The sequence below is a fragment of the Carya illinoinensis genome, chromosome 7 (assembly GCF_018687715.1).
Source record: "Carya illinoinensis cultivar Pawnee chromosome 7, C.illinoinensisPawnee_v1, whole genome shotgun sequence".
Classification (NCBI taxonomy): Eukaryota; Viridiplantae; Streptophyta; class Magnoliopsida; order Fagales; family Juglandaceae; genus Carya; species Carya illinoinensis.
In genome coordinates this window covers 2,673,620-2,801,599 of record NC_056758.1, presented here as the reverse complement: position 1 = coordinate 2,801,599, position 127,980 = coordinate 2,673,620, and the positions used below count along the sequence as shown (strand labels likewise).

The window sequence follows — 127,980 nt, the reverse complement described above, 5'->3', positions numbered from 1 at the left end:
TAAAACCCGAAGAGACCAAACAGACCAATGCTCCACAACAAGAACTCATTTCATTTTTCTTCACTTAACACTAGGAGTCATTTTTTCCTTCGTTTTCTCACGAGCCAAGCAACAAAATCACAATAGATTCCATTCAAATATGGAAAAGAAACCTACACGTTATTCGAAAATCGTCAATCTCTTTGCGACGCCTTACAAGGCACGTCGGTTTGTTCTTTTTCTTCTTGGGGTTGCAGTTCCCTAACTTCTCATGCCTCTTCAACATCATCTTTTCGTCCTCTCCATCCCACCCCATTGTCTCGATCAACATCAAGCAATTCTCTCAAACAACAACCTTTTCTACTATTGTGGTCAGATTGGAAAGTTGAAAGTGTCTTTTTGAAGACAAGGCCGTTGGAGTAGACGGAAACAGGCATGAGGGCCTTAAGCATTTAGATGAAGGAGACAGGAGAACCAAAAGGAAATGGAGTAAAGGGCGCCGATGGGGACAATAAACCTAATGTAGAGATCTCGGGTCATGGAGGCAGGTTCCTCCATGACCTTGAAGATGCAGATGAGGAGGTAGGTGATAGAGAGAAGCAGAAGACCATGTGAATTATGGTGAGTAAGAAGCTAAGGACAATCCAAATCATCATGTACAGAGAGGAGAGAATAGCTTTTCTCGAGACCATCGGAGGGTATGGTAGACTTTTGGCGACTAGGGTTGCAAAAGTGAAATAAGTATGGTTATATACGGATGGGTTGAAATGGAAATGCAAACCCGTTAACTAGTTGGATTGGAGACCCGATCATATAATAACCGATAAAACTCGGGTTGGGTTGGGCTTTTTAAACGAGCCCATTAGGCTTACGGGTGATATGCACAGCTCTAATTCTAAATGGAAAGTCGGTTCGTTCTTTGTCATTATTTTTTTAAAATAAAAGATAATAATATACTTATAATTTTTTAATAATTTTTTATAATTAAATTATTTTGTTAGATATAACTTTAATAACACATTTTTGGAGTATACAACTATACATGAATTTAGGCAATTGATAATTTGAAGTTGAAGGTGATTGTTAAGAACGCATTCCTCACCACCAACTACACAGATGACCTATAACAAAATTAGAGGGTGGTATGGGATAAAATTTTGATGTCTAAATTAAAGAAAAGTGATCTCAATATAAGTTTGTGAGTGAGTGACTACGATTACCTTTAAGTGTGATTTATAAGAGTATGATGATGGTGATGGATAATGAGGAGTGGCCTTCTAAAAGGTTGGAAAAATATTATGATCGATCATTTAATTTTTTTATTTATATAATTGAGAATAGATATAACATCATTTTTTTATTTAGGAAATAGAGTTATGTTTTTAATTTCCATTTGTTAAGGAGAATAATGTAATTCCAATTAATTTATCTATAAATTTGTATGCTTTGGTGGCCATGCATCCACTAGAGATTTAAAAATTATTACTTCTAATGTACGAGAACATATACTTTATATTGAGGATAAGGTAGTAAAGTATTCTGTAAAATATCAAGAGTTGAGTAAATATACGTGTATTTAAGTTTAGAAAATGCTAGTTTGTTCCCTCATTTTGTCTATTGGATTTGCTCGCTCATATATTTTAATTTTATTTTTTCATTAATGGTTAATAAAGTAATTATTAATATAATAGTTAAGATTTGGCTAATATATCACTTTTCGGTTATTAACTAATCACTCAAAACTTGAATTTCATATTCATTGGCCATTGCATTCTCTAGAATAATAAAATATTATTATTTTTTATTTTTATTTTATTAACTACTTTATTTGTGTTTATTCTCACAGTCTCTAACAATATATATGTTGTTGAGCAAGAAATTGTGTTGCTGTTTGAAATATACGTTATAGAGCAATAATCATGGAAATAATAAAAAATACATATAACTTTGTTATAATTTAAGTCATATATGACTTGTCGGATAGATTTACTGTATAACAATATACATATAACTTTTATTGACATTTTGCTAAGTCAATTATAGTACTATTACATTTGATAACTCGAGATTCGAGAGAATTAAAAATTAAATATTCTTTATCGAGAATTTGTGCACTCTTAAAATTAATCAAGATGCCATTTTTAGACATCCGTTGTTAATAAAAAAAATTAAGTATTTATTGTGACTTGTTGCTTTTCTACTGAGAGAAGGAGAAATATTTATTTTTAAGTTTTTATTAAGAGTAATGATAGGTATAAATTCTAAATATACATGCTTTTTATTAAAATATGGATCTCATTTAGAAAAATTGAATTTTTTATACTATTTTTATAGCAAAATCTATTTTTTTTTTTTTAAGACTTACGTATTTGTGCATTTAGAACTTAAATGTATTACTTTTGTTTTATTAAAGTTACATTTAGGTTAGGTTTGGCCATTAGAATTTTTTATCTTAAACACAAAATTTTTATTTTATTATTATATTTTTTATAAATTCTTATATAAAATATAATAAATAATTTGATTTTTTTAAAATTTAAAATAATAATAATATTAAAATATAATATTTTAATAATTAATCAGAGAATTTTGACAAATCAGATTTACTATTCATTTGACATTTGTACAAAAAAAAGAAAAACCCGATAGTTTAGAGCCTCATTTTCATTTCAAGTAGGGTTTTTTCATTCGTCTCTAGCAGTCGCCGCGTGCTTCTCAAACAGTCCCCTCTGAACGCTGGTAATCTCTCTCCTCTCTTGCCTTTCTCTTGTTTTTTTTTTTTTTTTTTTTTCTCTCATGCACCTTTATTTTTTTTTTTTTCAATTTCTCTGGTTTTTCTCTTGTTTCTGTTTTTGCTTGTTTCAGATTGACTCTCCCTTATTTTTTCTTGTTTTAGATCGCCCTTTTTATATGTTTGTTTCAAATCGTCAAAATTTCTGTTTTTGCCTGCATCTCTTATCGGTCATCGGTGCCGAGTGAGGCCACCCTCGGTGCTGGTCGGCGCAACACCTAGAAATTTCACGTTCGGTATAATGTTTGAGCCTCATACTGAACAGGGGTAGGCTGTTCACCCCTTGAGTTTCTCTATTTCTCTCCTTCTGTTTGGTTGCTGAGAAAGCGAATGAATTAAGCAAAATTATGTTTGTAATCACATGGTTTATTTGTGGGAATTGAAGAAAAGCAATAGATAACCTATGGCCGTATGCTTTTGTACTTTTTGGTATAGTAATGTACTTTGAGAGAGACCAGACGGTTGTATTAGTTGATCTGTAGTTTGAGATATTGATCTTCTTAGGATGGAACTGACGCAAATACGAAAATTCAGGATATGGGTTGCATTGTTTTCCTGGATTTTATCAGCAACCAACAGGGACCATATGTGACATGTTTTCTCACTCAATTGTTGTGTGTGGGTGGTCTTTACAGGGCGATTTGTTGCCTTTACAGGACTCCATTTTGTTACTTACATATGAATGTACTATCTTTGTATATACCATTTGTGTGTATGTGAAGTGACTAATATGGAACAATTTAACAAGCTGAACATATTTCCCCTTGTCTGTATCTATATGTATATGCATGTAGTTGCAGTACAGTGACATGCAATTGGTGGATAGATGTAATTGTGTGGTGTTATTTGGGGGACTGTTGCTAGGTGGCTCAGGAATTCTATTTGGTGGTCAATAAGCCGACTTATTGACCCGCCAAATACATCACTGATGTGGAAGCATGCCACATTCCACATAATCTAGCGTAAAAATATGTGTTCTTAATTACTTATAAAAAAAAAAATACGTGTTCGTAATTTCATTATGATTGTCTTAGTCCCACAATAGGAAGTGTGACACACACTGGCTTGTAAGTAGCATAATTCTAATTTAAGTTAAGAGAATTGATATTTGCAGCCTAGGATGTGCAAGCCCCGCACACTCACTTTAAAAAAGTGGGTGAATTTGGGATTGACATGAAAAAATTATTTTTTATTAGTGGTCCCCACTATTTTTCAAAAGTAGTACATGGGAATTGCGCATCCTAAAACTGTTCGTAAGCATTATTCGTAAGTTAATGACTCTTTTGCTGGGTTTGAGGGTTAAGCCATGAATCAATGGTGTGCAGGTGGTCTTGTTTTCCAGTGAATCAAACCCAGAGTTTGATAAGCATTTTTTGGTCTTGTGTAGACTGCAGAGTACAATCAAAGATGAGCCGAGGGAATGCACCAGGTCCCAAGGGGAAGAAGAAGGGAGCAACATTTACCATTGACTGTGCAAAGCCAGTGGAGGACAAGATCATGGACATTGCATCCCTGGAGAAGTTCCTCCAAGAGAGGATCAAGGTTGGAGGCAAGGCTGGTGCTCTTGGTGACACTGTGACTGTCACTCGTGAGAAGAGCAAGATAACAGTTACTTCTGACAGTAACTTCTCGAAGAGGTAATTGTTCCGGCTTTTTCTTGCCAAAAAAAAATTGTACCAGCTTTATATTTAAGTAATATGTTAACAAAAATTTTCACTTATGATTTTCTTGATTGATGTGGATGTGGCTAATTTTCGCTATTATATCTGCCTTTGTGGTTCAGGTATCTGAAGTATCTAACGAAGAAGTACCTGAAGAAACACAATGTGCGGGATTGGCTCCGTGTGATAGCTTCCAACAAAGATAGAAGTGTGTATGAACTTAGGTACTTCAACATTGCGGAAAACGAGGGGGAGGAGGAAGATTAAGAATCTAAATTGGCCTAGTCATTAAGAACTTCCTTTGTTTCTATTTGTAGCTTTTCATTTTTGGGTTTACCATACTTTTTGTTTAAACTTATGGTTTTGACAATCTTGTCGCTTAAATTAGAGGTTTTGAAACATTCCAACATTTGGATCGGTGATATAGGAACCCAGCTTTGTTTGGTGCTCTGCCTCAAGGAAACTTTTTAGGAGAATACAGATTCTGCCTGGTTCTATTTTTTTTAATTAATATTTTTTTTTTGGCATTATTTTTAGTGCTGTTGTCGGAATCTTTATATCCAAGTTAACCATGGAGAATCTGAAGATTTCTTTCTTCCCTTTTTATTTGTGCTATAATCTCTTTTCCGAAGTTGGGCATTTCGTTCATAAATTGTTACTGATACGGAACTCTTTTAAGGAATTGCCTTCCAATTTTCTGATCATTTGGGCCAGTTTTGAAGCGAAGCATCGCATCAACAGAAAGATTCAACTGACGGCCGGGGGTGCAGGAAGAGAACTCTCCTCCTTTTCTTCCAACCACACTTCAAACAGCCGCTTCACCTCTTTGGCACCCTCATGGCCATAATTCTTGCCTTCTCATGTCGGCATCCACTTGTCTTTTGCCTCTCTTTATACATCTGCGTCAGATCATTGCTAATCTTGTTCGGCTTAAACAGCATTATCGTCTAGCATGAACGACGAAATCTGAACAATTGAAAACTCCAATAACTTTTGGTTAGCGTTTGTAGTTTCGAATTTAGCGTTGAAGTGATCAAGAATCGTGCTTTAGATTTTTCAAAACGAAGGGGGTATAGTCTTCCAGAACGTGTTATCGGTATTTAATCTCTAACGTCCTCACGTGGAACAATATCAAAACTGGAATCATCTTATCCCTAGAAAGGCAAGATATGTTGTCTTCAAACCTGCAGTATTTGGAGATGACCTTCGGGGGGCAAATCAATGATATGTCGACGAAAGGCAAGAATTTGAAGAAACTCAGGTCGAGGTCTTGTAAAAAGACAAAATGTCATAGCCAATTACATATTACAAAGAACGATTTTACTCCCCTGAACAAGTTCTTATCTGCCAGCTTTGCTTTCTTCTTGGCCAAGCTTGAACAATATAATATTCAAGAGTACAGAATATTGAAGACGTAAACTCGTGAAATTGAACGAATCCTCTCTTAGTTTCCAGTCTAAGCATAGTAATTCAAGCTTGATTTCTTCTTTGCCTGAACCTGAATGATACCTTCATTAAAATCTTCATGGTTCACCTGAAATTAACCACATTCAACACCCTGATCAGTACTTGTCATCAGGCATCTCAAATTGAAAATGATAAAACGATGCATGATGGCCTCTTAAACACCCCATGGCAGAGCCCTTAGGACTCAGCCATGAAACCTAAACCCTCGGAGAGACTAGCATAACAACCAACTACCATGACTTCCCAATTAAATTGCAATTTGATATTAGGGGGAATCAAACCCATGACGTAGGGCTCATGCTCGCCCTTACCACTTAGGCTACCCATGAGTGGGTTTGCGTACCCCCAGTCGCACCCCTCAAAAGAAGGCCAGGTTATCGGCAACCTTTCCCTTAATTGGTGAAGCAAATATAAAATTTTCAAATGTGTGAAAGGGCAAAAATCTACACCTCAGTTGCATCACGCCGAAGGGCTAGCATGCCTGCCTCCACACAAACGGCTTTTAGTTGTGCCCCATTGAAATCATCGGTTGACCGAGCTAGTTCTTCAAAATTCACATCTGGATGAACATTCATCTTCCTCGAGTGGATCTAGTATATCAAGGACAATGATTCAATGAGAATCCTGTACAGAGCAATGACTCAAAATAAAGCACTCTTGAAACATTCACCTGCAAGATACGGGCTCTGGCTTCTTCAGTGGGATGTGGAAACTCAATTTTACGATCCAATCGACCAGAACGCATAAGTGCAGGATCCAAGATGTCAGCACGATTTGTAGCAGCTATGACCTAAGAATTGTATTTGAAATTGGTCAACTGATGGTACAAAGTAGGCCAAGTACAATTATTATAATGTACAACTTCATTGAGTCCTGCGAGGTGAAGTTTTTAACTAACAATCTTCACCCAAAAAAATCAAGAAACCCAAACAATATGCTCCAATTGATCACTTTCAGGTGCTCTGAGAGCAGCCATGCTATGAAACTTGAGTAAATAATAATTCAAAAAAGTCATAGAGAAACCTTAATCCGGTCATCACTACTAAAGCCATCAAGCTGATTAAGCAATTCCAACATCGTCCGCTGAACTTCCCTATCTCCACTCACTTCACTGCAGTCAAATACAAATACATTTTAATCACAAAAGCTGTTGATAATCAAGCTATTCTAACCCCAACCAAGAACACTGCCTTATGTAGACAAGGTACAGCATACCTATCAAAACGTTTTGTGCCAATGGCATCAATTTCATCTATAAAAATGATGCAGGGAGACTTCTCTTTTGCAAGCTGAAAGGCATCACGAACAAGTTTTGCTCCATCCCCAATGAACATCTTTATAAAAACCAAGTTCAGTTACTACATTTAAAGACCAGTTAAGAAGATAATGATGGACGAAACTTCTCCACATTCATTGCCGCATAACAATGCTATGACACGAAATAGTTTAATATATCATCCATAATAATTAGAGTTCAAGTACTTTCTGATTAAGGCCAGTACCCAAATGCACTACAAAAACGATACAGATATCATCTCTATAATATAAGTATCAGGAGTTGGCATATATGCATCATAGGAAAATAATTAACCAAATGCTGCCAGAAATTAAAATCTGATGGGAACAAATCAAGGGTTTTTCACAATTAATAATCACGAATCAGCTATAAGAATGAAGAAAGAAATAAGATGATAAAGTGTCTCCTACCTGGACTAGTTGTGGGCCTGCCAACTTCAGAAAAGTAGCATTTGTTTGAGCCGCACAAGCACGGGCCATTAGAGTCTTCCCAGTTCCGGGGGGTCCATACAAGAGCACTCCCTTAGGAGGACGAACTCCTAATTTCTGAAATCGTTCCTTGTGTGTCATGGGCAAAACAATGGCCTCAACCAACTCTTGGATCTGTTGCAACAATAACAAAATTGAATTGCAAGGAATATACAGATGGGACAAAACAATAAAGAAGTAGGATTTCTCATACGGATCATGCCGAGAGTCAGAAACTTGCCTGTTTCTCCAGCCCTCCAATGTCATTGTAATCTTCAGTTGGTTTTTCATCAACCTCCATAGCCTTTACTCGAGAATCATACTCGGATGGCAGTGTATCCAAGATCAAGTAACTATCTTTGTTCACTCCCACCAGATCACCAGGCTTTAACTTATCAGGGTCAACAAGCCCAACAACGGGAAGAAAGATAGTCTGCAGTCAAGTGGAATATAGATTATTGTTCTGTTGATATGTGCAACCACAATGTCATGTCCTTCCACTCTCCCTCCCCCAAGAAAAAAAACCTTTAACATGAAATAAAATCATCTAATTGACATATGAGTCCAGCTTCACACTCAACATCAGGGATCCAGCGAACTCGAAACACACAAAAAATAATAATAATAAAAGATCAACAGAAAAAGTCTTGTACAGTACAAAGCAGTACAGAGCACAAATAATAAGAAAAAAATAGATAAGCTGCAGCAATTTTACTTTTTTTTTTTGATAAGTAAGAGATAAATATTATTGATTTGAATGAAAATAGGTATAGCCCATAACACAGGAAGTATACATAAAAACCCTAAATACATTCTAATAACGATGAATTAAAGACAGGAAATCACGAACATTGTCCCCATTTAGTACAATAGCTGAAAACCAAAGCAGTAAAGTGTGGAGAAAAAAGTTCTTTAACTCCACCATAGTGCGTTCCTTCCCTTCAAAGCAACGTGCATTCCTTTCCAACCAAATACACCACATGATACACAACGGGATCATCTTCCACACTGCTGCCACTTGATGACAACCTTGCATTTTCCTCTAACAACCCAACAAGTCCACTACCCTCAAAGGCATAACCCAAGCAATATCAACCATTTGAAAGATCTCATCCCACAACTCCCTTGTTACCTCACAATGCAGTAAGAGGTGATCCACAAATTCTCCATTCTTTTTACATAAATAACACCAATCCATCACTACACATCCCCTCTTCCTCATGTTGTCCATGGTCAAGATCTTTCCAAGAGCGGCGTTCCATACAAAGAAAGCAACTTTGGAAGGCACGCGGGACCTCCAAATGCTCTTTCATGGGAATGGAGGATGATCTAATGTTGATAAAATTTTATAATACCCCTTAACAGTACATTTCTTGTGGTTATTAGACCTCCACTTCAGTCAATCACCCTGTGTCATAGGAGTCCTCATGAAGTGTAAGAGGCTGAAAAAATTTGAGACTATAGATAATTCCCAATCATGAAAATCCCTATTGAAAAGAATATTCTACTAATAAGAACCATGAGAGCGTAGTCGCATTTCCGCCACTGAAGCCTCCCTATTAGCAACAATACGAAAGAGAACCAGAAAAGCTCTTTCCAAAGCAAGTTCTCCACACCACACATCCCACCAAAAACTAATATGATTGCCCTCTCCAGCTACAAAACGAATATGTTTTTCAAACCATGACCACCCCCTCCTAATAAACTTCCATAAAGCCACACCATACCCCCCTCGCACTTCGTTAGAGCACCAACCACCCCAAGCAGCACCATATCTAGCATTGATAACTTCCTTCCACAAAGATCCCCCCTCCGAGTGATATCTCCATAGCCATTTCCCCAGTAAAGTTTTGTTAAAAGTTCTCAACTCGCACACTCCCAACCCCCCATGTACCACTGGAGCACATACTGTCTTCCATCTAACCAAATGTAATTTCTTCTCCCCCATACCCCCCCATAAAAATGCCTTAAAAGAGTTTCTCAATCTTGTTCCCCACCCCTATCGGCAAAGGAAATAAAGATAAAAAATAAGTGGGAAGGTTAGTGTAAGTGCTCTTAATAAGGGTGAGGCGACCCCCTTTTGATAAATACATTCGTTTCCAACCAGCCAACCTTTTCTCTATCTTGTCCACCACTACGTCCCATATAACCCTAGCCTTAAACATTGCTCCCAGCGGGAGACCCAAATATTTCATTGGCAAGGAGAACACCTTACAATCCAGAAGGCTTGCTAAACTGAGTATATTTGGGATCGCACCCACCGGAACCATCTCGGACTTGCTAAGATTCACCTTAAGCCCCGATACTTCACTTTTAGGGGGAATCAATTCAGGGATTTTTTTCTTCTTTTGTCCTTTTCTTTTCAATAATGTAAACCCCCCAATGCAGATTATGGAACATGACCCAACATAAAATACCCTAAGGTGGAAGAATATAAACTTGCATCTACCAAGACTTAACCTACTAATTTTAAAGCAACAACCCAAATCTTCGATAGACACTACATACTGCTTGCTCCCTAACATATCATCAATTTTTTTTTTAAACCTTAGTGATAACCGTAATCAACCAAAAATCATAATCAATGTAGAGATATTGGCAATAATTTGGGATTTTTGTTATAAGTGGTGGGCTATGCCTATTGCATTCAGATCAATAATATTCATCTAAGGTAATGTGGAAAGGGATGGTTGAGAAAATTGAAGGTAAACGGGCAGGGTGGAAGAAAATTTACTTGTCTAAGGGGGGGAGAATCACACTTATTAAGAATACGTTATCTAATCTTCCAATGTACTTCCTTCCTTTATTCCCTGTGCCCACAAGGGTGGCGAACAGACTGGAGAAGATTTTCCATGATTTCTTATGGGGTGGGTTGGAGGATGCAAAGAAATTCCACTTGATCAAATGGGATAAAGTATGCATCCCATTGTCTTGCGGTGGGTTGGACTTAAGAAAATTGCAAACCTTCAACAAGGCATTTCTTGGAAAATGGTTATGGCAGTATCATCTTGAGGGAGACGCTCTTTGGAGGAATATCTTAGATGTAAAATATGGGAATGTCTAGGGAGGTTGGTGCACTAAAGAAGTAAGAGAGACTTATGGCGTGGGAGTTTGAAAACTTATCCGGAATGGATGTGATAACCTTCTCGGTAACTACAAGTTTGGGGTGGGAACGGGTATGAGCATCAGGTTTTAACATGATATTTGGTGTGGGGATGTTGCTCTGAAAAACACTTTTCCCTCTCTTTTCAAAATCACGTTTGATCAGGGTTCCTCGGTAGCTGATTATATGTGCAGTACTGCCGATTCCATTCATTGGTCTATGAGATTCTCTAGAGCTGCCTAGGATTGGGAAGTGCGAGTCATCACTGACTTCTACAACATGTTATATGCAATGAAGTTAAGGGCTGGAGAAAAGGACAACTTACTATGGACATGCATAGGGAACAAGAAATTCTCAATCCGTTCTTACTACAAGGCCTTGACGACCCACTCCTTCAATGTCTTCTCGTGGAAGAGCATTTGGATGAGCAATGTTCCCCTCAAGGTAGCTTTTTTCAGATGGGTGGCTTCCCATGAAAAAATACTGACTATAGACAAGTTAAGAAAGCATGGACTCTACTTAATGGATTGGTACTTCATGTGCAAACACAACAGTGAATATGTGGACCACCTTCTTCTTCATTGCGAAGTAGTTAAGGTATTGTGGAATGAAATCCTCTCAAGGCTTGGTATCGTATGCCTAGGAGGGTGATCGATTTATTTTCTTGTTGGCAAGGGATAAGGAGCAATCGTTAGATAGCTGCTATTTGGAAGATGATATCTTTATGTTTAATGTGGTGCACATGGATAGAAAGAAATAGACGCTGTTTTGAGAATAGGGAATGCTCTCCAGATGGTTTCAGGGCATTTGTCTTTCATAATTTATTACTTTGGGCATCTTCTATTGTATTGAATGGAACGAGTCTTAATGAATTTTATGCTACTATTCATAGCACTTAGTTTGTAACTAGGCTCTTTTTTGTATACTCTCTGTGTACTCGGACTTTGCCTATTTACGTAGATCAATAAACTCTCTTTTACTTATAAAAAAAAAATTATAAGTGGCAATAATTGTGACGCCCCCAATTCCCCACGCCCGAACACGGGAAAATCGAGACGTCCGGATGGTGACAACCCGGGTCACCATCCCATCGACGGGTGCCAAGTGTGTGCAAAGGCAACAAGTGTGCACAAGAAAAACGCAGCGGATAACGAAAGTCATATAACTAAGTACCAGAATTTTTTTCTTAACATAATACAGGCTGTTTAAAACATACATAATTAAAATATTACAAAAACCACAAATACAGTTTTAAACAAATATAAAACATATCATCAGCAACCCGGCGGAGCCGCATCCTCGGGCTCAGCCGCATCCTCGGGCTCAGCCTCCTCCTCCTCATCACCTGCACCAAAAGCTACGGAACCACAAATGGTTCCGCAGGTAAGTAAACCCAAACGCTACCAGATAAAAACACATAGGACTCAAACAATATGCATGAAACATGCCCAATGCACAAATCCCATAAAACATAATTTTTTCCACACACGCCAAAAATCCCATTTGGCCCAAAGACATATCCTTTCCGAAAAACACGCCAAAAGTCCATTTGGCCCAATATCTCGCCAGAAGTCCATCTGGCCCACGCCAAAAGTCCCATTTGGCCTCACAAACCATTATCCAATTTTAACCGTATGCACCATGACCTCCCCTAGGGGTCATCCGCACACCCTGGCTCCAGTGCCACACCGCAGAGTACCACTACGCATGTGACACCTAACGAGCGATGCCCAGTTCCGCGCCCCGCGCGTTCGTAGCCAAGCATCCTCTAGCCCTCGCCAGCGAAGGGCCACGGAGTCGGTGAGTAGGGCGATGCCCGGTTCCGCGCCCGACGCGTTCGTAGCCAAGCATCCCCTAGCTCCGCTCCCGTCATCGTTCTCGACAACTCAGGGGACATCACTCAGTTTATTCCGCTCCCGAGTGACCAGAGGAGCTCCACCGAAATAATAACCCATCCCGGCTTGGGCTCGTGATACACACGCACCCGCAATACACTTACGCCAATACACAGGCTTTTCACATAAATCCACAAACACGCGTGCATGCACCATGTAATGCCATAACAATGCATAATAAAATAATCCAACAACATAAAACAAATAAACAGGCAACTCCATCCTCCATCCATCCGACCCCCGAAACTCCTCGGACTCAGTCCGGAATCAACAACCAACAACAATAAATAAATTGAATGAGCGATATATAGTTAAATCTGAAAATAGGGTTTGGAAAATACTTACAGCGCTATATGGTATTTTTAGAAAGCTTGCGGCGTTGCACACGGCGGAAGAAAAGCAACGTAACAGTGTATTTTACACTGTGTCCGTGGGTAATAAATTATCCACTTTTGAACGGGGACAAACTAGAGCTTAGGATTGATAGGGAATGGTCTAGGGATGATTGTGAAGCTATTGGAAGTGGTGGTTGGCCGTGGGTGGCGGCGAAAACGTCGGAAATGGGCCGGAAAACTCAAATCAGAAAGCAAGCTCGTAGGAGCTGTTCCGGTGGTCGTTGGAGGCCGAAAATAGGTGGGTTAGGACGGCAAGGAGTCGGTGATGAAGTGGTGAAGAAATGGTGGCCGGAGGTGGAGTGACGGCGGCGGATCGAGCCAAAAACCGTGGGGCTTCAAATGGCTTTTCCGGCCAAACGGCCGGCCGGATGGGGGAGATATTTGGTGGGAAGGTGCGCCGGAGGGAGGGGGTTCGAACAAGACCGGCGGCGAGCCAAACGGTGGCCGGACGGCGGCGGTCTGGGCTGAAGAAGATTCCGGCGACAGGGGTGAAAACAGAGCAGGTGCAGCAACTTCCGGCGGCTCTCGAAAGCTAACGGCTGGTCCGATGGCTCTGAAAATTGGTGGGGATGATCTATGGTGGAAGGGGAAGAGAATGGTGGTGACGGCGCACCAAACGGTGGCCGGACGGCGGAGAACCGGCCGGTCAAAGTGGAGGCAACGGGAATGAGAAAAAGAGGGAGGACGCACGGGGAGAGGGAAACCGGAAAGGAAAAGAGAAAGAAAAAGAAGAAAAGAAGAAAAGAAGAAAAAGAAAAAGGAAAAAGGAAAAAGAAAAAGAGAAAAGAAAAGAAATGAGGTCCAGTCTTCACTCCGGAAACCAAAACTGATCCGCCGAAAACGATTTTAAAAACCGTAAAACGACTAAATAAAATAAACACCACATCAAATAAATTAAAAACCAATTTAAAACACATTAATTTAAAATAAATAAACTAATATATTAATTAAATTAAAAACAACCCTTCAGTGAAAATACACGCAAAAGCGGGTCATCACAATAATTTTGGAAATAAAAGTCAGCTAGATGAAAATCCAGAATAAAACTGTGAACAAGCATGGCACTAGTACAAAACGTACCATTACTATGCAGCTCAAGATTCGATATAGTTTTTTAAGTTTCTTTTTATAGGATTTAAAATAGTAAACAAGAGTCCTAACACTTGTCAAGATGGCCGATTGGTAGAACTACTCGGTCAACCTCATGGACTAGCCATATAAACTGTACAAAAAAATTAAATGCCACCAGAATTAAGTTTTTCAATCACGTCCATGATAAATTATACCCAATCCAAAAAGAAAATAGCATAACTATTTACATGGACTTCTTGTAATCCATGATTCTTTGCCAAAAGAACTCATATTTGAAAAGACTGCTAACATGTCATTTAGCACAGACCAAAAGAAACAAAAAGTTGGAATCAAAGAAAACAACGTGCAAGTTGGAATCATATAAAACAGTGTGCAAAATTCCTATTGAATCCACTGGAAAAATGGGATATAGCAATATGATAGCTCACCTGGCGAGTAGATGTTTTCAGCACAACACATTTTCCCTTTCTTTGTGAGTCGAGATCAATATTCGCACCATCTTCCTCAGCTTCATCTTCTGGGTTCATTTCCAAAATCTACAATAAGTAGAAAACTGCAATTAGAGTCCAGAACAACAAGAAAAATAGCCATAATAGCTTAAGTCCAAACCCCCGAGTCCCCCATAAAGAGCCTAGTTCTGCAGCACCCTCACAGATTAGGCATGGGATAACCAAATAAACTCAGATGCCACGTTCAAAGAATAAATTCTTCCCAATCAAAACACAGAGAAACATACTGAGACCCCCCCCCCCCCCCCCCCCCCCCCAAAAAAAAAAAAAACACAAAGACAAGAAAAAGACACTCAGCATAGGAATTATTCATGATAGAGTCCAATTATTTACCTCAACAATGTTGCCAACCAAGTAGGGCAATTGCTTATTGAGCTTAATCTTCTCCTGATTCTCCTTTATCTTCTCTTTGTACGAATCCAACTCCAAGTTTGTTCTTTGCAACTCCTCCTTCAATGACAACAGAAATCCACACCCCTCTATTTAATTGTTATTTCATAGAAATCCATATATACCAATTAAAAACTATAGCTTTCGAATCAATAATAAGAAATGAAAAATAAAAAATAATTAACACCCGAGAATCAACAAATTCATAGAATAGAAAAATGGATCGCGTCCGCATGTAGAAAAGTAAATAGAAAACAACTTATTTTACACAAAGCGTTAGATGAAAACACCAATAATGGAAAAAATCCGCTCCCAAAACAAATTTACAAGGCACAATAAAAGAAATAAAAATTCATGCAAAATCAAGTACCAATTAAAAAGAAATGGAAATTTTTTTTCTTTCCAACAATCGGTAATAGAAATCGTAAAGATTCTTATGCACAAGCAGAACAATTTCACACAATAACTTTACAGCTACAGATGGAAACCCTAGCTCGTTCAAATACAAGACATATGTTTATATGTAGAGAGGGGGGGACCTTGAGGATGCGGATCTCGTTGTCGAGCAGACGAGACGCTCGGACGACATCTTCGGTAGTCATGGAAGCGAGTTGATCGTCCTCGAAGCTCGTATCTTCTACCATAGCAGTTGCCATTGGAAATCGATTATTTCAGAGAGGAAGAGGAAAAGCGTGACGCAGTGTCTACACTTGCTTGCTGCTCTTCCTTTGCTCTACTTATTCCCCAAGAAAATGCGTGAGCCTCCCCCATCATCTTCTCCCCCTTTTATTTCTGCCTTTTTCTTTTCCATTAGAACCGGGCCTCACGGCCTGCGTCAGGCTTGAGCTTCAGGCCCAGTTCATTTCAATGGCTCTGGCATTCCTCGTGCATTATTATTATTTTTTTTTTAAAGTTTGGGTTCAAATATCATTGTTTAATTTTAGAAAAATTATATTTTTAAGCCGGTGAATAAAACACACTTAATAAAATGAGAAATAATAATTACAATTGTGAATAGTAAGTACCGTGCAATTATTTTAAAAAAAATAAATAAATATGATATCCATATGAAAAGAAATTAATTTTTTAATAATAGATCACATTCTTTTTTAAAATGACTGTATAACGCTTGTATACTCTACGACTGTATGTAATATTACTATTACAATGATGTAAATAATTTGTTCTAGAGATCACCTGGAGAATATAATAACTCAAACTGGTTTTGTATGATATATTATTTTTTCTATTCCTCTCCTTTTGATCTAGTTTGCTTGTTAGCATTGAATATATTAAGAAATTTTTCTTAAAGATAGAAAAATCTTTTTTTAAAGGGGCGTGCAGAACTTGCAAATCCTTATATAGTATTATTATTTTTTTATTTACATCATGAAATAATATATAAAAGATGAGTTAATTATTACAATACTTATTCGTCCCAGTAAAGATAAATTCATGGCTTCGTCCCTGGTAAAGGGCAATGACAATGTGAGTAGAGAACAAGGCAAGAACAAGCAGCCTAAGTTCAATGTAGCTCGAATTTGCTACCAACATTACAGTATTTAGAGTTTCCAATAAATGCCTAGTCGATGCAAAATGCCTGCAACAATACCCCAAAACAATATCTCTGCAAAGAGCACGTAGAGTAGAATGCCAACTCTCTTGGAATCCCATACTTCAATGAAAATGTGTTTCTGAATCCAATATACCTGTCATTGGTTAAAACCCAGAGAGTAGGATATAAGACAAGGAAAACAATTGTTAAAGAAAAAACCTTGTGATGTGCCCCATGTTCCTTCACTGTTTTTTATAAAAGAATTTCAAATTTTTTTTTCTAATTTTATAATATTTTCAAATATTTTAGCATGTCTTTACTAGTTTTGTTTCTTTCAAATTTTCTGGGATTTTCCTATTTTATCAAGGGTATTTCTGTCAGTTTTTTTATGAAGGGGATAGATTACAATTTGATAGTTTGGTAGTTGATTGTCAAAATTGATAGTTTGGTGTGGTTAAAAAGTGGGTGTAGTTTGAAAGAATTTGTGTATTTCAAAAAAATAAAATAAAATTATAATATCATTTTTAGAGGCAATTATGTGACATTGAAAAGGGGGCTGTTGGTGGACAGATTTGAGGTAAAATCCAAAAACAAGAGAAAATGATTATACCAGTGTATTATGGGGGTCATCATAATACCACCCATTAATGAATCCAGCTAAGATGCCTTCGGCTGCCATAACGTAGACGAACATAGCATTCATGCCAATCCATTCCAATGGCAAAAATGGGTATCTTAACCCCCAGATATCAACCTGGTATTAGAGCATATGATTAGATCAAACCTGATAAAATTAATTGAACCTCACATACCTTAAAATTAGATATTCTTCAACTGATGACAAGTTCAACCAAGCCTTAATTCCAGCAAAAGGGGTCCATGCTCAAAGTATAAAATCGGTGATATGGAGTAGAGATAAGATGTTTGTAACAAAAAAAGGTACCATAACATAGAAAGCCGAGAATACCAAAGCTGCTGCTCCTGATGTTACACAAACATAGCTGAATGTATACAACTGTTTATTCAGAGGAATTGCTGCACAGGGGAGGAAACATTAGAAAGCAATAGATTAATAGATAGTAAGCAAATTTGCTCATACTTAAAAATTCAGTTCAGACCATCAGTGAAATGAAGGGTAATTCCTAAAATAAGGAGAGCAAAACCCATCAGACTCCAGTGCTTCAGCCTAGCTGGATGACCCTGACATAATTGGGAAAAAAGGGTGAAAAATCAGTTACATGAGCCGGTTCAGTGTAAGTTGGGCATAAATCTAATGAAATCATAAACCTAACCTCAAAATGTACAAGCACGTGTCCAAAATGCAATCCAATGATTGTGGACAGAATAGAGGATACAGAGCTGCAATTAGACAAAATATCCACACATAGAAAAGGTATAAAGATAAATTTTCAAGGTTCACAAATCACTACATCAGTAGTTGGAATCTAGACTCGAGGCACGAGTTCCAACGTTCATCAAAATGAAATGAATTACTAATGATTTTAACAGACCTTAAAACTCCTTCCGGTTCAAAAGGAGCATAGCACCATGAAGGAGCACCACTTCGGAAAGGCCCCTCATATGGGGAGTTATCAGTGCAAGCCTGCAGAGCTTTAACTTGGACAAGATTAATTGAAAATGCCACTACCCAAACAAGTGGTCTAAAGTTGATAAATTAATGTGTAGAAGCAAGAACAGTACACACCTTAGATCTCTTCCAAGCTGGATGTTGATACATGTGATTGAGTCCTAGCACCAGTCTGTCTATATATCCTACTGCATTACAAGGAGGATCCAGTTTCCCACTCATGCCACAGGCTACCTAAAATAAATAGAATATACCCGTTTGAAAAAAATAAAGATCTGACCATTTGTTTTCTACAAAATTTCACCCATGGTACTTGGTTCCGTTGCAGAGAGTGGGAACCATTAAAGGGCCAAATGTAGTCATTTAAAGGGATAAATGTTCCTCTCATCCCAAAACTGGTTCTAATTATGACAAGAGGTTAATCCTTGTTCAAGAGTAGTCGTGTTGTGCTATTCAAATCAGAACACAAGCATTTCACATTCTCAACCCTTCCATGTCCAAATGCCCCCAAATCAATAATTTGATACCAAAGACTATAGACAGTCTGTTACTAGTATTAGGTCTGTCATTGACATCTCCAACTATGAACAAAAAAAATAGCAATGTCATTTAACAAGAACTGGATGATTTTAAAAGAATGAGATCAAAGGAAGCCAAGGCTTACTGTCATCTCAACAGTACTATTGCTGTTCAGGACAGTGAATTTCCAATCAGGAACGTATGTCCCATAAATTACAGCCAAGTAAACAATAAGAACACTTGCTGCCACCAGCCTGAAAATTAGAACAGAGAAAAATTTTATGTTCGCCTTTATTAGGAAATTTTTCTCATGAATTTAAGACAAAAAACACTTCCACAATATTACCAGTGCCAATAGTACAACTTGAATACAGAGAACCAGCTGGACACTGGATCCTTGCCTCGGGCGTCTGTTGAAAAGATTTCCACCAGTGCCACTACCAAATATGCAAGAGCAATTCTCTAGAAAGGGTGGTAATAATTACTGCCAACATTCATCATCGATAGACCTAATATTGTTTTGATAAGTAATAGACCTACTATCGTTGACTGATATCTTTATTACCTACCTGGAGAATTCCACACCACCTTATTTTTTTCATGTCGACACCATAAGTTAGCTTGTCAGGAGCATGTGAAAAACCTCCTTCATAAATGAAACCAAGTTAACATTAGAGTGATTTCTGGAGCCTTAATTTTGTTCCTTTAAAATTTTTTTTCCTGCTTATTCCAAGAGTGCACTACAGATAACGTATCAAGTTTTTCTGCATAAAAAGAAAACTTCAATAAAAGTCTTGCCTGTTCTATCTCAGTACTTCCTTTTGTTTTTCCACCTATACGAATAACATATTGTCGTTTTGCTTAATGAATGGCAGTTGAGGACACATGCACACTTAGTAAGCTTCATAATGTCTCAATCTTACCCCATTGTCATTGCGCGTTTTATTCAAAATAAATATACATAAAGTGGTTGCAGGACTTGATAATACCACTGCAGGAAAAAATCAACACTGAGAACTGACCTTGCAATAGGAGACCCCAAAAGAGAAGCTTCAAAGTCCTAAAAATCACCTTTCTTATGGCCATTGGCCGACTTGGTATTCTCTGGACAATAAACAACAATACTTGAATGCATATGAATAACCATATATTCCCAATAAATCTTCTTCTTAAGTTGGACAGAAACTGTACATAAACCTTGAGAGCAAGTGCAATGGCCATCCCCACAATGAACAAAAAGAATGGCATCACAAAGTCAGCAAGATTGCAACCATTCCATGGTGCATGCCCAATCATAGGCCATTCTCCTCCGGCATCATCCACCAGAATCATCAACTACAATGTACATGATAAACTTAAAAACAAAATAGAAATCACGACTCTTTAATACATAAATCAACCAAATTTTAAGTAGACTTTATGAACGGACATCCGAAGTAAACAAAAAATGCCACCAATAAAATATTGAAACTAAGAGTCAATATCATCCCAATCAGATCAGTAAAACCTATGGTGGTTTTTTTGTTTTTTCTCTTTCAAATGGAAGCTAAGGAATCTTACTTAAGTTGCTAAAGGAGAGAAGGGAAAATTTCAAAAATTAATAAAAAAAAATCTTATACTACCACTCCATTATCAAACATATTAGGAGTCACCAAAAACCAACTTTTTACTACATGTCCAGGATCATATTGGGACCATTAACTATTACGATAATATATTAGTTTATAATGAAGATGACATAATAATTCTCCTTTTAAATTATAGAAAAAAAAGTCCTAAAAAAATTGTAGGAAAAAAAGAGAGAAGGAAATGTGACCCATTCGTGTCACATGCATGACTCACGATCGTGGTGGGCCACAAAAGTTACTGACCAAAAAAAAAAAAAACTAAACAAAACTTTTTCGGTGGGTGATAATCTTGCTTGTATGAATTCGGAACAAAAAATGGGTTTTGAAAGATGGATTTATCAGAGTCATAATTTGGACCGTAATATCGTCAAAATCTGCTACTACTAAATATCCCGAATAAAATACTGATAATACTTGCAGTGAGAGTCGAGGCAAAAAGTAAGCCATGAGCAATCGAAATAAGAACTTGTAGTCGGATATGGTGGAGTTTGTGCTCCTTCACTCACTCACTCACTCAATTCACAAAAATATCTGGGAAACTAATTAAAATATATGTAAACAAAATATAAACTATTACTGCAACGGTGAGGCCTCGGAAGATGTCCAGGGAAGCAACGCGCTTTGGTTTCGGTAAATTTTGGGCCGAAATTTCGGGATCAGGTACAGTGAGCTGGTGGTGAGTAGTATCGGCTTTGATTTCGGCCATTCGTTTTTTGAGCTCTTCTGCTTGGTTCAACAGTGAAGATGTTCTCAGACACCAACAGCAACCGAATATGGTCGAACGTAAAAACCATTGACTGAAGACCTCAGGTCGGGATAGATCCCTGAGATTTTTGTTTTGTCGTCTTCTCAGTGCAACAACCTGTGCTAATAATTTTTTTTAGCCCCGCTTTGTGAACCTTATAAAGATGAGATGAGGTATTTTAAATAGTAATAATTAAAATATTATTATAATATAATTTTTAAATATTAATTTTATATTTAAATTTAAAAAATTTATATTATTTATTATATTTTATATTAAAATTTTAAAAAAATATAATAATAAATTAAGATGAGATTTTTAATTTTTGTTAACCAAATAAGACCTTAGTTGCTAAGAATTGACTCTTAATTATTGACAGCTGGTACATTATTTTCTTTATTCTAGAAGGAATATTTTAATTGAATTAGTACACGTTTCTTAAAAAAAAAATTATTTCCCATTCCTTCAACTATTTTTATTACTATTTACCACTATTTAATTTTTACTAATATTTTATTACTATTCACCACTATTTAATATTTTTTTAAATTTATTTTTATTAATATTCGTAGATAATCTGAGATCACATTTTCATCCAAATGTCATCTTATACCATGCTTTTTTTGTTGTGAAAGAAACCAACCTATCAAAAAGCTTATAAAAATGTTGTATTGCTTCAAAGGCCTACAGCAGGAGGTGGAGACAATATGACTATGGTCTTAGGTATCTGAACAAGTTGATAATTGAAGGGTCATTGATACTAAAAACACATGAAATTAATATTAGCATTTTTAAAAATCGCCATGCTCATTTTTCCATGCTTTCTAGCCGAAGGTAAGGGGCAACTGGCAACGCATGCATGTTCGGGTTGTTGAATTGCTACTGCTGCTAGTATCAGTCTTTCAGTGCAAGTAAAACTCATGTGATTCTGGCAAAACCAGAAAACCCCACTAGTCATGGTAGTTGGTTGAGGTCAATCCTTGTACAGTAAGCAAGTTTTATCTGAAACTTAGAACATCAAAACAAACTCTAATAAACAGAAGGAAATTAGAGGTACCATTGAAGTCTTGAGAATGGAGTTGAGTACATAGCTTCTGGATATTTGGGCCAGCTATGTTATGCAGGTCAAACTGTATAATAATTTGAAGCTGTTACAGAAGTGAATCGATTTAGAAAGTTAAACTACTTTATACTTTTTTTCAATAATGCTAAGTTCCAATAATGTTAAAAAAAAAAAAAAAAACTGAATACAAGACAAAACAGAGACGAGTCCTTACTAATAACACAAGCAAATTAAAAACTCATTTACTTATCCATTTGTCCCACATCATATTTCCTATTTCACAGCACAGCCAAACTCCAGAGCTACGAAATCCCCCAAGATGCAACAAACCTTCTCCACTAAATAGGTATACTACTATAGACTGAAAGGAATGCCAAAAGCCCAGAAGTTGGCTAGAAGTAAATCCGAGCCTAACTGCATGATAGATGGTTACCAGCAAGATACCATATAACATGTTGCAACTAACAATAAGGAAATAATTAAAGTAGCATCCAAAGATTCACTGTCTTATATATGAAAAGATAGAGCAAGATTATGATTGGCAAAAGGCTCAATTTATACCTGCACTCTTTTCTCCACCGAGTAACCCATAATACAGAAGGGATTCAGGAGGAGGAAGGCTGCCTTTGATGCATAGCCTTGTGTTATTGATTAATTAAAAAACAGAAAAAATGAAATAAAAAATGTTCGAAAAAATGAAAAGGGAAGAACTCTGGTCAGGAACAACCAATCCCTATTTTGACGTCACAGCAATATGCTTCGACAGAAGGCATTCTTGTCTAATGCTTGATCAAGAGTATGTAAGAGACCCAGTGTGCCTCTACAATACCAAGTACAAGCTTTCAAGACAATGCCTTAAGGAGCACATCAATATCTGATTTGGCTAAGCAACATCATCCCAGAGACAAGAAGGAGCAATTAACATGTTCAAATATTGTCCATAAAAAAAGAACATGTCAAAATATTAAAAGAAGCAGACAAAGAACATGCACGAGGGGAAAAAAGTTATGGAATGTGAATTGGGTTTAGATTTCTCGGGTTACAAATGAATTTATGAGAGAGAGAGAGAGAGAGAGAGAGAGAGAGAGAGAGAGAGAGAGAGAGAGAGAGAGAGAGAGAGAGAGAATACCTCATATCTGGACTCTCAGACAATTGTATTCCCACGAACGACATTCTGGCATCTCCAAAACCTATCTCCATCGAACATCATCTTAACCATCCTTAAGTGCAATGATGAATAATAAAGATTGTAAATTTTAATTACAGAAAAAAGAAAAATTAAAAAAAAAACAGAAGAAGCTAATGATTTTTTTTGGACCATAATCACCTTTGAGGTACATATCACTTCTACGCAATGGATATTCGTCCATGAATTGCAATCCATCAAATGCCCATTGTAAGTCTCCCCATTTGTTTAGCTGCACAAGCAACCAACCATAAAAGTAAGAGTTAGAAAAATATCATCTTCAATGTGAATTTGGATGAAATTTATGACCTAACTGGCTTCTTATGACAACAAAGGTATGCCAAGATGCCAGGTTAGCAACGAAAGATTCTATCTTCTGTGTGAAGCTATATCAAGATTATGCATGACAAAGGCCCAAATTATTCTTGCACTCTTTTCTCCACCGAGTCACCCATGGTAAAGAAGGGATTTGGGAGGAAGAAGGCTGTCTTCGATGTATATCCTTGCCTTTATGATCAATAAAAAACAAAAACAGGAAACAGAAAGCGAAAAACGAAACAAAAAATGAGAAGGGACAAAATCTGGTCAGAACAACCAATCCCTATTTTGAGGTCATATTAATGTGCTTCTACAAAAGGCATATTGTCTAATGCTTGGTCAAGAGTCTAAAAGAGATCCAGTGTGCCTACTGCCTCTACAATAACAAGTACAAGCCTTGAAGGCAATGCCTTATGGACCATATCAATATCTGATTTCGCTAAGCTACATCATTCCAGAGAGAAGGAAAAGTCACCATGTTAATATATCTAAAGAAGCAGACAAGTAATTTTGAAGACAACACCTTATGGGGCATATCAATATCTGATTCGGGCAAGCTACATCATTCCAGAGAGAGAAAGAAATGGTTAAGATGTTAAAATATTGCCCACAATACATGTCAAAAGATTCAAAGAAGCAGACAAATAAGATGCAGAAGGGAAAAAAGTTACAGACTATGAATTGGGTTCAGATTTCTTCAGGTTAAAAATGAATTTATATGAGAGAGAGAGAGAGAGAGAGAGAGAGAGAGAGAGAGAGAGAGAGAGAGAGAGAGAGAGAGAGAGAGATCACATCGTCTCCGGACAGAAACTCGACACTTAATTGTATTCCCATCTACGAGACATTCTGGCGTGCTCCAAAACCTATCTCCATCATATATCATGTTAACCATCCTTAAGTGCAATGATGAATCCTAAAGATCGTAAATTTTAATTAAGGAAAAAGTAAAATTGAAAAAAAAAAAAGAAGACAAAAGAAGCTACAGAATCTTTTTGGAAAATAATCCCCTTTGATGTATATATGACTTTTCCAAGATGGATATTCATCCTTGTATCACATTTCATCAAATGGCCATTGCAAGTCTCCCCATTTTCCAGCCCCACGAGCTACCGACCATAAAGTTAATAGTTAGAAAAATATAATCTTCCATATATATTTGGATGAAACTTATGACTTAACTGGCTTCTCATGACAACAAAGTCATGCCAAGATACCAAGTTAGCATCAGAAACACCTTTCTATGCTGTTTACAGCAACAATCAAGGAAATGCAGCGACCATACAAATTTGAACCGAAAAACAGCAAAGTTTCCAAATGTTGACAACTGAGCTAATTATTAGTTAATCTTTCTTTTTTGAGAAATAGCACCTCTCATACTTTGGGTCGGGTTCAAATTTTCCACAGATTTAGAAAGTTATATCGGAATGACGTCTAAATGCAACTTTGTAAAGCATAGGCTGACCAACTCGAACCATAGCCGGAAACAAAGATTTGTTGGTTTAACATATATGACAGAATTTACAAACTTAACTTCTTCCCTCTTCTTATATTTCTTGGAAACGAAGCTAAGATATGAAACATCAATCAAATCCACGGAGGGAAATGAAAATCTCTCACCATAGGATGCCCTTGCGCGCTCTGAAGTAAGGAAAGAGGAAGCTGAGACCAAAACCAGAAAAATTAAAAAACAGGGTCATAATTCTTAAAGCAACACAAGAAGAAAGAACCAAGTACCAAACAATAACCCTAAAATCTCAGTAAACTAAGCTGCTACCATTTCTGATTCAGGTAAACCCAGAAATTAAATGGACCTGCTGCCTGCAAACATATCATCATAAGAAGCAACCCAAAGAAAAGTGTACAGTAAAAAAAGAATGGAAATAACCCGTTGCGTATTAAAAAAAAAAAAATGTAGGGAAAAAATGGCGTGAGTTACGAGTCTCATACTATTCCCTGTTTGGCAACGAAGAAAAATTGTAGACAACCAAAAAACAAAGTCAAATATCATTTGAACCATGACTCAATTGAGATCCTATTGCCAGGCGAGTTGAGATGTCCTCCTCTTCTTGTCTTTCTTTTTTCTAATTATGAAATGAGAGCATAAGACGACATTTGAGTTTGAAATTATCTCAGTGATGATAGTGGCAACACGGAAACTGTTGGGGACAAGAAGACGAGAATTGGGAGACTAGACAGTATGCTGCATCTTTCTTCCTCCAATTTTTTCAGAACTTACTTTAGAATTACATTACATTTAAATGGAGATAGATATTGAAGAAGGAAAATGTCTGTACTTCTAATTTTGTTATTAAAATGATGAAAATTTTGAAATTTGAATTCAAAATTTGAATTAAAAAAATTGATAAAATGAAACGGATATCGAATCAGTATAAAATTATGCATAAAGTTGTATATACATATAATGCTACTAATAAAATTAAAAAATTAAAAAAAAAACATTTTTAAGTGAAGCTAATTAATAATGAGATGTAAAATAATTATAATAACGTTACTCTTTTTCATCTGCCTACTTGATTGCCACTTGCTGCCCATTTCCAAGTACCAAAAGCCCATAGGAAAGGAGTGCATTACTGCAGTTCCTCTGAGCCCAAAGAAAAGCTCACTCCATTCTCAATAATTCCGCCAAACAAAGTTCAAACAGCTTCGACGAATCTCCAACAAAATTGGAAGAAGAGCACAATGCAGCAAACTCTTTACTTCAAAACACATCAGTCCTCCAGTGGGTTTCATCTTTCGTACCCAATCGCTATAATGCCTACATCTCTTTACAATACCGCCATTTTTGCACCAAAATTATTTTTCATTCGCTCTGCGGTTTTGGCTTCCCATCCAACACAGATACAGAACCCAATTATCTGTGCAAGAAAGACCGACAAGCTAGTTATATATGCGAGAAAAAATAAAAGGAGAAATGGATCTCAAATGTCAAAGAAGTTACTGTTTGGTTTGATAACAATCATGGCCTCAAAAACCAAGATCTTACCACAGCCCTTAGATTTGGTTGTTGGGGAAATCGGCCATGTAGATGGGAATCGAGTGGCCGTGTGGTTCTGGAAGTTGTTTGGAGGAGGAGGCTTTGACGGACGGAGAAGGAATAACAAGAGAAAATCAATGCTCCTTGTGTTCTTTGTGATTTGCGGTTTGGCTTTCTTGTTAGTGAAAGAGTTGGAGCGCAATGTGCTTTGTGGCTTTTCGGTTTTGGGGCTACTTGGGGTTCTTTCGATTCAGTGGTTGGGAAAGAGAAAAACCAAAGATTGGGTTTTGGGGTTTTGTCTTGGGGGAGCTTTGGTTGGCTTGGGGTTAAGGAGGGGGGAGATGCAAAAATGGGTTGAACGGCTCAGGGTTTGTTGCCCAATAATGGAGGTTGGAAGAAGACGGGGAAGAAAGTAAATATGAATTTGAAAAGATTTAGATCTCGATTATTTTTTCTTTTCTCTAGTGTCATTGTTCAATTTCTTTTTTTCTTCATGTCAATGAAAAGATTATTCTTTTAATTCTTCATGAATTTTTTCCTTGAATCAATGTTTATATGAACCTGTTGTTTGTAGTCCGATCAGTAGTTGTCAATTTGAACATACTTGGCAGGCTGCATTAAGTTGTTCATCTTGAAATGTGGATTATCACCTGAACTTTTCTCTAGGGTGCAATTGGAGTCCCAAGTGGGTTCTTCTACGGCACACTAGGTGTTTGTTACTTGGTTATATCAAGAAGCTCTTGAATCTGCAGAAGGAAATAGCCTCAAAGACCTTCCAGTCTTACACGTGATATCTTTTTTCTCAAACACGATCTTCTCTGTCAGATCAATTATCTAAAGTGTTATGATTCCCGAGAGCGTGTTGGTGTGTATCCAAATCTAGGTACCAAATTTAGGTACCTAGTGACTAGTGTTTAGATTTGGACTCCATGACAAAAGGTTAGCCTAAAAATGGCAACCCTGATGAGGCTTTCTATTATATTATATATGAGTTTAGAGAAATGCAGCGGAGGGAGGGGTTCCTCGGCAGACCATTTTACTGATCCAATTTATGGAAAATCCATTCACAATCGAGAGGTCATCCTAAACAAGGCCATAGAGGTGTTTAAAGACATGTACTAGCTGCGGAATAGAGACATGGAAACTGAAAAATGGGTTCCCAGTCGTGTCTGCCAACTTGGTTATGATCCCTTCGAATGAGATTTGAATATCGACATGATACTTGCAAAAGATTAAAGACCAAGAGGAACCTGTTCAACAAATTGCCTCAAAACCTACGTTGCCTTAAATTCCATGGTCGGTGCTTAAAATAAGCATGGGTGCAGGGTGCTGGGATTGAGCGGGACACAGCTAACTTTTTTTGAGTATCATACATGGGCTATACTCACTTGGGGGCTCCGGCAGTCCGGCATTGGGGCAAAATATACTTTTGTATCATAGAGTTAAAGACCATCATCCTCGAGTTATGGCTATTGGGGCTGACCCATTTAACAGTCCGTTAGAAATTTAATTATGGAATTTCTATTGACTTTAGGAATCTCGTGAAGATCCTATAAGTTTTCACGAATCCATTAATCATATAGGTTTTAGTCTAACTATATAGTTAGTGTTATTACTCATTATGATATTAGAAGTGTGTTTTTGATTATTAGAGATAGTTAGAAGTGTCTAAATGTATTATGGTTTGTGCCATTAGACTCGATGGGTTATTTAAGGTCTTATGGCGCAATAACTTTTTTTCATATTTTCGGACGAAACGTCTGTTCAAAATTGTAGATATTATTGGATAAAAATATCTTGAGCTAATTTTTGTAGATATTATTGGATAAAAATATCTTAAACTAATTTCGTGGATATTATTGGATAAAAATATCTTGAGTTGATTTTTGTAGATATTATTAGGTAAGAGAGACCTACACTCAACTCTCACTCCGGGTAAGAGAGACCTACACTCAACTCTCACTCCAGTCTCATCTTCTTCCATATTTTGTCCATAAATACCTCCAGTCACTCCTCACGAAATCTTTTTCCTTTACACCTTTCATTGGTTGAACACTAAACACTCTCTCGGACAGTTTTTAGGTGTTCTTTTGCATGCCCATTTCGAAATTTTTGTAAGTATTTTATTATAAAGTCTCTTTCATACAAGTTGTTCCTTTTTTAGTCTAGTTTACGTGGATATCTTATTTGTTCCATTTGAAAATCATTTGGCCAGTCAAATATTGTTTAAACTTTAGAAAGGTCATTCTGGGAGATAAACTAGAGAATATGTTATAGTTTGAAGTTTTTGACCAATCTAATGGATAGATATTGGTCCAAAATTTTTATGGAATATTGTTAACATGTGTATATGATTATTGGTTGAGGATTGTTGCATGATTAAAAGTTTTGATGAAAAATTTTCTTAGATCTAGAAACTTAGAAACTGGAAGAGAAAAAACAGTTTCTGTTTTGAGAAAGTTTAAATCTTTAGTGGTTTAAACCTATTCCAATGGTTTTGATAATTTTATTGGAGGATCTTAAGCCTCTTAGATACATATTAGAATATCATTTTGAAAATATTTGAAGTTAGTTTCAAAGATATGAAATATTATGCAAAGAGATGTTTGGATAGGCCAAAGTGTGGATGTTCTTGGCTCAATTTATGTTTTGGTTAATGTTTAACCATGTGATCTTGAATTAGAAGCTTATATATGTTTTAGGACATCTTTTTAAATCATGTGATGGTTTGGTTTGAAGATCACATCTTTATAAGTCATAGATCAAAAGGTTAATCAAAACAAGTTAGAAACAAAAATCAATGGAAATAGCATATGAGAATTTCGGCCTTATGGAGTTTTAATAGTTGTGATTAGTTTTAAATTTTTCTAAATTGATATTTGAGTTTAGGATAAAATTTACATGAGGCATGTAAATTTTGGTGATTTTTGGAGTTAGTATGCAAAATCCTTAAGTTAGGGGTAAAATGATCATTTTTCTACATGTAGAGGGTAAAATGAAAATTTTACTCTTTAAGTTAGTATTTTCCATATTTCAAATTATTAGTGATTTAGTTCTAACTTTTAGAATCACTAATTACAGCTCCTCGTGATCGCTCTTAAAGTTTTATAAGAAACGCGGAGATTGAAGTAAGTTAGCTTTTAACTTATTAGCAGCCTACTGTATGTGTGCTAAGTAAAGGAACTACAGTGTATGTATGTGTGTTATCATATATGTCATGTCATGTTCATTGTTGCAAGTATGTCATGTTAAGTATGTTTCCGTTACATGTGATATCATGTATGAAATATTGTGTTACGTGTTTAAGTCATGTCACGATATAACCTTATCTCAAGTTGATCATGTCTTTCAAGTTATGTTCAAGTCACGTTATGTTACGTCAGGGTTTCTGTCCTTTCGTATTCCAGTCACGTTTCATCTTGAGTTACATTCAGTTTCGTGGGGTTCACAACAACTCTGGCACACGAAGTATGGGGTCACAGCAATTGTGATGCATACACTACGTGAAACACAATAATTGTGACACGTAGAATACATGAGGCCACAACAACTGTGGAGTATGTATTTAACTGCATTGTGACGCGTAGAATACATGGAGCCACAACAATTGTGGAGTATGTATTTACATGTAGAATACATAGGACCACAACAACTGTGTAGTGTGTATTTAAGTAGTTAAAGAATAAGTTTCAGATCATGTTCATGTTAAGTCAAGTGTCAATCAAGTTTATGTTATGTCATGTTATGTTCACGTACATATTATGTTCATGTTCAAGTTCATGTCAAATCAAGTTCAGTTCACGTTACAATTTAAGTTATGTCAGTTATGCTATGTCATACGTCAAGTTATGCTTTGATTACTTATGTATGAGGTCACAGCAATTGTGACGCATACACTACGTGAGACACAGTAATTGTGACACGTAGAATACATAGTGCCATAATAACTGTAGAGTATGTATTTAAGTAGTTAATGAATAAGTTTCAGACCACGTTCATGTTAAGTCAAGTTTCAAAGCAAGTTTATGTTAAGTCAAGTTTCAGATCAAGTTCATGTCAAGTCAAGGTCAGTTTACGTTTCAATTTAAGTTATGTCAGTTATGCTATGTTGTACGTCAATTTATTCTTTAATTACTTATGAATTTGATGATGCATTCATGCATCATTAGCTTGTGTGGAAGTTTTTTTGTTAACTTACTAGATTTGTAATCAAATCTCATTTTGGTAGTCCCAACTACTATTCCTCCCGAATGAGAGATCTTGTTACAGGACTTGAAAGAGAATCATGAGCTGACCAACTAGACACAGTTGACTGAGCGACTGTGCGACATCAATATTAATATAGTAGTTAACATAAATTATTACTTGTACGATGAAGTTGCATCTCTAGTACTTTTTGGATCATAACCATTTTAGACTAGTTTTGTGATCTTAGTTATTCAATGGATCTTTATGTATGAAGTATGTTTTAAGCATTTGTGATATTTTCAATTTGGTGCATAGTATTGCTAAAGAAAAAAATTTATTCGCTGCGAATATTGCATAATGTTATATGCATATTATGAACATTGCATCTTATATGTCATGAACGAGGGCGGGTAATATTGTGTTACATGTCTCGATGCTTCACATATCCGTCCAATTCCAAACAGAATTTAGGGGCGTTACACCCCAGTTCAGTGGACATGTATGCGACAGGATGAGATACAAAATGTTCAAGCAAATCTTTTGTGAAACCACAAAAGAAATATGTGATGGCGTTGGCTGGCATCATGGTCATTGGTATGGCTATGCATCATGGATGTGGAGAGGAAGGAGTACCACCAAGCACTTCCAAGAGAGTGCGAGAGGCTGCTGTTGTTATCTTTGTTAAGATTACAAGAAGAAAACAATTGCAGAAAGAAGGATCCACTAGATGAACGTGCCATGCATAAACAGAGGAATATAAGTCCGTTGAAATGAGCTGTAAATATTTTTGTTTTATTTTACTCATTCTTTTGTATCTATAAATAGCACTAGGTACTTGTACGTATGCATTTAAGAATCACACAATAACTTTCCTTTCAATAACGACATTCAATTACGTCGTCTCCTCATTCGCACTCACGTTGCCTCACTGCTTCATTACTTGTTTTGGCTCTGCATCTTTACCTTTCTCAATATGGTATCAGAAGAATGAACCAAAATACAGAATCAAATATGTAGTCTAATCCTGCGACCAACCTCCATCATCCCGCTAGCCCCTTTTTTATCCAACCTGGTGAAGGGGCTTCCTCTCCACTAGTTCCAAATTTGTTAACCACTGAGAATTATGTAACTTGGGCAAGAACAATGCGTCGAGCCCTCAATATCAAAAACAAATTTGGATTTATTGATGGTAAAATCCTCAAACCAACCAACACTTCTGATCCTCTTTTTGCTCCATGGGAGCGCTGTAACAACATGGTTATAGCCTGGATCCAACACTCTGTTAGCTCAAAACATAGATCAAGCATCGCACATGCCGACATTGCTGCAAATGTTTGGAATGACTTTCGAGAAAGATTTTCTATTCAAAATGCTCCTCGCATTTTTCAACTTACAAAATCTATCTCCTCTCTCACCCAAGATACAAATTTAGTCAGCCAATATTACAATAAACTCAAATGCTTCTGGGATGAGCTCGATATCTATGAGCCCATGCTGGTATGTACTTGTGGCTCTGTCAAAATATTGCTGGAATACACCCATCGCAGCAAAATAATGCAGTTTCTTATGGGACTTGATGATTCATATGACTTTGTTAGCGCCCAAATTCTTTTACATGATCCACTTCTAGCCCTCAATCGGGTTCTCTCCTTGGTTCAACAAGAAGAATGGCGTTAGCAACTTCACTCCGTGTCTCCACCCCTTACGATGGTCACACGAGGACAAGATAATCGTCACCAGATGAACGCTCGCAAAGATCGGTTGTTTTGCTCCCATTGCAACATATCTGGTCACTCTTTGGAGCGCTGCTTCAAAGCCAATCCTCAACTACCTGTGTGCTCCCACTGTCGTATACCTGGTCATACCAAAGAAAAATGCTATAAGCTAAATGGGTTCCCACTTGGTCACAAACAGAGTGCTAAAGTTAAAACATCTGTTAACCAGCTATCTCTTGCACAGGAAGAAGTCAATCATGACTCATATATTACTCAAGAGCAGTATAATCAACTCCTTGCCTTGCTAAAATCATCAAACAATGAAGCCACCACTCCTGCGGCCAATAACGTGCACACTAGCTCCTCCCCTGTATCTAGTATTTCATACTCTAACTCCACACACACACACGACCATGCATTAAAAAATTCATGGATTATCGACACCGGTGCTACCGATCACATGATCTGTAGCCTAGATTTTTTCACACAAAATGTCACCTCAGTTTCCAGAATAATCAAACTCCCTAATGGCTCCACCACCAACGCCACATATATTGGTGATGTTCATCTCTCTGATCAATTAATTCTTCAAAATGTATTATGTGTCCCTACTTTTTCTTTCAATCTCATTTCAGCAAAATCATTGACAAATAATTCCAATTGTTGTCTAATTTTCCTCTCACATTCATGTTATATCCAAGACCTTTCATCTTGGATGACGATTAGAGTGGGGAAGGTGCATGATGGCTTGTATCACCTTCAGCTTGCAAGACCCAACCCGAATACTTTGCACACTTTCTTTCACACTTTATTTTCCCCAATTTCTATTAACAATATTATAGTCACCAAGTTTGATTCATTTACGTTATGGCATTATAGACTTGGTCATAGTTCTATGACTCAACATATATTGCATGACATTAGCAACGCCAGTTTTAAGCTCTCGGCTGATTCAAAACTTTCTTGTGATATTTGTCATTTTGCCAAACAACACAAACTCCCTTTCACTCAGTCAGAAAACAAAGTTGATCACCCATTCGATATCATTTTCGTAGACATTTGGGGTCCCAATTCTACTCAAGGATATAATGGTGCTAAATACTTTCTTACTATTGTAGATCAATTTATAAGATGCATTTGGATTTATCTCCTAAAGGCCAAATCTGAAGCAAGAACCTCACTTCAATTTTTTTTTTTTCAATAGTCGAAAACCAATTCAAAACTCAAATAAAAGTAATTTGCTCCGACAATGGTGCAGAATTTCAAATGCATTTTTTCTACAACTCTAAAGGAGTCTTGCACCAATTAACTTGTGTCGCGACTCCACAACAAAATGCTCTTGCGGAGCACAAGCACCAACATATTCTTAATGTAGCAAGGGCTCTTAAATTTCAATCCGGATTGGCCATAAAATACTGGACTGATTTTGTTACCACAACAATATATTTGATCAATAGAACACCCACCCCAATTCTCAACCACAAAACTCCATTTGAACTCCTCTACAAAAACAAGCCTTCCTATTCACATTTAAGGGTATTCGGGTGCTTATGTTTTGCCTCTACCTCTCTCATGCCCGCACTAAATTTGAACCAAGAGCACGTAAGTGCTTGTTCCTTGGATACCCATATGGTGTCAAGGGATACAAAGTTCTTGACCTTGTCACCAACCAAATATTCTTTTCACGAGACGTCACTTTTCATGAAGAAATTTTTCCTCTCAAACAAAACACAACACTCAACAAACCAACGTCTACATCACCTCAAACATCCATAGACACCAACATTTTTGTCTCCCCTCCTTCTCAGTACAATCTATCACCTTTAAACAATACTCCATCACCATTTGATCCTACTCATACTGATCACGCAGAGAAACAAACACATTCACCTTATGACCCCTACACCTTTTACCAACCACATTCTCAGGATACTCAATCACCACTAAACACCACCACATCACCTTTTAATTCCACTCATACAGACCATGCCGAGACACCTACACCCTCACAAAGTGAACCCGTACCTCAACCTCAACCTCAACCTCAATTTCAACCTCTACAAAGATCAGCTCGCACACGAAGGGCACCTGCTTACCTCCGTGACTTCCATTGCCAACAAGCCACCGCACTTACACCTCCCAGTCAGCATCTAAGGCGTCAGCTTCTGCTTCATCTTCCAACCAAGGTTTGAACATATTATTTTCCATCTCTTCTATAAATCTTATGCTTCACTTTCACCCAATTTTCGAGCATTCACCACCTCAGTATCTCTTCATACCGAGCCTACTACATACACACAAGCCATTAAACACTTAATTTGGTGTGAGGCAATGGAGCAAGAGCTTACTGCCCTTGAGCTCAATGAGACTTGGACCATTGTTGACTTACCTCCTAACAGGAAAACAATTACTTGCAAATGGATTTACAAATACAAATTCAGAGCTGACGGGACAGTAGAACGAGCTAAGGCTCGCTTGGTTGCTAAGGGGTTTACTCAACGTGAAGGTATTGATTTCCATGACACATTTTCACCCGTTGCTAAACTAGTTTCTGTTTGATGTCTTCTAGCAATTGCTACCATCAAAGGATGGGACTTACAACAGCTAGATGTTAACAATGCATTTTTGTATGGTGATCTCAATGAAGAGCTTTATGAAGCCACCTCCAGGCCATTTTGCAGCAAAAACCACCCAAGTTTGTCGTTTACAAAAAAGTCTTTATGGCTTACGGCAAGCATCCAGGCAATGGAACATCAAGCTTGTCAATTCTCTAGCCGAATTTGGGTTCACCCAATCCAAAGCAGATTACAGTCTCTTCACAAAAAGCACGCCCACTTCCTTCGTGGCTTTACTCGTCTATGTTGACGATATCATTCTAATGAGTTTAGATACTGTTTCGAGCACTGCTGTGATGCAATTTCTGGAGACAAAATTCAAAATAAAGAATCTCGGCTCACTTAACTACTTTCTTGGCATGGAAGTGGGACGCTCAAAAGCTGGAATCCAACTTTGCCAGCACAGCAGGCTTATTGGCTGAAACAGGCTTATTGGCATGTAAGCCTTCTCCATTACCCAGGGAGCCAAATATCAAACTCAAAAAGGATGAAGGTGCACTCTACCGTAAATTGGTTGGTAAGCTTCTTTATCTAACCAATACACTACCAGACTTAAGTTACGGTGTTAATTTACTTAGTCAATTCATGGCAACACCGAGAGTCCCTCATTACGATGCTGTCATCAAGGTTCTCAAGTATGTCAAAAGCACACCTGGGCAAGGCATCTTCTTCTCTGCCAGTTCAAAGATGGAATGCATAGCTTACTCAGATGCTAATTGGGCCAACTGCCCAGACACACGTAGATCAACCACTGGATTTTGTGTGTTCATTGGCCATTCCCTTGTCTCCTGGAAGTCGAAGAAATAGAACACCATCTCCAGATCATCTGCTGAATCCGAATATAGAGCCATGGCAGCAGCTGTATGCGAACTCACCTGGCTTCGTTATTTGCTCAATGACTTGCGTATTTTCATCATAGCTCCAGCTACTTTGTATTGTAATAACTTAGCTACCATGCACATCGCCGCGAACCCCGTATTTCATGAGCGGACGAAGCACATTGAACTCGACTGCCATCTTGTCCGAGAGAAAATCTCAGCTGGTCAAGCAACTACTAATCATGTCTTCTCTTTCGCTCAACTGGCTGATTTACTTACAAAATCTCTTCATTCTCCAACGTTCAATAGGCTACTATCCAAGATGGGAGTCATCAACATTTACTCTTCATCTTGCAGGGGGATGTTAAGATTACAAGAAGAAGACAATTGCAGAAAGAAGGATCCACCAGATGAACGTGCCATGCATAAATAGAGGAATATAAGTCTGTTGAAATGAGCTGTAAATATTTTTGTTTTATTTTCCTCATTCTTTTGTATCTATAAATAGCACTAGGTACTCGTACGTATGCATGTAAGAATCACGCAATAACTTTCCTTTCAATAACGACATTCGGTTATGTCGTCTCCTCCTTCGCACTCACGTTGCCTTGCTGCTTCATTACTTGTTTTGGCTTTGCATCTGTACCTTTCTCAATAATCTTTGAAAAGATCACATGCATTGGTGGGTTTTATGTGCATTTGGCCATGTTGGGATGGGTGAAGAAGGTCAGAGATCACCTCAATGGCGGATGTTTGCTGCATAGAGCCAATAGCATGGTTGCGAAATGGCACTTCTGAATGGACTATGGAGCAGAGCGGCCAATTTGTGCTATGATATAAGTTAGCGCCTTCGGCACATATGAATCCGTTGTCGTCCAGCGGTTAGGATATCTGGCTTTCACCCAGGAGACCCGGGTTCGATTCCCGGCAACGGAATTTTGCATTTTTCTGTATTTGGCCTATATGTTTATGTCACAGCGAAAAAGGCAAAATGATTTAGAAAAATCTTAGAATCTTAAAATAAAAGAATTATTTACAAGCTCATTAACCCGTCAAACACATTGCAGTGTAAAAAGCCTCTCCCACATTATCTACCAGAAAAATATTTAATTTTTAATTTTGGCTCGCCGTCCTTCGGCTCTTTTCTAAATCTTCTGCTAGTTTTCATTCCCAAGAGAAAGAGAACACTAGATGAGAACAAAAGTTATTGAAACAAAGGTTTATGAGCTATCCTCACCATGGACTTTCATCTCATTTCTTAGTAATCTGACTTGAAATTGAGGTTTTTGATCTGAATCGTAATGCCTGATATTTATCATTAATTTGAAGCTGGGATTCATCAAAGCTTTAGGTTTGATCTATTTGTGTTCGTGGGTTTTCGAGGGCCTTAACTAGAAGCAACTAGTCTTCGTCATGGTAGGTATCGACCTTGACTTCATACCACATGTCGGCCATTTGCATCCATCTTTGTCGACGTGATAACGTTCTGTTAGTCTTCTTGTTTGTGTACTTATTATTCATGTTCACTGATGTGGAATGGAGCCATCTGCTTTCCCTTTCCAAATTATGAACTTATTATAGGATAAGATACAATGAACTTTCAATTAGGTGGATAGTACGATACACTAATTTTTGTTTCCTAAAAAATCAAATGAGCAAGTCGAAAACCCATGAACTCAATCGCCACAACCTATTGTTAACAGGAGGTGAATTGGTTCTTTCGTGTCCCTCTCAATTTTCATTCACCTTTTAGGCAAAAATAATTGCACATACTGGGGCCACTTTTCGCACAAGTACAATCCACAAACTAGTCAGCTTCGTCACATGCTTTAGAAAATGGAAATAAACCACAATCCTTTCCTGCTATACAGATCTTGGAATCAACAGTATAGTACAATGCCATAAAACTGAGGAGAGAAACTCTAATGGCACAGAACATTTCCTGCAAAGGCGGCCGGCTCTAAAGAGGATTCACATACTTGAAATACATAGGGTTACGGTAGTAAGTCATTGGAATCTCTCTCTCTCTCTCTCTCTCACACCTTCAGCAAACATTGGTCTTGATTTCGGTTTGGTGTATTCACTTTCCAATGCCAAGTTCTTTTGTAAGGTCTCTTGTCAGGTTAAATTGCAACGTGTTATGCCATGGAAATAGGGTTCGAGTAACTGGAAGCTTCCTCCGGAGATCCTGCATTGCAGTCAGAACAATTTTTTTTTTATAAGGTTGTAGTCATAACAATCAGACTGCTCTGGAAATAAAATGACAGATGGATGGTTAGAAAAAAGCAACAAACAATTTTTCTACTTATCTCGAGACCTACTAAAGATCTGCAGACATTGAATGTTCAGTAACTGATGGTTTTATATAGTTACTACAAGGGAAAAGGCGCATTCAATTACACAACAACTAGGTCACTGTTGAGTGTTGATAAGCATATGTCCAGCCATGGCTGTGCATCTGATCCTGATACACCCATCAGATCAATGGACAGCTTAAGCACTTCTACCCGTTCAATTTGTTGGCAAAATTAAAGAATTTTTTTATTGGCACCGCGTGTCCAAAACAAAGCATATTTAAATTTTTATTTCAATTCTTAAGTATTACAAACAAAACAAAAATATTAAAAGAACCTTTATTTTTGTCTTAGCTTTTGAAAGAATCCTACATAATTGAGCAATTTCCTTTTCTTTGCCTCTTTCATTTCCCAAGAACCAGATAGAGGATAAAAGTTAATACACAAGTAAAAACTAAAAAGTAATCACTCTAAAAGAGAGCCATCACTGATCGGAGGACTATCCAACTATGTTCTAACAAGTGTGCTAAGAAACGAGAACTAATCTAACAATAAATTTGAGGGGAGAAAGAATACCTTGAAAGTGGTATCTGGCAAATTTGAATAGGATGCCTGTCAATATATAACCGTTAGTAAAGGACTACTGAAAAATGAGAACCGACCATAACAACAGAAAGAGTCCAATTGAGGACCTCAAGAGATGCCAAGTACTCTGTCTCATGGTGGCGAATAATGCTGGCTATGGTAATTGCACAGTCATCGGGAGACTGAAAAAAAAAATATATGAACGTAAGAATTGGATGAAAAAAAGGGGAAAATTAAATCATTACAATGGGCATAGCAACACAGCATCATTCAAAAAGATAAAAGGAAAGCAAAAGTAACCGCTCTAAAGTGCTTAAAAATTATTTAAACAAATTCTCCATAACTATAACATTCTAAAAGCAGGGGAAAAGGTCTCACTAACATGTTCAAATGTAAGAAGCAAACTTGATCAAACAAGACTTGAAGTAGTCTTCTTTCCCAGCATGGCTTTAAAGATTACCAGGGGAATGCAAGCGGGCTAGATAACTCAACTCAACCATCCAAGTTTTTTTTTTTGAGAAATAAGAAACTTTATTGAAATGAATGAAACTAGGCAACTCAATCATCCAAGTTATAACCAATTACCACTGCCAAATCACCATGTTCTTAACATCGACATCCACATATACTCAGCATGTCTTCAGATTAAGATACCAGGGCAATACTCTTATTATGAGGATTTTTACTAATGTTCAGAAAAGTCAAGAAAAAGACCTCACCATCTATGATAAGTAAAAAAGACATTCATGAATCAGGCAAGTTCAAGCTTTTGCAGAATAAAAGCAACAGCAAAAATAATGACTTACAAAATTACTTGTTGAAAGACAAAAGTTTGTGATAACCTGAAATACTGTTGTGTCTTTGCATTCATGTTTTGCATCTAATTGCACATTTCCCTCTTCAAAATAATGGGCACCCACCTGAAAGCATAAGAAAAGGACAAGGAAAATTTACCTTATTGTTGCTTTATATGCTCTCAAGATATATGAACGCAGTCCAAATTGCCTAGAAAAAGAAATAAGAGCAAACAATAGTCATAACAGCTGTAAACAAATACCTGCAATTTGCCTCTCAGTTCCAGTATTTGTTCAACATCCTTGAACTCAATATTCCATACTGAACGCCAACTTCCATTACTACACAATACGCCAATAAACATTAAAAAATATTATTATGGACGAGGTACAAGGTAGGGTGCAAACAGACGGACAACCAAGCGTTAGCATAATGTAGTTATGTCCTATCTAAATGATGCCCCAAAGAATATTGTTTTAAATTGTCATTCGAAAATTTTCACACACCAGAAATTCTGTGGACTAAGTCTGGCAGCAGAAATCACCACTACAAGATCAAAATCAGAACCTGGGCCCTCCACATCTTTTCCTTTTGTACAGTACACTGAGCAGACACCTTTAGGATAAGCTTCACCAACATATTTCAGTATTTCGGCATCCAGAGAACATCTATCGAGAAAGAAAGGAACATCATTGGCAATAGAATCTATATAGCTTTAACAGAAGATAGATTCATATAGAAAAAAACAATAACCATGAGAATTACAGAGCATACCTGAATTCCTCTACATATGGGGATGGAAGTTCATCATCCAGAGCAGGTCTCAACCCTGTACAAACCTGAACAGCTCGCCACATTATTGTAAACTAATAGGTGTAACGGTTAGAGAAGAAAACTTGACAAAATAAAAGGAAGGGGGAGAGGAGGGATAGCATGCAAATTATACACTTCAGCAAGACACACCAACTTCTCGCAAACATGAGTATTTGAGACAATAAGCATAATGCTCTTGCTGAGTACTTGCACTCAGATACAGGGAAGAGATTTGGCTATAACACATTGCTATTACATAATGCTCTTGCTGAGTACTTCACTGAGAGATGCAGGGAATAGAACATTTGACATTGGAATCCCTAGAAGACGATGCTGAAGAGGAAAAAAATGCCCGAGTATATTGAGGTTTAAGGAGGTTTAAGCATTGCCTTGCGTTAGAACAAAAGGTTTGAATATTGCCTTAGTATTTTGGCAGAAGTCCTGCCGTCTCCATAGAAAAAAAATAATGCAAGATAACAAAAATTTACTTGTTTAATGTGATCAACTATGGCAACTTGAGCAGTCCTAAGATCAAGAAACTCATTCTCCTTGAGCTCGCCAAATGAAGTAACCAGCACCTGCATCCATGGCAGCGATTAAATATAACAAAATTGGGTCTGGATTTTAAATGTAATTCCGAACAGAAATTTTAAGAGCTTGATTTGATAAAATCAAATGGCATATACGATTTCTTTAACTATTTAGCCTCATCTATTATATAACACCTTTTTAAGAGGTATGCCAATTCTAGGCGTACTATAAATTTACAATCGATCAGTTAAAAACTGATATGGGCGTTTGTGATGATGCGAAGTGAAAAATATGATAGCCATTTTGTGAAAACTCATCGGGTAAGTCCATCCGTACAATCAAAAACTTCAGTTTGCAACTCTTAAAATTTCTATTACCCAAAGCATTTCTATACCAACTGAAAACAAATAAGTAATGCATCCCATGATTGAAAAGAAAAGTCTCCATAAGGATTCGACGACTTACATCGCCGATTCGGCCAGGCATTTCGAGGCAAATCATTTGAGATTTATTGTACAAGGGAAATGCCTCGGAAGCCGCCTCATTGTACAATTCTTCGTCGTTCAGTATCGCTTTCACATCTGAAAAACCATTAAGAATGCGCATCAATTAACCGATCCCAAAAGGGAAAAAATCAAAGAAAGAGAAAAAAAAAAAAAGCGAATGCAAATCTGGAACTGTAGAGGAGCGAGTGGGTATTTCAAAAGAAGAGGAATGTTGATGCGAATTTAAAATTAAAAAGAAAGAATACACGGAGAGAGAGAGAGAGAGAGAGAGAGAGAGAGAGAGAGAGAGAGAGAGAGAGCATTACCTTTGGAAACGTATTGGATTTCACCAGCAGGAGAGTTGAGAAGGAACCATTTCGCTATTTCTTTTTTCTGCTTGTCACTGAGCTCTGCTTCTTCTACGTCCGCCATTCCTATCTCTGTCTCTCTCTCGAATTTTGAGAAGGACACTGTGAGTGTGGGATATTTTGAAAGGGAATTATTGTTTGAAGAGCGTAGGAAGAAGAAGATCACGAATTGATCCGCACCGTCTAGTGATGTTCGGCCCACTAACACTGGGACGGACGAGATCAAATGTATTGCGGTGGTTACTCTGCTAAGCTCCCACCGCGTGTATGATCTGTAAAGGGCAATTGCCTTCGATTGGTGGGGCTGGTTCAATAGAACAACTAGGTCAATCTTGGCGACCATATTATCCCTTAGATCGGTCAACCGTCTTGAGCAAATAAACGGGCTAGATTTTATGTTTCTATTATAATAAAAGCTGATAATACCAAATATTTCTATTATAAAGTGGAACATATAAAATTAATTTTATTAGCATTCTTGAAACACTTCATAATTTTCCCCATCATTTTTTCTATTATCATTGTTGCATGTGTTTCGTAGTGTTGACAACCTCTGCGGGCTAAATTGCAATTAGAGAATAAAGAGGAAGTCGGGGTGTTTAGAGACAACTCCGATGCTTAAGTCAGTCCGTTTTGTTATTGAAAAAATTGTCAAGTCCCTCTTCCTTATATCCTGATCTTAGGATTTAGTTGTCACTTCTTCCCAATGCCTGTGGTGTCTGTTTCTTATACATGGCGCCATGTTGCCACATTTAATTCGGCCGCTCAAGCTCGTGTCCTCTATTGTACCTGTTCGAGGCATTCAATGGGGTGCGGTCCTTTGTGGATATCCTGTCAAGGACATGTCCTCTTGTCGGGTTGCCCTACTCTTGATTTCGAATACCAAGTCATTTATAGTGGCTAGGCTCATCACAGTCATCCCAGTCAAGGACATGCTTGTCGTGGTCTGCATCGCACTAACCCTGAATCTAGCCATTTAATGCGGCATGGATCCCTATTTGTTGGTGCGTCATCCTGCATTCATATATTTATTTGAGTATCTTACATGCCTGCATTATTGGAGCTAAACTACTCCTTTGGGCCTCTCTTGCCCTTCCTCTTATAGGGTCAGGCTCGAAGGCCATGCCTGGTGGGCTCCTTTGTAGCAGTTTTATTCCATTCTAATGCATTTTGACCTTTATTTAATCAGGTTGGTCGCTCGTCTAATGGAATTTTTCTCACCATGTGATCTCCTCTGATTTAAGCCAAATGAACGGTTTGTTGAAGCTAATATCTTTTGAAGAGTTTCATGGGCACATATCATGCAGATGACAATTCCATCCATTACATCATTAATTAGCAATAGGTGACCCATGGGCTCTCGTGACCGTGGGCTTAATCCTGCCTTTGTGAGAGCCTATTCAGCCCTCCAAACATCTTACGAGGTAATATTAATTTGTTATATTTTATTTATAAATTAATTATTTGATATCATGTAAAGAGATATTAAAAAAAAATAATACAGATAATGATAAATAAATTTTTTCTTTTTACAAATACTTTAACAATAATAGATCTATTTATTCTCTTGAAATATGTCATCATCGAGCCATTCCTTTCGTGAATGAGTACGATAAATTAAAATAATAATAAAAAAGTTCTCTTCCATGAGAGTGTGTCACGTCACGAAGATGACTGGAGGATGATACTCCTGTCCAGCAGTGCCCTTTCATTAATGACATAGCAACTACTGACCTTAGGACATGTACAGCGCATGAAAATATAATCGCACCCAATCATTGGAACATTATGGGTCCACGAATACATTTTCGGCTTCCTTTGCATTGCCTATTTCCTCCCATTATATGCTTCAAAATAGTCTAATTCATTCATTAGTATAGAGGAACTATTAGATAATTCCGGAGTGACACATGATACTCCCAATTTATCATAGGATGACATGTCATTAAAAATGAATTAATTATAATGTCTTAGTATATTATGATAGTTTGAGAATACCATGACATCCGAACTCTCAAACTAGCTGATAATTTTCCTAGTAAAACCCAGAAAACCATTTAAAAAGAAAATGGGGGAACGAGGCAACTAGCGTCTAGCAATGCCTCAATATCGCTCATTCCCCAACCGGAACATGATTTATTTAGGTATTTACATTGAATTCAGGATGCAACACCCTCAAAACCATGTTTTGTTTGTAGTAGTTCCGCTGCCGGAACACATAAGCTTCCAGAAATTGTTCCATGCCTTAACGAGTCCAACCTCTCAACAGCTAGCACAAATTTCCTTCGATCTTAGATTCATAAATAGGCCTCTGGCTGCGAAACTCATTATCTCGGTCGGATCCATATAACCACGTATTCTGGACACAATTCCACCTTCATTGGAGAGTCCCATCCTGAAATACCAATTGCGAGAACCAAGCTCTTGAGAATCACTATCGCTTTTTGTCTGCCCAAGTGAAGATGCAGGCCCTGGAGTATAGTTATCATCCAGCTTTAGTTGAATCTGTGATTCTTGCATGGATGAAGAATCATCTTTGGTAGAAAAATAGCTTCCAATCCCAAACAATTCCCAGTCAACGTGCTGCAAAATCCCAGCTGTCTGTTCTGAGCTTTGGACAGGATGATTGTGTATTTGGTTTGCTTGTTCAAGTGCTAATCTGTCAACTTGAACTTTCAATTGACGTAAACGATGACCAATTCTTGAGGAAACATCATCGTATAATTTCCCTCTTGATACATGAGCATCTTCCATGTTAAGCAAATCATCAAAATGGATTGGGTCTCCAACAACTACTGTCACCTACATATGCAGAATACACGAAATGGTAAGCCAAAATAGTGGCTGCAGTTAGTATTATTCAAATGGCATCTCGTAGCCACGATAATACCAACAGGAGATCGAGGAAAAACAGTAAAAAAAGTCTCAATTCCAGCTTGGCCCATTATAGTGTATCAAAGTACTACTTATTGACAAGTAGTGGCGTTCCTTAGTTCAGTTCAGTTTCTTAGTAACTTACACTAACAAGAAGATGACTGGCTAGACCAACTTACTGTCTTTCCAATTCTTGGGATGCTGGCTCCTAAAGGCATGATCTCATGCATCCCAGTATGTACAAATGGAATAACCATGGGAATATTGTCTGCATCCAGTACCAACCTGTTCAGGTATGAAGGTAGAATAGTAAATACCCATCCTTCAATGAAAATAAAATAACAAATAAACTTTGTAACTGGCAAGGGCCGCAATCTGAGTGCCAAAACGTACCAAAAACAAGAAAGATTGGCATATATCTTTTTTTATGGGTGAAAGACTGGGGTGTGTGTGGGTGTATGTGTGGGTGGGTGAGAGAGAGAGAGAGAGATTATATATGTGATAGCCACTTGACCCTACCTTCCAACGCCTCTCTTGGAAGACCTCACAGTTTTCCCATCATCCCGAGAACGGCTACCTTCTGGGAAGATGTGAACCCACCCACCGCGATTCAGTTTTGCAATTGCCATATCCATACCCTGTGGTAGTTGAAAGCACAATGAGAAGATGGGAATATTTAACACATAGTTCAACATTAGAAGAAAAAAAGATTAAAACTAAAGCATAAAAACCCTGAATTCACATAAAATACGTAAAGTATGAAAACATTAATTGGCATTCGATAAATATAGACAAAACAATATTTCAAATATATATTCATCTAAATTTCAATGGAGTTAGAGGACACTCTTCTTACAAACAACAAACTGCATTGGTGTCATTCAAATACATATGATCTTAGGCCTCATTTGAATGTTGGGATGAGATGAGAAATTTACGAATAGTAGTGAAATGATTTGTGAATAGTAGTTAAATGGCTTGAGTTAAGATGTTTTATTGAATTTTGGGAAATGAGGGAGAAAAATTTGAGTAAAAATATTACAAAATTAAAATAATGTTAGAATATAATTTTTAAATATTTTTGTTTTGAAATTTAAAAAAGTTAAATTAGAAATTTGAGAAAGTTGTAATGATTAGGTAATGACTGGATGAAAAAATTGAAAATTTAAAATTGAAAAGTGTTTGTGTTTGAGTGATATATGGGAAGGAAATTAGATGAGAAATTTTGAAATGAGATGAGATGAGATGGGTTGATATAGCTATCGAAACAAGGCCTTAAAAGAATTCCACCAGGAAAAAGCCAAACATCAATGCTATACATGCCAAAGGTTCCGAGGGTGTCATTGAGCACAAAGATGAGTAATTAATATTGTTATATGTGCATACACCCAGATACACACCCAGAGGAGGATAAACTCGGTTCTTATCTAGGACAACATATATTATTCTATAATCCCATATGATAAGAATAAGGATGTAACGCCCCAATGGAAGGCCCAAACCACATGGCCTATACTCCAAAAGGACTAGTCAATGATACAATTGGAGCCCCATTGGAACCGTATAAAGAGCACAAACTTTTCCTTCCCAAGTAATGTGGGATCCCATACCATTTATAACGCTCCAATGGAAGGCCCAAACCACATGGTCTATACTCCAAAAGGACTAGTCAATGATACAATTGGAGCCCCATTGGAACCTTATAAAGAGCACAAACTTTTCCTTCCCAAGCAATGTGGGATCCCATACACCACCTACCCATATCCATATCATATGGGGTATTACAAAGGATAGGTGGTGTATGAGATCTCACATTACTTCAGAATGAGAAGTTCTTGCTCTTTATAAGGTTTCAGTGAGCCTCCAATTGTATCATTGACTAGTCTTTTTGGAGTATAGGCCATGTTGTTTGGGCCTTCTATTGGAGCGTTACAATCAACGAGCATAAAAATGAGTTACTCATACTGTTATATGTGCATGCACCCAAATACACACCTAGCGAAGGAAAAACTCAGTTCTTATCTAGGATAGCACATATTATTCTATAACCTCATCGTACATCATTGAGTTGAAGAAAGAAACAAAAACAAATATTATAAACAAAATTGCCTTGATGATCTCCTTAAAGACCCTAACTTCAAATAAAAATACCTTTTGATAAATACCATCACCACGAGCAACTGGCAAGACTTTGACAGATCTAAAGAATGCAGAAAACACAGGATTGCTAAAACATCGATCAGTGGCACAAAGCGTCCATCTCAAGTTCTGAGCATCCAAAAGAACATGTGGAGGAAGCAGTGCAGCAATAACAAGTGGATCATCCATAGAAGCAACATGATTGCTAACCTGAAACAAGCAATAATAAAAAATCCTTCACTACAACCACACAATTATCCCATGATAAAAATGCAGAATTTTTTTTTTTGATAAGTAATAAGAAATTTTATTAATAAGCATATTCCAGGTACACTGGAGGTATACATGTGAATACACCTATTTAGGATCTAGTAACTGATACAAGGAAATCTTGGAAACTGAGACCATTCAGCTCTAGAGCGATGGCCCACATAAATAAAGTCTTCCAAAAAAACCTCCTAAACTCTTCTATGCAACGCTCTTGATCCTCAAAAAGTCTATCATTTCTTTCACTCCAAATACACCAAAGAAAAAATGCAGAAAATTTGAGATGGAAGTTAGAAGTTAACATAATCCAAAGTTGCAAAAGGGTTTGAGAAAAACTTTGCAAACACATCTTTTAAATCAAAACCATAAAATTAGATGAAAGTTCATACTGTAATAAGAGACTTGTCCTTTGGCCTACGAAGTAATGCATCGTGCAATTTTTCTAAACCATAAACCTGCAAAACCAACAAAAACCCAAATCAATTCTGGCGCGCACTAAAAATCCAATGGAAGAAGGGAAATAATGGCTTGAGGAGCAGAATGAAATTGTGAACGCCACACATTCACACACCTGAACGTGATTCAAGCCATTCATAAACACATGACAAGCATTACCGAGAACTGGAACAGCCACAGCTTGAAGCATGCGAAGAATGACAGACTCTTCTTCAGCATTGAAGTCTTTACCCACTGTGGTGAAATAATGTCACAATTCAGAATCTAGACATGTTAATTTTGGAATTGGAAAGGTTAAGAGAAGGTTCCCTTCCAGTGATCTCTGGTGAATACTCTGTTTTGCAAAAGTTTGATGCAATAATAAAACAAATAACTAATCACTAGATACAGGAGTTAACGACCCTGAATAAGAGTACTAATTCTGGAACCCTCACATTGATCAAATTTATAGTATTCTTCTTCTCTAAAAAGTGCTCGATCAGAAGTATCACAAACGTTGATCAGAAAATGTAAGCTTGACTCAAACCGTTTGGCTGAAATTGCACGAGTAAAAGGTGTTTGATATGTAATTTATAATGAGATGTAATCTTATTATTTATCTTTCACGCTGCTCCTAATGGAGGTAGAGCTCACTAGAAGAGAGATCAGGGTATTCTCATGAGAGCACATAGACAGCCAACACCCTATCCTTAAGGACAAAGATACAACCCTAAACACACAGCTTCGCCAAATAGGGGATTCCCAACCAAAACAGAGTCTCAAGGCACAAAGCCAAATGCAAGCCAAGTGGAAATTGAGACCCGCTCAAACTGAGAACCTCGGTGTAAAACTTGGGCGTCTGGTGAAAAGCTACACCAGAAAATCCAAAAATCGTAGTGTTGAAAGCTTAAGAATAAACCTCTAGCCACCTAGTTTAACACTGGACACGTTACCCACGCATCAATTTTATTACCAACATGTTACTTATAAGAACGATTATCAGCAACGTATTGATAAAATCGCATTCAATCATTATCTAACTTACACGAGTCTGACACGACTCAAACCGAAAACAAAAATGGCAAAGGCAAAAGCGAATCCCGCGCCTCTGTAAACAAGATTAAATAAAAATGCTACAAAATCAAAACAAAAGAAACAGTAGCAACCTATGGTACCCAGATTGTATACATATATATCATTCTAGTATAATAAAGAATTCAAAAAATTGAAACAAAGATAGAAGCTAAAAAGCAAACCTCTTTTCCGATAGAAAGTGGGGGAAGAAGGCAAGGAATCCCTGCGGAAATCGCGGAAGCGGCGGAGCAAGCGATCGAATGTGGAGGAGAAGTAACCATCGCCAGAGAAAATCGGTTGCTTGCGGCGATGCCGGTCCACGGCCACTCTGAAGCGGTCCCGAAGCCGAAGCGAAAGCGCTTGGGCATTGCTCTTCCACAGATCCGCTCGCTCTATCATCTGCAACAGGATTCCAATCCAAAAACGCAAGAGTATTAAGATCAAACAGAAAGCTGTAAAGAACCCAGGAAGCGATCGAGATATTCAGAAAGTTACGGAAAGTTGCAGAGGGAATTCTGAGTATGAGAGAGAATAGAGGGGGGCAACGGACAGTGGCAATGAGGGAAAGGGAGGAGAAGGGTGAAGCGCGAGTGTAGAGAGAAGAAAGAGGAAAGAGAGTCCGAAGGGTTTTGGCCTTATATAGGGTTTACGCCCTGCCGGCTGTGTGCTTCGGGGCTTGGATTCGTCGTGGCCAAGTAGTACTCGGTGTTCTTTACTTGAATCTTGGATTGGTTAATATACGATTCACATTTATTACATAAATTACATAATTTCATGGTCATGGATCGATTATCCTCTTTATATAATTATTGGAAAATTCTTCTTGTCATCCTCACACTTCACTCACTATATTTATTTTAATTTTTTTTTCATTTTTTCTATAATAAATATGTAGTGTGTAGATGATAAATAGAATAATTTAATTAGTTTAATAAGAATAAAATGAAATAAAAAAATAAAAAAATAAAAAATAATATTTTAATATATAAAGTGTGTGGTGTGGGATGATGTGTAGCATTCCTCATAATTATTAATTTTTTAATGACACGACACTGTAAGGGATAACAAGAGGCATCATATGTTAGGAGAGATTATCTAATTAATAATTACTTAATAGAAATGTTACCATTAATATTTTATAAAAATAAATTTATAAATTAGAGTCGTGATAAATCCATCCGACAAATTCTTTTGAAATAGTTAAATACATTTTTTTTATATTCTTAAATAGTATTTTTGAAAAAATTTATAAAATTATTTAAAAACACTTCCTTACTTATTAATTTTAAAAAAATTGTACCGAAATCCATTGTTTTAGGGATCATTGGAATATAAAACATTTTTCTATAAATTAAAATAGCTTGATGTAATACATTAAATTATAAAATTATTTTTATTATAAAGTAAATATAATATGTTTTATAAAATCACGTTAATTTATAAATATAATTTTATAAAATCTATTTGTGATTCTAGCGCTTAACATTAGTTAATAAGTGCTAAAAACTTCAATTATGTAAAGAAAGTTTTAAGATGTAAGATCAGCCTCATATTCAAGTCTCTTGCAATGTCGTGCTCGGATTGCAATCAATTTAATTCGGGATGCAAGAGAGAGAATTGTGGATTCCACAGGGGTCATCTATTTAATATTGGGACTTTCTCAGCCCGTACTCGAATTGCTATGTTGAAGCATAAAACCGTCCAACAAGTTGGAATTAGATAAATAGTCATTCTCGATTTATCGTAATGATCTGAGTCTCAATTAGTGTCTTCTGAAGCCCACAGGATACCGATATGGTACTCGTAAATATATCCATAATAGTAAATAAAAAAAGAATATATGAAATATAAAATTGATAATGAGATACATATTCATATGGTTCTACATAAAGACTTACGTTAATGGATCTTTTGGAGGACAAATTTATTATGATAAGAGTATTTTACATTCTCTTATATCTCTCTATACAATAAAGATTGAAGACTCATTTATCCTAGAGAAATAAAAATGACACCCTCTAATGAGGTTGAAGAATATCATTGTGTTCTCCTAGGAGTTGCCTAGTCATTCCTCTTTCTTAAGATCTCAAATCCATTTTATTGAAGCCCGAGATTAGTGGTTGGTGAGAAGTTTAGCTTTATGCCACTTTTCATTTTTCTTAATTGTCTAACTTACTTTCCTCAATCAGCTTTTTATTTATTTTTTACTCCCAATTTTTTCCTACTTTTGTTGAGGACTACCCAATGGATTGAGCTTGGAATACTATAATAAGTCTCGTATATTTACCCCCAACATGTTGAATAGGAGATTTTAGAAAGAGTATTACTATTTATAAACCTTTACGCCACACACTATTTATATGATATAATTTAATGTATAATACTGATATTTTAAAAACTATCTTTCAAATCAAATTATGTCACGTAGATAGAATTCAAATAGAATTATTCTTTCAACCTTGATCCGTTAATTTTGCTCTCACTTTAGCCTGAGATTTAGGGCTCGTTTGGACCCTAAGAATATCTCAAATATTTGTGAATAATACTAAATAACTTGAGTTAAAATATTTTATTAGGTAGAAATGTTTTGGCCACAAAAAGATTTTACAAAAGTAAATCTACAAATCGACATGGATTGATACGATATACTGTAGATTTACTTTTGTGAGATATCTTGGTGGCTATAATATTTCTTTTTATTGGGTTTTGGTAAAGAAGAGATAAAAAGATCAATAAAAATATTATTTGAATATAATTTTTAGTTTGAAATCTGAAAAATAGGTTTTATTTTTTGTGTTTTGTTTGGAAGTTTAAGAAAGTTGTAATGATTAGATAATCATTAGATAAAAAAAATTAAAAAATTGAAATTGAGAAGTGTTTTAAATTTAAGTAATGTTTAAAAAGAAAATATATGAGAATAATGTGTTCCCAAGCTAGCTCTTGACTACATTGTAAGAAGCCTTTTTTTTTTTTTTTTTTTTAAGTTTGTTACATGAAAAAAGTTGTGCTTGTTTTCAAAATAAATCAAATCTAACAATGTAGTGTGCAAGATTAACACGCTATAGAGTTTCATAAGAAATGATATTTATAGTTTTAGAATGATTAAATTATGCAAACTTTATTTAAAAAAGTGAAAAAATTTGGGACTCAAGTGGTGAAATCATTTTTTTAATAATAGATCTCATATAAAAAAAAAGTGTACGAAACTTATACATTCTAAAATTGTATTCCACATTACTGGAAGCCAAAATATTATCCTAGCTCATCCAAGTATGTAACCATTCACGATATAAATGATTTAAAATTGAGAAAATCGCATGCTTCGATCAAAAAAATACTAGCAGAAAACAAAGGGAACATGGGTCAAAATTGAATCCATCATGGCATGTTCACTCCTTCAGCTTGATGTACCAAGGAGAAACACTTGATGAACAATTAACAAATGAAATAGAATATCCACTCCTCAGCATAACGACCACGAAACCTCATGAACAAACTACGAAAGGGGAAAAAAAAAACTGACAGCTGAGGATGATTTAAGTAGGGAAATGAATTGACTCTTCATACTCTGTACCATATACATCTGCTCGTGGATGTACGAGAGCTCAAGAATATGGCCTGTTCCAAATTTCATTTTCTGCTGTAGCCGAGGTCAAAAGACAGCATCTCTTTCAACTCCCAATAACGCCAATAGAAAAGTGGATGATCATGTCTTCAACCCTGCCGGCTGTCTCTGACGAAGAATTTAAGAAAACTCTGGTCTCATGCTATTATGAAACTTCTGTCTACTGAAGAATTCTCCTAACAAAATTTTGAATTTTAAAATTAAATATTAAAATGTTATATTTTAATATTATTATTATTTTAAAATTTAAAAAAATAAAAAAAAAGTTAAATTATTTATTATATTTTATATAAAAATTTAAGAAAACTATAATGATGATACCAAAATTTTATGTTTGCTATCAAAATTTTATATGTACAAACAGTACCTTAATTTGAGATGGCCATACGAGGTGGTTTTCCTATTATGTTTCAACTGCACAAATAATGGCTTCTTTGTTTTTTGTCGAAAATGTCAAATGCAGTGTTATGGTGACCACTTCTTTTACACTACCGAATCACCGATACAAAATGTGATGAAAAGGACTAAAATTATGAATCGGATATATGATTTTAAGTAATATTTTTCAAATTATAAAGAATATACTTCATCTTCAACACGTGCTATCCTAAAACGAGAACATGAAAAAGGATTGAAATCCGTGAACAAACCATCATGATCTGGTTTCGCACGTGATATTATATTATCATCACAAAACCTAAAGCAAACAAAAGTCACCGAAGAACAAAACCATCAATGGGCTGCCACAGCTGCTTCATTTCCACCGGAAACCAAAGGCTCTGATTCAGCACCATCACCGCTGAAAACCTTGGCAATCTTTTCTGTAGGGACCAAGGGCAGATAAGAAGAAACCTTATACCCTTTCTCTGCAGTGTCGCGCACCGTTTGGTTGTACTTCTCTGTACAATATGCTGCGGTTGGGACAACAACTTGAGCCACCTGCGGGAAGAGAGGGAGCTGATTGAGCTTGCGCCAAGCCGACACTGCACACTGCTCCGCCTTGGGTTCGTACTTGGAATAGAGATCCTTGGCTGTTGGCTCGCACTTGGTGTAAACAGATTTGGCAATTCCCGAGGCAGTGTCCACCACCCCAGCACGCTTAACTTCGGAAGCAACAGCTCGAGCTACCACGGGGGCACTCTGAGCAGCTGAGAATGCCTGGGAAGAAGCTTGCTTGATAATTGGGGGCACACGGCGGTCCAATTCAGTCACAGATGCATCCACCTGCAATGATGAGAAAAATATAGAAAAAATCATAAATATTCAACTGAGGAAATGCAGAATGCTGATTGCAAGGTGCCAGAAATGGGATTCCTCATAGGCTCTTAACAATTAGAAAATGCAGTCTCACATGCAATAAAGATAGCAGATCGTGTGCATTTTCTTGACCATGTAAACAAGCTCTTAATTGTTACGAGGCAAGATAGAATCTCGAAATCAACAATTAATAATGGGAGGCTTCTGAATTCCATTTTGAGGGTTTTCTTATTGAAAATGGTGACGATATCGCGGACAAATAAGCAAATTAATTGGATAAAAGCAGCAGTATGACATAGGTGCTCACCTTGCGGTCGCTTATCAAATAAAATAAAAAAAAAAAAAAAAAAAAAAAGGTGCTCACCTTGCGGTCGACGTACTTGAGAACCTCGACGGGAACGTCGTGGAACTTGTCGTAGACAGGTCCAACGACGTTCTTGACGGTGCCCTCCACGGTCTCAACGCCGGGCTTCAGAGGGCCGGACTTGCCCTTGGCGTAACAGTAGAGGCTCGAGAAGCACAGCGCAGCGTGAATTGTAGCCACCTGCACGAATTCCAGGTACTTCAGCCGCATCTGCTCCTCCTCCTCCCTTGTCTTCCACCACAAAAATCAAAGGGAAAAATAAACATAACTTCTCCTTTTATGAAAGTATGAAAATTAAAATCTGCTATTCCCAGCAAAAATAAAACAAAAGCAAAAGAATGAAGAGTATTATGAATTTGAATTGTAGATGTCCGTACCATGCCATCCTGCGATCTGAAATCTCCTTCAGCCATGATCTATGAACGAATGAGAAAGATGAACCTTAAATCAGGAAATTGAATCGAGTTTTCTCCGCGAGCGAAAGGGAAATCAATAGAGAGATTAGAAATGTGAATTGATAACGTAGAGGACGAAGGGTGGGTTTTTATAGGAGAGACGAAAAAATCTGTGGTGACTGTAGAAATAGGCAGGAATATCGGTGGGAACGGACGAGCGAGCAGAGTGGTAAAGTCGGTGTTTGATACGGCGAAGCAACGCGTTTCTCTCCGTCATTTGTTAAATGCATGGTCCTGAGTACCGTCAACGCTCAGCAGTTGAAAGGAACAAATAAAAAAAACCCGAAAACTTCGATATTAAGTTTCCTTGCTGGTTAGACCGACGGAAAATACACGCGCGGGTTGTTCCAGAAGGAATAAATTGAGTGGGCTTGGATTTGGCAAGTTGAGTTTGTGCTGTTTGGATGCTAATTGTGCTACTCGCGTGCTTGTTTGCTTTGGAATAAAGATGATTTTTCTAATAAAAAAATCTAGCTATGAATATAATTATATATTAATTTAATTAATATATAATTAATATAATTTAATTAAAAAGTAAATTTTATTAAAAATAATATTAATTTAAATTTTAAATCTGAATGAATTAGTATTGATATACAGATTAGTAGGTGACTTTATTTATACGTAATAAAACTCTTTTTTAATAAAGGAAAAGATATAAAATCAATCAATTTTCGAAATACAAAGATCAAAATTCATAAAAGCATAGAACGAGGGTGTTTTGAACATTTCACTTGTCAAAGTTAATTGTTTTGAAAATATAATTGTCAAAATTACAGTTGCAATTTTCAAGTAAATAAATAAGATTTCATTTTATTTTCATTATATTCAGTAAGATGTGACACATTTATTGTCATTGGGATGATAGTATGGTATATTAAAATTTTCAATAAATAAATACTATTTAAAATATGCATGGTTGTATTATTGAGGAGAGAGACTCATCCTGATACCCATTGAGTATGGTAGGGGAAATCTCAAATTTGTTCCTTATTAATTAATTAAATGGAGCTTAACTTTATAAATTATAATAATTCTAATAAACTCTAATTGTGTTATCAATTTGTGCTTTTACATTATAAATGGCTTGATACGGACCTTTTATTCATACTTGCACAAATCTCAAATCTTAGATTGTGTTTGATTATTGATCCAAACTCAATTCGTTTTTTTTTTTTTTTTTTTTTATGGGAAATGCTTCATTGCATTCATTCATAAACAAAATTACAACTATGACTTATTAATACAGGAGAACCAGACTATAAGTCAACTAATGCAACTGCTCAGGAGCTTCCCCGTCAACAAATTTCTTTGTGACGAACATTGTCTAAACTTCTACACCTTCTCTCCTGACAGCAGTCAAAAGAGAAAGCACTCTGTCAAAACAGAGCTAAACGACCTTTCTTCCAAAGAAGAAAAGTACACTCACGCTCCATCCTCCCAAGGAGGAGGAGTACTACCACACTCTCTCCTCCCAAGGAGGAAGAGTACAAACACCTACCTTCTTCCAAAGGAGGAGTAGGACTAACACCCACATTCTTCCTCCAAAAGAGGAGTGAGACACAAGTCTATTTTTTTTATTAATAAAACTAAACTAAACTAACAAATACAAATAAAAAACTGGCTTATGGGCTGTAAAAACAAATAACCCAGTCTGAGACAAAAGCCCAGATTGAATGCTTGTGGGGGCCCAAACCCGTTAGGGTTTCCCCAACATATTCTGCATCTTCCCCCGCCGACCCGTATCTCCCCCAAACTCGTGAAGGTTCGCCCTGGCCCTCGCCCTTAGGGTTTCATCGTTTTCTTCTAAGAGCCGCCGCCCTTCATCTTCATCCCCTGCGTCTTCCACCGCGATGTCCCCTCCACCAAAATACAAGTGCATGAGCGTCCGCACAGAGACTTCCCTATAGCCGCCGAATTCTCAACCAGCCTTGCCCCCGATGCCGCACATAACACAAATCACCTTTGCATCCTTTGGCACCGCACAGGGCACCCATCCGTTCCAGTCCGACGTGCGTCCTTTGGCACCGCACAAGCGCCTCGTCTTGTTGGTTTAAACTTCGGCTTGGCTCTGCTTTCTTGCTCATGCCGGTCTGCTCATGCCGCCATTCTCCTCCGTGGTGGTGGGTTCGAAACGGACCACTTGGGGGATATATATGCTAGAGCTAGTCGGCCTCTGTTTTGATTGAAAAAAAAACAGGGCTCCTCTGCCCCCAACGCTTCCGAGCCTCATGCCACCTTACCTGCTCCGGAGGCCAACACAGCTACACAAACCCAATAAAAGCTCCGGAGTCACTACGCGAGAGACACCAAAAAATGCCCTTAAGCCACCATTAAACAGCCCCTCAAGTCTTATTTGAAGAAAACTAAAATGACATAAACAAGCACTAAAACAGACGGAGACGATGGGAGGGAGGGAGGAGCCGAGGCTCCCCACCCCCCTCTTAAGGTGTTTTTGAGTTTGTTCTCTAGAGAGATGGGAGAGTTTCTCTCTCTAGCGGGCGAGAGATGAAAAACTCAATTCGTTTTAAACTAATTATTGATAGCGAGTAATGCTACATACAGTTGTGAAATAAATAAGCGTCACGTAATTATTTTGAAAAAGTGGGATCTAGTACTATTAAAAAATTAATTTTTTTATGTGAGTCTCGTATTTATTTACCTTTTTTCAAAGTGCTTACGCACTCTGTGATGAGAGACCACTAAGCTTACTCGGCTCTGTGATCCATCCTTGGCCATGGCTTCCACGAATTCTTCACAGCTAACTTGAGTTGTGTACACATTCAAGGCTATTATCTTTGTTTGTACTCTGATGTTTTCATAATTAGATGTGGAAACCGATGCTTAACTTACAAGTTTAAGCTCCAAATACATAATTGGAGATGCTGAATCATCTTATTCTTGAATGAAACATTGTCCTTAATAATCAAACAAAAAGAAGATGGAGTGATTACTTCCTGTGTCCTAATGTTTATTGATACAACCAAAAATCTTGTTTTGCATGTATGTAGTCTGGAATCTAAGGACACGTCAAAGAATGAATCCATTTTTATTCGTCTCCACCTAGCTCTTTGAAGAAGCCTTTTTTGTCTTTTTGATACTCTTTTAAGTCTCGCGCTTGATTGGTTTTGAGTATCGATCAATATTCTTTATTTTCCAGACCCATTGGCCATTTTTGTTTTGAGCTTTACATTTTGAGGACAGAAAAAGAAAGATGGAAAAGATTGTGGGTTTTGATGGGGTCTGAGTTAGCCGCTGAGACTCATTTCAGATTCTTGAGTTTTGGGTTCTTAAGGAATACCCACTTTTTCCCCCTTGATGTAAATAAATTTACCCACTGTTTTAGGTTTTGTGGAAAAAGCGAAAGTTCAATTAGTTGTGAACTTTGCACTGCAGTAGCTTGTTGGAGAATTCTTGACACTGGTCTTTTGCTTTCTGAAAGGTTTGGTGGAGAAATCTGCAGTCTTCGTGAGTGTTTTGCTATGCGTGATAGTTTCTCTGCATATGAATGGGAGGTTGGTTGGTTGTTCTTTAAAATGAATATTTTAATAGAATAGTGATAGATTTGTTGAGTCTATAGTGGCAAATTAAATTTATAAAAGTGAATTTCTAAGTCAAATTTTGTTGAGTCTATTATTAATGCTCTAAGATATAAAATAAATAATAAAATCTACATCTTTTTATCAATTTAAACTTTCGAAACAAGTGATGATTTAAAAATAGAGAGAAAAGAGGCGCGGCACCTGAGTTTGAAACAAAGCTTGATACAAAATGAAGACGACTTTTTTATATTGTAAATCTATTTTTTTTAATACATATATGTAGTAATAGCTGGGCAGATAGGTGAAAATCTGGCATGAGCACATGTACTTGTAGTGTGCGGGAAGATGCCCTTGCACGCCATAGGTGGGGGGCTCGACCGATGGGTGGGGAAGCGAGCGGGCTAGATGCGGGAACCCATCTCCCAACCCTATCTAACCCAAACCTACATGACAATAATAATTTCTCAAATCTCTTTGTAGTTTATGATAAAGAACCTGTATTTTACTTGTTAATATAGTTTTGTTAAAAACACAATTATCATAACACCTGCTTGTAGATAAATACTCTTTATTTAATTCGAAATAGACATTGTTGTGAAAAGGGGGACATTGTGAATCTCATGTTGGGTAGGAAAAAGTATGAGAGATGTGAATGTGTATGATCAAGGGGCATCGGGTATCAAATCTCATATTGGTTCCTTTTTAGGCAAAACTTCTAAACTTTATGATGATGATAACATACTTCAATTGTGATATAGACTAATCTTTTTAGATTATAAATATCAACGTGAATTGTATTTATATTAGATCATCATAAATGTAAGTACCATAGCCAATAAGTCATAAAGTTTCTAGTCTCCCTAACGTCCTGAGGGTGCGAAAGGAGAAGAAGTTTCTAATCTCACTTTTTACCGGTGAGGTGGTTGAGTGGCTGCTCGCGAGGGTGCTGCAGCGGTGGAGGATGGAAGATCTGGAAGGCATTTGGGAGAAGCTGAAGTTGAACGAGGAAGAAAACGTAGCCATTGATGTTGTCCTGAACAGATCCGAGAAGACTAGGCATCGGGGTGACTGCAGTTTAATCGGGAAGGTGTGCTCGACTCGGGTGAAGGGAAGGGAGGTGATCCGATCAGCGATGAACAAGATCTGGAAGGTTAGTAAGCCTCCGAACTTCACTGAAATTAGTCCAAACATTTTTATCATATCCTTTTCGAATGTGGCTGATAAGAGAAGGGTGCTGGAAGGGTGCCCGTGGTTGATTAAAAATTGTCTGTTTGTATTGAAATTGTTTGATGGAATGACACAACCAAACCATCTCAGCTTCGACCGTGATGCTCTGTGGGTACAAATGCACAATTTACCGTTTGCATGTATGACGAAAGAAGTGGGTATGCAGATTGGTAGTTCTCTGGGAAAGGTATTGGAAGTGGATGCGCTAGAGGAGGAAGCTAGTTGGGGGAGCTTCTTGAGGGTGAAAGTAGAAATAGATTTGTGGAAGCCAATTGCATGGGGTAGAACTATAACAATGGAAAAACAGATGATGTGGGTGCCATTTACTTATGAGAAACTCCCTAAAATGTGCTTTAGATGTGGGTGTATCATTCATGGGGAGCAAGGGTGTGAGGGTGTAGGAGGTAGGCAAGGTCAAGAGGGGGAGAGGGGTAGCCAATTTGGTCCGTGGCTTAGAGCTAATGGGAACTTCCAAAGGGGCTTTGTGGATAACTCAAAAGGTAAGGAGAATGGTGGAATTGGGATGGGAACGGAAGAGGGTGAAAAGATATATGAGGAATGGGTAAATAGAGATGAGGGGATAGGGAACAGGGAGAGCTGTGAGGTAGCATCTTTGAAGACAATAATTGGGGAAGGAGAAGAGGTTTCGGGGGGTGTAGATGTTTTTGAAGTTATTGGGAAGATGGGGGTTCAAAAGGTTGGGGTTGATAGAGAAGAGGAGGCGATGAAAGAAGGATGTGTGTCAGTCTCTTTAAGAAGTGAAAAAAATAGCTCAACCTCTAGAGGAAAGTGGAAGAGGAGGGCAAGAGAGAAACAGATAGAGGTAGGTAGTGGGCTGAAATAGGCTATTAAAAAAAGAAGTGCAGGCAGTGAGGTGAAGTTCATAGAGGGGAGTGGGAGCATAAAGAAGTTTAAAAATTCTGAGGAGATAGGGGTTGGTGATGTAGTGATTGTTGAGGCGGAGGCTGTTGTACAGCCCCGCCTAACCCAATGATTTTCATAAGTTGGAACTGTCGAGGGTTTGGGAACTCTCGAACAGTTCAGGACCTTTGCTATATGGCAAAGGAAAAGAAGCCCAAATTTATGTTTCTTATTGAAACATTACTTGTTACTAGTAAGCTTGAGGGGGTAAGGAAGAGGTTAGGTCTTGAAAATTGTTTTGGTGTGGATCCTGTGGGTAGAAGTGGAGGGCTTGCAATGTTATGGAGTGGAAATTTAGTGGTAGAAATTCAGAACTACTCGAGGTGGCATATAAATGCTTGGGTAGAGAATGAAGTTACCAAGCAAAGATGGCTCTGTACAGGGTTTTATGGCCATCCTGAGACTGCAAAAAGAAACATGTCATGAGAGTTGTTGTGTTCTCTAAAACCACCAGTTCTAAACCCATGGTGTGTAGCTGGGGATTTTAATGAACTAGTGTGCCAATCAGAAAAGTTTGGAGGAAGACAAAGGGGGGAAGCTCAGATGTGTAGGTTTAGAGAGGCTTTGGAAGTGAATGACTTGTGTGATCTGGGATATAAGGGAGATAAATACACATGGAGTAATGGGCATATAGATGATACTTTTACAAAAGAAACGCTTGATAGATGTGTAGCTAACAGTAGTTGGAGGGAGATTTTTAATGATGTGTGGGTGGAAACTTTACCAGCAAGAAGCTCAGACCACAAGCCTCTAGTGGTGGGGTTATCAACTATCCAGTTGAGAAGGCAAAGGTACAGTAAACCTTTCAGATTCGAAGCTGGCTGGACAAAAGAAAAGAGTGTGAGGAAGTGGTGTTGAGGGAGTAGGAAAACACTAGGAGGAGTGGTGGGTTGTTGGGGAAAATAAAAGAGTCTTTGAGGAATTGTGGAGTAGGTTTAAGGAGATGGAGTAAGGCTAAGATGAGTGAAAATGAAGGGGAGTTAAAATGGAAAATAGAAATATTAAAAAAGATACAAGAAGAGGAGGAGGGGTATAACTGTGAGGAAGTTAAGAAACTAAAGAGTGAGGTTGGTTTGCTGTTGGAGATAGAAGAATTAAAATGGAGACAAAGGCCGAAGAAAAACTGGTTTATGCATGGAGACCGCAATACAAAGTATTTTCATACATGTGCAAATCAGAGGAGGAAGAGGAACATAATTTGTCAAGTGAGGGACTTACAAGGCAGAGTTATGAAGGAACAAGGGGAGATTGCAAGAGCTTTCAAGCTGCATTTTGAAGAGGTTCTTTCTTCAAGAGTACCTTCTGTGGAAGAGCTGGAAGTTTGTTTGCAGAAAGTGGAGCAAAAAGTAACCCCAGAAATGAATGATACACTGCTGAAAGATTTTAATAAGGCTGAAGTGGAGCAAGCAATTTTTCAGATGGGCCCTTTCAAATCACTAGGGCCCGATAGGTTTGGAGCCTTTTTTTTCAGCAGTATTGGCATATAGTGGGGGATGAAGTGTGCCAGGTAGTTCTGAATTTTCTAAAAGGAGGAGGGGATTTGGAGTAGATGAACTATACTTTTATTGCCTTAGTCCCTAAAGTTAAAGCCCTGAGCTGGTTAGTGAATACAGACCTATAAGTCTGTGTAATGTGATGTATAAGATAGTGGCAAAAGTTCTAGCAAACAGACTAAAGGTTGTGCTAACAGAAGTTATTTCACAGCAGCAGAGTGCTTTTATCCCGGGAAGATTAATTTCAGATAATATTTTAGTGGCCTATGAGTTGCTTCATTCGATGAAAAGGAGACAAAAAGGGAAGATTGGGAGTATGGCTCTAAAACTAGACATGTCAAAAGCCTACGACCGTGTGGAATGGAGGTTTTTGGAAGGGGTAATGAGAAAGTTGGGCTTTGCTGAAAAATGGATTAAGTTAATTATAAGTTGTGTTTCTTCAGTGAAATATTCAGTTCTGGTTAATGGTATCCCTGGTGAAATAATTACTCCTTCTAAGGGTTTGAGGCAAGGGGATCCTATGTCTCCCTACTTGTTTCTTTTATGTGCTGAAGGGTTGAGTTATCTGATGAGTTGGGCTGAAAAAAGAGGGGTATTAAAGGGAGAAAATGTTGCTAGAGGAGGAACAAGAGTGAGTCATCATATGTTTGCTGATGACTGTATCCTTTTCTGTAAGGCATCTGTTGGGGAATGGAGAAGTTTAAGAAAGCTCTTAGAGATGTATGAGAGAGCTTCAGGCCAGTGTCTTAATGAGTAGAAAACCTCGATCTTGTTCAGTGGTAATACAAATCAGCAAGTAAGAAAGAAGATTCTGGAGGCTGTGGGTGCAAAAATGAGTGGAAATTGTGAGAAATACTTGGGCTTACCTACGGTGGTAGGGAGATCCAGGTATAATGCTTTTAGAAGTATCAAAGACAAGGTGTGGTAGAGGCTAAACAGTTGGAAGAATCAGTTTCTATCTCAAGCGGGGAAGGAGATTCTGTTGAAAGCTGTCATACAGGCAATTCCCACATACCATATGAGTGTTTTTCGTTTACTAAAGAAGCTGTGTAATGAGATCTCATCCCTTATGGCTAGATTCTAGTGGGGGCAGAAACAAAATGGAAATAAAATTCAGTAGAAAGGGTGGGATAAAATGGGAGCAACAAAAGAGGTAGGAGGGATGGGCTTTAGGGATATTGACATTTTTAATAGTGCCATGTTGACCAAGCAATGCTGGAGGGTTTTGGTAAACCCAAATTCTTTATCTGCAAAAATTCTAAAAGAGAAATACTTTAAGAATCAGAATTTTCTCTCAGCAAAACTAGGGTGGTGCCCATCAGTGATGTGGAGAAGCTTGTGAAGTGCAATAAATTTACTTAAAGAAGGTTTGGTATGGCGTATCGGCAATGGAGATGATGTGAAGATATGGGAAAGTAAATGGGTGAAGTTATCTTCTATGTGGAGGGCTGTGAACAAACCTGTGAAGACATTAGATAAGGACGCAAAGGTAGCTGAATTTATTGATGTGGAAACAAAAGAATGGAAGGAAAAATTTATTGAAGAGGTGTTAGGGAAAGAGGAAGCTGAGGTTATTTGTAAAATACCTGTGAGTAAACTGGAGTTAAAAGATAAAATGATCTGGGGTTTTACTAAAGCAGGCCTATTCTCGGTGAAGAGTGCTTATCACCTGGATAATGATGTGAAGAGGAGGAAAAAGGGGGAGACATCTTATAACAATGGTGAAGGGGAAGTGTGGAAGGGGATATGGGAGTTGAAAGTTCCTGCTCCTGTTAAAAATTTTATTTGGAAAGCTGTTAGTAACTGCCTCCCTACAAAAGATAATCTGGTTAAGAAGAAAACTGTCCAAGATGCATGGTGTCCGATATGTTTCAATGAAGAGGAATCTGTAGCTCACTCTCTTTGGGGCTGTAGAGCTGCATCTGATGTGTGGACTGAGCCACAAAGCCCGGTACAAAAGTGGAGTAATAATGGCAATGATTTTTTCTTGATCTGGAAACTGTTGGCTCAGAAGCTAAAAAAGGAGGATTTATAAAGGGTGGCAGTTATAATGAGAAACTTATAGTTTAGGAGAAATAAAGTGGTGTTTGATGACTCCTTTATCAGTCCAAATAGAGTGGTAAGGAAAGCACTAAAGGACCTGCGGGAATACCAGATGGCAAGTAGGGAGATTAATGTGAAACTGTCAAGGCCCGTGGTCAATCGATCTTAAATTAGATGGAGGAAACCAAAGGCTGAGATGGTAAAACTAAATTGGGATGCAACGTATGATTCAAAACAAATGATGATGGGAGCAGGAGTGGTTATACGGGATGAAGAGGGTGAGGTATTGGTGTCATTGTGCATGCAAAAAATGAAAGTATGTAGTGTATTAGTAGCTGAGTTGTATGCTCTGTGGCGTGCAGTTCAGTTATTTTTGGAGTTGTATTTGAAGGTGACGCAGCAGTAGTTATTGAAGGAATAAATAACAAAGATGAATGTAGTGTCTGGTATGGACAGATGGTAGAAGATTTAAGGGTGATATTTACAAACAGGAAAATGTGGAGATTACAGCATATACACAGGGAGGGCAATAAGGTTGCCCACGAGTTGGCTAAATTAGCCATGACATATACAGAAGAAAAGATTTGGATACAAAACAGTCCAATATAAGTATTTTCTTTCGTTTTGCAAGATAAATTTTGTAATGATTGTTTACCGTGAATGAGAAGTATATATGTTCCTTTAAAAAAAATAAAATAAAATAACGCTTTGTATCTTTGAGTTTTTTTGGATAGTGTATAGAATCGATTACATTGACTAAAAGAAAATTCTATATACCATATTAAATTTTTATCACATTATGTTAGATATGATATATTTATTATTATTAGATTATAAAAATATCATCTAATTGTAATAAATATATCATATTTTTTATAATATGATGAAAATGAGTTAAAAGCGTGATATATAAAATTACTCTGAAATAAATGCCACTGACTCGTTATGGAATGCTCGCTTTCTAAACTTGGTCATTGTGATTGTCCCCCATTCATCTAAGGCCATATAATAATCATGATTTTAGGTACGAATCAGATGTGACATTTTAAGAAATTTGTAAATATTTTAATATTGAATTAACACTTACTTACGTTAATTTATAAATTTATTTTTATAAAATTATTTTATAATTAAAATATTTTTTTTAATAAGGCCCATCAAATTATTATATCTTTAATAGGAAACAACATTAGATTAATAAAGAGGACATTAATTATTATTAAAAAAAGAATGAATTAATGGTTAAAAAAAAACCTTATCAATTACATATTTTATTATTTTTAGTCATGTTTATTAATTTTTATATTTTAAATAATTGTCACATATATGAAGCATATAAAAACATATAATAATTATATTCAATAAATATAATAGGAAATATAATAGGAAGTAACAATTTTTTTTTTATTAAATAGCAATATTGCTCCAAGGCTATATATTTACAAACACTGTAACATACAATTTCATACAAAGACATACAAATATTATTATAGCAACAATATTTCTATATATCAACAATAATAACAACGTTGAACCCGTCACCGCCAACGTCTCTCTCTTCCAATTTCTTCATGCAAAACATAAACCCATCTAAAAGAAATTAAAGAAAATGGGGGGAAGAGAGAGAGATATCAACCTCCCGGTCTTCCTGCCCTGCACTTTGTTATGGAACAGCAGCCGCGCCTATAGGGGTTAGCTCGAGCGTGACCCTGGCAGAATTGGTAGCTAGAATAAGTGCCATTGGAACGTAGAGAGCAGGGCACCGGGTCCTTTCGCATCGCACGATAGGCGATGGTGCCAGCTAGAATGCGCCTGCTGATCTCCGAGTCTAGCGACTCTAGCGCCTCGACCTCTCCTCCGGTCAGGGATTCCGATATGTTGCTCTTGAAGGTTGACCCAACGGGCATCCATCCCAGTTGATGTTGAGGCCTAACTGCATGGATGATGTGTGATAAGCTTAGAAACAAGACCAATGCATAGATTCCAAGAACAACTGAAGTATGGAAGATCATGGGCATTGTTTCGGAAAAAAAGCTCTTTTTGCTACTACGCTTCCTTTCTGGATTCACTTTTTCTATCGTGTGCTTCTTTCTGTGTGTCGCTTTCTTTTGAGGTTGCTTCTGTTTTCCTTTCTTCTCAACTGAGCTTTGAAGAACCAGATAGAAAATGAGCGTTTGTGTGGGATCGCTGGGAGTTATAACAGGCATCTATCTATTGAGCAATTGGGATTGGTTTTGTTGCATGCTATGTATATATTTACTTGTAAACACAACATGATCCAAGTGTTTTTTGCATTAGTTTGTTTTAAAAGACTCTAGAAAGGATCTCTAGATTGATGTTGAATAGGAGAGTTCTGTACTATGCCATCCTGTAATCTCAAATCTCCTTCAACCATGATCGATGAGCTAATGAGAAAGATGAACCTTAAATCAAGAAATATGAATCGAGTTTTCTCCGCGAGCGAAAGAGAAATCAATAGAGTGATTAGAAATGTGAATTTGATAAGTTAGAGGACGAAGGATGGGTTTTTTTTTTAAGGAGAGACGAGAAATCTGGGCCGATTATGGAAATAGGCAGGAATATCGGCGGGAACGGACGAGCAAGCAGAGCGGTAACGTCTGGGTTTGAGATGGCGGTGAAGGCGAAACAACGTGTCTCTCTCTCTCTCTCTCTCTTTTTTTAAATGCATGGTCCTGAATACCGTCAACGCTCAGCTGAAAGGAAAACCAACCGCAAATTTAAAAGCAAACTTTCTGCTGTGAATATAATTTTTTACTAATATTTTATTTTAAAATTTAAAAATTATATTACATTTTCTATTTATTTTAGAATTTATAGAAATTTATAATAATTGTTGTGTCTTATCAATAATATCGGTGTAATTTTCGGTTTAGTAGTACGTAGAGAATTTTGAAGTGAAAATTTTAAGTTTTAAGATGAAATATTATTATTATTGTTTTTGGATTTGAAAAAATTAAGAAAAATTTGAATTATTTATTATATTTTATATGAAAATTTGAAAAATTTTTAATGATGAGATGAGAATTTTGAATTTTAAATTTGAGATAAGAATTTCCAACTACCAAACCGAATTTCAAGTAAATACATTTATGATTTAACACAAAGAAAACCTGATCAGCAACATGAAACAAAACTATTAAATTGTAAAATTATTTTTATTTTAAAATAAATATAATAGATTACATAAATAACTTTATATTTGTTAGAATTTCATTGATCACAACAATATCACTGTCGAAACAAAAACAGCATACGGATTTAATTTCGATGCAAAAAGAAGAAGATTGTATCTAGATAATTTTGAGAGTACTTACAGATAAAAGAAAATCTGTTCTTTTGGTAGAGCTTTGAGCTCAACCACTTGTGTAAAGTTGGTTTGTACTATACGACGATCAGTTGGGTTGTTATATCTTGAAAATGTCTAGTCAAGAAAAGTTCTGTTGTACCAGTTAATTTGAGACTTTATACACTATATAGGGTTTGAATATCTTTAAAGAGAGTGATATTTTCATGTCTCAGTCCAAACTGATTTCGTTTAAATATTAATTTTGTTGAAATTTTATTATATTGTTGTGTATTTTCACTAATAATTTTAAGGAGATTCAGATGGAGCATATAGTTGAAAAATCCAAGGAAAGCATAGAAGATCTCAACAAGCCATTCCGTTTCAAATGAGCCAATTTTAAGAGATGGAAGTATAATGTGTTCTTTTATCTAAGCCTTCTTAATGTCTCTTATGTTCTCATTGCAAAGAATCCTAACAAGATCAGTACCAAGAACATGACTGAAGCACAAGTAAAAGCTCACGAAGAAAAAATTGAAAAATATATCAAAGATGAGTATAATTGTTGATGTTATCTTTTAAATTGTCTTGCAGATCAATTTTATGATTACTACAATACTAAGATCAATTTTATGATTACTACAATACTACTTACACCTCTGCAAAGAAAATTTAGAAATTTTTATAGAGTAATTATGATACGGAAGAAGTTGGAGCAAAGAAATATGTAGCAAGTCGCTTCTTTTGATATCAAATGATAGATGGAAACTCTGACATAGAGCAACCGCAAGAGTTTCAAATGGTTATAGCAGAAGTTAGATATGAAGGCATCAAGATTGCAGAAAATTTAATTGTTTGTGGCATCATCGACAAGCTACCACCTTCGTGGAGGGAGTTTCAAAAGTCAATGTGCCATAAATAAAAGGAGACATCTTTGGAGACCTTAATCACACACATTCACATAGAGGAGAAAGCTAGAGGCCAAGATGTTTTGGTATTTCAAAATGATAATGAAGATTCCATGACAAAGTTAAATTAAATTTCTGAAAATAGTAACTTGCCCAAAGTTCCAAATTCAAGAAATAGGTATTTGAAGCCGTAAAGAAAAGATTTCAAAAATTTTAGTAGACCTCACAAAAAAGTGTGACACCACCTATTGCATCTCCACACCGTGATTAGCCGCCTGCACAGAATTGCCGTCGTCACTTGCTTAGAGAATTAAATTATCTTTGTTTTTTGCTCACAAAAGCATAACATTTTTTCTTGTTTCTGTTAAATGACATCTTGGCAAGTTGACCCACGCCACCCAGCCTAGCTCGTCGAACCTATCTTACGGTGTTACTGTCTCAGATTTTCCTTCTTTGGAAGTCCCTATACCATGATTCAGCCCAGCCTCCATTTCTCGTTGACCTCTGTTTGGTAAGTATTCGTTGCACTCTTTTTTCCTCAAGGAATGTCAGGCTACAAGAAGAAGAATTTGCTTCTTTGAATTTTATATGTGTACGATGTACTGCTGGGGCATAGTTTTAGGTGACATTACAAGTTTTCCCTTTATCATACAAGTTATTGCCAAGTGTGTTTTTAATAGTTTTTTCACACGTGCTTTAAATTTCTACATTTGGACTTACTTTAAATTGGCCTTATTTTTATTAGGAAACTACTACACATGGGATCCTACAAAAGATCCCATACACTGACATGACATAATGCCACGTTAGTTTATTTTATTTCTTCTTGAATCTCGATTTACCCTCCAAGTCCCTCTTCCCCGTTGCTCTACCTTCCCAGCTCCCTCCACCCATTTCCCTTCCCAAGCCGTCGCGGTCACCCACAACCCATCCCTGCTCTCCCTCTTCCCCACTGCTCTCTGCCCACAACCCAGGATGGTGGAAGGGATGATAGATCTAGTGGTGGGGGTGGCCGTTATGGTCCTGATCGAAATGGAGATCGATTTTGTGGGCGCAACAGGGATTCTGGTAGTCATGGAGGTTCTGGATTTGATAGGTACAATCGTGACCACTAGCTCTTGTTGGATGTAAGATTTTTGTTCTCTCATTTTTTGGATACTCGTGAATGATCTTTTGGTCTTGTTTCCTGAGATCCAAATAAATGGTTAAAGTTTCTTTCATGTCAAATAGTGCATCTTGAGTGAATAATGGGGTTCCATATTGATTCTATTTTACCCTTGAGCCTGAGGGTGGGTTTGTGGTCAGATTCCCCATCGAGGATTTGCTGCCTTTGCCCCCTAGTCCATTGTTAAACCTTTAATGTTTAAAAGGGAACATTATTATTTCAATTCTTGTAGATTTTTTGTTTTGCCATGTTGCTCATGAAATGTTGGCCCTTTTGTATGGGAGGACAACGACAATAGCTACAAGCAGGGAAAAAAAAAGAAGTGAGAACAAAGAAATGGAAAACCAAAGAATGGAAGAGGAAATTTGAATGAAAAAAAAAAAAGAAAAAAGATATTTGTAGAAACGTTGGATTACTTGTATGGACGATTGGGTTATGGTGGCAGACGTTGGGTTGCTGGAATATTATTTGCAAGGTCGCTAGTTTCACTTGCTAAAGATTACTTAGGATGATGGGCACCCTACAGAGTACAGTCAGGATGGCATGAGGCTAGAAACTCTAAAGACACGAAAACTCTGCTCCTGCCCTGGAGTCTTGGACGAAAAAAAAAAAAGGGAGTTGATGTGGCATAATGCCACAGCAGTGTGTGGGATCCTTTTGTGGGATCGTTGTGTATCTATAGCAACTCCCTTTTTGTCACAACCCCACCCTATTAAGAGGGAGACCGTGATCCCGTACCTATTTTTTTTCCTATTATAACAGTAAATTTATTTATATATGAATTCCCATATTGTTATTATTATTATTATTATTATTATTATTATTATTTTATTAATTTTTTTAAAAGATAATGCGAGACAATTCGAACGCATCACACATAAATTCTAATTTCTAACTGAAAGAAACATCTAATAAACATACCTTTACATTCCTTTACAAAGGACTCTCAGAGTCCGTCATCCATTTATTTAACATAACTAATTTAAACAAAAAGGGACTCAGTCCCTTCAGTCTTTACAAAAGGAACTAACTTAAAGCAGGAGGGGTTTCCATTACCCCACTATATACTTTATACCCGAAGGTATCTTGTCTAGAAGTTAACTCAATAAAACATCCCCGTGTGGAGTCCAGTATTAAAACATAAGAAACAAATATTTTCATAAAAAGAAACCAAACTACCAAGGGACTACTAAACATCGGCCCCTCCCTCCTCAAAATACTCAACTCCTCAGTAGATTCATCTGTACCTGGACGTTTAAAACATAAACACAAAGTGAGTCTAATATTCAGTAAGCAGTACACCATGCTGTTAACTTAATAAGCATATAGTACTTTCTTTTGAAAACATGCATCCATAAACCAATACTAATTCTGACAATACTTCCATACATATACTTTCTTTATAACATCATGCATACACTTACTTCTTACTATCATGCATATACTCACTTCATACTTTCATGCAAAATCTTTATTTCTTATTTTCATACATACTTATATATCATATCTTCATGCATACACTTCATTTAATCTTTTACTTTCTTGTGGCCAACACACTATTACGCCCCGTGTGTTGGGGTTAGCGGTCCTATTGGACCTAGATTCCACCCGTGGCCACAGGTTAGGAACCCCTTTCTGTCAGGGAGCAGCACTGGGTGCACTACCAATACTACTTACCCGGCATTGCAATCTGCCCATTTCTTTGATATCATTTCCTTTCATGTGGTCATTACATATTTTCATACATTAATTCATTCATTTTCTTTCTTTGAAATCAACATTTTCAATATCTTCCTTAGTCCGATGAATATGCTTTTATTTTGAAAAATGGCATTTTATGTCATGCTTACATATAAATAAAATCTTAGTTATTTCAAGAAGCATGTATAAAAATTTCATGACTTAGGGACTACATGCATGCGTTACCCTATATACATACAATCAATTGTAATAAATAGGATACTTAACAGGGGCTACCGAGAAAGGCTTGTACATAATATAAACTCATTTATTCTTTAATTAGAGGAACGTTTGGAAAGAGATAGAGAAATATTCTTCCACAAGAGAACTTGACGTGGGCGCATGGTCATAGCTAATTACCTCGATCCACTGCAATCCCTTTAACTTCAGAAAATCCTAATCCAAAAATAACAAGTGTGTTAAAACTCATCCAACATCCTTTAGATCCCCTTTTAACGATGGCTAAAATATTAAAAATCTAACATCATTTTCTACCCTTAATGTTACCTCAATTAACTACCCTCTCGACAAATCCTTACAAGAGTAACATAAGAAAATAGTTAATTTAGTTAACATAACATCAAAACAACTCCATATATGCATTTAATCACTTAAAACATAACATAATTATATATATACACAAAACAAAACATTAAAACAGCCTTATATATATAATTAATCCCTTAAAACAGAGCATATATGTAGATATACAAAACATAACATCAAAACATCCCCATATAAATACTTAATCCCTTAAAACAGAGCATATATGTATATATATAAAACATAACATCAAAATATAAACTAAACAATTTAGTTAGCTTCCAAAATCACATTAAATCACATTAAACAATTTACCTTAAGCTCCTAGATTCTTTCAAGAGGTGAAGTGAAGGTCCAAAGCTTGAAGAAAATGAGAGGAGTTTGATTTCTTGAAGAGGAGAAGAAAAGAGGGAAGTGGCGTTGGCTAGCATGGAAAGAGAGATGAAGAAGACTTGTTCTTCATTTGTTAGGTGTAGACCGATGGGTTTGAAGGGGTTCATTTGTTAGGTGTAGACCGATGGGTTTGAAGAGAAAATCCTTCATCTATTAGGTGTAGACCGATGGGTTTGAAGATAAAATCCTTCATCTATTAGGTGTAGACCGATGGGTTTGAAGATAAAATCCTTCATCTATTAGGTGTAGACCGATGGGTTTGAAGATAAAATCCTTCATCTATTAGGTGTAGACCGATGGGTTTGAAGATAAAATCCTTCATCTATTAGGTGTAGACCGATGGGTTTGAAGATAAAATCCTTCATCTATTAGGTGTAGACCGATGGGTTTGAAGATAAAATCATTCATCTATTGGGTGTAGACCGATGGATTTGAAGATAAAATCCTTCATCTATTAGGTGTAGACCGATGGGTTTGAAGATAAAATCCTTCATCTATTAGGTGTAGACCGATGGGTTTGAAGATAAAATCATTCATCTATTAGGTGTAGACCGATGGGTTTGAAGATAAAATCCTTCATCTATTAGGTGTAGACCGATGGGTTTGAAGAGAAAATCCTTCATCTATTAGGTGTAGACCGATGGGTTTGAAGATAAAATCATTCATCTATTAGGTGTAGACCGATGGTTCATAAGAGAAGAAGGCTTAGTAAAATTTTGGTCATTAAAAGCTTAAGGAAATTGAGGGTTAGTATTAGATTTAGGAAGATAACTATTCCAATTACCAATCCAATGGTGGGAATCATTTATGTTCTTTCATAAATCATAAAATTTTAGGATTTAAGGAGAAAATACTATAAGGCCTTAAAATCATGTACTTAATTTATTTTAACAACCCTCATAAAAGTAAAAACACACCCATCTAAATAAAATAATAAAAATCTTTACATGAACATATTTAACTTAAGGAATAAAATAAAATGACGTAAAAACTCACATAGTAAGACTAGGGTATTGCACTTTTATCACAAGTCTTGCTTTAAATCTCTAAGAATTATTTTATTCAGATAATATTTTTAAAGGCTTTAATTATATTATTTAGTATTAATTTTACAACTAGATTTTAGTAGTAAATTGTAAGAGTTTAATCTCTCTCTTTTTTTAAACACTTTAAGCCTGTTATATATAGAGTTAAATATTTGAGGATTTAAAATTAGGTATGGATTAGTAGTTACATTGATTTTAATAGGGGTGAGTTCGGTCCGGTCCGGGGAGGTTTTGTGGACCGGACCAGACCTATTCGGTCCAGGGTTTTCCAACCCTGGACCGGACCGAACTCCATCAGGACCGGTCCGGTCGGTCCATTCGGTCCAAGGTTGACTTTTTTTTTTTATTTAATGACATTTTTTTAATATTTATGTAATTATATTGTAATATATTTAATATATATACATATAGTATTATATATATATTAGTAATATGCTAATACTATTAGTCTATTAGTAATAATACTATAACTAATAAATATATGTAATAATAACTATACTATAACTAATAACTATATGTAATAATAGTAATAGTGATAACTATATATTTATATAATATGCTAATATTTAATGACATTTTTTTTTAATATTTATGTAATTATATTGTAATATATTTAATATATATACATATAGTATACTATTATATATATTAGTAATATGCTAATACTATTATATAAATAATATATATAAATAATATTTATTTTTTTTATTTCTATTCGGTCCGGTCCGGGGTGAAAAACTCCCGGACCGGGACCGGACCGAATCTTTTCGGTCCCTTAAAAATGGGGGTCCGGTCCGGTCGGTTTTGCCGGTCCGGACCGGCCGATGCTCACCCCTAGATTTTAATATAAGTATTATTAAGGATATTTTATGAACTATTTAAGAGATTTACATTTTCCAGCCTACGTTATATGTTAGTAGTATTAAATTATGATTTTCGATTTTGTGGATATTGATGAAATTTAGAAAGTGATGGTATTTTAGAGTTAAGAGAATTTTAGGCCTTGAGGAATAAAATAAGTAATTCAAATATAAATATGAGGTATCTTTTCCATTTGAGATTTACTCAGATTACATGAATTTTTATAGGTGATAATTGATATTAGTTTGACACTGTTGTGAGGAAATTCAGAAAAGACTAACAAGTTCTCATAAGCGAGGTTTCTATACTAAATTTTGCATAACAAGGAAATGAAATAAGGTTTACCATTTCCTTTTGAAAATATACATGTTTGTTTTTGAAAAGAAATATGAAAAACTACCTCAATTGTCGTTTCAGCATTACTCATGAACTTTGTATAAAAGAGAAAGTATTTTTTTATGAATGGTGTCGACATGAGCTTACTTTTACATATTATCTCTAAACTTTATGAAAAGAGTGAAAATGAGATTTTTAAAGTTTTGTGATGGTTTATATAAAGATACTTTAATTTTGTTCTGTTAAATATATAAAATGATCAGAAGTTACTCAGTATTATGTTCTGATATGATGTGTAAGCTAAGAAACTTTGGCATGAGTTTCAAATTTTGCATCTGAATATGATCAATTTCCGATGATATGTTTGTTCTATTTCTGTTAAGACCCTGATATGAGTATAATAGTGGCATACCACCCTGCCATAGGTAAAATAGTGGCATATGACCTAGCCACGAGTATAATGTTGGTTTATAACCATACTACAGGGATTAAACATGATATACGACCCAGTCACAGGTATAATGGTTGTTTATAGCCCTACCATGGGGGTTAAACATGATATTTGTCCTGATATTATGTTCCGATATAATATGAAGATGATGTTTTAGTTTACGATATGCCAAAGGATTTTGTTTTGAATAAGAAAGTTTTCTAAAAACTTCTCTTTGATATTTTGTAATATATTTTGTTCTACATTCTGAAAGCAATTGTTTCTGATTCTGCGTTTTAAAGATAAAAGTTTTGTTATACATTCTAAACTCTGTAAATGCTAATGTTTATATACTAGTATAGTTTCTTTACTTACTGAGTTGTTGATAACTCACTCCCTTATCTCCATAATATTTTTCAGATGACTTTGATGATACAGCTGAGGATCATTAATAGAGTATGTGGCAAGAATGGTTGAGGGTAGTGGTTGAGTACCTTAGAGTACAAGTGCTATTGGAAGATTTATTTATTAAGTAATTTGATTTAAGTATATTTAGATTATTATCAAGCTTATGCATTATTTCAGTTCATTATATTAATAGAGACATGTAGAGAAGTTGATTTATTTTATTTGAGTTATTATATTGAGGAATTGATGGATTGATATGTGCAGTTAATCATATTAGAGGAATTTATATTTGATTTTGGAGTCTATGAAAATATATTTTAGATATGAAAGATATGACAGAAATTGTTGAAGTGCTTATTAGGTTATAAGAGCTAACTCTCTAACCCCTGCGAGTCTAGGGCGTTACAAAAAGGGCTCTCAAAATCAAAAGGATAAGAACCAAGGACCCAATTCACAAAATTAAGCTTGTTTTGTCTGTAGTAAAAGTAGGCACTTTGCTCAAATTTATAAGTTTCAGAATCGAGAAAATAATCATCAAGTTAACGTAATTGAAGAGCCATTTGTAGTAATGATTATAGACATTAACATGGTTCAATTTGTTGAAGGGTGATGGGTAGATTCTGGTGCCAATAGACATGTCTACTATGATAAAGATTGGTTCAAAAACTTTACTCCATTTGAAGAAGAGAAGACTATGCTTAGTGATTCAAGTAAAACAATGTTCATTGAGAGTGGTGAGGTCGAGCTAAAATTCATATCTGGACATATATTGATGCTTAAAGTTGTACTCTTTACACCGTCTATGAGGAAGAATTTGATGTCGAGTTTTTTACTCAATATAGCAGGCTCCAAACAAACTATGGAATCTAATCAATATGTAATTACAAAAAATATAGTTTTCGTGGGCAAGTGTTATGCTTGTGATGGAGTGTTTAAATTGAATATTGAGAATAAAGCATATGATGTTTCTTTTTATATCCTTTCTTCTTTAAATTTTGGCATGCACACTTATATCATATCAATAGTAGATATGTTGCAATCATGGGTAGTTTAGAATTAATTTCCAAACTTACAAAAGAATTTTTTTTTTTTTTAAATAATGTGAAGTTTGTAGTTAAGAACCATCACAGGTTTCTTCGATTTTGCATGTTTAGATTTAGAAATGGAGTAGAGTGAAGAACGAACTGGTGAAGTTCTGGTTTAGGTGATAAACAAAAATATAAGAAGATGATTACTAAAAGGTAGTTGTTTGATTTGAAACAAGACACCCATGGAGAACTAATGGCAGTGGTGGAGGAACCAGAATCCATCTCTTGCGCGATTGAGTGGGCATGGGCGTGGCTGTGCTTGGATGTGAGCATGAGCGAAGTGAGGCCTTACTCGTCAAAACCCACGCTCCATTGAGGATGAAACCCATGCGTATGAAACCCTTAGTCCATCTCTCCAAAGAGCTCAAGCACCGGCGATCCCAAAACAGATGGGGGAAGAGGAAGTCAAGGGAGGAGCAGTAGCCTTTTTTTTTATCATCTAATTATTCCCCTTTTCCTTTGATTTCTCCTTGGAATTGAATATGGTGGAGTAATCGCATTGTTCTTCTTGGAGAATCAGCCCCTGAAACTATACTCAGATCTTACCTGACCCAAATGTTGCGGGTTGGTTCAAGTTGGGTTGGCGCACTTTTAAAGTTCCATTGGGTTGGGTCGGGCTCAAATCAGACTTAGGTTGGACGGGTTGCAGGTCTAGGAAAAAGTATGATAGATGTGAATGAGTATGATAAGGGGGCATCAAGTATCAAATCTCATTATATTGGTTCCTTTTTAGGCAAAACGTCTAAACTTTATTACGATTATAACGACATACTTCAATTGTGACATAGACTAATCTTTTTAGATTATAAATATCAACGTGGATTGTATTTATCTTACATTATCATAAATTTAAGTACCATAGCCAACCTAACAACGCTTTAGGTGATAAACAAAAATATAAGAAGATGATTACTGAAAGGTAGTTGTTTGATTTGAAACAGGACACCCATGGAGAACCAGTGGCAGTGGTGGAGGGACCAGAATCCATCTCTTGCGTGATTGAATTGGCATTGGTGTAGCTGTGCTTGGACGTGGGCGGAGCGGAGTGAGGCCTTGCTCGTAGGAACCCATGCTTCATTGAGCTTGGTCCATCTCTCCATAGAACTCAAGCACCGGCAATCCCAAAAAAGATGGGGGAAGAGGAAGTCTAGTAGCCTTTTTTTTTTTTTTTTTTTCATCTAATTATTCCCCTTTTCCTTTGATTTCTCCTTGGAATTGAATATGGTGGAGTAATCGCATTATTCTTCTTGGAGAATTGGCCCCTGAAACTATACTCAAATCTGACTTGTCCCCAATGTTACGGGTCGGTTCAAGTTGGGTTGGCATGCTTTTAAAGTTCCATCAGGTCGGGTCGAGCCTAAATCATACTTCGGTTGGACAAGTTGCAAGCCTAGGAAAAGGTATGATAGATGTGAACGAGTATGATAAAGGGGCATCAAGTATTGAATCTCATTACATTGGTTCCTTTTTAGGGAAAACATCTAAACTTTATTACGATTATAACGACATACTTTAATTGTGACATCGACTAATCTTTTTAGATTATAAATATCAATGTATACTATATTTATCTTACATTATCATAAATATAAGTACCATAGCCAACCTAACAACGATTAGTATCTTTGAGTTTTCATGAATGGTATATAGAGTCGATTATGTTACACTAAAAGAAAATTCTATACACCATATTAAATTTTCATTCCATTATGATGTTTTAAGATGTGATATATTTATTATTATTAGATAATAAAAATATTATTCAATAATGATAAATATATTACATTTTATATAGTATAATGAAAATGAGATGAAATGACATATAGCAGCATTACTCTGAACTAAATGCCACTGACTTGTTATGGAATTCTCGCCTTCCAAACTTGGTCATTATGATTGTCCCCTATTCATCTAAGCCCATAAAATAATCATGATTTAGGTAAGAATTAGATGTTACATTTTAAGAAATTCATAAATGTTTTAATATTGAATTAACATTAATATCAGTTTATGAGTTTATTTTTATAAAATTATTTTATAATTGAAATATTTTTCTTGAATAAGACCCATCAAATTATCATATCTTTAATAGGAAACAACATTAGATTAATAAAGTGGACATTAATTATTGTTAAAAAAAGAATAAATTAACGGTTGAAAAAAAACTTATCAATTACATATTTTATTATTTTTAGTCATGTATATTAATTTTTATATTTTAAATAATTGTCATATATATGACCCATATAAAAAAATATAATAATGATATTCAATAAATATAATAGGAAATAACAAATTTTTTAATTAAATAGCAATATTGCTCCAAGGCTATATATTTTACAAACACTGTAACATACAATTTCATACAGAGACATACAAATATTATTATAGCAACAATATTTCTATATATCAACAATAATAACAACGTTGACACCGTCACCGCCAACGTCTCTCTCTTTCAATTTCTTCATGCAAAGCATAAATCCATCTAAAAGAAATTAAAAAAAAAATGGGGGGAAGAGAGAGAGATATCAACCTCCCGGTCCTCCTCCCCTGCACCTTGTGATGGAACTGCAGCCGCGCCTATAGGGGTTAGTGTGAGAGTGACCCTGGCAGAATTGGAAGCTAGAATAAGTGCCATTGGAACGTAGAGAGCAGGGAACCGGGTCCCCTCGCATCGCACGATAGTTGATGGCGCCAGCTAGAATGCGCCTGCTGATCTCCGAGTCTAGCGCCTTGACCTCTCCTCCGGTCAGGGATTCCGATATGTTGCTCTTGAAGGTTGACCCAACGGGCATCCATCTCAGTTGATGTTGAGGCCTAACTGCATGGATGATGTGTGATAAGCTTAGAAACAAGACCAATGCACAGAGTCCAAGAACAACTGAAGTACGGAAGATCATTGGCATTCTTTTGGAAACAAAGCTCTTTTTGCTACTACGCTTCCTTTCTGGATTCACTTTTTTTTTATCGTGCGCTTCTTTCTGTGTGTCGCTTTCTTTTGAGGTTTCTTCTGTTTTCCTTTCTTGTCAACTGAGCTTTGAAGAACCAGATAGACAATGAGCGTTTGTGTGGGATCGCTGGGACTTATAACAGGCATCTATCTATTGAGCAATTGGGATTGGTTTTGTTGCATGCTATATATATATTTACTTGTAAACAAAACATGATCCAAGTGTTTTTTAATATAGTTTGTTTTAAAAGACTCTAGAAAGGATCTATAGAATGATGTTGAATAGGAGAGGTCTGTACCATGCCATCCTGCGATCTCAAATCTCCTTCAACCATGATCGATGAGCTAATGAGAAAGACGAACCTTAAATCAAGAAATATGAATCGAGTTTTCTCCGCGAGCGAAAGGGAAATCAATAGAGTGATTAGAAATGTGAATTTGATAAGGTAGAGAACGAAGGATGGGTTTCTTTTATAGGAGAGACGAGAAATCTGGGGCGATTATGGAGATAGGCAGGAATATCGGTGGGAACGGACGAACGAGCAGAGCGGTAACGACTGGGTTTGAGATGGCGGTGAAGGCGAGAAACAACGTGTTTCTCTCTCTCTCTCTCTCTCCCTCTCTCTCTCTCTCTCAAATGCATTGAAAGGAAACCAACCGCAAATTTCAAAGCAAACTTTCTGTTGTGAATATAATTTTTTACTAAAATTTTATTTAAAAATTAAAAAATTATATTACATTTTGTATTTATTTTAGAATTTATATTAATTTTTGTGTCTTACCAATAATATCGGTATAATTTTCGGTTTGGTAGTAGAGAATTTTGAAGTGAAAATTTTAAATTTTAAGAAGAAATATTAAAATATTATATTTTAATATTATTATTATTTTAGAATTTGAAAAAATTAAGAAAAAATTAAATTATTTATTATATTTTATATAGAAACATAGAAAAGTTGTAACAATGAGATGAAAATTTTAAATTTAAGATGAGAATTTCCATATATCAAACTAAATTTCAAGTAAATACATTTATGATTTAACACAAATGAAACTTGATCAGCGACACGGAACAAAACTATTAAATTATAAAATTATTTTTATCTTAAAATAAATATAGTGATTACATAAATAACTTTATATTTGTTAGAAGTTCATTGATCACAACAATATCACCGTCGAAACAAAAACAACATACGGATTTAACTTCGATTGCTTCAATAAAAAGCCCATACGCAAAACCAAAAACTTGAATTTATGTTAGGGTTCTTAATAAATGCAATAATATCGACCTATAAAAGAAAAAAAGAGATGAAATGCAATAGTCCCGGGTTGGAATTTCGGGACTATTGCATTTCGAAATATATTGGAAAGACTGTTCGTGGTTGCTGGATGAAAGTCTATTGTCTTTTTATTTGAATGGTTGAACTTTTTGTCATAAGGTGGCGTCCGTCTAGTGTCAATTTTCTATTTGAGGTGGTATTGTCTATTTATACAATGTAGAGAAAAATTAATAGAGAGAAAAATTAGTACAAAGAAAAAAAGAAGATTGTATCTAGATAATTTTGAAAGTACTTCCAGATAAAAGAAAATGCATTCTTTTGGTAGAACTTTGAGTTCAACCACTTATACAGAGTTGGTTCATGCTATACGATGATCAGTTGAGTTGTTATATTTTGAGGGAGTCTAATCAATAAGAGTTCTGTTGTACCAATTAATTTGAAACTTTAAACACTATAGAGAGTTTGAATCTCTTTAAAAAAAGTGATATTTTCATGTCTCAGTCCAAATCGATTTCGTTTAAATTTTAATTTTGTTGAAATTTTATTTTATTATTGTGTTTTGTCACTAATAATTTTAAGGAGATTCAGATGGAGCATATAGCTAAAAAAATCCGTGGAAAGTATAGAAGATCTCAACAAACCCTTCTGTTTCAAAGAAGCCCATTTTAAGAGATGAAAGTACAAAGTGCTCTTCTATCTAAGCCCTCTTAATGTCTCTTATGTTCTCATTGCAAAGAATCCTAACAAGATTACTACCAAGAACATGACTGAAGCACAAGTGAAAGCTCACGAAAAAAAAATTAAAAAATATATCAAAGATGAATATAACTGTCAAAGTTATCTTTTAAATTATCTTGTAGATCAATTTTTTTATTACTAAAATACTATTTACACCTCTGCAAAGAAAATTTAGAAAGTTTTATAGAGTAAATATAATATGGAAGAAGTTGGAGCAAAGAAATATGTAGCAAGTCGCTTCTTTTGATATCAAATGATAGATGGAAAATCTGTCGTGGAGCAAGTGCAAGATTTTCAAATGGTTAGAGTAGAAGTTAGGACCAAAGGCATCAAGATTGTAGAAAATTTAATTGTTTGTGGCATCATCGACAAGCTACTACCTTCGTGAAGGGAGTTTCAAAAGTCAATGCACCATAAACAAAAGTAGACATCTTTGGAGGCCTTAATCACACTCATTCACATAGGGTTGCTAGAATATTATTTGCAAGGTCGCTAGTTTCACTTGCTGAAGATTACTTGGGACGCTGGGCACCCTACAGACTACAGTCATGATGGCATGGGGCTAGGAACTCTAAAGACACAAAAACTCTGCTCCTGCCCTGGATGAAAGAAGAGAGTTGATGTAACATAATGTCACATCAGTGTGTGGGATCCTTTTGTGGGATCGTTGTGTAACTGTCAGCTCCCTTTTTATTACAAGCCTTGCTTTAAATCTCAAAGAGTTATTTTATTCAGATAATATTTTTAAAGGCTTTAATTTTATTATTTAGTATCAATTTTACAACTAGATTTTGGTAGTAAATTGTAAGAGTTTAATTTTTTTTTTAAACACTTTAAGCCTATCATATATAGAGATAAATATTTGAGGGTTTAAAATTAGGTATGGATTAGTAGTTACATTGATTTTAATATAAGTATTATTAAGGATATTTTCTGAACTGTTTAAGAGATTTACATTTTCCCTACTATATTATATGTTAGTAGTATTAAATTATGATTTTTGATTTTGTGGATATTGAGGAAATTTAGAAAGTAATGGTATTTTAGAGTTAAGAGAATTTTAGGCCTTGAGGAATAAAATAGGTAATTCAAGTATAAATGTGAGGTATCTTTTCCATTTGAGATTTACTTAGATTACATGAATTCTTATAAGTGAGGATTGATATTAGTTTGACACTATTGTGAGGAAATTCAGAAAAAAGATTAAAAAGTTCAGATAAGCGGGGTATCTATACTAGATTTTGCATAAAAAGGAAATCAAATGAGGTTTACCATTTTCCTTTGAAAATATGCATGTTTGTTTTTTAAAAGAAATATGAAAAACAACATCAATTATTGTTTTAGCATTACTCATGAACTCTGTATGAAAGAGAAATTACTTTTGTTATAAATGGTGTAGAAATGAAAAGAGTAAAAATGAGATTTTTAAATTTTTGTGATGGTTAATATAAAGATACTTCAATTTTGTTATGTTAAATATATAAAATGATCTGAAGTTACTCAGTGTTCTATTCTGATATGATATGTAAGCTGAGAAACTTTGGCATGAGTTTCTGATTTTGCATCTGAATATGATCTGTTTCTGATGATATGTCTGTTCTATTTCTGTTAAAGTCTCGCTATGGGTATAATAGTGGCATAGGGCCCCGCTGTCGGTAAAATAGTAGCATATGGCCAAGTCACGGGTAAAATGTTGGTTTAAAACCCTACCACGGGGATTAAACATGATATACGGCCCAGCCACAAGTATAATAGTAGTTTTTAACCCTACCACAAGGGTCAAACATGATATTTGTCCTAATATGATGCTTCGATATAATATGAAGATGATGTTTTAGTTTATGATATGTCGAAGGATTTTGCTTTGAATAAGAAAGTTTTTTGAAAACTTCTCTCTAATATTTTGTAATATATTTTGTTCTATATTCTGAAAGTAATTGTTTCTGATTTTTTATTTTAAAGGTAAAAGTTTTGTTATGCATTCCAAATTCTATAAATGCTAATGTTACATACTAGTATGTAAACTATACTAATATGTAAACATTGCCCAGCCCAGCCCTATCTAACTCAAACTCACGTGGCAATAATAATTTTTCAAATCCCTTTATAGTTTATAATAAGGAACCCGTATTTCACTTGTCAATATTTTTTTTCAAAATACAATTATCATAACTCCCGCCTGAAGATAAATACTATTTAGTTCATTCGAAATAGACACTGTTGTAAAAAGGGGACACTGTGAATCGATCTCACGTACTTGGGTAGGAAAAAGTATGATAGATGTGAATGAGTATGATAAAAGGGCATCAAGTATCAAATCTCATTATATTGATTCCTTTTTAGGCAAAACGTCTAAACTTTATTATGATTATAACGACATACTTCAATTGTGATATAGACTAATCTTTTTAGATTATAAATATCAACGTGGATTGTATTTATCTTATGTTATCATAAATGTAAGTACCATAGCCAACCTAACAATGCTTTGTATCTTTAAGTTTTCATGAATGGTGTATAGAGTCGATTTCGTTGGATCAAAAGAAAATTCTATACACCATATTAAATTTTCATCCCATTATAACGTTTGCATTCCATTATAAATGTTTTAAGATTAAATTAACCTTAACGTCAATTTATGAGTTTATTTTTATAAAATTATTTTGTTATTAAAATATTTCTTTTGAATAAGACCTATCAAATTATCATATCTTTAATAGGAAACAACATTAGATTAATAAAGAGGACATTAGTTATTGTTAAAAAAGAATAATTTAATGGTTAAAAAAAACCTTATCAATTCATTATTGACCCAGGAAATAAAAAAACTCCAAGTGAAACAATATTGAGCAACTTTGTATTAATCTGGGTTACCAATTTTCCTATTGGTTTGCTGCGAAGGAAGGAGTCCTAGAATCATCAAAAATCTAAATTTTAATTATTTTCAATTATATTTATTATATTTTATATACTTTTAATTATATACTTTATTATTTTTAGTCATGTTTATTAATTTTTATATTTTAAATAGTGATATTCAATAAATATAATAGGAAATAACAATTCTTTTAATTAAATAGCAATATTGCTCCATGGCTATATATTTTATAAACACTGTAACATACAATTTTATATAAAGACATATATACAAATATTATTATATATAATAATGTTCCATACAATCGTTTTTACATACTTTTTACGTATTTTATTAATGTGATTGGCTGTATTAATTTTTTTTAATATACAATTAATCACATTAATAAAATACACAAAAAAAAGACTGTACATCAAATTTATAATGCTATTATAGCAATAATATTTCAATCAACAATAATAACAACGATGACCCCGTCACCACCAACGTCTCTCTCTTCCAATTTCTTCCGATTGCTACGTCCATAGAGGATGAAATCTTCCCGGTCCTCCCCTGCACCTTGTGATGGAACAGCACCCGCGCCTATAGGGGTTAGCCTGACCGTGACCCTGGCAGATCTGGTAGCTAGATAAAGTGCCATTGGAACGTCGAGAGCAGGCCACCTTGTCCCCCTTATGCAGCGCACGGTAGCCGATGGTGCCAACTAGAATGCGCCTGATGATGATCCCCGAATCCAACTTGACCTCTCCTCCGTTCAGGCACTCCGATTTGGTGCCCTTGCAGGTTGACCCAATGGGCATCCATCCCATTCGGTGTTGAGGCCGACCTGAATGGACGGTGTGTGATAAGCTTAGAACCAAGACCAATGCACAGATTCCAAGAACAGCTGAAGTATGAAAGATCCTGGACATTGTTTTGGAAAAAATGCTCTCTGTGCTGCTACGTCTCCTTTCTGGATTCATTTCTTTCTATCGCGTGCTTCCCTTGTGTGTTGGATCGCTTGGACTTATAATGGGCATCTACTGAATTATTGGGATTGGTTTAGTTGTAAAAACAGCATGATCGAAGTGTTTGTTTAACAGTAGTGTGTTTTAAAAAATGAATTGAGTAGAACCATCAAAAAGTTGTGTAGACTTGCAGGGGGGGCTATTAATAGATCAGTTTAGTTGCCATTACGTAGGGTGAGGCTGAGCATATTTTTCAATTATCTAAAAGATATGGTTTGGTCTTTACATTGTCGATTTTAATTTACGGATAAGGAAGGAAATGACTATACTCTTGACGTGAACACAGTTGAAATATTCTGTGTTGAAATATTCTGAGACTGAACAGATTTCTAAAACGATGTTGAAATATTCTCCCCAACTTTTGACGTGAACACAGTTAGAAAAACGAAGTTAAGCCTACATTGGTTACTAAAAATTAAATTATTTTATCTTATTTTATCTAATCATTATAATGTTTTTAAAATTTTATATAAAATATAATAAATAATTCAACTATTTTAAATTTTAAAATAAAACTAATATTTAAAAATTATATTATAATAATATTTTATTAATTATTATTTAAAATATGATTACGTAACCAAATGGATAATTTGTTAAACAGAGACGCTGGGAGCAAGTAGAGTGTAAAACTCCTTTCAACACCATCCAATATAAAATTGCCATGTCATTGAATCTATGAAAAATATTTTACGGCTGCCTCACACAATCTTACCCCCCCCCCCCCCCCCCCCCCCGGCGTGTGTATTTCGTAATTTTTTTATTTTTTTTCCTCCCCTCTCCCTCTTGCTTTCTCTCTCTCTCTGTTATGAACCTCCTAAGTAACTCTAGTAAAAATGGAAACAAATGATAATCATATATTTATTACTGTGCTTGAAGATGATAATGTGTAATTACCCTACCTCCAGATGAAAACCACAAGGTTCAATAGAAAATTTCATCAGGTTTTAATATATTATTTTATACTATAGTATAATATAATACTATAATGATAATATATTGTAGTATTTTATATTATATATTATAATTATACTATAGACTATAGTCATATATTATAATATATAATATAGTGATATATTATAATATATTATAACATATAGTGATATAGTATTAATATAACTATTGATACAATAAACAAAATGATATAAGATTTTAAATTTTAATATTATATTAATTAGTAATTTAGCATATAATATAAAACTATTTTATATATAATTATATATTATATTTAAAAATTATATACAATAGAAAAATTAAAAAATATATGTAAACCGATCCAGTCCGATTTTAAAAAAAGAAAAATCGGAACTGGACCGATTTTGATCAGTTTTAAGAAAATTAAAGCTGGTACCGGACCAAACCAAACTTGGGACCAGGCTGATCCCACCGGTTTGGTCCGGTTCGGTCCAATTTACCTATTCACCGGTTTATTTTTTACACCCATATATTTCTCTAACATTCCCTCCTTATATTCCTCGCAGGAGTAACCATAACCCAGAACAAATACGAAAACAAAATGTGGAAAGTAATAAGTGGGTTTACATCACCGAAAGCATCAGTGGGTCTACCACACCTTGTCGTTCTTCCAACGGTGGGCACTCTTCTGTTCCTCTCGTCGGAACGTTGACTTTGTCAAAAAAGTATGATTTGGACATACTTTATTTGAGCCTCATGGAGTTTAATATAGAGTAACAGCAAAGGTTTCTACCTCCTCCATGTCCATATATCTTGTCACTAGAAAAAAAAAAAAAAAAAAAAAAAAAAAAAAAAAAAAAACCAGTGCTGATGTCTACATTTTTTTTTCATTTTTTTTTTCTGTGGAACCATATCCATACACATCTCTTTTCTTTTATTCCATTTTCTGTACTGTTCTCCAAAGTGGGTGTTAATGGGGATAACTTTTTATCTCTTCGGGCTCACTAAAAGTTTTGATAAAATCAGAACGATTTGCAGAAAAAGAAAGTAAAGCAAAGCAGAGAGTTGACGAAGAAGAATTCGATTGATTTTCTTGTGCATTGATCTTCTTGATTACAATGTACAGGGCTTTCTATTTATATTAATTACAGAAAGAATATAGGGAACCTTTTCTAACTCATTTGTACAGACAATTCGTAATAGAATTACAATTCTTTTATTCTAGAATCATCTTTATTCTGCTGACTAGGCATCGTTGAGCAGTGATATGATCTAGCTTGAGAGGATGACCTGAAATGTTGTGATGGCTGCTATGTGGTCTCTAACATCCCTCACAAGATGGAGAGTGTATGTCAATTACTCTCATCTTGAGCAAAAGGGAATAAAAAGATGGAGAATGAAGAGCCTTAGTAAGTATGTCAGCCAATTGTGAAGTAGGTGGGGTGTTTATGTAGGGGCAATGAGACCCTCTTGAATTTTATATCGAATTAGATGACAATCTAATTTGATATATTTAGTCCTCTCATAAAAAACAGGATTTGAGGCAATATAGAGTGCAGACTTATTGTCACAATGAAGAATGGCTGGCTGAGGATCAGAAATTTTGAGATCAATAAATAAATATCTTAACCAAACAAGTTCACATGATGCAGCAGCCATGGAACGATACTCTGCTTCAACAGAGCTGTGGGATATAGTTGTTCGTTTCTTGCATTTCCATGAGATGAGTGACTTTCGAAGGAACACACAATAGCATGTGGTTGACCTCCGTGTATTAGGGCATGAAGCCCAATCAAAATCACAGTATGAAGTGAGTTGACAGATTGAAGATGAAGGGAAAAAGAAGTCGTGGACAAGGGACTTCTTTCACATATCACAGGATTTTGTGGGCAACTTGAAGATGTAGAACACGAGGATAACTCATTTATTGGCTGAGCAAGTTAATTGAGAATGACAAGTTAGGCCGTGTGATGCTTAGGTAAAGAAGACGTCCAATGAGTCTTGTAAATTCAGATGGATCATGAAGCAGCTTGCCTTCATCTTTGCTGAATTTGAGATTTGGGTCCATAGGAATTAAGCTAGGTTTGCAACCAATTAAACCAGCATCATGTAAAATGTCGAGAGCATATTTTCTTTGGCATAATAGAATCATATTTGAAGTCCTAGCTACCTCCAATTCGAGAAAGTACTCTAGGGAACCGAGGTTTTTAATTTTGAATCTTGACTCAAGAAAAACTTTGAGTGCAGAAATTTCATGATAATTATTTAAGGCCACAACTATATAATCAACATACACGAGTAATGCTATAAAAGATGGACAACTCCATTTTGTAAAAATGCTATAATCAGCTTGGGATTAAGTAAAACCAAAGTGTAGCAAGGAATAAGAGAATTTGGCATACCATTGTCTGGAAGCCTATTTAAGACATTGTCTGGAAGCCTATTTAAGACATTGAATGGAATGGAATAGACAGGAGATATCTTCATGTATACTTCTTCCTCCAAATCGCCATATAGAAAGACATTATTAACATCAAATTATTGGAGAATCCAACCTTTGATAGCCGCCACAGCCAAAAGTGTTTTGACTGTCACAAGTTTGGCAACGGGTGAAAATGTTTCATGATAGTAAGTCCTTCATCTTGGGTATAACCCTTGGCAACTAAGCATGCCTTGTGCCTCTCAATTGTCCCATCCGAGTTGTATTTAATTTTGTAGACCCATTTTGAACCAATGGCCTTCTTTCCAATAGGCAGATCAATGATATCCCAAGTTTTGATCAGTTCCAAAGTAGCAATTTCATTATCCATTGCTTTGCGCCAATCTAAGCTTTTCACAGCTTGTGCATAAGTGTGTAGTTTAGTATGAGTAAGGATGGAAGTGGCAAAGGCAGCATGATTGGGTGATAGTTTGTCATGGCATAAAACAGAACTTATTGGATAAGGATGAGAAGAAAATGTATTACCTTTTACCTTGGAGCCTAATAGAGAAGTAGTGGGCATGGTAACCTGTTGACAGTAGTAGTCATGGAGGTAAGATAGGGGTTTCCTTGGTCTGTTTGAGCGTCAGGGAACAGTTTAGATTTGTGAATGGGTGTCTTCACAAGAGGGGAAATTGGGAGAATGATGAGGGTTAGAAGAAGATTTAGAGACAGGCTGATGTGATGGTATGTGTTCTAGTATGGGGTCAGATTAAGAAAGAATGAAAGATTGTATGTTGTCTCGTATGGGATCAGATTGAAAATGAGTTGGAGATGCTGTGTGGTCTGGTATGGGCTCAGATTTAAAATGAGGGGAAGGAATGATGATTTCTAGGGCCAGAATTGGGGTGGATAGGATGTTTGTGAGTTAGGGGTGGTAATGACATTTTTGTAGGGAAATAGGTGCTCATAAAAATAACATCTCTTAAATGGAAAACAGACTTACTCTCAAGATCGAGTAATCTGTATCCTTTAATGCCAAAGGGGTAGCCAAGTAGGATGCATGCTTTTGCTCTGGAATCAAATTTGTGACGATTGTTTTTTAAAGTTGAGGCATAGCAAAGACAACCAAAAGTTCTTAAATGGTGTAGGTTGGTTTGACTTGGAATAGAAGTTCATATGGTGTCAGATTTTGTAAATTGGGAGAAGGTGTTCTGTTGATAAGGTATGTGGCAGTCATGATGCATTCATTCCAAAAGGATGTGGGAATTCCAGATTGGAATTTTAAGGCTCGGGCAACGTTTAAAATATGTTGGTGTTTTCGTTCAATAATCTCATTTTGTTGTATGCTCTCAACACAAATTTTTTGATGGATTATTCCTTATTGCATGTAGAAATTGGTCATTGCAAACTCATTCCCATTATCAGACCGAATCACTTTAACTTTAGTGTGACATTGTGTTTCAACTAAAGAACGAAAGGATTGAATGAAGTTTATGGTTTGAGATTTGTTATTCATTAAATAAACCCATGTCGATCTTAAGAAGTCTTCAACTATTGTTAAAAAATATGGATCTATCATGTGCCATTTGGGAACAAGGTCCCCAAATGTCACAATGAATGAGATCAAATGGTTTTGATGCACGGTTAGAGCTAACAGGAAAAGGTAAACGGTGATATTTGGAGAAATGGCAAGTAGAACAAGGAACATTATGGTGCATAACTTTCAGATTTGGTAAATATTCTTGTAATAAAGATAAATGTGAGTCTGATAAGTGACCCATTATGCAATGCCATAAATTGTAATCAGAGATAATAGAAGCATAAATGGAAGTGGGATTTTTTGGACATCTGGACAGAATAGATGAGAGGGCAGTGGGAGACATGTCTGTCAACTGGAGATGGTGTAAACCATTGTGAGCCTCATCTTTCCCAACCGTGCTCTAAGAGAAAAGATCTTGCACATAAAATGCATTATTAAAAAAAATAAAGCAACAGTTAAGGTCTTGAGTTAATTTCTTGGCTGAGAGAAAATTGAACTTAAAAGATGGGATGCATTGGACATCCTTGAGAGTGATGTTGCGATTAAGTTGAACAATTCATTTGTGAGTAACATCGGCATGGTTGCCATCACTGGGGAATTTAACTTGAAAATGAACGTCGGTAAGTAAAGAGGTATAAATGGAGGTGCACCCTTGTCAATAATCCATGGAATATCCTTTGATGATGTTGATGCTATGTGAGAGACTAAGAAACAAGAAGAAATAACAGACATAGCCGTGGCAGAGGTACAATTAGATGAATCAAGGGACTGAACGTGTTTAGCAACCTGTTGTGTAGCCTAAGATTTGAGCAAAGTAATGAGATGTTGATATTGCTCTTTACTAAGAGCAGCTTGTGATTTCTCATAGATCTCTTCTAGGTTGGAGAGGCTAATTTGGTTAGCTGATGGGTTAGAACCTTTGCTTCGAGTGGCATGTTTATGGCCTGGTAGATAACCATGGAGTTTGTAACATCTGTCAACAGTATGACCAACAAGGTTGCAATGGGTGCAGGTGGGTTTTTCAAGGTGGGGATTGGCTTTGAAACACTTGTCTAAAGAATGCCCAAAGATTTTGCAAAAAGAGCAAAAGAGTTTTTCTCTCCTTGGAGAACCAAAATGTTTGGGGTTATCTTGGTTGGATGGAAAATAGGTTTTAGTAGCCATAGCAAGAGTGTCATGAAGACTAAGGGAGGTTGTTGAGATCTATTTTCACTTCTCTTCTTGTTGAACGAGAGCATAAACTTCACTCAAGGTAGGGATGGGTTTAAGAAGAATGATTTGGGCTTTGATATTGGTGAAGGAATCATTGAGTCCCATAAGGAATTTTATCATCCGATCACGTTGTTAGTTCTCAATGACAGGTTTCAATTCTCAATGACAGGTTTCAAAGCATCACAGGTACAAGATGGCATGATTTCAAAATTAAGAAGTTCATCAAATAAACTCTTCAATTTCAAGAAATAGAGACTAACATAGTCATCTCCTTGGGTAAGAGAGTGGATGGATTGTTTCAATTCATAAATCCATGGGCCATTATTTTGTGCAAAATGTTGCTCTAACTCAAGCCACAGGGCATGAGCAGTTTCAACATACACAATACTATTTTTTATTTCAAGGGACATTGCATTTTGAAGCCAAGTTACAACCATGTCATTACATTCAAACCATGGTTCTAACAAAGTAGAGTTTGGGGCAGTAGGTTCATGAAGCGTACCATCAATGAAGCCCAGTTTTTTCTTGATCCAAAGAGATCTACAGATGGTATGAGCCCAAGAGTGATAGTTTTCTGCTGTGAGGAGATGAGTGGTAAGTCAGGTTCCAAGGCCATCGTTTGGATTAAGGAAGTAAGGGTTGGAGGGGTCTTTAGGGTTGGTATTGGAAGGAGGGGGATTGCTGATAGATGAATCAGTATTCTCAGAGGCCATAGATGGCTCTTGATATCATAACAGTTTTGATAAAATCAAAACGATTTGCAGAAAAGCAAGTAAAGCAAAGCAGAGAGTTTAAGAAGAAGAATTCAATTGATTTCTGTGTATTGATCTTCTTGATTACAATGTACAGGGCTTTCTATTTATATTAATTACAAAAAGAATAAAGGGAACATTTTCTAACTAATTTGTAAAGACAATCCATAACAAAATTACAATTCTTTTATTCTAGAATAATCTTTATTATGCTGACTAGGCGTTGCTGAGCAGTGATCGGATTTGGCTTGAGTGGATGACCTGAAATGCTGTGATGGTTGCTATGTGGTCTCTAACACTCGCCCCTATTTGTCTTTGCAAGCTGAAAAATGTGTTTGATACATTTGAGGAAGGGCGGGATCCTCCCATTTGTGTATACAGAGTAAGTACGTGGGGTGGGGGATGGGGAGGGCAGGTACGTAAATTTTTTTCATGGACCTATGACGTGGCAGTTTTATATTGGATGATGTAAACAAGAGTTTTACACTACCTGTTTGAAGTTAAACAAAAACATCCCACAACTTGGTTGTAAATTGGAAAATAACTTCTAGACAATAAAAGTCAATCTTGGACTTTAAATTAGTCAGACTTGTTATCCAAAAAAAAAAAAAAAAAAAAAAAAAAACCTTAGACTGGACAAATAGAAAGATGTTCAGAATATAGAAAAAAACGTATTTCTAATAACTTGATGTGGTATTTTTTTCCTCCTAATCAAGCATGCATGATATTGATATGGAAATATTACAACAATCTTTAAGGCCAGCTTGGTTTGGCCGATGAGATGATCTTATATATTTATTACAAATTTTTCAAACTTTCATATGAAATATAATAAAAAATTTAACTTTTTTCAATTCTAAAACAAAAAATATATTAAGAGATTTACTCTTTTATTATTATTATCGGATTTCTCATCTTATTTTATTTTCCAAACATCTCGCAATTGTCCATGTCAGTTTAAGTCGAATGACCAAAAAGCCCCTACTCTCATGATGACCAAAAAACCACTGCCTCACACTTGATTTCGGATATTAAGCTTGAATTTCGAATTGACGCTGACTAGCCCGCGCCACCGAGGAGCAGAGAAGCCATTCGTGTTCTGGTGTCGAGCTGCAGCTCTCCACCACCATCAGGTAAGTCAATATTGCAGTAAGCATGGTACTGATGCCCACTGCAACAAGAAAGATTTACGCAATTTTCTACCTTAAAGTTAGCTCTGAGAAATGTAGCCCAAGTGCAGTATGATTAGAGGCAGCAAAAGGCATGGAACGGTTAATCTTCCAAGAGTGAAAGTAATGAATATTATTGTCAGATTTGCTGATGACAGTACTCTTGTGTTAGAGAGAGATCATGGCATTTTCGTGGTTGAAATGCAGAGCTTATTTACTGCTTAGAGGATAACTGCATCCATGCGGGAATTGACAGACACATTGTTACAAAGTTTGTTTTGACGAAGCTGCAGTGCCATTAATGCTTGCTAGTTGATTATGGTAATTAGTTTTTGTCAGCTGTGCATTCATTTGTAAACTTTAAAATGTAAAATTCTTTATCTATTGTTATTTTGGTAGATGCATTGATTTTTTATGGAATGCATTGAGGAATACAGATGATCATTGATGCGTCGTTTGGTTTACAATTTATGAGAACTTTTCCAAGGTTTTGAAAGATCATTTTCCATCACAAGCCAGCTTGGTATAAAACCACATTCAATGGAAAATGAATTGCATTAAGCAAGTAAAAAAATAGGGGAAGAAAACTCTCACAAACTATTTTTTTTTTATCAGTAAATAGGAAATTTTATTAGAAATAGACGAAACCAAGTACACGGGACATATACAAAAACCACACCTATGCATGCCTAATAAATATAGAAGCACTGATTTTTTGTTAGTAGGTAGTCTTCCTTTTTTTTAAAAAAAAAATATTGTGACTATTAATGAATATAGATTTTAACTTCTATGTGAAATTATATTAATCAAGTCATAGAGGTTATGTAGGTTAGTTCAACTCATTTACATGAAATATGTTGAAATGAATCGTATCGTGTTGACTAGCCATTTATAATTAATTATTAACCAGATAGTACAACACGACCCGTTATTTAAATGAGTTATTTTAAAATTTGAAGGTCTGACCTGTTTATTTTAACAAGTCATGTAAAGGTTAATCTATATAATTAAATATTCGGGACTTGTCACGATACAAATATAACTCGCGAATACAAATTGTCACCCCATGTTTTTTAGGCCAATGACCTGGCCATTTTTTTTATATTATTTGACATTGTCTTTATGTAGAAAAATACGGCATCGTGATATTTATATCTTATTAGAATATGTAATGTCATTTAAATTTAATATATATTAACAATTTTAATTATATGATAAGATAAGATGAGAGTTTTGCATCATTCATATTCTCGAAATACCTAATAATTTTGTTTTACGAGTAGTCACTTTTACCAAACAATAATTTTACTTTTCATTTTAAATTTGTTACTTTCAATACACTTATGATACAATTGCTTCGTATGTCAACATGGACATCCATATTTCACCTACGAAGCTATTTAAGTGGAAACTTATACTTTAGAGCACAAGCAAAGAGAAGTGCGACTGCTCCTTTAGTCAGAACCTTCCCATGAATTGAGAGTGAGGTTTACAAGTCAGGGCCTAGTTGTTTCGGCACCAATTTCATTGGTCTGAGAGGAGGAAGATGATGGATTGGATTGAAGGAATCAGTTTCTTGATCTCAAGGGAAAATTGCTCAGAAAATGATCGACAGGAATACACAAATGGTGACAGAAGTCGCACCTGATTGACTCGAAAATAATAACCTCATCTTAAAAATAAACTCACCTAAAAGAAATTAAAGAAAATAGGGGAAAGAAAAAAAATGAGTGAGAGAGCAATCAACCCCCCTGCACCTTGTGATGGCACAGCAGCCACGCCTGTAGGGGTTAGCGTGACCGTGACCCCGGCAGATCTGGTAGCTAGAATAAGTGCCATTGGAACGTCGAGAGCAGGGCACCGTGTCCCTATGCAGCGCACCGTAGCCGATGGTGCCTGTTAAGGACTCGGCCACTCAACCTGTGATACAAAAGGAGGAATGCAGCAGTAGCAGTACACATAACAAAATAACTGTCAGCTCAGAAAATTCCAGAATAGCACAGCAGGGTCATGAGGAATATTCCAGTAAAAAGAATCAAAGTCTGGTAGGCCAGGTGGCAATAGATCCGTGAATTATGGATGAAAGTTGTTATGCTTTCTTCTATATAAGATGTAGAGTCTCGGCATAATTGTAAGAGTGAATCACACTGAATCAAAACGGAGGTTTTCTTTATTGCTTTCTGTCAAACACCTTGTGTGCATAAGCTACTTTAATATGTTATCGAGAGCCTGTTAATAGACCACGTCTTTTTTTTTTCACAACACACAGCCGAATGGCTTCTACTGATTCTTCTGAAATTTCTTCTTCACAAAATCACACATCTATCACCACCCCTACTTTTCTCAATTCCGCAAGTCATTTCATCACCATCAAGCTTACCATAGAAAATTATCTTCTATGGAAAGCACAAATAGTACCCTTTCTAAAGGGACATCAGCTCTTTCATCATGTGGATGGTTCATCTACCATGCCTACCCCCATGATCGACGGCGCTCCTAACCCAGAATATAGCAAGTGGCTTTTGCTTGATCAGCTTATTCTATCTGCCATTTATTCCTCTTTGTCCGAACAGGTTCTTGCCCTGGTCCTTGAATGTTCCACAACGCATGAAGTTTGGTCCACTTTACAAAACCTGTTTGCTGCACAATCATCTGCTCATGTAATGAAGACGCAGTATGAGTTAGCTACTCTCAAAAAGGGGTCCGAGTCAATTACTGATTATTTCCACAAGGCAAAAACCTTGGCTGCCTCGTTGGGTGCTGCTGGGCAACCCTTATCCCCATCTGCATTTTCTGTTTACCTTTTAGCTGGCCTCGGTACTGACTATGATTCGTTGGTCACCTCCCTTTCTATTAGAGCCGATCCTCTCTCCCCCCATCAAATATACAGTTATCTACTAAATCATGAGTCTCGCCTAGCTCATCAAGCCAATACATTGCTTAGTGGCAATCCCATAGCTGCGCATCTCGCCTCTACAAAATCATCTTCTGCGTCTAATTCTTCTCATAGAGGCATGGGTGCTCGACATTTTCGGGATAGTCGTGGGGGTGGTCGTCATAACTCCACTTCCTTTTCTAGTCAAACAGATTCTCGTCCTCTTTGTCAAATTTGCCACAAACCAGGCCATACAGCCCTTGCATGCTACCATAGATTTAATCATAGTTATCAAGCCTTTCCTCCATCATCCTTTTCAGCCAATCTTACTTCCATCCCAGCACCATCATCTCATCTCAATTACTGGTTCCCTGCCAACTAGAATGCGCCTGCTGATCTCCGTGTCCGGCTTGACCTCTCCTCTGGCCAGGCACCCCGATATTTTGCCCTTGCAAGTTGACCCGACGGGCATCCATCCCAGTTGGTGTTGAGGCCTGCATGGACGGTGTGTGATGAGCTTAGAACCAAGACCAATGCACAGATTCCAAGAACAGCTGGAATGAAAGATCCTGGACATTGTTTTAGAAACAAAGCTCTCTGTGCTGCTACGTCTCCTTTCTGGATTAATCTCTTTCCATCGTGCGCTTCGCTTGTAAAAACAACATGATCGAGGTGTTTTTTAACATTAGTTTGTTTTAAAAAATGAATTGTGTAGAACCGTCAAACATCTGTGTAGGCTTACAGGAAAGACTATTAAATTATTAATAGAGTTTAGTTGCCATTACGTAGAGTGGGGCACAGCATACTTTCCAATTATACAACGGATATGATATTGGTCTTTACATTCTCGATTTTAATTTACGGATAAGGAAGGAAATAACTATCCTCTTATCCATCAAAAGCGAAATATATATAACATATTTTACAGAATTTAAAAGACTCTAGAAAGGATCTCTAAAACGATGCTGAAAGATTCTCCCCAACTTTTGACGTGAACTCAGTTAGAAAAACGTTATTAATTTGTTAAAACATCCAATTAACTTGGTTGTAAATTGGAAAAGTAAAGACAATATAAGTAAATCTTGGACTTTAAATTAGTCAGAGTTGGTATCCAACAAATTTTATTTTTAAAAAACACAGACTAGATAGATAGGACTTGAACCTTGGAATTGTAACTTTTTATGGGAGCTATATAACATTTTGATATAGAAAAAAGTAATGTTAATAACTTGATGTGTATTTATCACTTTTGATGTATAATAACTCCTGAAAAAATATATTGCTTAAAAGTGTGAGTGTCATCTACCGTTTATTCCATGATAATGATATTCGCAATTTCAAAATGTGCAAGTCTAATGCATTCTTTTTTTTTTTTTTTTTTTAAAAAAAAGATAAATTTAACATACATGAAAAAAATCATTATTTTATTAGTTAATCCCATTTTTTAAACAAGAATTTTACTGAAGAAAAGACCTTCCACGGCACACTCGTAAGTGGTCACCGTGCCTTTGACGCAAAATCTTCGGGTCGAACTTCCTGGTATTCTTGTTGGGGCTGGGGTTGAACTTCATCTTTGCCGCAAAATCTTCGGTAACTCTTCTTTTTAAATTAAACCGGCTTTCAATTCTTCTTTTTAAAAAAGTATACGCACATTCTAAGACTACATTTAGCATTAATTTATTTTTTTTGCATTATCAATTTTCCGTTGCAGTATGCCCAATTCAAGTGTTTATAGGAATTTTTTTTTTTTTTCTAATTTGCCAATTAATGATCCTTACGTCTTAACGCTGCATAAATGCTTTTCACACTTTCGTTGAAACCTGCAAGGCAATATCATATTTAACGCTATTAATAGACCATTCCTCGTGGTTTTCTACCATCGCTTAAAATTTCTCTAGCATTATACCGATCTCTTTCGACAACAATTAAAAACTTCTATAGAATAAAAAATTAAAAAATTTAAAGACACAGAAACGGAAGAGACCATTAAAAAAGTAACTACATAATGTGATAAAGAGGGGAAGGTAAATGATGGTGCCTCCCAACTATTATTACCTACTCGTGGATATATATGTGTATATATTCATTCTCGTCGCTTCAAGATGGTAGCAAATACATACTTAGTATAGTAAATATACAATATCAAAGATTGTGCCAGAAACTCACTTACTTCTCGGGTCCCGTCTCTGGACTGTGTCAAGATGAATGTGAAAGAACGCCATCCTTGAAGATCTAGCAGAACTGAATTCGCATTCGGGTTGGCAGCCATAAGGCAGCAGGTCCAACCTGTGGAATTTCTCGACTTAAGAATCAATAAAATTTTATGATCCACCTCCTTTAAGGGTCCCCTTACAACATGGTCCTGAGTTCACAAAAGCTTTGTTCCAGTCCTTTTCAAACATCCAGCCATCTTTAACATAGAAATCCAACGTGGCTACAGTTCCTCGTAGTATGGCGGTGTTGACCGGATACATAGTTCATGATCATCCCCATCTTCGTTATCATCATCCTCATCTGCATCAACCCAGTTACTAGGATGACGCTGTGAAAAACCTTGACCATGAGTATCCGGCCTATCTGGAAGCAACAAATTGTAAAAATATTAGTTGCCCATTGAAGAGCACAAATATACGCAAGAAAAATCCAATTTACTGGCACTATAAGCAACCTTGGGGTTCTTCCACATGATCCTTTTCTGTAGGATGGCAGCTATCGTGACCAGTCAAGAAAATGCAATTATAATCAATATGTCGGGATGCATGTAAGAATGTTGGTCTAACTACCGTAGCAAATTAGGCTATAGGGAGTGTTGTGTGCTCAGCATTTGCACTTGTTAGAGAGAACTATTAGACTTCATTCCTATATTTCTGACCATTATGCCATATTGCCAGTAGAGCTGAACAGACAAACTTGGCTCTCTAGCAGCGATAGAACATAATGGTTACATAACCAAACGAAGGTAACTCATAAGTCTTTCACTAGGAATAATTCACAAATGCAGGGAACAAGCTCGCATGTACATGCACTCTTGCAGATGAATCAGGATACGTATTAGGATATGTTAAACTTGAATTGATGGCATAACAAAGCAAACAGAAAGAATCAGGATACGTATTAGGATCAGCAGGCTCATTTCCTCTACCAGATGCAGGTTTTGAAATTTGCAATGTGCTAATCCGTTGAATTTCCCTCTGTTCGCTGGCATTCAAATTTCTTTCACCTTGAAACTGCCTTTCTTCACTACCACGACCACTTCTTGCGGCACTTCCTGCACATCAAAGTCATCAACAGTTTAGATGCAGAACACTCTTTCTACAGTTGAAACATTGAAAAAATAATCACCTGAAAGTTCAGACCAAATTCTGGTATGATCAGATGGATGCTCAGAGACATTTGGTCTACCCCTTTGGGACCGAGATTGAGACCTTGTCTGATGCTCATTCTGGCCATGTCCCGTGGCAGCCGCTTGTGGAGGTTCCGAGGGATTCACTTCATGGAGCTGTGATGTAAGCATGGTTGCAAGTACAAGTGCAGCATCAAAGTTTGAGCTAGACCCATCATCTAAACCAAACTTTGGTGCCATGAGAATAGGCCTGTTCCCAGATACATGGTTTTCCACAACATAGCGAAATCAAGCCTCCAAAATGGTAAGCAATGCAGAAAAAATCTAATATTTGATAGTAGTAAATGTTCCCATGATAGTCCAACAAACCATCATAATTGTTGATCCTAAGATTTTTTGCATGACTTCCTCGTGGGAGTTCATTTACACCTCAATCAACATACAATTGCAAATGATGAAATAGAATAATAAATATAAAGAGATGGGTAGTTAGATGATCACAACCAATAAACTAAAGTATGGACAACATTGAGATGCATCTGTGGCCACCAATATGTTTTCAAATGCAGGGTAAAGCTACTCCGATACTAGGATTCAACGTAGCACTAAATGCATTTACTTGTACATTCTATAAAATCTATGTACTTGTATACGACAGTAATGCATCAAATCTAAGGAGCAACATATTCTATCAAATTCATTGTTGCTTTTTGGGTTCCATTCTTTCTGATAGACCCATATTCTATACGTACAAACTTTCCCATGTCTCAACCATACCAAGCAGTACTATCAATAACATGTTACAAAAGGTTCTGCTAATGTTGCGATTTGTTATCAAATCCATTACGCATCCACAATAAGCCAACAAAATAGACTTACAAAAAAAAATAATAATAAGCCAACAAAATGGCATGCTTGCTAGCTGAAAGGAGCATTTCATCGTGAAGTAATTAGATGAGAGGGGAGGAAAAATAAATAAAAGAAACAAAGGGAAAGTACTAAATGAAATATAACTTGATGTATCTTACTCGCCAGCTTTTTCAAAATACAAATGAATGTCAACTTCACAGCCTTCGCAGAAAGAAAGGAATGCCTGGCATTTGATAATAAACAAAGAAGATTTTGTCAAATGCTAAATATGCACCAAATGAGTTACTACAAATCCAACAGTCTTTTATGTTAAAGTATTTCTCCCAAATGATATAAAAAAAAATGATGATGATACTGAAAAATCTTGCTATCTCTAAGTCAGTCTTTCATCTGTTCGCCATGCCTTCGTAATGTAACAAAAGGTACACCAAATTTGATTTAAGACTACGACAGGAGCAATTTTATAGCACTATGAACATCACTGGATTGAACAATACAATGAAAAATTTTCTGATTATTTGCCAACCTTTTAGAGATGGGCGGTTTATGGTTTCAAAGATTAGGGGTTTTGTTAAAAAAGGTTCACCATATCTATTTCTACTTAGTGACAAATGGAAATTGTTAGAAAATTCATGGGAAACAAGGACAAAAGATAGACAAACAAAATTATGCCAAATGAGAACATAGTAAGTTGAAAAAAATACCCAAATATGCTTAAACAAAGTTATGAACGCTCCCTAGTGGCTCAACATCATCTAGCATATGCCAAATTCAATTAATGTTAGGTGAATATAGAAACCCAAATTCAATTAATGTTGGAAAAACTAGGTTTCAAGGCTTGGATTTATATACCTTCAATTCTTTTACAGCAAATGTCACATCTATGGGGTCTCCAGTGTGGGTATACTGCACAAACTCTTCCGTAGGATCTATCCAAAGTTGAGTGTGCAGTGATGAATCATTCTCTACAGCAGAAAATTTAAGCATCAGTATCTTATTTCTGATAAAGCCAGGCAAGAAAGAATAACATATTTCTTACCTTTGGTTGGATCTATATAGCTTCTGAGTTCAACTGCTTTTCCTCCAATATCACTTGCGGTGTCAGAAGGCAAGGAGGCTCGATCTGTTGCAATGATAGTAATCTCCTGAAGGGATGACTGAAAATTAGCAAGCAATCTGGTGAAATCACGAGGCCTCACTACAAAGCTGCTTGGGAATTTTGTCCTATCAAGGGCTAAATGTTGTATGTCAGGTTCCACATTGCAGGTAATCCAATAGGTTTTCCCCATGCCTGCCAAACATACAATATATAATTTTTAAATCCAATGCTGGATTCAATTAACGTACAAAAGAAGAATGTGTGAGAACAAAAGTTGTGCAGTACGGTCACCAACTAACATATGCAGGGTGCATAACAGTATATATGTTGAGCATTTGACAAGTGAGCATAATTTCTTTAAAATGATCCCGATTTTCAATGATGGCTGGGCTGGGTACAAGAAGTCTTATCTATCTAAACCCTGAGAGATAGCTCAATTGGTCAGGCCTTGAATTTGCTTCCCAATGGTCACTAGTTCGAGTCCCCTCAGGGCCACTGGAGGATTTACCTGGTCGTTAACTTCAGGGCCCCTTGGGATTAGTCGAGGTGCGCATAAGCTGGCCCGGACACCCAAGGTTATCAAAAAAAAAAAAAGCCTTATCTATCTACCTTGAGATGGTAAGGTTTGAGTGGCAACTATCCTCCATTAAAGTGCATAGCATCGGAAAAAGTTTGTTGTAGGAAGCCATTGGAGGTTCCAGCCAAACACCAAACATCCAAAAGTTGATTTCATTTGTAAGAATCCTCCACTTGGATTCCCCATGGTACAAATCAAACATTCACTTATTGGTTATAATCAATAATCTGATGAACTTAACATTGTCCAATATTGCAAGCACCCATCAATCTCCGCTTCTACCCCCAATATGTGGCATCTCTCTATCCAAAACTAATATGTCTATGGGATAATCAACACATAGGAAATGTGGAAAAAGCACTTTACCGCTATAGCATTCCAACATCCATTGCACTTTTGATGCATCAGGATCAGGCAACTTTATGCTCAAACTATCAATGCTCGCAATAGGTGTCCTAAGAACAGAGCAAATAGCCTGAGGATGCTCAGTAGGTAAGAATGCCAAGGTACAAAATCCCGTTCAGGTATCTAAAATTTCAGACAAAAATACCTTACCTTCAAAAGCACACTGCATTTAACTTGGTTACCGGAAACTGTATAGATGTCAAAGAGACCAGGCTTAAATGTAATGGACTGATAGGCAGACCGCGATGAATTCAGTGTGTGAAAAGTAAGCTGCAGGCAAAAAATAGTAACCCAACAAATCAAACTAAAATATGAATACCTTCTATATTACTAGTAAATGGTGATCTCATTTGTTTTCTTTTTTCTTCATCCTCTTTTTCTTTTCTTTTGTTTAATTTTCTTGCCAACCAAACAAAACTTCAATCGCTAATTTCTCACATATGTATCACAATTCTTGTAAATCAAAACAAAAAATAGTTACTCAAGCTTAATCAACAGAATATAACTAATTTTTCTATGAAAGCTATTTATGCTTTCCAAAACCCTAACAAACCATACTAGAGCCCCAGTTATGGTTACCAGAAATTAGATGGCATTTCTGGTATTAAAAAAATGATCTGATCACCAATTGACTGTGAAGAACCGCAAAGTGGATTCTACGGATCATAACAGACACAGAGTAATAGCCAGTGCTTAACATAACCTTCAATAACGTAAAGATAATAATTGAGTCGATCGATTCGGTTTGATAAACAAGAAAGTGTGATATGGAAAGGCTAAAATTAGCATGAGATTGTGAAAAAAACGTAAGTGAGTGAGATACGAAGCGTTTGGGAAGGTGGGATCTCAGGGGGGAAAGCGAGAAAGTTTTACCTCAGAAGGAGAAGCTTGAATGACGAGCTCGTTGCCGACACGAGCGAGACACGTTATGGATCGAGCGAAGGTCTTGAGCGCGTTCCCACTGAGTCTGAACTCCATTTTTTCACTGGCAGTCTGGCTCTCTCTTTCTCCGTGAAGTGGGGAGACAGAGAGAGAGAGATCGAGATCTCACTTTCAATGAGCTTGGCGGGAAAGGGGCGGGTTAAGCGCCAAGCGATTTTGTTATTAAAACGCTCGTATGAGCTTGTTATTAAAGGGGCGGGAAATGAGCTTGGCCAGTTGGCCGTCGAAACTAGGTCATGACGAATGGTCTAGATTTCCAAAAGTTATACGAGCTTTACTGAGGCTAGACTGTCCTGACTCCTAACGACTTGACTAGAAGCGTAATACAATAACACCACAAGTTGCCTTAACAACTTTGGAAGTTCGCCTTAACAGTCAATACTAAAGATATCATCCCAGCTACTTGGAAATCGTGTATGTTGGAGCAGCCACGAAGCAAAACCACGCCATATCTTCTGCACAGCAAGAGTGCAAGGGCCGAAAAAAGAAAAAGATAATACTTAACCGATGGTGTACTGACAGTTTGACGGATTTTGTTTTTTTTTGTTTTTTTTAAATATTTTTTTTTAATGTTTAAGTAAGTGAATATTATTAAGTTTATATATTTTTTATAAAAAATAAAAATATTTAAAGATGTTAAAAAAATAAATAAAAGAAAAGCCAAAAATATAAAAATGTTTGTAATGGACTACTCGGTTGAATTTGTAGGTAGGAACGTTGTTTTCTATAGCAGTATCCCGTAATAAATGTGTCACATTTTAATATGAGTAAAATGATAATATAATATATAAAATTTTATTAATTGAACGATAATTGAACATCCAATTATGATAAATATTAATGTTAATTGAACTTACATTTTATAATAGTATGAGAGTACCGCATGTTCGTACACCAGGATTAAGAAACTGCCCTATGTATATGGATATGCTTTCATTTATTTAAGCTGTGCCATATCATTCCAGAATGGGTTGAGTTCTTAGTGATGTTTCCAACACGGTTAAGATTAAAAACACTTCATTTCGAGTATTAAAAACACATTTTCTTAATTACCCTATGAGTCAGATCACACGTCATTTTTTATGCTCGACCTCTAGCCAAACACTTCTTTTGCAGGCATGTTGTGAATCTTTCGTGCATGGCTTAAAACAAAGACGTTGAAAGTTAGGTGGCTCTTAAGCCAATGGATATTGTATCCTGTCATAACGTACAATTAATAATCATGAATATGGTAACACCAACACTCATAATGAAGGCAAACTGTAATTTTGGGCTTTTGATGGACGAGATGTGTTCTAATTATTGTGTCTTTTCTAGTTTCTGCAGCCAAGTAGTGCCTGTAAAAGCAGAGGAATCCCAGACTATGTACCTTAACCTTCCTCAGCACCATTCAAAATTATCACGAAGGCTCGTATGCTCCTTTTCATGCAATCCATTTTCATTGCCAAAAAGGCTCGATATGTCTCAAAGATTTGAGTATGAACTCAAAGGTTCAGTTTTATAACAGTTTGGTTTACCTGGACTGGCTAACAAAAACGTACAAATATTTAGGCTCGGGAGGATAAATGTTCTTCTCCATCTTGAATTTGTCATCTCCAATTATATGTGCCATGCATCTTATATTTTAAGGGATTCTAATTTTAAGTGGTTGATATAAGAAATCACTTAAAACGTGTCACATTCAAAACGTGAAATAATGCTTGCAGTTATGAATGTGTAATCATTTTAAAAATAGTGAATAAATATAAAACCTACATAAAAAGAAATTAATTTTTTAATAACGAATTTTACTTTTTTTCAAAGTGATTGTACAACACTTACACTCTATGATTATATATAATATTACTCTATTAAATATTGTGATTGATAATAACGAAACGTTGAATAAAAAGTATGATTACTCGAAATCCAATGGTGCAATTATGAAAGAAACAACATTATAAAAGGTTTGCTGCCTAAATGTCCATCTTTAGTTCAGCATGGTAGGAGTGAAGGAATTGACAGCACCCATATTACAGTTGAACAAATCCAAATTATGGACTCATGGAAACCGTCCCATATCTTTTAATCCAGAATCAAGACCACGAGATAACGATAGTCATATATAAAACTCTAGAAAGCAAAAGGTAGCAAATATTGGGTTACTTGGCAACTTTTCCCTGTACCTTATACATATCCCCTTGGACAGTTACATATTCCAATTTGTCTGTTTCTTCAACAGTTTTCATTCAATCAAAAGCCCATACCCTCCCTCTCTGAGATGCGTCCTTTGTTTCAGCCATTCCCATAAACCTTAGGTCCATAGGTATTCAATTTTGTTGTAAAATTTAGAAGATTTATGCAATTTAGATGTGATGAGATGTTTTACATAATCAAATGAGGCCTTATTTTTATAAGATTATTTCTGTGTACATCTAGCACTTCTCTGTCTCCACGGACGATTGAATGTGCCCTCTTGAATATTTTTCCCTCCCAAGCCTCTTGGATTGTTGTGAAGAATAACATTTTAAGAACACTCAGAATCTTTTCCTCTATTTTCTCAACACTCAAACAGTCAACTAAGGGAAACTTGCTGTACGGAATCAACTTTACATGATGTTTCCAGCATATATATTTCTAGAATCTAAATCCACTTTACTCCATGTCATAAACATCTTCTTCCTAGTTTAATTTCTTATGGCTTTAAATCATGCACCTTATTTCATGCCTTGGCCTTTTAATGATGTTTCCAACATAACATGGTTGAGATTAACTTCGAGTTCCAAACACACTAGTAATAAAAAAAAAAATACGGTGGTCCTTGTGGCACACCTTTTCTGAAAGCGAATGGGGTAAACATCAACTGCCTCTTTTCCCTTACAGTTTGGCTCAAAACCACTTTGTATGCAACTTTTATGGAGACATGTTTTCTTAATAATATTAACATGTTAATTTCCTATTCTTGGACTCTAGCAAAACTTCCATTTTTTTAAGGTATGAATCTTTTACTTTATAATAAAAAATAATAATAATATTAGGTAGATGTACTAAGCCAGTTGGTTAATCTCTTATTACTCAGCATGCTTAAGATGATTGCATCGTTGTTATTTGTCATAATTGCGGTCATTGTCGTCATGATTAGCACCACTTTACCTTAAAATTGTTAAGTTTGTGATTAATTAAATATAATCACTTTTATATACTTTATGTCAAAACAATTAGTTTATATTAAAAAAATGACATGAAGAATCACATTAATAAAATATACAAAAATAATTATATATAAAATTTTTGTATTTTTTATATTTTTCTAAAATACAGGTTATTTATCTTTCCTAAACTATCGAAGACAGGCATGTTTTCAGTAATTGAGACAACCCTCCCTAATGGAGGGGATTATAAAAATCAGGGAATGTCATTTATAAGTGTCTCACTCGTTAGATGAAGTTCTAGGGGAACAAAACAAAAAATTCAATGGGGATGTTTCATTTGAAAAGGCTTTGAGAGCAATGACATGGTTATTTTTGTATTATTTGTCATTGTCCGTAGATAAAATATACATATACAGTTCGGGTTACCACTCATATTATTATGAAATCCATATCTAACAGCGTTAGGAGTAATTATTATGTACTTTCATAGTGTCAAACTACCGATACGTGATGTTCACATTGTATTATAGTATTTCATATTGATTAAATTTAATATATATATATATATATATATATATATGTATATTAACGATTTGGATTATATGAACATGTTGTGACAAGATAAAAGTACTGTGTCATTCATATTATCAGGATATCTAATAATTTTTTCAGGGTTAGGCACTTTAACCAAAGAATAACGCAACTCTTCATTTTAAATTTGTTATTTTAAATTATACTTATTATAAAATAAATTCTAAATGGCTTCATGTATTAATAAGTATGGTTGTGCATCCGAATAGGATATCCGAAAATATCAGGATTCATATCCGAATTTTAAAAATTAGGCAAATATCCGCTCCGGTAAAACTGGCTATAGTCCAAAATCCAGATGGGTATCTTAGAATTAGATACCCAGATTGTAATCAATATTTGGTTTTAACAACTCCACTTTTATTTAATTCTATTTTTTTTTTTAACTCTACTTTTTTTGCATGCAAAACAAGTACAAAAACAACATCGTTTTGAAACAAAAAATTCTGTTTAAAAAAAATGGCGGGTTACAGAAAACAAATTAAATAATCAAATCCGTTGCTCACCCGAATCTAATTTGGTTGAATAACAACTTGGATTCACCCAAATTTCCAAGTTTCAGGCTAAATATATTAAAAAATAAATTAAAAAAAAATCCGATCTAAATACACACCCTTAATAATACGACTTTAAACAAATCAAATGGACCTAAGGGATTGTTTAGATATTGAGATTAGATGAAATAGTTTTAAATGAAAGTTAAATAAAATATTGTTGTAATATTATTTTTTAATATTATTATTATTTTGTTATTTGAAAAAGTTAAATTATCTATTATATTTTATGTGATCCAATTTGGATGAATTACTACTCAGATTCACCCAAAATTCCAAGTTTCAGGCTAAACCGAAAAAATTCCAATCTGAATACACACTCAGCATTCTTATTGGATTATCCAAATGCAAATATAAAATTTACATAATATGATATGATTTTATATTTGACTATTTTACTCAAAACTTATTTTCACATTGAATTATCAATCTATTAGTCAAAATAATAATAAAATATTATAAATTTAATAATATATTTTTTTATTAATTTTTTCTAAATTAAGAGTTTATATAAAAATACATTATTATTTTTTATTGAATAATACGGATAAATAATGCCGGAAGAAGAGTGATAATGGGAATGGAGAAAAGAGGGAGAGATAGTGCACAAAAATTATTTTTTATACATTTGAATTTGAGATGGTAACAACTAAATTTAATTGTAAACCTTATTTTATTGTAATTAAAAGTTAAAAGTTTTGAATTTAAATAATCCAATGTAAAATATTTTTAAATTCTATTAATTAAATTTTTGATTAAATTTATATTTATATAATCCAACGAGGATGTTCGATAAGATAAGACCATAAAAGCTGCTCCTAATACTCATAAGCACAAGAAAAGAGAAGTGCGACTGCACCGACCTTCCCATGACTTGAGAGTGAGGTTTACAAGCCAGGGGCCAGGGCCTAGTCGTTTCGGCACCAGTTTCATTGGTCAGAGAGACAGAGAGACAGAGAGCGGCTTGACAAGCAAGGAAGGAACTTCAAGGAACATGATGGGGGTGGATTGAAGGAATCAGGTTCTTGATAAGGGAAAATTGCTCAGAAAATAATCGACAGGAATGTGCAAATGATGACAGAAGTTGCACATGATTGACTTGAATACTGTATTTACATGTATGTTTCTTGATTTAAGATTCTCTCATGAATCATTTCGTCCCCTGCCATATTACACACTTTTTATACCACTTTTATGATTTGGATCGTACCCCTCCAGGATGACCCTTTTTCTTTCCCTTCTTTTACATGTAAAAGGAACTTCAAATTTTTCTCGTTTCATATTCGCTCTCTGTTATTCCTCTGTCCTGCATTTAGCATGCAATTAATGCTAACCATCCTAAGTTAGCCAAATTACACGAGCATCGCTCTAGCAGTTATTTCGGACATGTGGGTCCCATATCGATTCCAAGCAGCTTTAGAAATTAAAATTATTTATTTACAAATCGATTTGTAAATATCGCATACCCTGTTAAAAAATATAAAACATTTTTTATGTGAGTCTTAAAGTTCTTATTTTTTTTAAAAGAATAAATCTTTTACTTATCATCTCTTACACCTGACACTAACATTTATTTGTTTAAATAAAAAGATAAAAATGACAAATTATATATTGATATAGTGTGAAGATGATAAATAGTATTTCTCTACACAAAATATGTAAGATTTACATAATTTAAGACTATACAATCATTTTACTAAAAGTTTTATTACGTACAAGCAAAATCGCATACTAATTTTCGTACTAATACTGATTTTTTTATATTTAAAATTTAAATTAATATTATTTTTAATAAAAATTATTTTTTGATCAATCACATTAAATTAATACATATATTAATGACAGTTATATTTGTAACTAGATTTTTTCTTTTCCTAAAGCACCTTTTTAAATCACGTATACATAAATGTTGTTTTCTAGTTGAGATTGCCTTTTAAAAACTGTATGGGGTACAATTATGGCGCCTCAATGAAGAATAAAGAAGAAAAGAAAGGTTCTCCATGCTTGGAATGTCAAAGGAAAGTCAAGTAGCCAAGGGAATAAAAACCCACAAAGAGCTTTCTAGCTCTAGAGATTGAAAGAATATTACTATTATAATAATAATTATTATTATTAAATTGAGGCGTTCGTTGTTTTTGGAGTTGCTTCCTCAAATTGTGTTGATCATATCATTGAAAAAATGAACTCAAAAATTCCCTCCAAGATTTTTTTTTTCTTTGTATAATTAAAACTATTCTCTTCTGGGTTTAAGAAAGGAAAATATACTCTTTTAAAGAAAAGCTGGGCTGATATGCAGGACCCATTAAATTCTGATTTTTGTTCTTTTACCAATATGACCCTAACGAAACCATTTTGAAAGGCCAAAAAATCCGCCTTATACAAAAATCAGAGAAATATTTTAATAATTTCATTAGAAAGTGGAGTTTGGCCCAGATTAATCCTACTTTTTGAGGAATATTTTTGGGTAGTTAGTTAATTGAAGGTTCAAAACTTCAATGGCAAACTGTGGTGTCAGTTTTATCTCCATTTTGAAGTTTGACATTAAGGCCCTTTGAAATTAGTATAGTTTAATATCTAAATATTTAATTATTAAATTTATTTTAATTTAAAATCTTTTTATATATAAAATTTATAATTTTTTTAACTTAATATATCTTTACACGTCATATTCATAATTTTTTTTAAATTTTCATAAATATATTTAAACTCATGAATAACTTATTTTCATATTTAAATATATTTAAACTCATTGGATAACTCGTCTTTACATTTAAATACATCTAAACTCATTTTAAGTGAATCTTATAAAATTTATTTTACTATCTCAATTCATTATTATTCATAAAAAATTCAATTCACTTTAATATTTAAACGAGACCTGATGAGATTTTGACCGTGTGTTAATATGAGATGAGATAAAAGTTAAAATTTGAATAAAATATTATTCTTTAATATTGTTAAAATATTATGTTTTAATATTATTATTATTTGAGATTTAAAAAATTAAATTATTTATTAAAATATTATTTTTTAATATTGTTAAAATATCATATTTTAATATTATTATTGTTTGAGATATAAAAAATTAAATTATTTATTATATTTTATATAAAAATTTAAAAAATTATAAAAATTGAATCAAATGAATTGAGATAATATTCTCAATCCGTTTAGACAAATCATACTCGTTAAATTATTTAAAATGTGATATATTTAGAAGTTTAATTAAAAATAATAAAAGCATTTAAAATTAAAATAAATTAAATAGGCCCACAAGCCCGCCTTCTTTCGTTATAGGTTCCTTCCCTAGAGAGAAAGGTGGGGCTAGTCTGCAATCGTACACATGCCTTTAAATCCAAGGCGTGAGCTGGCAAAGTCTCGCATTAATCCAAGGCAAAAAGGAAGTTATATCAATTTTTTTTAAAAAAAAAAAAGAGTAATAACTCTGTAAAAGTGACGATCTATCACACAGTCCAAAGGCAGTTTTAATCAGAAAAAGAGACTGCTTTTCGAAAGAAAAGGGAGAAAATAAAGAAACTCATCGAAATTGAGGCCAAGTAATTTAAAGCCTATTTAAAGCAAGAATCGATCCTCTAATTTTTTAGAAGGAACAAAAAAAAAAATTATGACCTTTCACTTAGCAAAGGGAAGGTTACGTTTAGAGCATCCACATTCGGTTCTTTAAAGTTTTATATTTTTCATAATTTGGAATTTATTTTAGAGTTTTGGTCAAAATACTTTCCACATCTAGATCCTTATTTTAGGGAAAAGGTTTAGGGAATAAACAGTAAGTCCCCATATTTGGAGACTCATTATTCATTCCCTAAATCATTTTTATTAATATTTTATTCTAATATATAAAATAAATAATTTTTCAATCATCTACACTTTCTTTTATACTCATATTTATTATAGTTTTAAATAATAATATTAAAAATAATTTAAATAATTACGAAAAAATAAAAAAATTAATTTTAAAAATATTATTATATTCACAAAAAAATAATTTAAATTTTTGTTTAAAATATTGGCTAGAGTAATAGTTCAAAAAATAAGAAAAAATATTGAGTAGTTAAATTTGTAAATAGAAGTGAAATAAAAAAGTAATAAAAAAAGAATAGAAAAATATTATTTAATAGAATAGAGATAGGGATAGGGAATGGGATGTAGGAGGTTTTTGAAAGATAAATAAAATTTAGGGAAAATTTTGAGGAAAGGTAATTTTGAGTTAAATTATAGGGATGGGGATGAGGAATGGGATGAGGATGCTCTTAGTTGGTTGAGCGATCCATTTATTTTATGTCGTAAGATTTAATTGGGATTAATTTAATTTAATCTAATTTTAAGTTAAAAGTTCGAGTTTAATATTAAAATATTTAATTTTTAAATTATTAAAATTATTTCAACTTAAAATCTGTTTACACGTGTAATTTATAATTTTTTTTAACTCAATTCGTCTTTATATATAGGACTTATAATTTTTTTTAACTTTCTAGAAAGAAAAATATTTTAGTCATAAATAGATTATACAAAAATAAATTTACAAATTAATGTGTTACATCAAATTATAAAGTTATTTTTATTATAAAACAGATCTAATAGATTCCATGAAATCATATCAATTTACAGATTTATTTTGTATAATTTCTTAATAATTCTCTTCTAAAAATAATACTAAACTCATCTTAATATCTAAACACATCTAAATTTATTTTAAATAGACCTTACATAACTCACTCTACTAATTCAACTCATTATTATTCATAAAGAATTCAACTTAACTCAGCTAAATATCCAACACAACCTAAATCAATCAAAGATAGAATTTATTATTTTTTTCAAATTTTTCATAAAAATATATTTGCATCTTAACTTATATTATACATTTAAATACATTTAACTACATTTAATAATTAATTCTATCTTAATAAAATTTATAGAACACTACTATTCATCTATCAACTTAAATAATCACAGCATCACTATTCATATATCAACTTAAATGATCACAGCATCAAAACTCGGCCTGCTTGTCTTCGATTCATAATCACTATCTTTTTTAAAAATGGATCCTATATAATTAAACATCCCACCTAATTCCTTTACACATCAGAAAGTAAAAGATTTTAAAGGTCCTACAAACCCCCAGCCATTTACAACCAAGAGAACCACACAGCAAAGCAAAGCTTGGTATGAGGTGCAGCAAAAAGTCATGGGGCCTCAAGCTTACATGGCCATGACCCCCTAGGTTTCTTGGACCCATCCATGGCAATTATGCACCAAAAAGCGTACTTCGAAGCATATGAGAGAGAGAGAGAGAGAGAGAGAGAGAGAGAGAGAGAGAGAGAGAGAGAGAGAGAGAGAGAGAGAGAGAGAGAGATTGGGTTGAAGCATACGAACAACTCAGCATTACAAGGCTAGTAACTTTTAAACTAACCTTAAAATAGAGTCAAAACATCACTAAATAAAGCTAAGAACAGATAACAACCAAAACCCACTGAAACAAACACCATTTATTTCCCCCCCAACTAGAAGTCTCAAACTACTACTTTCTCTTTTCATATTATCTACATACATTACAAAAATTATACCCCCATTCGCTTATACGAGTGGTATAAGCTACCTATGCCCTAGATTTTCAATATCATCCATCGAGCACAACATATATATGTCACAGGATTGTGCACCCATTTGGATTTTCATCACTAAATAGCTCAAACGAATCGGCCGTCGGATGTGATGAATACGACGAATACACGTCATAGTTGGCCGGTGGACGGCCCCGCTCCGTATCGGTCTCAAGCCCTAGACCCGGGTGCATGTACACGTATGAATGCGGTGGTGGTGAGGTATAGTATGATGTGGTGCTAGGGTATGCCACATTGTAGTTCGTTGCGTGCACTGAATGCGCATGGTAATGTGGTGGGTATTGATGGTGTAACTCCTGACGTGGAGGGCTGTAATTGGCTGGTGGGTATTGATGGTACACATGCTGAAGTGGAGGGCTGTGATTGGCTGGAACTGGAATTGGCATTGGACCTTGACCATGATTTGCTGATCCAGTGCTTTGCGGTGCATCACCAGAACGTTCGGCCTCATCAATGGTGTCGCTGCTGTTGTTATTCGCTTGTTGCCCCTTCTTCTTCTTCTTTTTACCACCACCGCCACCACCACTTTTCTGATCACCCCCATTAACCTCACCGTCAACACCCTTCTTCTCAGTCGCCGGAGACTGGATACCGGCCGGTACGGTCACAGTTTGCTTCACCTCATGCTTTGGCTCGGTCGTTTGTCCGCCGTTTTTACTAGTCGCAGCACTCCCTTCACCGACTTTGACGTTACAACCCTCACCACCTTCACCATTTTTAGCAGGATCGTGGCCTTGAACTTCAACTTTCGCCGTCTGTTTTTCCTTGTCATCGACTTTGTTGCTTTCTTCAGAGCTTTCTTGCTCGCTTTGTTTCTCTTTGTTCTTCGATTTGCCTTGCTTTTTCTCTTTCGGGCCAGCTTTCTCGGGCCAAAGCTCTGCATGTTTCCCTGTCTTTACCAGTTTCTTGATCAAAGTCTCTGAGTTCACATTCCCTGTTACTGTGACTTTCTGTTGCTTCAAATCAATGTCTGTCTTAAAAACGCCTGAGAATCCAACAGCAAGTTCCAAATTTTTTAGGTGAAAGAGCAAAACAGAGGAAAAAAGAAAGACCCAGATGGGAAGAAGAGGGGAACTGAAGATGAAATAAACCAAAAATGGAGGAGAAAAGAGAAAACTCGGGGAAAAAAATGGATATACTAACATGATTAAGCAAAAATACAAATAGCCCAGATGAGAAATGCTCGTAACCCATAAGATTATAACCCACAAAATAAAGAAAAATATTAAAAAGAAAGGTATAACTAAATAGAAGGAATGAAACTTCAAACTAGAGTAAATGAACGAGAACCTTTTTTCTTGGGTAAACAAGACCCATGTGAGAACATAAATATAACTTTGAAACTCAATCGGCAACCAAAATGAAGAAATATCTAAAAGAATATATGATTTTGGAGTTACCTTCAATGTTTGTTAGAATCTTTTTTACTTTTCTTTTGCAGCCTTCACAGTGGATGGAGACTTTCAAGACCCATGTCTAAAGAAAAGAGTGGAAGTAGAAGGGGTTCAGAAATATGTGAGTTCAAACTATTGGAAAAAAAAAAATAGAAGTGAGGGTCGATAGGATCATAGAAACCATGTTTTATCATACCTTGTATTTGAGAGGTTCTGGGCTTTCTGCTACCACTTCTTTGGGTACTTCTTTAGCTTCTGTCTTTGCTTCTGTAGCTGCCATTGGAAGAAGGAAAAAAAAGCAGTTCGGGAGAGAGAGAGAGAGAGAGAGAGAGAAGGCTTATTTAAGAAGAAGGAATAAGAAGCCTTTTAAGAGAGGGGGTGGGGACAGAGAGTGTGGGGGTGGGAACAGTGCTGTTGATGATAATTAATATAAATCTTATTAGATTTGTTATGATACGATGGAAGCTACAATATTGTTACCGCCTACGCAATAATGCGTATTTATTATTAATATTTATTATGTCCAATGATATTATGACAATTAATAACTAAGTTTTATTATTTGTAAATAAATGGCATGGATTTTTATTTTTATTTACTTTTTAGAAGTTGATATTAAGGATAAGTTTGGGAGTGAAATAAGATAAGAATTTTATAAATAATAATAAGATAATTTGTAAATAATAGTTAAATAATTTAAGTTATTTTATGGGATTTTAAAAAAAAAGAAAAAATTAAATAAAAAATATTATAAAATTAAAATATAATTTTTATTTTTATTTTTAAAAAAATTGAATTATTTTTTATTTTTTATTTAAAAATTTAGAAAATTTGTAATTATTAATTTGAAAGTATTTTTATTTGAATGATATTTAAGAATGAAATGAGATAAAAATTTTAAGATTAAAACCCCCTAAAAGCATTTTTTTTTTTTTTTATCATTTAAGAATACACATGTTAAGCAACTTTGTTGGAGGAAGTATGATCTTATCTAGGGTTAGGAAAATTTACGTTCTCCATACAACGACCCCAACTAACAAAGTTGTATTTTCGAAGAATGATAAATTAAGCCTCGTTTGAATAGCAGAAGTGTTTTATTTTATTTAATTATTATAATTTTTTTTAAAATTTTTATATAAAATATAATAAATAATTTAATTTTTTTAAATTTTAAAATAATAATAATATATAAAAATAATATTTTAATTATATTTATTCAATTTTTATCTCATCTCATCTCATTATCTAAACGATACATGAGATATTTAATTTAAATCCCTTTTAAATTTTGTAAAGGAGATATAATTTTTTTTTTTTTTTTTTTTTTTGAAATCTGCTCGAAAGATGCCATGAAATATTTAAATATATTAAGAAAGAGAAATTTTTGTAGATGTGGTTTTTTTTTTTTTTTTTTTGTTAATATTTATGAGAGCAATGGGATTTACTTTAAAAAATGATTTTGCCAAAGAAATCTGTTTAAGCGATAAGAATTTATTCCTGTAAAAACATGTTTTGATGGAAAATAAAAGATTAAAAATAATAAAACAAAGATCTACTTTCCTAAGATAATAAGTTTGAGAAATGATAGTTGTAATCGTAAGTATGTAAGCGACATGCAATCATATTCAAAAAAATGAATAAATACAAAATTTATATGAAAATAAATTAATTTTTTAATAATAAATCTTACTTTTTGTTTAAAATGGCTACACGACACTTGCATACTTTATAATTATATGTAGTATTACTCATAAGTTTTATAAAATTATTATCAAAATGAAGTCGAAAAATATTATTATATTATTATTCTTTGACGTGGCATTAAATGATATCATATTAAAAAAACAAATAATTAAAAAAAAATTAGCAGGGATTGTTTATAAGTGGCAAATGTAAGAAAAATTAAATCAGTGGGATGGAATAATGGTGGAGTAATGCATACGTGATAAGGGTGTATGGCAGAAAATTAAGATCTGAAGCATTCTTCAAAGCTATCAAGTTCTAGTGGGCTAATATAAATGAAATAAAGATCTTTCTATGAAATCTCCATCCCTTCCTTCCCAAGTATAACAACTTGCTTAGCAAGATAGAATTATAACCACTCTAGCAATATCAAATACATGAGGGATCCCGACAAGGCGATAAAGGAAAAAAAAATTAGTGTATTGTTTTAATACTTTTAAATATTTTTTTATAAAAATTATAATATTATTAAAAAATATACTACCTTAATCATTAAGTAAAAAAAAAAAAGATTTGCTACACATAAGACTATACCCAACACATCACACCTTTTTTTTTTTAATTTTCTTTTGGATTTATTTTTTTAAAACTAATTGAATTCTTGTACTCATTATTCATATACCAAATATTTGGTAAAATGAAGAAAAAATATAATGTGTTGTGTTTAGACTTATGTTTAAAAATTTTCAAAAAATAAAAATACTATTGTCGAGATTGCCGATTGTGACTATAGTATTTCTGTAAAGAGCGGTGCTACTTTGCTGCCCAGAGTGCACCGCTCATTTTGACCGCACGGTCACTTTTTTTTGCATTTTTCTTTTTATATTTTTTTAATATATTTAAATATTTTTAAAAAATATAAAAAATATCAATACACTTAAAATCATTTTTTTAATCACTAAGTAAAAAAAAAAAACTAAAAAAAAAATTGTGACCAACGGTCACTTTGAGGGGGCACAGGTAGAGGGCATCACAGCATTTTCCTTCTGCAAATATATTCACCCCAGTTCTAAACAGATAAATTTTCAGCCCCTCCCCGCGTTTTCACAAGAATATTGAATCCGGTTTGGTTTGATCCAAAAAATAGTCAAAACAGTTTGAACGGTTCATCAATTTTTCCTTGCACCCCTGGTTCTCACCCCCACAAGTAAGCAAATGGGGGCCTAAGCTTGAAACACACAACAAATCTAAATATTAAAAATGTTGAACCCAAGATTTCAAGTTTTGTATAAATATATAATTACACAAAACTTGAAATCTTGGGTTCTTTCTTTTTCAAAGCAGTATACTTGATACCCAATTTTTCAAATTCCTCATAAATCTCTTCTAAAATATTTTACAATTTTTCATATGAAAGATTTTTAATATTATCAAGATTTGTTACCTTAATGTCATCTTTAGTCATAAGACAAAGATTTGCTGATTCTTCATTGCTTGCTTCACTATCTGAACTACTTGAATCATCATCCCATGTAGCTTTCATTGCTTTCTTGCCCTTGTTTCGATCTTTCTTTAGCAGAGGACAATCTGGCTTGATATGACCAGGTTTATTGCATTTATAACAAATTAAAGTGTCATTTTGAAAGATGAAAATCTTGAATTGAATAAGAAGAAAACCGATTTAGAAAATATTGTTGAAAACTTTACGAATGGAAAAAGAAATTTTAAAAAACTTCTTGGTAGTCAAAGATGTGTTTTTGACAGGACAGGTTTGGGATATATGCCAAAACAAAAATACAAACTTTATAAAAATTTCTTTAATAATCATTTTACATCAAAGACTAATATTCAAAATTCTTTTCATAAAAATAATTTTGTCAAAAAAGGATATTATTATAATCATTTAAGTTTTTCATATATGTCACATGCTATTTGTAATTTTTGTAATAGAAATGGTCATAATTATCGTACTTGTTGTAACAGCCCGCTAGAAATTCAATTGTGAAATTTCTATTAACTTTAAGAACCTCATGAAAACCCCATAAGTTTTCACGAATCCATTAATCATATAGGTTTTTGTCTAATTACATAGTTAGTGTTATTATTTACTATGGTATCAGAAGTGTGTTTTTGATTATTGGAGATAGTTAGAAGTGTCAAAATGTATTATGGTTTGTGCCATTAGACTCGGAGGGTTATTTAAAGTCTTATGGCGCAATAACATTTTTTCATATTTTCGGTCAAAACGTCTGTTTAAAACTGTAGATATTATTGGATAAAAAGAAATATCTTGAGGTAATTTTCATGAATATTATTGGGTAAAAATATTTTGAGTTGATTTTTATAGATATTATTAGATAAAATATTATGAGATAATCTTTTATAGATATTTTGGGTAGGAGAAAACTACACTCAACTCTCAACTCCAGCCTCATCTCTTCCATATCTCATCCATAATTATCTCCAGCCACCTCTCCCCACGAAATTATCTAATTACACCTTCCAATAAAAGATTATCAAACACTCTCTCTCGGACAGCTTTTAGGAGGTCTTTTGCACGCCCATTTCGAAGCTGTTGTAAGTGTTTTATCATAAAGTCTCCTTCATATAAGTTGTTCCTTTTTGAGTCTAGTTTACATGGATATCTTATTTGCCCCATTTGAAGATCATTTGGTCAGTCAAATATTGTATAAACTATAGAAAGGTCATTCTGGGAGATAAACTGGAGAATATGTTATAGTTTGGAGTTTTTGACCAAGCTAATGGATAGATATTGGTCCGAAATTTTTATGGAGTATTGTTAACATGTATATGTGACTATTGGTTGAGGATTTTTGCATGATTAAAGGTTTTGATGAAAGATTTAGTAATTAACGTAAATTACTACTTGTACGATTGAGTTGCATCTCTACTACTTTTTGGATCATAACCATTTTGGACTAGTGTTGTGATCTTAGTTGTTCAATGGATTTTTATTAATGAAGTATGTTTTAAGCATTTGGGATATTTTCAATTTGGTGCATAGTATTGCTAAAGAAAAAAATTTATCCGCTGCGAATATTGCATATTATTAGATGCATGTTAGGAATATTGCATCTTATATGTCATGAACGGGGGCAGGTAACCTTGTGTTGCATGTCTCGACGCTTCAAATGTCCGTCCGATCCCAAACGGAATTTGGGGGCGTCACAGGGTGGTATCAGAGCAATACGTCTCTGGGCAGTAAATCCACATGTCCTTAGGAAATGCACCAAACATTAGGCTTGAAATTTTAGTCGTCAGTAGGCTTGAATTTCTTAAGGTACGAAGGGTAGTATGTGGTTTTAATATATATGCTCGTGTGTTTCAAGAAGGGACACATGACTCGTGATAGAATACCTCGGAATCCTAAGGGAGATAACAATCAAGAGGATCAGAATTTCCCCGATGGATGAAGAATTAGTTGAGGTAAACATAGTTAACTTTGATCTGATTGCAATTGATGGTAGTATTGCATTATTGTTATTTTGGAGTAGGTCAAGTCATTGGAGTTGGTAAATTGTACATTATTTGATTCAAACGAGTCATTGTTTCTATTAATTGTGGTGCTTGAGAATTCAGCTTGGAAGTTAAATTGTTACCCTAGTGGTAAGAGTAACAATTTTCATTAGAAGTATTATTGTTCATACCAATGTAGATATAGAATACATTTTAGTAATATGAGAAAGGATATGTAGGATTGATGAATGGTATTCCACATATTTGGAGAATTGTTTTGATTCTAAAAATACAATAGAAATTGTGTTTGGAAGAGTAATTTGATTAGGAGAAGCTTTAGCCTTAGTAGGATTCATTTATGATAATAGTATTACCACACCGCCAGTAAATGATTTCTGGCAAAGCACTATCTTTATGGATACATAGATCGATCTTCTTTTGAAGACTATTATATGGAGAGTAAAATATTGGTCTTGAGGATTTATGTGAACATTAGGAACAAATTATTTAGAGTTAGAATAATTGATAACTTATGATGGATAGAAGAGTTATGACAATCATAAGAGAGAAAGTTTTAAATTTAAGTTATTAACTGGTCAGTTATCAAAGTACCACCTAGGAAGATGACTGATTGTTGCGATTATAAAGAAGTAAGTTAGTCCTAGACCAGTAGAACTCCTTGAGGTTTTTATTAACTTGAAGATTACTGAGAGTTTGGATATGCATGATTAAATGCATATTTATATGAGTCATTGGATCATGTCATATATATGAAAAGCCCTGAAAGAAATAAAATGGAGTACATAAAACATATACCAGAAGATAGAAACACAAATATGAATATTTGTGAAGTATTATTTTATTATCATAAAGCAAAATTACAGAAATTTGAGGCTCTTTGCCTCAATCTTTAAACGTTCTTGCTCTTCAAAAATCTGCATGCCTCTCCTATCTAAAGGAGTAGCCACTCGAAAAGAAGAGTTAAGCAAAGATTTTAAATCTCTGTTCTCTCGCTTTACTGCTTCTATCTTCATGTTGGATTCCATAAGAAGCCTCTGAAGCAGAGAAATACTCTCGTGGAGTTTGTCAACCCCACCAGTCCTGGATTGCAGTCTCTGAGAATATGCGACAATGGCTGATGAGTATCGAGTACCGAGACTCACAAGCTCGTAGATAAGTTCATTTTCTGACTTATTAGTCAGATCATTATTTGATTGCATAATAGCACCTATGGAAGAAGCAGAAACAACTGGGGAACGAGGTGCAGAATACCTCATGTTTTGGCAATGAGAAGATTGCTGAGCCATTGCAAAGTGAGTAAGCAGAAAGAGATTGCAGAGTAAGAATGCAGATTAATTTCAGAAAAGTGAAGAAGATGAGATGAGAAAGAAGATGAACTGAATAATTCTTTTATAGAGAAAATTATGACGAATCACCTCTCGTGAATCATTTCTCTACAAGAGACAAGAGCAATGTAGTATCATAGCTGCGGTGCCTGACAATTACAGAAGAACAAAGTAGTGTCGTAGCTATGCGGCGCCTGATAACTACAGAAGACCTATAAAAATCATGCGCATCAGAGTTATCTGGTCTAAAACAGAGGGCCACCGAAAAAAAAAAAAAAACAGAGAGAGAGAGAGAGAGAGAGAGAGGATAACAGCTTAATTTTGATGAATTCTCTACTAACTTTGGTATTTACAAGAACACTTAAAGTATATCGCCTATGTTTTTCTAAAAAAAAAAGTTTCGAAAGATTATTTACTTGAAATTTTAAGTTTGGAGAGTGTGTCGATACAACTTGGCCAACCTTGTGCAAAGAAGTATAATATAATTGTTGATTAAAATTAGAGAGTTAAGAAATGACATAATTTCAAAGGTAAATATATACGGGATAGACACCAGGTTGGTAAGCAACACATATTTCTTAACTTGTTATTTCTTACTTACTTCGATTTCGAGGACGAAATCTTTTTTTTAGGAGGGGAGATTGTAACAGCCCGCTAGAAATTCAATTGTGAAATTTCTATTAACTTTAAGAACCTCATGAAAACCCCATAAGTTTTCACGAATCCATTAATCATATAGGTTTTTGTCTAATTACATAGTTAGTGTTATTATTTACTATGGTATCAGAAGTGTGTTTTTGATTATTGGAGATAGTTAGAAGTGTCAAAATGTATTATGGTTTGTGCCATTAGACTCGGAGGGTTATTTAAAGTCTTATGGCGCAATAACATTTTTTCATATTTTCGGTCAAAACGTCTGTTTAAAACTGTAGATATTATTGGATAAAAAGAAATATCTTGAGGTAATTTTCATGAATATTATTGGGTAAAAATATTTTGAGTTGATTTTTATAGATATTATTAGATAAAATATTATGAGATAATCTTTTATAGATATTTTGGGTAGGAGAAAACTACACTCAACTCTCAACTCCAGCCTCATCTCTTCCATATCTCATCCATAATTATCTCCAGCCACCTCTCCCCACGAAATTATCTAATTACACCTTCCAATAAAAGATTATCAAACACTCTCTCTCGGACAGCTTTTAGGAGGTCTTTTGCACGCCCATTTCGAAGCTGTTGTAAGTGTTTTATCATAAAGTCTCCTTCATATAAGTTGTTCCTTTTTGAGTCTAGTTTACATGGATATCTTATTTGCCCCATTTGAAGATCATTTGGTCAGTCAAATATTGTATAAACTATAGAAAGGTCATTCTGGGAGATAAACTGGAGAATATGTTATAGTTTGGAGTTTTTGACCAAGCTAATGGATAGATATTGGTCCGAAATTTTTATGGAGTATTGTTAACATGTATATGTGACTATTGGTTGAGGATTTTTGCATGATTAAAGGTTTTGATGAAAGATTTACTTAGATTTAGAAACTTAGAAACTGGAAGAAGAAAAACAGTTTCTGTTTTGAGAAAGTTTAACTCTTTGGTGGTCTAAACCTATTCTAATGACTTTAATAATTTTATTGGAGGATCCTAAGTATCTTATATACATGTTATATTATTATTTTGAAGATATTTGATGTTAGTTTCAAAGATATGAAATTTTATGCAAAGAGATATTCAAACAAGCCAAAGTGTGGATATTCTTGGCTAAATTTATGTTTTGGTTAATTTCTAACCATGTGATCTTGAATTAGAAGCTTATATATGTTTTAGAACATCTTTTTAAACCATGTGATGGTTTGGTTTGAAGATCATATATTTATAAGTCATAGATCAAGATATTTATCAAAACTAGTTGAGGAAAAAGTTTCTGTTTTTGGATTAAGTGTAAAACCAAAAACTCCAAATGTTATTTTGTGATTTTGGTGACTTTGGTTTGATGATTTAAAGCATGGTTGATGTTAGGATGATATTATGAATATGTTAGAAGTAAGATTTGATTTTTTGAAACTCTTGGAGATGTTTTGATTTAATGTCAAAACTTGTGATTCAAGTGCTTGGATCTTTTTACAAAAAAAGTTTGGTGTTGATTATTAGCTTTTTCTAAATGGATGTTTTAAGTATGGTTTTGAACTTAGGATTGGAAGATGTTTGTTGCAAAATTTTGGTTTAAGCATGAGTTTTGAAGTTGGAAGGAATTGCAACAAAAATAAAGGGAAATGGCCTATGGATGTTTCAACCATAGTGTGTTCTTCATAGTTGTGTTTTGTTTTAAATTTTTCTGAGTTGATATTTAAGTTTAGGATAAAATTTACATGAGGAATGTAAATTTTAGAAACTTTTAGAGTTAGTATGCAAAATCCTTAAGTTATGGGTAAAACAGTCATTTTTCCACATGTAGAGAGTAAAATAAAAATTTTACTCTTTAAGTTAGTATTTTCCATATTTCAAATTATTAGTGATTTAGTTCTAACTTTTAGAATTACTAATTACAGTTCCTCGTGATCACACTTGAAGTTTTATAAGAAACGCGGAGATCGAGGTAAGTTAGCTTTTAACTTACTAGCAGTCTACTGTGTATGTGTGCTAAGTAAAGGAACTACAGTATATGTATATGTGTTATTATATATGTCATGCCATGCTAAGTTATCACGTAATTGTCTGTTATACAGAATTTATTCTGTCATCAGTTTTTATCTGTTACATAATATATTCTGTCATGTATTATTGTACGTTACAAGTACGTCATGCTAAGTATGCCATCTATTACATGTATGTCAAGTCATGTAATATTCACTGTTGCAAGTATGTCATGTTAAATATGTTGTCTATTATATGTTATGCCATGTTACGAAATGTTTCTATCTCAAGTTGGTCATGTATTTCAAGTTATGTTCAAGTCACGTTTCATCTTGAGTACATTATGTTTGTGGAGAATACATGGGGCCACAACAACTGTGGAGTATGTATTTTACTACAATTGTGATGCGTAGAATACATGGGGCCACAACAACTGTGGAGTATGTATTTACACGTAGAATACATGGGGCCACAACAACTGTGGAGTATGTATTTTTCATGTTAAGTCAAGTTTGTGTAGAATACATGGGGCCACAACAACTGTGGAGTATGTATTTACACGTAGAATACATGGGGCCACAACAACTGTGGAATATGTATTTTTCATGTTAAGTCAAGTTTATGTCGAATACATGGGGCCACAACAATTGTGGAGTATGTATTTTTAATGTTAAGTCAAGTTTGTGTAGAATACATGGGGCCACAACAACTGTGGAGTATGTATTTTTCATGTTAATTCAAGTTTCAGAGCAAGTTCATGCTAAGTCAAGTTTCAGATCAAGTTCATGTCAAGTCAAGTTCAGTTCATGATTCAATTTAAGCTATGTCAATTATGCTATGTTGTACGCTAAGTTATGCTTTAATTACTTATGAATTTGATTATGCATTTATGCTTTTACTGTCATATATGTATCATTAGTCTGTATGGAAGTTTTTTATTAACTTGCTGAGATTTGTAATCAAATCTCACTTTGGTAGTCCCAACTACCATTCCCCCCGAATGGTAGATCTTGTTACAGGACCTGAAGGAGAATCAGGAGCTGATCAACTAGACACAGTTGACTAAGTGACGGTGCGACATAAATGTTGATATAGTAATTAACGTAAATTACTACTTGTACGATTGAGTTGCATCTCTACTACTTTTTGGATCATAACCATTTTGGACTAGTGTTGTGATCTTAGTTGTTCAATGGATTTTTATTAATGAAGTATGTTTTAAGCATTTGGGATATTTTCAATTTGGTGCATAGTATTGCTAAAGAAAAAAATTTATCCGCTGCGAATATTGCATATTATTAGATGCATGTTAGGAATATTGCATCTTATATGTCATGAACGGGGGCAGGTAACCTTGTGTTGCATGTCTCGACGCTTCAAATGTCCGTCCGATCCCAAACGGAATTTGGGGGCGTCACAGGGTGGTATCAGAGCAATACGTCTCTGGGCAGTAAATCCACATGTCCTTAGGAAATGCACCAAACATTAGGCTTGAAATTTTAGTCGTCAGTAGGCTTGAATTTCTTAAGGTACGAAGGGTAGTATGTGGTTTTAATATATATGCTCGTGTGTTTCAAGAAGGGACACATGACTCGTGATAGAATACCTCGGAATCCTAAGGGAGATAACAATCAAGAGGATCAGAATTTCCCCGATGGATGAAGAATTAGTTGAGGTAAACATAGTTAACTTTGATCTGATTGCAATTGATGGTAGTATTGCATTATTGTTATTTTGGAGTAGGTCAAGTCATTGGAGTTGGTAAATTGTACATTATTTGATTCAAACGAGTCATTGTTTCTATTAATTGTGGTGCTTGAGAATTCAGCTTGGAAGTTAAATTGTTACCCTAGTGGTAAGAGTAACAATTTTCATTAGAAGTATTATTGTTCATACCAATGTAGATATAGAATACATTTTAGTAATATGAGAAAGGATATGTAGGATTGATGAATGGTATTCCACATATTTGGAGAATTGTTTTGATTCTAAAAATACAATAGAAATTGTGTTTGGAAGAGTAATTTGATTAGGAGAAGCTTTAGCCTTAGTAGGATTCATTTATGATAATAGTATTACCACACCGCCAGTAAATGATTTCTGGCAAAGCACTATCTTTATGGATACATAGATCGATCTTCTTTTGAAGACTATTATATGGAGAGTAAAATATTGGTCTTGAGGATTTATGTGAACATTAGGAACAAATTATTTAGAGTTAGAATAATTGATAACTTATGATGGATAGAAGAGTTATGACAATCATAAGAGAGAAAGTTTTAAATTTAAGTTATTAACTGGTCAGTTATCAAAGTACCACCTAGGAAGATGACTGATTGTTGCGATTATAAAGAAGTAAGTTAGTCCTAGACCAGTAGAACTCCTTGAGGTTTTTATTAACTTGAAGATTACTGAGAGTTTGGATATGCATGATTAAATGCATATTTATATGAGTCATTGGATCATGTCATATATATGAAAAGCCCTGAAAGAAATAAAATGGAGTACATAAAACATATACCAGAAGATAGAAACACAAATATGAATATTTGTGAAGTATTATTTTATTATCATAAAGCAAAATTACAGAAATTTGAGGCTCTTTGCCTCAATCTTTAAACGTTCTTGCTCTTCAAAAATCTGCATGCCTCTCCTATCTAAAGGAGTAGCCACTCGAAAAGAAGAGTTAAGCAAAGATTTTAAATCTCTGTTCTCTCGCTTTACTGCTTCTATCTTCATGTTGGATTCCATAAGAAGCCTCTGAAGCAGAGAAATACTCTCGTGGAGTTTGTCAACCCCACCAGTCCTGGATTGCAGTCTCTGAGAATATGCGACAATGGCTGATGAGTATCGAGTACCGAGACTCACAAGCTCGTAGATAAGTTCATTTTCTGACTTATTAGTCAGATCATTATTTGATTGCATAATAGCACCTATGGAAGAAGCAGAAACAACTGGGGAACGAGGTGCAGAATACCTCATGTTTTGGCAATGAGAAGATTGCTGAGCCATTGCAAAGTGAGTAAGCAGAAAGAGATTGCAGAGTAAGAATGCAGATTAATTTCAGAAAAGTGAAGAAGATGAGATGAGAAAGAAGATGAACTGAATAATTCTTTTATAGAGAAAATTATGACGAATCACCTCTCGTGAATCATTTCTCTACAAGAGACAAGAGCAATGTAGTATCATAGCTGCGGTGCCTGACAATTACAGAAGAACAAAGTAGTGTCGTAGCTATGCGGCGCCTGATAACTACAGAAGACCTATAAAAATCATGCGCATCAGAGTTATCTGGTCTAAAACAGAGGGCCACCGAAAAAAAAAAAAAAACAGAGAGAGAGAGAGAGAGAGAGAGGATAACAGCTTAATTTTGATGAATTCTCTACTAACTTTGGTATTTACAAGAACACTTAAAGTATATCGCCTATGTTTTTCTAAAAAAAAAAGTTTCGAAAGATTATTTACTTGAAATTTTAAGTTTGGAGAGTGTGTCGATACAACTTGGCCAACCTTGTGCAAAGAAGTATAATATAATTGTTGATTAAAATTAGAGAGTTAAGAAATGACATAATTTCAAAGGTAAATATATACGGGATAGACACCAGGTTGGTAAGCAACACATATTTCTTAACTTGTTATTTCTTACTTACTTCGATTTCGAGGACGAAATCTTTTTTTTAGGAGGGGAGATTGTAACAGCCCGCTAGAAATTCAATTGTGAAATTTCTATTAACTTTAAGAACCTCATGAAAACCCCATAAGTTTTCACGAATCCATTAATCATATAGGTTTTTGTCTAATTACATAGTTAGTGTTATTATTTACTATGGTATCAGAAGTGTGTTTTTGATTATTGGAGATAGTTAGAAGTGTCAAAATGTATTATGGTTTGTGCCATTAGACTCGGAGGGTTATTTAAAGTCTTATGGCGCAATAACATTTTTTCATATTTTCGGTCAAAACGTCTGTTTAAAACTGTAGATATTATTGGATAAAAAGAAATATCTTGAGGTAATTTTCATGAATATTATTGGGTAAAAATATTTTGAGTTGATTTTTATAGATATTATTAGATAAAATATTATGAGATAATCTTTTATAGATATTTTGGGTAGGAGAAAACTACACTCAACTCTCAACTCCAGCCTCATCTCTTCCATATCTCATCCATAATTATCTCCAGCCACCTCTCCCCACGAAATTATCTAATTACACCTTCCAATAAAAGATTATCAAACACTCTCTCTCGGACAGCTTTTAGGAGGTCTTTTGCACGCCCATTTCGAAGCTGTTGTAAGTGTTTTATCATAAAGTCTCCTTCATATAAGTTGTTCCTTTTTGAGTCTAGTTTACATGGATATCTTATTTGCCCCATTTGAAGATCATTTGGTCAGTCAAATATTGTATAAACTATAGAAAGGTCATTCTGGGAGATAAACTGGAGAATATGTTATAGTTTGGAGTTTTTGACCAAGCTAATGGATAGATATTGGTCCGAAATTTTTATGGAGTATTGTTAACATGTATATGTGACTATTGGTTGAGGATTTTTGCATGATTAAAGGTTTTGATGAAAGATTTACTTAGATTTAGAAACTTAGAAACTGGAAGAAGAAAAACAGTTTCTGTTTTGAGAAAGTTTAACTCTTTGGTGGTCTAAACCTATTCTAATGACTTTAATAATTTTATTGGAGGATCCTAAGTATCTTATATACATGTTATATTATTATTTTGAAGATATTTGATGTT

At 35.2% G+C, this 127,980-nt stretch overlaps 10 protein-coding genes, 2 long non-coding RNA genes and 3 other non-coding genes across 26 annotated transcripts; 3 read left to right on the top strand and 12 right to left on the bottom strand.

Annotated features, from left to right (window-relative positions):
- Positions 1-2,587: 2,587 nt before the first annotated feature.
- On the top strand, positions 2,588-4,961 carry LOC122315470 (60S ribosomal protein L22-3-like). Of its 3 annotated transcripts, none has more exons than XM_043131386.1 (3): positions 2,588-2,718; positions 4,158-4,407; positions 4,554-4,961. In XM_043131386.1, the coding sequence occupies exons 2-3, from the start codon at positions 4,178-4,180 to the stop codon at positions 4,696-4,698; spliced, it is 375 nt and encodes a 124-aa protein (XP_042987320.1). In that variant the 5' UTR covers positions 2,588-2,718; positions 4,158-4,177; the 3' UTR covers positions 4,699-4,961. The 3 variants fall into 3 exon arrangements, with proteins under 3 accessions (XP_042987320.1, XP_042987321.1, XP_042987319.1); XM_043131387.1 differs by having other exon boundaries at positions 2,613-2,714; XM_043131385.1 differs by lacking the exon at positions 2,588-2,718 and adding an exon at positions 2,834-3,037.
- Positions 4,962-5,677: 716 nt separating this feature from the next.
- Positions 5,678-15,818, bottom strand: LOC122315469 (26S proteasome regulatory subunit 6A homolog). The gene is made up of 10 exons (XM_043131383.1): positions 15,586-15,818; positions 14,990-15,106; positions 14,576-14,683; positions 7,904-8,095; positions 7,606-7,797; positions 7,114-7,232; positions 6,922-7,009; positions 6,569-6,688; positions 6,348-6,488; positions 5,678-5,965 (listed from the first exon to the last, which is right to left on the bottom strand). Exons 1-10 carry the CDS (start codon positions 15,700-15,702, stop codon positions 5,888-5,890), a joined length of 1,272 nt encoding a protein of 423 aa, XP_042987317.1. The 5' UTR covers positions 15,703-15,818; the 3' UTR covers positions 5,678-5,887.
- A 575-nt stretch (positions 15,819-16,393) lies between these two features.
- Positions 16,394-25,884, bottom strand: LOC122315680 (heparan-alpha-glucosaminide N-acetyltransferase). Of its 9 annotated transcripts, none has more exons than XM_043131748.1 (18): positions 25,423-25,880; positions 25,266-25,307; positions 24,441-24,511; positions 23,472-23,562; positions 23,274-23,364; positions 22,139-22,229; positions 20,914-21,198; positions 19,731-20,043; positions 19,278-19,354; positions 19,055-19,170; positions 18,854-18,962; positions 18,307-18,423; positions 18,113-18,204; positions 17,894-17,960; positions 17,720-17,801; positions 17,545-17,636; positions 17,212-17,355; positions 16,394-16,755 (listed from the first exon to the last, which is right to left on the bottom strand). In XM_043131748.1, the coding sequence occupies exons 6-18, from the start codon at positions 22,139-22,141 to the stop codon at positions 16,609-16,611; spliced, it is 1,644 nt and encodes a 547-aa protein (XP_042987682.1). In that variant the 5' UTR covers positions 22,142-22,229; positions 23,274-23,364; positions 23,472-23,562; positions 24,441-24,511; positions 25,266-25,307; positions 25,423-25,880; the 3' UTR covers positions 16,394-16,608. The 9 variants fall into 9 exon arrangements, with proteins under 9 accessions (XP_042987682.1, XP_042987684.1, XP_042987681.1 ...); XM_043131750.1 differs by lacking the exon at positions 24,441-24,511 and having other exon boundaries at positions 25,423-25,466; positions 25,596-25,880; XM_043131747.1 differs by having other exon boundaries at positions 23,472-25,307; positions 25,423-25,466; positions 25,596-25,880.
- LOC122317669 lies at positions 22,856-23,046 on the bottom strand. Its single transcript, XR_006244589.1, has one exon. It is a non-coding gene; the product is annotated as a small nucleolar RNA snoR127 (small nucleolar RNA).
- On the bottom strand, positions 24,006-24,106 carry LOC122317670. Its single transcript, XR_006244590.1, has one exon. It is a non-coding gene; the product is annotated as a small nucleolar RNA snoR127 (small nucleolar RNA).
- Positions 25,885-26,191: 307 nt separating the features above from the next.
- On the top strand, positions 26,192-27,187 carry LOC122315682. Its single transcript, XM_043131757.1, has one exon. The coding sequence runs from the start codon at positions 26,349-26,351 to the stop codon at positions 27,057-27,059; it is 711 nt and encodes a 236-aa protein (XP_042987691.1). The 5' UTR covers positions 26,192-26,348; the 3' UTR covers positions 27,060-27,187.
- Positions 27,188-36,843: 9,656 nt separating this feature from the next.
- On the top strand, positions 36,844-36,915 carry TRNAE-UUC. Its single transcript has one exon. It is a non-coding gene; the product is annotated as a tRNA-Glu (tRNA).
- A 901-nt stretch (positions 36,916-37,816) lies between these two features.
- Positions 37,817-42,128, bottom strand: LOC122317301 (F-actin-capping protein subunit alpha). Of its 2 annotated transcripts, none has more exons than XM_043134301.1 (10): positions 41,809-42,128; positions 41,463-41,578; positions 40,955-41,044; positions 40,428-40,492; positions 40,160-40,321; positions 39,916-39,994; positions 39,665-39,778; positions 38,966-39,040; positions 38,850-38,885; positions 37,817-38,167 (listed from the first exon to the last, which is right to left on the bottom strand). In XM_043134301.1, the coding sequence occupies exons 1-10, from the start codon at positions 41,912-41,914 to the stop codon at positions 38,060-38,062; spliced, it is 951 nt and encodes a 316-aa protein (XP_042990235.1). In that variant the 5' UTR covers positions 41,915-42,128; the 3' UTR covers positions 37,817-38,059. The 2 variants fall into 2 exon arrangements, with proteins under 2 accessions (XP_042990235.1, XP_042990236.1); XM_043134302.1 differs by having other exon boundaries at positions 39,701-39,778; positions 41,809-42,122.
- Positions 42,129-43,764: 1,636 nt separating this feature from the next.
- On the bottom strand, positions 43,765-49,341 carry LOC122317135 (tafazzin). Its single transcript, XM_043134068.1, has 8 exons — positions 49,135-49,341; positions 48,822-49,038; positions 47,702-47,820; positions 47,520-47,585; positions 46,876-47,073; positions 45,244-45,362; positions 44,904-45,009; positions 43,765-44,652 (listed from the first exon to the last, which is right to left on the bottom strand). Exons 2-8 carry the CDS (start codon positions 49,036-49,038, stop codon positions 44,113-44,115), a joined length of 1,365 nt encoding a protein of 454 aa, XP_042990002.1. The 5' UTR covers positions 49,135-49,341; the 3' UTR covers positions 43,765-44,112.
- A 3,469-nt stretch (positions 49,342-52,810) lies between these two features.
- Positions 52,811-54,593, bottom strand: LOC122314727 (REF/SRPP-like protein At3g05500). Its single transcript, XM_043130291.1, has 3 exons — positions 54,263-54,593; positions 53,886-54,116; positions 52,811-53,488 (listed from the first exon to the last, which is right to left on the bottom strand). The coding sequence occupies exons 1-3, from the start codon at positions 54,296-54,298 to the stop codon at positions 52,997-52,999; spliced, it is 759 nt and encodes a 252-aa protein (XP_042986225.1). The 5' UTR covers positions 54,299-54,593; the 3' UTR covers positions 52,811-52,996.
- Positions 54,594-64,946: 10,353 nt separating this feature from the next.
- LOC122317487 (protein RALF-like 33) lies at positions 64,947-66,185 on the bottom strand. The gene has a single exon (XM_043134606.1). The coding sequence runs from the start codon at positions 65,771-65,773 to the stop codon at positions 65,198-65,200; it is 576 nt and encodes a 191-aa protein (XP_042990540.1). The 5' UTR covers positions 65,774-66,185; the 3' UTR covers positions 64,947-65,197.
- Positions 66,186-70,013: 3,828 nt separating this feature from the next.
- On the bottom strand, positions 70,014-71,602 carry LOC122317383. Its single transcript, XR_006244453.1, has 3 exons — positions 71,542-71,602; positions 71,044-71,079; positions 70,014-70,190 (listed from the first exon to the last, which is right to left on the bottom strand). It is a non-coding gene; the product is annotated as an uncharacterized LOC122317383 (long non-coding RNA).
- Positions 71,603-78,067: 6,465 nt separating this feature from the next.
- On the bottom strand, positions 78,068-79,178 carry LOC122317384. Its single transcript, XR_006244454.1, has 2 exons — positions 79,041-79,178; positions 78,068-78,612 (listed from the first exon to the last, which is right to left on the bottom strand). It is a non-coding gene; the product is annotated as an uncharacterized LOC122317384 (long non-coding RNA).
- Positions 79,179-97,513: 18,335 nt separating this feature from the next.
- On the bottom strand, positions 97,514-102,997 carry LOC122314812 (cell cycle checkpoint control protein RAD9A). The gene is made up of 10 exons (XM_043130420.1): positions 102,700-102,997; positions 101,977-102,096; positions 101,788-101,896; positions 100,785-101,036; positions 100,598-100,710; positions 99,904-99,968; positions 98,875-99,125; positions 98,644-98,800; positions 98,201-98,241; positions 97,514-98,109 (listed from the first exon to the last, which is right to left on the bottom strand). Exons 1-10 carry the CDS (start codon positions 102,802-102,804, stop codon positions 97,967-97,969), a joined length of 1,356 nt encoding a protein of 451 aa, XP_042986354.1. The 5' UTR covers positions 102,805-102,997; the 3' UTR covers positions 97,514-97,966.
- A 9,427-nt stretch (positions 102,998-112,424) lies between these two features.
- LOC122314881 (heavy metal-associated isoprenylated plant protein 35-like) lies at positions 112,425-114,443 on the bottom strand. Its single transcript, XM_043130517.1, has 3 exons — positions 114,283-114,443; positions 114,093-114,168; positions 112,425-113,677 (listed from the first exon to the last, which is right to left on the bottom strand). Exons 1-3 carry the CDS (start codon positions 114,364-114,366, stop codon positions 112,716-112,718), a joined length of 1,122 nt encoding a protein of 373 aa, XP_042986451.1. The 5' UTR covers positions 114,367-114,443; the 3' UTR covers positions 112,425-112,715.
- Between the last annotated feature and the right edge of the window lie 13,537 nt (positions 114,444-127,980).

What these genes read in the sequence shown, in the direction of transcription:
- LOC122315470 (XM_043131386.1), top strand. Translation starts at nt 4,178, where the DNA reads ATGAGCCGAGGGAATGCACCAGGTCCCAAGGGGAAGAAGAAGGGAGCA. An exon ending in GACAGTAACTTCTCGAAGAG is followed by an intron (nt 4,408 to 4,553) that starts GTAATTGTTCCG and finishes TTTGTGGTTCAG; the next exon opens with GTATCTGAAGTATCTAACGA.
- LOC122315469 (XM_043131383.1), bottom strand. Translation starts at nt 15,702, where the DNA reads ATGGCAACTGCTATGGTAGAAGATACGAGCTTCGAGGACGATCAACTC. An exon ending in GGCACAAAACGTTTTGATAG is followed by an intron (nt 7,010 to 7,113) that starts GTATGCTGTACC and finishes ATTTGACTGCAG; the next exon opens with TGAAGTGAGTGGAGATAGGG. An exon ending in GTAGTGATGACCGGATTAAG is followed by an intron (nt 6,689 to 6,921) that starts GTTTCTCTATGA and finishes TACAATTCTTAG; the next exon opens with GTCATAGCTGCTACAAATCG.
- LOC122315680 (XM_043131749.1), bottom strand. An exon ending in AAGTTGTACTATTGGCACTG is followed by an intron (nt 18,963 to 19,054) that starts GTAATATTGTGG and finishes TCTAATTTTCAG; the next exon opens with GCTGGTGGCAGCAAGTGTTC. An exon ending in TACCCTTCATTTCACTGATG is followed by an intron (nt 17,637 to 17,719) that starts GTCTGAACTGAA and finishes TCCCCTGTGCAG; the next exon opens with CAATTCCTCTGAATAAACAG.
- LOC122315682 (XM_043131757.1), top strand. Translation starts at nt 26,349, where the DNA reads ATGCAGCAAACTCTTTACTTCAAAACACATCAGTCCTCCAGTGGGTTT.
- LOC122317301 (XM_043134301.1), bottom strand. Translation starts at nt 41,914, where the DNA reads ATGGCGGACGTAGAAGAAGCAGAGCTCAGTGACAAGCAGAAAAAAGAA. An exon ending in TGCCTGGCCGAATCGGCGAT is followed by an intron (nt 41,045 to 41,462) that starts GTAAGTCGTCGA and finishes CCATGGATGCAG; the next exon opens with GTGCTGGTTACTTCATTTGG. An exon ending in CCATATGTAGAGGAATTCAG is followed by an intron (nt 40,322 to 40,427) that starts GTATGCTCTGTA and finishes CTTTCTCGATAG; the next exon opens with ATGTTCTCTGGATGCCGAAA.
- LOC122317135 (XM_043134068.1), bottom strand. Translation starts at nt 49,038, where the DNA reads ATGATAGAGCGAGCGGATCTGTGGAAGAGCAATGCCCAAGCGCTTTCG. An exon ending in TCCAAGAGAGGCGTTGGAAG is followed by an intron (nt 45,010 to 45,243) that starts GTAGGGTCAAGT and finishes ATACCTGAACAG; the next exon opens with GTTGGTACTGGATGCAGACA. An exon ending in TCCCAAGAATTGGAAAGACA is followed by an intron (nt 44,653 to 44,903) that starts GTAAGTTGGTCT and finishes CTGCATATGTAG; the next exon opens with GTGACAGTAGTTGTTGGAGA.
- LOC122314727 (XM_043130291.1), bottom strand. Translation starts at nt 54,298, where the DNA reads ATGGCTGAAGGAGATTTCAGATCGCAGGATGGCATG. An exon ending in TCAGATCGCAGGATGGCATG is followed by an intron (nt 54,117 to 54,262) that starts GTACGGACATCT and finishes TTGTGGTGGAAG; the next exon opens with ACAAGGGAGGAGGAGGAGCA. An exon ending in TCAAGTACGTCGACCGCAAG is followed by an intron (nt 53,489 to 53,885) that starts GTGAGCACCTTT and finishes TCATCATTGCAG; the next exon opens with GTGGATGCATCTGTGACTGA.
- LOC122317487 (XM_043134606.1), bottom strand. Translation starts at nt 65,773, where the DNA reads ATGCCTGTTATAACTCCCAGCGATCCCACACAAACGCTCATTTTCTAT.
- LOC122314812 (XM_043130420.1), bottom strand. Translation starts at nt 102,804, where the DNA reads ATGGAGTTCAGACTCAGTGGGAACGCGCTCAAGACCTTCGCTCGATCC. An exon ending in TTCAAGCTTCTCCTTCTGAG is followed by an intron (nt 102,097 to 102,699) that starts GTAAAACTTTCT and finishes TTTTGCCTGCAG; the next exon opens with CTTACTTTTCACACACTGAA. An exon ending in AATGCAGTGTGCTTTTGAAG is followed by an intron (nt 101,897 to 101,976) that starts GTAAGGTATTTT and finishes GAGCATCCTCAG; the next exon opens with GCTATTTGCTCTGTTCTTAG.
- LOC122314881 (XM_043130517.1), bottom strand. Translation starts at nt 114,366, where the DNA reads ATGGCAGCTACAGAAGCAAAGACAGAAGCTAAAGAAGTACCCAAAGAA. An exon ending in CAGAACCTCTCAAATACAAG is followed by an intron (nt 114,169 to 114,282) that starts GTATGATAAAAC and finishes TCTTTTCTTTAG; the next exon opens with ACATGGGTCTTGAAAGTCTC. An exon ending in GATTCTAACAAACATTGAAG is followed by an intron (nt 113,678 to 114,092) that starts GTAACTCCAAAA and finishes TTGGATTCTCAG; the next exon opens with GCGTTTTTAAGACAGACATT.